This window comes from Microtus pennsylvanicus, chromosome 10 (genome assembly GCF_037038515.1).
Source record: "Microtus pennsylvanicus isolate mMicPen1 chromosome 10, mMicPen1.hap1, whole genome shotgun sequence".
NCBI classification, from domain to species: domain Eukaryota; kingdom Metazoa; phylum Chordata; class Mammalia; order Rodentia; family Cricetidae; genus Microtus; species Microtus pennsylvanicus.
The window spans coordinates 6,063,565-6,190,853 of record NC_134588.1 but is presented as its reverse complement, the minus strand read 5'-3'; the positions used below and the strand labels follow the sequence as shown (position 1 = coordinate 6,190,853).

The 127,289-nt window shown below is 44.8% G+C and overlaps 1 protein-coding gene across 2 annotated transcripts; it reads left to right on the top strand.

The window, feature by feature from the left end:
- The first annotated feature begins 10,614 nt into the window (after positions 1–10,614).
- Tnfrsf11a (TNF receptor superfamily member 11a) lies at positions 10,615–98,268 on the top strand. 2 transcript variants are annotated; one of them, XM_075987639.1, is made up of 10 exons: positions 10,616–10,768; positions 65,097–65,178; positions 66,830–66,955; positions 70,793–70,936; positions 75,389–75,482; positions 77,083–77,177; positions 79,220–79,333; positions 81,301–81,353; positions 83,054–83,819; positions 95,622–98,268. In XM_075987639.1, the coding sequence occupies exons 1-10, from the start codon at positions 10,691–10,693 to the stop codon at positions 95,972–95,974; spliced, it is 1,905 nt and encodes a 634-aa protein (XP_075843754.1). In that variant the 5' UTR covers positions 10,616–10,690; the 3' UTR covers positions 95,975–98,268. The 2 variants fall into 2 exon arrangements, with proteins under 2 accessions (XP_075843755.1, XP_075843754.1); XM_075987640.1 differs by lacking the exon at positions 66,830–66,955 and having other exon boundaries at positions 10,615–10,768.
- Positions 98,269–127,289: the final 29,021 nt, after the last annotated feature.

Here is a 127,289-nt window from a genome sequence, read left to right as displayed (position 1 = left end):
TGAACTGGCACATACATGCATTTCCGCACAAAGGCTTTAGTGTACGTCATGATATTCCTTTATGCTCACGATCCTGGCTAGTGCAATCAGCATTCACACACAGCACATCTATATACATTATTAATCTCATAAATGAACCAGCTAATGGTGGTGTATGCCTTTAACTCCAGAATTTGTGTGACAGAGGCAGGTGTATCACTGACTTTAAGGCCTACCTGGAATTCCAGGACATACAGGGCTACACAGAGAAACCCTGTCTTGAAAAACAAAAACAAAACAAGAATCTCATAAACATCTCAAACATGTGGAATTAATAACAAAATAATAAATCTAAACAAATTTGCTAGATAAAAGGTCAATACTGAAACATCAGTTATATTTCTGTATAATACCAATAAACTAGCAACATAACAACACTGTTATTTAGTATATCTTTTGTTTTGTTTTTTTAATTAGTGTCTCACTAGATAGCCAAGGCTGGACTCACACTTAACAATCCTCCAAGATTAACCTTCCAAGTGATGGGATTATACGCACATGCCTCCCTTAAAAACATAGAAAAATCTAATGGAAGATGAATAAAACTTCGCTCAGAAAAATCCAAGGTATTGAGAGAATTTCAGAGCATAAACTGAGGGAATCATGCTTGTGTCTTAGAGGATTCCATGTTATTTATTTATGATCCATATATTCCAATCCAGTCCCAAAGCCCCGAGGCTTCTCATGGAAACTCACAAAATGTTTCAAAGTACATTTGGAAGTTCAAACGACCAAGAAGAATAAAAACAATTTTGAAAAACAAAGCTGAATTCCTAATGAAGCCCAGTGGTAAGATTACTCAAAAAAAAAAATCCAGAAATAGGCCTATATATAAGTGGACACCTCTGGCTAATACAGCCAGTGGTCTTAAACAGTCTGTTCCTTCCATTCCTACCACATCAGGTGATACCCAGATTGGAAGAAAATAACTCTGGTGGGTTACAGAGGTAGATTTCAAGAGGAACACAGTAAAGTTTCTAAAATTAACAAGGGTGAATAATTTGAATTAGGTCTAAAACTTTCTAAAATAGCCCAGTGTCTTAGTTTGGATTTTAACTGCTGTGAAGAGACACCCTGGCCACAGCAACTCCTGTAAAGGAAAACATTTAATTAGGTCTGGTTTACAGTTGAGAGGTTTAGTCCATTGTCATCATGGTGGGAAGCATGGCAGCCTGCAGGCAGACATGGAGCCGGAGAAGAGGCTGGGAGTTCTACATCTGAAATTGCAGGAAGCAGGAAGAGAAAGTGACACTGGGCATGACTTGAGCTTCTAAAACCCCAGAGCCCACCCCTGCACAGTGACACACTTCCTCCAACAAGGCCACACCTCCCAATAATACCATTCCTTATGGTCCTTTGGGGGCTGTTTTCATTCAGACCACAACACCCAAGAACTGATTACAAGAAAAAAAATAGACTGATAAATTGAAGAAGTTATCCTCAAAAAAAAAATACTAGTGAAAGATTAAAAAGCAAATCCACAGAATGTATTTGTACTATCTATAATCAACCAAGGATTTGTATCAACTGTATATAAAGAAGTCTCACAAATCCATAATGAAGACCAGACACTAAAGAAAAAGCGGGGATGGGGCTTCAATTAACAACTAACAGAAGGAAATATCCAGATGATTCCCAAATTAACAAAAGATCAACACATCATTAAAACAATACACCCACTTAGCTGCTGGTTTTTATTTTTTACTCTTTGGCTCTTTGAGGGGTCCCACCATCCAGCTCCCAGATAAAGCACAGAGGCTTTATGCCTGGCCTTGGCTTGTTTCTAGCCCCTTTTTTATTTAAATTATTCCAACTATCTTTTGCCTCTGGACTTTACCATTTTCTATTTCTGTATACCTTTCTTTACTTCTTACTCTGTGGCTTGTTGTATAGCTAGGTGGCTGGCCCCTGATGTCCTCCTTTTCTTGCTTCTTAATCATTTCTTCTAAGATTTCTTTTCCTATTTATTCTTTCTGCCTACCAGCCCCTCCAATCCTTTCTCTTGTCTGGCTATTGGCTATTCAGCTCCTTATTAGACCAATCAAGGGTTTTAGACAGGCAAAGTCACATAGTCCACAAAGTTAAACAAATGCAGCATAAAAGAATACAACACATCTTTGCTTCATTAAATGTTCCACAGCACAAACAAATGGAACACATCTTTAACTAATATTATACAACATTCCCCAAATGACAGGAAGTTAAACACTGAACACTTACACAAAGGCAAAAATTAAACAGTTTTGTCAGAGAGTGGCAGTATATGCAGCCCCGCATGCATGTCTGGAGGGATGGGACTTGGGCCGTTCTGGCGAACCAGCAGTACCTGTTAAAACTGCACTTATGTACCCATGGAACTTCACAGCAACATAATCCCGGAGGGCCCTAAATTAAAATTAACCCTGGCAGCCCCATAGTATGAATGTAAGTATTATATTCATACAGTGCAACACTGTTCAGTAATTAAACAGATGAATCTTGCAAATATATTGAATAAAAGGCATACTAAAAATAATACTAATTATACACTCTGTTTAATTCAAGTTCAAAGGCAAACACAAATTAATGATACAATATTAAATCCAATCCTGCCAGACACAGTGGCACACAACTGTGATCCCAGCAGTCAAGATGCTTGCTAAGAATGATTGTGTGTTTGGGCCTGCCCAGGATACACAGTGTCTCAGAACAAAACAAAAAGAGAATGTAAGAGCGAGCACGGATCAACTTAACGGTCCACCAGATCAAATGGTATAGTTCTGCTTTTTGTAGACAGGACTTATTGTCAATCTGATATTTGATGTCTTTCTATGAAAACTTAAGGTCCCTTCCCAAGAGTAGACCAAAGGAACATGAGTGCTGGCAGGAGTCGTGTTATGATCTGCATGCTCCCTACATGTGGATTTTATTTTCTGATAATCCATTAAGTTGTTGACATGTTAGATGTCAATAAAAGTTTCATCTTCCTTGGGCAGGAATGATGGCTCACTGGGTGAAGGCACTTGCCACCATGCCTGATAACCTCAGTTATCAGTTATGACTCAGACAAGGGTAGAGGGATAGAGCCAATTCATGAAGATTGCACCTTAACCTTTACATGCCTGTTGTCGTATGTATGGGAACACACAAAAACACAGAGAAAGCGATAGAGACATAAAGAGGAAGAATGGAGAGAGGAGAGAGAATAAATGTGAAAAACAAAATAGTCATCTATAGGGCTCAGGAGTTGACTTAGTGGGTAAGACCACTTTCAGTCTAAGTATGAAGACCTGTGTTCAAATCCTCCGTACCTGGGCAAGAAGCAGATGTGAGCACTACCTGCAGCACAGCTGTGGGCCAAGGGGGCAGGATGATTTCTGGGGCTTTCTGCCAGCCCAGCTCTAGGTTCAGTGAGAGAATCTGTCTCAAGCAAATGAGGCACAGAGTGATAGGCAAGTCACCTTCTTTGCCCTTCATTGACACATATGGGCATGTGGGCATACATCACACACACATATGCCGATGTGAGTGCGTGCACATGCGTGCACCCCCCCAAAACACACACACACACACACACACACGCACACCAGGCTAAACAGGAACGTACTGAGGCCAGTCTAAGCCTGATCAGCTAGGGTTCCCGGCCTTCTGTTAGAGGATCTACAACCACCTCCAAATATGGCATGGTTATAAGCAGAGTTGGGGGGGAGAGGAGATGCCATTCATATCTCAGCTTCTACTGAAAACTACTAAGCTTATCACAAAATATCCAAAAAGTGTGAAAAGATGACTAGTTACAACATAGAAAGCCATTTATTTCAAACACCACATCTGTCCCTTCCACACTGCTCAATACTTCCTGTTACGCTGGGGGTACGACAAGACATTGATTGCATTTGATATTTTCCTGAGTCAATACTGATAAGCTGATGACTTATGTTTTAAGAGAGTTTTAAATAGAAAATTTACATTGTAGGTAGTAAGCAACTTACAATTTGCATTTTCTTCAGTTCTATGTCCACTAATTGCAGCCATTTTAATGTTACATGTAAAAAAGATTCATAAAGCAATTGCTGCTTATTGTCCCCAACATTTACAAACAATTAATTAGAAGTGGTTCCTGTTCCCTAGGGATTAGATGAAGACCTGTTCAAATGAAACTTAATAGCTGCAAGCTATCCACAAAACCAAAGTAATATGTGCATTTTCTTTACCTTTCTGGTTCTGAAAACTCGAGCAACGCACAAGCGGGGCTTTCCAAGGAGCTGTGCCCTTTCCGTTAAGTCCTGTCGTTATCAGCTGTGCGTCCTCATCGGCACCCTCCCTTGTCTCCCCGCTACCAATGAAAACATCCAGTTCTTAAAATCGGAAATATTTAATGTTGATACAAAGAAATGTTTGTCTAAAATACATTATACATGGCTTTCAGATAACCCAATTTAATTGTGTGTGTACTTACAAACTTACATCTTTTAAAAAGTTGTCTACTTTTGTGTAAGTGTGGGGAGGGCTGTGTTTGTAATTGCAGGTGCCTACGGAGGTCAGAAGAGAGTCCTGGATCCCCTGGAGCTAGAGTTACAGATGGTTATGAGTTGCCAGACATAGGCACTGGGAATCAGACCCTGGGTCCTCTGTGAGAGCAGTAAATGCTCTCAATCTCTGAGTCATTGTTCCAGCCTCTAAACTAGATCCTTGACATCGGGAATAGCATTTGAAGTGGCTTCTGTAAGTGACAAGTCACTGCCTTACTATTATTTTGTGTGTTCTTGAGAATATTTAGGAAAGAATTAGAAATAAATAGGTTCATGTTTCTCATAACAACGCTATGTACAAGAAATACGCGCCAGGTATAATGGCACACACCTTTAGTCCCAGCACTCAGGAGGCAAAGGCAGGAAGATCTCTGAGTTTGAGGCCAGCCTGGTCTACATAGTAAGTTCCACCCCAGACAGAGCTACACAGTGAGACCCTGTCTCAGAAAGGAAAAGTGAAAGCTGAGATTCTCACACAGATTCTGATGAACTCTATGAACAAACAGTGTTCTACATTAATGAATATAAAATATTTGATGAGCGCCGGGCGGTGGTGGCGCACGCCTTTAATCCCAGCACTCGGGAGGCAGAGGCAGGCGGATCTCTGTGAGTTCGAGGCCAGCTTGGTCTACCAAAAGCTCCGGAGAAACCCTGTCTCGAAAATCAAACAAAAAAACAAAAACAAAATATTTGATGAGCATTTTTGTACAGATCAAAATAAATTCTTTAAAGCAATTTCATTCTTTACCATGTTGGTAGATGCAGCATGTTAATGTGGGCTTTCTACTTTTCGAACACGCTTCCAAAACGAGCACACTCACCTCTGGGGCTTTCCAAGCAGAAGTTTTCAGTCCCTTAATCTTATTTGAAAATAGAAGAGGGCAAGGCTGGAAACGTGCCAGGAGCAAGCCTTGGTGTTTCTGCAGTGCCACAGTGAAAAGTACCTTCTTCCACTGTCAGTTCCTTTTCTCAGAACCAGTCTTATCCAGTCCCCAACCACTGCTCCATCCACATCCAAGATAGCACAGGTTAGATGGCTTGGTAGGGCTTCCCTTGCACCTGTGGCTGTCCTTACACTTCTTAGGATTTAACTCCACGAACCAAGTCTACACTGCTGTCATGGAAACATGCAAAAGGAGGTGTGTGTGTGTGTGTGTGTGTGTGTGTGTGTGTGTGTGTGGTCTTCAACCCCATTATTTTGTTACCAATGGCAGCAATTTGCTCATAGCCAGTCTCGCTGCATCAAGAGTCTATCTTGGAAGCAGTGGGGGTTGGGGGGGGGGTAGACATTACAGCACATACTTTTTCTTTTCTGTTTTCGGAGTAAAAGACGAGAAAGGGAGGAGAGGCCCAAGAAATCACTAGAGGAGACTGGGAGAGAGCACTTTTCCTGTCCTCTCAGTGGACTACAAATTGAATGAGGACCAACTCTGAAGGGACACCAAAGCCCCAACTCCAAAGAGTCATCATTTCCTAACAGAAGGGGACTCTATCCTGCTGTACCTCAGAAAGGGGCTAAGAGTGGGGAAGAAAGGGGCAGAAGGGGGGTCTAGACTCCCGGTGAACCTCAGAAACAGACTAACAGTGGGGAAGAAAGGGGCAGAAGGGGGGTCTAGACTCCTGGTGAACCTCAGAAACAGACTAACAGTGGGGAAGAAAGGGGCAGAAGGGGGGTCTAGACTCCCAGTGAACCTCAGAAACAGACTAACAGTGGGGAAGAAAGGAGCAGAGTAAGGAGAACACAAAGGTTGGAGATTAACTTCTTTTTGTAGTTTTCTTCTATTAAAAACCATTTTTAAAGTGGGTGGTGGTGGCGCACGCCTTTCCTTTAATTCCAGCACTCAGGAGGCAGAGGCAGGTGAATTCCTGTGAGTTTGAGGCCAACCTGGTCTACAAAAGTTCCAGGACAACTAGGACTGTTACACAGGGAAACCCTGTCTCAAAAAACAAACAAACAACAACAACAAAACCAAACCATTTTAAGTGCCTTTTCATTTACATCTGGGTGATTATCTGACTACAGGTTGACTTTGACCACTATGGGAAAGGGGAGAGGGCCGCTGGAGTCTTCCCACATTACCCCATCTCTGACCTGGGATCTGAAGAGAGACGTTTACTCAATACAAGTGATGAGTCAGGTCTTCAGATCTCAATTCTATAAGGGTCCTTGACCCTAACAACCTGGAAACACCAAAGTCTTGATGATAAACTACAGTTCCTGGAACTCTTGCTGTTTGGGTGGGGGAAGAACGGATGTCAATCTTTCATCCCCTTTTCTTGAATTTAGGTAGATGGGAACATAGGTGTGGGAGCAGATGACTCAGGAGATGGTGGCACACACCTTTTTAATCCCAACACTCAAGAGGTAGAGGCAAGTAGATCTTTGTAAATTGGAGCCCTGCCTAGACTACACATCGAGTTCCAGGATAACCAGGACTACATCATGAGACTGCTGTAAGATGTCGTTCTGTATGATGGGGATATGTGTTGCTCCCATTGGCTGATAAATAAATCTACTTTGGCCTATGGCAAGGCAGGATAGAGCTAGGCAGGAAAGCCAAACTGAATACAGGAAGAAGGAGGGCAGAGTTAGAAGACATCAGCCATTTACCCAAGGAACAACAGACCGGTAACACCAGCTGTAACAGCACAGCTATGTGGCGATATTAGATGAATAGAAATGGGTTAATTTAAATATAAGAGGTAGCTAGTAATAAGCCTGAGCCATCGGCAAAACTTTTATAAGTAATATTAAGCCTCTGGGTGATTGTTTTGGAAGCAGCTGCAGGACCAGGTTGGACGGAAAAGCCTCGGTTTATTTTTAGACACTGTGTATAAAAATACAGATTGTAAGGGCTATAGAGACGGCTCAGCAGTTAAGGGGGCTAGAGAGTCAGCTCAGCAGTTAAGCGGGGCTAGAGAGACGGCTCTGCAGTTAAGGGGGCTCACTGGCCTTGTCGAGAGGCCTGGTTATGGGTTCCCAGCACCCACATTAGGCTTCTCACAACCACCTGTAATTCCAGTTCCAGGGGACCCAGCACCATCTTCTGGACTCCCTGGGCACTTGCACATGTTACACATAAAACTTAGCAAGCATATACACATATCTATAAATAAGGTAAAAATGCCTTTTAAAAATTGTAGAAGAGCAGTGTAAATTTGGTGTAATGTCAATTGGTTCCTGGTTTGGGGCAGTTAAACTCCACCTTTCCAGCTTTGTCACGGCACAATAATAACATCCATCCAAACCACACTGAGAATGTTGGTTCCTGATCCTCCTGATTCAGGAGGTATGGCGTACTCTCCTCTTACTCCGCAGTAGCTGAACCAGAGCTTGCGCAAACCTGGAAACAAGATGGGGACCAGGAGCACTCTGCAGTGTGTTGTGTTCCTAAGCTATGGCATCGGCCACTTTTCTGGATTATTCCCAACTCGTGAGTTCATCTTTGTGTGTTGCAGAGTATTTGTGTACCCTGCAAAGATGTGTCTCTGTCTAAGGTGTCTTCTGCTTGGTTTTATAAAGAGCTAAATGGCCAATAACTAGGCAGGAGAGGACATGCAGAATTTCAGGGGAAGAGAGGAAGAGGAGGAGAAATTTAGGCTCACAGATTTCACCAGGGGCTCTGAAGAAATAGGTCATATGGTGCAGAACCATGTGGCCATATGTAGATTAATAGAGGCAGGTTGAATTATAAAAGCTAGTTGGAAAAAAATCTAAGTTAAGGCCACGCTTTCATAATTAATATCAAGTCTCCACATCATTATTATGGAGCTGGCAATCCCACAAAAGATAGCCTGGCAAGAAAGCTTGCTACATTCATGTAACCACATTATCAGTAAGGAGCATTTGCACTTTGAAATCATCAAAATTAAAGTAATGAGTTTCTCCCCCACCCCCCACCCCGGTGCAATTTCCCTAATATTAAAAACTCACTTCCTAGCGAGGCAGTTCTGAGCCTTTCTGGGCCTCTTTTGTCACTGTAGAACACTTCTCAAGGCTGCTGTGGTGAAGACACCAGGTGTATTTTGCTCAGCTCTTGCTGCTGTTTCTCTCTCAGAAGATCCCTTCACTATAGTAAATAAAAACACAGTTGTGGTTGTTGACAAACACAGGTGAATTGTTCTGTAGGTCGCGTCTCTTGCATTCCATGTGGACAATCCTTCCAAAAAAAAGTTTTTTAACTATTACCAATGATGATACAGCACAGCGTTGCCAAACATTTCTCTGCTGCTCTTCACATTTTTTCTGTGTGTGGTTTTATGAGAATGCTATAGTATATAGTTTAGTGCCCTCCCTCTCTGTGTTAACATGTTAAATTCCTAGACATGGAATTGTTTCATCAAATAATTTCTATTTTTTAAATTTTTTTAGACAACACACACAGATTAATTTCCAGAAAACATAAAAACAACTGGGAAGTAAACCAACCAGGTGGTACAGCAGGGAATTTAAAGGTCAAACAAGCATTGTGAGAAGACAGAAGGGTCCCTAGGACTTGCTGGCCAATCAGTCTAGCAGAACTGATGAGGTCCTGGTTCAGTGAGAGTTCATCAAAAACGTAAGATGGAGAAGTAATTAAGAAAGACACTCAACATTGACCTCTGGCCTCCAACACGCGCACAGACACACAGGCAGTCATGAATACACAAGTGAGCACACACACACAATTAAACAATGATAAACATAAAGCAGGCTAAGGATGGGCAGCAAAATGGACTCCTTAAAAAAATAACCCAAAGGGTTTTGCAACCTGAAAATTTCCCCCTCTCTTTTCTGTTTTAAAATGATATCAAATCACTCTACTGTAGCATCATTTAACACACAATTTGTTTTGCTATTCATAAAATAAAGTATTGTTTTAAAGTAATCCAAAGGAATTTAAAAATAAAAAGAGGAATAAAGGTATAACAAATAGAAAGCGATCAGCAGTCTCAATCAGCGTCTATGGCAATCTCAAACATGCATGGCATAAGTGCTCCAATAGGGGGGTGCTGACGGTCAACACGGCGTGTGTTCTGCCATTTTCAGCAGCTTACATGTAGCAGAATCAGGTATGCTGTTTAAATACTATTCATGAGAAAGGCGTCACAGTTACTCATAAATGTAAAGTAGACCAGAATGTGAAATTTTACCTTGGATCAAGAAGGGCATGTAGTAATGATAAAAGGTCAGTTTACCAAGACATAATCCTAAATCTTTAGGTCCTAAAGACGTTCAAGGGCGTGAAAAGCTGACAGAACTGTAAGGAACAATAGACAAACCTACTCTTCCTTGTTAGAACTGTCCACAGTTTCTCAGAAGTAGACAGAAAGTCATTAAGATGGTGGGCGAAAAGCTGGCACCAAAGGAATTGAAAACAGTGTTTCTATTGACTGGAGACAAGGATCTTCCTCTCACTGTTACAACATGGGCAGGGGTGTACCAGTGTAGCCAACACTGACCTGGAATTTGGAGGAAAACAAACCCGGAAAGCAGCAATAAGAAGCCACAAACACAACAGGATTGCTACATCCCACATCCTAGACATTAAACTAGTTCTGTATTAGAGGCAGTGACTTGGCGGTTCTGGTGAAGGGCTTCGTCAAGCATGGTGCCAAGTGTCTACCTGGGGAGCTTGCTCAGGGTGTGGCAGAGGGGGCGAAGGTCGAGGAGAGCCAAGAGAAAGCAGCTGCTGGAAGCAGCCAGAATGCCAGGATAAGGGAAAGATTCGGATTGTGTAAAGGATTGGGGAGGGGGTGTGTGGACACTAGATTGTGCAAATTCTTTAATTGTAGTTAAGAAAACCCCAAGAGGGATGCACCTTCTGCAGGCTGGCAGGAAGGCAGGGTCCAAGAAAGGTGAATGGCAACCTTGGTGGGGTTTTCTAGGGCCTGCCCGCCGGAAGCTGCACCCCGAGAGCTCAGTGCCTGGGGACTGAGGGCGGCGCACAACGTAGGTCTGGAGCGCGCGTGGAGTGTCAAAGCCACAGATGCTCCGCACCCCAGCAGCCCACGCTCCGGCACCCCCTGGCGGACTCGGACGGCGGTGCCGGGGCAGGTGCGAGGCGGGGCCGGGCGCGCGGGGCGGGACCAGGCGGGTGGAGGGCGGTGACGCCCCGGGGGCCACAGAGGCCGTGCGCCCAGCTGGCCCGCACCGCGCCATGGCCTCGCGCGCCCGGCGGCGCCGCCCGCTGTCAGTGCTGCTGCAGGCGCTCGGCTTGCTGCTCGTTCCGCTGCAGGTAAGGACCCGCACCACCGTCGCCCGCCGCCCCCTCAAGGTCCAGTTCTCCTGGCACAGCCGCCCCACAGGCACTAGCCGAGACTGGGAGTTCGGGTGAGGGGGTGAGTAGGTGCGGAGACCCCAGCTGGAGCGTGGAGCGAGGGAACGACAACTGAAGGGATCCTGGGACTTGGAAGAAAGAGGTTTATGGAACCCCGACTCAGACAGGGGATCTGCAGAGCGCGGAGCTCTGATGGTGCTTTGGTTCTCAGGGTGCAGCTAGTAGGTACCTCCTGCCTGTAGCTAACGTGACTCAAGAAGATCGTATTTACAGACCTTGTTAGTGACCCCTTCCTAAACACTACTCCCATGGGGGTCTCCTTACAATCCGTGTGAATTCCTGGGAGCGGGGAGTGCCTGTGTTGGCCTTCACACTTTCCTCTGTCTTAGTTTTCCCTCCATCTCTCCTGGGAGGAAGAAGAGGTGTAGGAGGGATATCCTGAAAGTCCAGGAAGGTAGAATTTGAAAGTTTCTTTGGCAAAGGTGACAAGCTTTCCTTTTCGTGTCTTCCTTTCTTCCGTCCTCCCCACAAACAGCTCGTGGATCGACAGGAATTGCTTGTGCTTAGAAACCTTTGACCATGTTAGGATGAAATATGTCTTTGCAATGGTTGAAAGTAGGGTAGTGGTGCGCCTTGAGCCATTATTGATGCCAGGAACAAGCCTAGCAACCCTTGCTTCCTCCTGACATGGGTCTGGGGCCCAGTGGCAATGGAAATGAGATCACAGGAGTAAGCAGTACTCAGAAGCTAGGGTCTTTCTGGAGCTCTGCAGACACCATCAGCAGCCTAGAGGAGGAGGCAAAAGTTGGTTGTGGAGAACTCCCTCCCTGCAGCCAAATCCCCACGCAGGAAGAGCTCCCAGATCCCTGAGCCCCCTCGGGTCCATCCTGTACCCCGCGCCGCACTAAGGAGCCGCTAGTGTGTGATAGAGTTTGGGCTGCTGGCAACTTAGGGGCTCGATTGGGGTTCCTAAGAATGATTTCTTTTCCACATCATTCAGCCATTTAAAGCAGGAAGTTAAATGTTCATTTCTTTCCTGGAAGATCTAGCTGTTCAGGGCAATGAAGCTTATACATCCAACACTTGAAACGCCTAGTGTGCCTGGGAGTTCCTCTGAAGGAAGGGAAATGTCAGTGAGGTTTCTCGGCTCAGCAGTTTTAGATCTCGTTTCTCCCGTTAAACATCAGTCTTAGGCTTCTGTGAATGTCACTGCCCTGAGGGTCTGGGGTGAAGAGAGAGGTGAAAGATGGCTTAGCTGAAATCAGAACAGAAACTGTGCAAATGCGTTCAAGGTTGGAGCAGAACTTGATTCTAGTAAAGATACATTCTACTTTATTCCCATTCTCTCTGAGAATGGGTCTCTTAGAGTGGCCGAGGGAAAAGAAGCCACTACAACCTAGTGAAATTTACTACTTTAAGCTCTTCAAATGTTGCTTAATGAAGTGTTCAACAGGTCAGACATGGAGCTACCTTGTCTGAACTAAAAAACTGGGTCTCCAGTGAACAGCTAGCTGCCCAGGAAAAAACCTGCCTGACCACACAGCAAAATGGAAAAAAGAAAAAAAGTACACGCATTTGATTCCAGTAACAAAACAGCAAAGCTTTTGGAACTAGCCAGCACTTCTCGTATTTTGTATGTGTGTTTGAGTGTACGCATGTACTGGATGTGTTCTTGACCATGCTGGGGATGGAACCCAGAGCCCAGGACATGAGAACCAGCATTCCACCACTGAGGTGTGTCTCCGGCTTCATATGCTCTTCTCATCTCCGGATGGCAAGTCGTGTGATGCCGTCACTTGCTGTACAGTTTTATTTAGTGAACAATAACATGAAAGTTGCTATATGCTCAGCATAGTCACAGATTTTAAATTGTCTTTATCAGCAGTTTGAATTGTGTGCAGAATTTGTGGGCACAATGGACTGAGGGTATGTGGTATAAGTAGATCTCTCAGATTATCCTGTCTCTAACATCTATTTCCCTTCAGCTATTCTTTAAGTCATTTTAATTATATACAATTTTTATTTGTAATAAAATCATGCTTTAAATATGAAGGGTGGGCAGAGATCAGACTTGCAGTGAATGGTTCTCAACTTGTGGGCCTCAACCCCTTTGGGGGTCACATGACCCTTTCACAGTGTTGCCTATCAGATATCCTAAATATCAGATATTTACATTATGATTCATAACGGTAGCAAAATTATAGTTATGAAGTAGCAATGAAAATAATTTTATGGTTCAGAGTCACCATGACATGAAGAACTATATTAAAGGGTCATAGCATTAAGAAGATTGAGGACCACTGGGTCAAAGCATAAGCAACCTGGGGACTGCTCTGTCCTTCCAACTTGTGGGTCTGAGGACAGAGCTCAGATCAGCAAGCTTAGTGCCAGGTATTGCCTGATGAGCCATTTCACTGCCAAAGAGGACAGTTTATTGCTTCCCAGTAAGTCTACTGGCAATATGTGCTACTAAAATTCAAGTTACCATTTAAATGACACTACAACAATGAAGATTCACAGTGAACGTTGATTGAATGTCTTTGAATCATACACAGACTTCTGCATCAACCATTTCCACTCAGGTGACCTAAGGTGCTCTTGGGTGCTTTGCTTGTGTCTCTCCTCCCCAGTGACAGTCCCTACTGTCTTGTATCTGTCTGCCTGTGTTTGCAATTGAATTTGTTTTAAAAAGTCCTAAGTTCCTGTGTTGCTAGCTTGGCTATTTATTCAGTTGCACACTTGTCATCGAGATAACTATGCACACGTTCACCAGGTTCCCTAAGGCTTCAGGGCTGATGCCATCAGTGGACATTTGCAGATTGTAAACCATGCTCTTAAGAAACAGGACAAATGCAGAATTGAATCTGCCCAGGTTATAGTTAAATGGCAAAGACAGTGGGAGAAGCTGTGATGGTAGGGAGAAGCTGTGATGGCAGGGAGAGTCTGTGATGGTAGGGAGAGTCTGTGATGGTAGGGAGAAGCTGGGATGGTAGGGAGAGTCTGTGATGGTAGGGAGAAGCTGGGATGGTAGGGGAGAGTCTGTGATTGTAGGGAGAAGCTGGGATGGTAGGGGAGAGTCTGTGATGGTAGGGAGAGTCTGTGATGGTAGGGGAGAGTCTGTGATGGTAGGGAGAAGCTGGGATGGTAGGGAGAGTCTGTGATGGTAGGGAGAAGCTGGGATGGTAGGGGAGAGTCTGTGATGGTAGGGAGAAGCTGGGATGGTAGGGGAGAGTCTGTGATGGTAGGGAGAAGCTGGGATGGTAGGGAGAGTCTGTGATGGTAGGGAGAAGCTGGGATGGTAGGGGAGAGTCTGTGATGGTAGGGAGAAGCTGGGATGGTAGGGGAGAGTCTGTGATGGTAGGGAGAAGCTGGGATGGTAGGGAGAGTCTGTGATGGTAGGGAGAAGCTGGGATGGTAGGGGAGAGTCTGTGATGGTAGGGAGAAGCTGGGATGGTAGGGGAGAGTCTGTGATGGTAGGGAGAAGCTGTGATGGTAGGGGAGAGTCTGTGATGGTTGGGAGAAGCTGGGATGGTAGGGGAGAGTCTGTGATGGTAGGGAGAAGCTGGGATGGTAGGGGAGAGTCTGTGATGGTAGGGAGAAGCTGGGATGGTAGGGAGAGTCTGTGATGGTAGGGAGAAGCTGGGATGGTAGGGAGAGTCTGTGATGGTAGGGAGAAGCTGGGATGGTAGGGGAGAGTCTGTGATGGTAGGGAGAAGCTGGGATGGTAGGGAGAGTCTGTGATGGTAGGGAGAAGCTGGGATGGTAGGGAGAAGCTGGGATGGTAATAAAGAAGTATGTGACAGCAAAGACAGTGGGAGAATCTGATGGTAGGGAGAATCTGTGGTGGTAGGAAGAAGCTGTGGTGGTAATAAAGTATGCGATAAGAAAAACACAGTGGAGGAGGAGGGAGCTTTGGAAAGATTTTCTCAAATAGTCTTTGGAGGATGGAGAAATCAAGCTTCAGTGAAGAAAGGATCCAATAGGTGGGTCAGGAAGAGAACTTTCTAGGTCAAGGGGATGGTGCCTGTGGTTTAGACATAAAGGGATCTTGCCAGTGAAAAACCCAGTGTTTATGACCTTACATATTACCTCAAGGCTCTGAATTCAGGAAATGCACCAAACAGATGAGCTATTAAACTTTTATAGTTTTGAGATAACACAGATGTGGCCCGTACTGAGGTGGTAGGGTAGACGAATAAACGAGTAGACCCTGGAAAAGCCTTCAGGGGACCCCTCCGAGGAAATCCCCTAGGGTATGACTGTGTTTGTACTCCATGGCACACCCTCTCATTTCAGTTGGGAAGCCTGGGTGTGGATTAGCTGTTTGTTTGAGAACCTGGACACACTGTTCTAAGCTTTCAGATCTTGGGCTGGTAGGATTTCAGATGCCTCTGCCCTCGCTCCCTTTGGCCTTCTGGACTAACTACCTGTGACAAGATCATTCTCAGCCTGCCTTTTCATTGTCCACCCGACAGTTGTTCCTACATGAGGAAAAAACGGTAACAATAAAGTTATGTCTCTGGAGTCATTAAATCACTGTTTTATGAGGCCCTGGAAAGGGGAGTTCCAGACTCAGCTTGCTCGTAGAGCTGCTGTTTTGAGGAGGTGCTGATTGAACTTTATCTGCAGGGGAAGTAGGAGGAAATAAGCTCCCTGTCGAATGTTCTTATTTTTGGAGTGCATAGGGGAAAAGTGAGCAATTTTCCCACTTCAGACATTTGGTAGGTTCTAGGAATGTCTGTGATTTTTGTCTCCTGTGTGTCTGTGCTTGCCTGACAGCCCTTGGCTGTCTAACTATTTCATGCCCTAGGCATCTCCCCAGCCGCCCAAGAGCTGGGAGCTTCTCTCCTGCTTCCTGTAGCTTCCTGTCTTCTCTAGTGGGGCCCCTGGCTGCCTTTGAGCCCATGGGTCCCTAGCTCTATCACTGTGTCCCTGCGGGGATAGGCTTCTGTCTAGGGCAGTGTTTTTTTCCTGCGCTCACATCCTTACCCTTGTTTGCTGTAGGATTCCCTCTGGGTGCTGGAGTACCCTCTGCTAGAGAGCAAGAAAGACAGTTTAAGTTCAACTCACACTGTCTGCCCACAAACACTGAGGCCAGAGGAACCAGGAAGGAGCTGTGGGCTTCTGCCAACAGGCTTGGTCCCTCTGCAGTTGGTCAGGTGCTTTGAAGTTGGAAGTCCTGTGGTGTTTTCTGTCCTGATTCTGAGAGATGAACCAAGTGTGTTTCCTGCCAGTGCTCCCTTCCAGGCCCTATCTCCCCCCAACCCTACTCCTCCTCACCTCTACCCCTCCCCAGCCTGACTCCCAAAGTTCCCGGTCTGCCTCTGTCACCAGAGGGTTGGCTGACACTGCTGTTCCTGCAGCATGTTCCCGTTCTCTGACAAACAGCTCAAAGCAGCCACAGCCAGCAGGTGTGAATACATTCTTTCAGCTGGACGATGACAACTTTATTCTGCTTTTGTTTTGTTGGCTGCCATCAGTCTTCAGCTTTGATTGCTGCATGCGGCACAGGCGTTCATCTGTGAGCAGTGAGGGAAAAGAGGGTTAAATGCAGGAACTTAATACAGCGAGATCAACACCCCTTACCATTTAGACTAACAGGCTAAAAGAGACCAAACCATGGTCAAACCCAGCCTTAGGAGACCAGAATTCTAGCCGTATATAAACAGTGAAGCATTTTCAGTGGGGGTCATCCCAACCTGAAGTATCAAGGGAGATCACCTGTGGTGCCAGGGAAGAGAGGCAGGGTTGAGCCTGTCTTCTGGGGTGGCCAGGAACTGCAGGAGGCCTCTTGGTGGAATGCTTTCTGAACTAGAGAGGACAGCATTCCTGAATTCAAGGGTGTTGGGTAGGGAGAGAAGGCATGACCCAGCCCAGCACTCAAGGCTTTAAGTGCAAGCAGAATAGTTCAGCTATAACTGCACATGGTCTGGAGAGAGATGTGATTGGATTTGGGTGAGGGGAGGAGTAGCCAGGGCTGGTGTGGGCCAGCAAAGAGGCCTCTGCCTTGGGTCAAGGAAGAACTAGAAAAGGCTCAAATCAGGTCAGGGCAATAGTGAAAGAGGAGTTGAGTTGAGTGCAGGGGCAGTTTCAGAGCTGCCATGCAGGTGGCAAGGGATGCAACACTCAGACCTCTCAGAACACCGGGCTAGCAGAGCTGAGGCCAGGCAACAGCAGCTCACCACCTGGATTAGAGGAAAAGCGCTTGGTTCAAATCAGTCTTTGTCAGGTTCGTGTGAAAACAGACATTTCCTTAAACAAAAAAAAAGTGAAGGTTAAAGTGTTGAACTGTAGTGGAGTTAGCCTGAGTTTCCCCAGTGCGGAGGTAACATTTAAAGGCCCAAGGGCTAGCCTGAGGCCATGTGTGTTTGGAATCCACAGAGCCATTTCCTGCCCTAGAGGTGTTTTGTGCTGAGACAACCCTGCTGAAAGCCCTGTTCTGAAGGCCCTGAAGAGACAGAGATACGTGGCATGTGGCCTCCCCAGGGCACAGCGTCCCAGCAGGTGTGACCTGACCTGTGGTCTCACACACCAGCCTCAGGGAGATAGCCTGCTTCCTGAAGAAACGGTGTTTGTATTGGACCCGAACTTCTCCCTTGGGAAATCATTTTCCTGGCAGGTTGCTGTTGCTTTCCTCTCTGCCTAGCTCCTCCTGGATTCCACCAAGAAAAAAAATTCCCAAGCCAGCAGGTGACATGGAAGTCCTTGGCAGAGACTGAACCTTCAGGTTTCCGAGCTTCAGGGAGAACTGACTACAAGGCTTACCAGAGAAGTGAAGTTCATTACCATTGCCTGCTCAGACTGGTGGGGGCACAAGGGCCACTTCCTTGCACCAGCAGAAGTCTGAAGGCTTTCCATCCAGAATGAGGAAGAAAAACTAACTTTTGGTGAATGCACAGCCTAAACAAGCAAATGGGGAAATCAGCGTGGCATTGCCTACGGTCGGCGAGTGTGGCAGGCTGGCCCGGCCAGGGTTTGGACCTGTCTTCCAATTGGGAAGTGGGCCCGTTTACCTTATTTAGTTTTTCTTCTTGTGTGAGTGTGATGTGCATGTATGTAGCGATGCACATGTGTATGAGCGTGTGCCAGTGAGAAGAGGACACTGGCTCTCCTAGTCTATCACTTTCTACCTTATTCTTTTGAAACAAGCATTTCTCAGCTGGGCTGGCAGCCAGAAGGCCCAGGAGTCCTTCGTTTCTTCAGCTTACATAGTGCTGAGGGCACAGACATGTGAGGCCCTGCCTGCTTTATTACTTGGTGCTGAGCACTGAACCCTGTTACCCGTGCGTGTGCAGCAGCACTGACCCCTTGAGCCATCTCCAGACCCTCTTTTACTTCATCTAATGTCGCTAGCACCGACTGAAAGGTCTGGTTTGTAACCCAGCAGTTGGCAACCCCATTTCCAGGCTGCTTATCTGCTTTCTTGTCAGACGCAGACAACCTGGGCCACAGCTCCCACGTTCTCTTTAAAGCTGGGTGAAGTTATTCACTTCCGCCCTCACCAACCCGTGCCATTGTTTAAACATTCCCGATGCCAGGAACTTCCCCAAAGCTGTCTAGCTCCAGCATGTCTCCATTTGACCCCATTTCCTCAAATTTGTCCTTTAATGGATACAAGGACTGGTAGGCCAATGTCTTCTTTATTTTAATATTTTTATTGTTCAAGGTTGCTCACCCACTACTTTCCTCCCCTCAGGTTGGCCATGCTGGTTTTTTGACTCTCTTGGTAAGGCAGTTGATGTTCATTTGATATTTACTGCCAAAACTAAAGCTCCCCAGGGTTCTGCAGAAAGGATGACAGTCAGGACGCAGCCATTTCTGACCTCCGACAACTCAGGACCACCCTCCCCATTCTTCCTCCCAATCTGAGCAACACCAGGAGCACAGAGAAAGACTGAAGTGGAGGCTTGGAATTTGGTGTTGGGCTCTCCTAGATCGACTTCTTTTGCTGCAATAGAACGGTTTGACCAAAGGCATCGTGGAGAAGAAAGGGTTTATTTGACATACCCATCCCAACTACAATCATTAGCGAAGAAGTTAGACCAGGAACCATGCAGGAGTGCTGCTTACTAGCTTTGTAGCCATTGCTTGCTCAGCCTGCCTTCATGTCCAACCCAGGATCACCTGCCCAGGGTGGTCACCATCCACAGAGAGCCTGGCCATCCCACATCCATCCTTAGTCAAGCAAATGTCCCCATGGAACATGTCCACAGGCCAGTCTGGTGAAGGCAAGCCCTCACTGACGTTTCCTCTTTCAGGGTGACTCCTGTCTGTGTCAGGTGACAGAACTAACAGACCAGGGAGAGGGAGAAGGGTGGACAGGATGGAGGTGGGGCTAGTGGAGCATAGCCGAGGAAGATCTCATCTCGTCTGGTGTTTGACTGCCTAGCCAGAGAGAGGGACTGGGTTTGGTAGGAACTAGACAGCGGTGGAGGAGTGTGGCTCTGAGTCCTAGCTTGTTGTGTATACCAGGGTTGTGTTTTGCCTGTGTGAAAGGAATTCTCCAACTGTGGTCTTTGGCCCCAGCATCATCCCTGCGCAAACTTCACACCTGACCCAGAAGCTGTAGGGTGGGTTCCAGTCATCTGCAGCTAATCACCTTCTTCCAGGAATTCTGATGAAGGTAGGGGGGCTGCTGTGCTAGGCCATGGCTTTCATGGAAAGGTTTGTGCTAAGTGATGTGTTCACAACAGGATGTGACTACTGAACTAACTAGAAGCACTTGCCACTGGTTGACCCCTCCTACGTGCCACTCATGTGCTGGCTTTATCTGTCTTGCCCACTCACTTGCCAGGGAGATAAGAAAACTGGGGCATACACAGGTTAAGAAACGTGCCCACAATTATACAACCGGCAGGGGGCAAAGGTATAACTCCTTACAGGCAAGTGCTCTGGTGCCCATGAGCTTAACCCCTCAGGCGAACACCTTGCACAGCCCTCGGTGAGGCAGAAAGCCCTCCCTGATTGGAGGGATGTCAGCAAACTCTCAGAGGACCCACGTTCGAACCCTTGGACCCATATACAAAGCAAGGTGTGGTGGCATGTGCCTGGAATCCAACTTCTGGGGAGGCAGTGAGAGAATCCCAGGGCTTCAGGACTGGTCAGGGACCCTGTCTCACAAACTTTGACTGGGAACCGGAGAGATGACTCCATGGTTAAAGTCCTTCCTGAGCACACATGAGGACCGGCACCCACATAACCAGACAGGCGTTTCATGTACACCTCTGACCTCACCGGCACCGTGTCCCTGGACTCAGGAGGATTGCTCAGACTTGCAACCTTCCAGTCAGCAGAAGAAATGTCGGTCCAGAGTTCCCAGAGAGACCTACCTCAAAGGAGTAGGTGGAGAGTGTTGGAAAAGGACACGTGACACCTTCTTCTGGCCTCTGCATGCACACTCACACACGTGTGGTAACACATATACACAAATAAACCTTTAATCAAAATGAAATAAAAATGTAAAGTGATCAAGGAAGATATCCAGTGTCGACCCCTGGCTTTCACGTGTGTATCTATATATACATATACATACGCACAAAACCCCTCTCAGAATGGCCAGACAGGATTGAGCTCGTTTCTGTTCTCTGTGTTGTCTAGTAGAAAATGTGTTTATTGAAGGTTTTCTGGACGTGTCGATGAGCAGAGATGAAAATGCCCCCTTTTTAAGGCTACAAGAGATGGGAAGGTACGTAGCGTGCCTTCAGCCCAGGCTCTGTGTGCTGGTCGATCTCTGATTCAGAAGGAAAAGGAGTGTGACTCACTGACTCCTCCCTGCTACTTCCTCAGGCACAAGGACCCCGATTCCTCTCTGCCCCCCCAACACCAGCGGCTAACTGTACTGAACCATGACTGCCCTGCTGCCACCACCAGCACAGGCCACATTCCCTCCACCCTTACAGACCAAGACGCGGGTGGCGACAATTTATCAGCCCCGCGCCTCCCCGCCTCACCTGTACACACTTCCATTTACCCACAGCAGCTGCCTGCTAGTCTTAGGCTTGGATCTGGGACCTCAACGCAGCCTTCTGTTAGAGGGTAAATGTTTGAATTCACTAGCTTTTGGAGGAAGTTAAATTTCATTTTCCAAGGTTCGTTATGCCTTAGTCTTATAAATACGATAAATTTGAGTATGCCTCTTGAGATCATTGCTCTTCATTGACACCCTGACTGGATTTAGAAATTTTAGGCCTGTAGCTGGGCACATAGACTAGAGAAGTCTCAGAGAGAGTAGCGAAGGGCACCCCCTGAGTGTGGCAGCACGTTCTAACTTGAAAGCCACAGTCCCTGGCTTGGCTTCCTGTCCCACCACAGATGGACAGACAGTCTGTTGCATCATGCCTTCCCAGCCCCCAAAAACCTCTGAACTGTGAGGGAAAATGAGTCTTTCCTTTATTGAGTCTTTGTCAGGTGCTTTTCCTCCCCAAAACAATGATAAAAGTAACTAATATATCTCCTTTGGCCCAAACTTCTAGGCTTCATTTTGATGTCTGTGTACCATGTATACTTTTTTCCATCAATGACGTTTTGTTTTAGTTCCTTGAAAGGCATTCCACAGATTGTGTGTGTGTGTGTGTGTGTGTGTGTGTGTGTGTGTGTGTGTGTGAGAGAGAGAGAGAGAGAGAACATGGAGAGAATATATTCTGAGCCACTCTCTACCCTAAGGTCAGCTCTCTGGCAGTGAGTGGGTGATGCTCTTGAGGACGACAATGAGGTGTTACAAAGTGACTGGGAATCTAAAAGCAGACCTCTGGTGGTGGGGATGAGATGTAGGCAGAACAATCAAGTTCACTGGGGCCATATCTGGACGTGAACACAACTGTGTCTCAAAACTCAACCGTTAATTTCCAATGGTCACAGAATTTAAAATGGAAAAGACAATGCTACAAAAATATTGCTCCCTTCCCAACAGTCAGATTTTACCCGTGAGAATCCTGATGACCAAGATATTGGGACCCAGTCTATGTGTAAAAATTTTAAGTGGCCAAAGTCCCAGAGTACACAGTGATCTTTACTGTCCAGAGCTGTCCTTTTGGGTTAGAGAGGGCAGAACTGGAGACTGAGTACCACTGGGCTAGAGTAAGAGTGTGGTACAAGCCTGAGCCAAGAGCGGCTTTCCATTCCTGGCCCATGTGACAAGCACAAAAGGGACCAGAAGCTGTGCAGTGTGTTAAATGGCTCTGTGTGCTGTCCCATGACAGAAGAGGCCTCTGGCTCTGGAAGTGAGCACTAAACTGATTTTTGTGGCTCGCTCCCCCAGGGTGTCTCAGATTTTGCCCCAGATTGATGAATTTTTGGGATGTGTGAACTTGATGCAAAGCAGGGAGGATGCAGGGTTTTCGTAAAGGAAAGATGGGAGCTCATAGTGCACTTTTGGGGGGTATTCACTGATTGGATGGGTGACCACTGTCCAGTCCAGGAATTAGTCATGGTCTGAGCAAGTTGCTCCGTCTTGCTTGTGAAGATGCAGAAAAGTAAGGAAACCTTCTTTAACGTAGTGTTTCTCACACAGTAGGTTTTTAATAAGGGCCAGTTTGTTCTTAGTTCTGTTCAATACAAAGAATGCCTACATCAAGGGACAGCAGAAGTCTCTCAGCGACTGTTACATCAGTGCTTCTCAACCTGTGGGTTATGACACTTTTGGGGGTCAAACGATCCTTACACAGGGGCTGCATATCTACATTACAGTTCCTAACAGTAGCAAAATTACAGTTATGAAGTAGCAATGAAAATAATTTTGATTGGGGGTCACCACAGCATGAGGAACTATATTAAAGGGTCACAGCATTGAGAAGGTTGAGAACCACTGCATTACTTGAACACTTGGTCCTTTACATCAATAGACACATATATACCTAGATCCAGGGCCTTTGGGGTGCTCAGTGTAGCATGAAGCAATAGAAGTGACCCAGGGAGAATACGTTGGGGTATCTCACTGACTTCAGTAGAAAGGGAGAGCTGAGGGGCTAGCCCAGGCTTATAGTCTACCAGGAGGGGTAAATAAATGAAGAGAAATTGTAGACTTGCAAATGAACTAGAGCAGGAGGAATCCCAGTGGATTAGACCACCAGCCCCAGCGTACAATGGCCTAGGTGCAGGGAAAGCCAACTTCAACAAAATGATCAAGATGAGCAATTTCACACCTCAGCTCAGAAGCTGCTGTGAACCTGGAAGGTTGAGAAAGGCAGGAGAATGGCAGGGTGAGAAGCCAGACTAGATCAAGAATCCGGGCCAGGCTGCTAAGAGGAAGTGCGAGAAGTAACTAGAGGCAGGGCCAAGCAGCTGTGTTTGGCACCAGGAGTGTGGAGAGGCTGCCCTTCATATTTGTCTTTGATGTCTTCCTGACCTTGCCATTCAGAACATGAGTTCAGAAACTCAGAGTCTCAGATGTCCCCACACACACTGGGTCAGAATCTGCAACTTCATGATTTTCATGTGAGCATCCACATTTGGAGCAGATCTGAATTTCATAGAGGCCAGGTGCAACAGCAGAGGTGAACAAGTAAGGCAGCCCCTTCCTTGACCCTTTGAGTCCTGTGATCTTTGCAACTTGATGCTACTATACCTGTGTCCCCAGTGAGACCATCAAGGAGCCGGTTTCTAATGCAAACTCACAAGGCTCTTTATTGACAAGCTCAAGCTGGGTCCACAACCCAACATTCATACACAGCAGATGGAGGAAATGCGGCCCTAAACTCAGGTGAGGGGAGTTTTTAAAGGAAAAAAAAACATAAGCAGGGAGTTCCTTGTCTTGACGTTTCGGGATTGGGTCAGGGGGTAAGGGACAAGGTGATCTTTAAAATCATTGGTTAGGTGATTGGTGCAAAACCACAGACTGCTGACAGGCTGTCTGAGGAACACCTGGACCATAACGTTTATCGCCCTGTCTTCTGATTGGCTGTGTCTTGCTGCCACAGCATATTCCATGTTTTTTTCCGGAACTGAGTTCAACCCCCGGTTGGTCACCAGATGTCTTAAGGTGGAGGCCCTTTTCTAGGTGGCATCTGTGAGGCTAAGTAAGGTTTCCTAGGTCCTCACATTTTTCCCTCTGACTGGTTCTTAGAAGTTCCAATCATGAAACCCTTCAAATTCTATGATTTCTTGGTGGAGGGGCCAGAGTGTGTCCACATGACCAGCATTTGGATGGCTCCCAGTCTCTCTTTCATAAACTGCACCAACTTGTTTAAAATACAAGGCCTGAAAGAGAGTAACATGACCAGGATAAACAGTGGACCAAGCAGGGTGGAAAGTACGGCGGTGAGCCAAGGTCATGAGTTGAACGAGCCTTGGTGGGCCTCACATTCTGTTTTGTGTTTGGCTAGCCCCTCTCTGACTTTGGCCATGGACACTTTACCTACTCCTGAACAGTCAACACAGAAACAACATTCTCCGCCCAGTACTGCACACAGTCCTCCTTGTTGGAAAAAGATGAGGTCTGGGCCCCATCTATTCTGCTTCACTGATCTGCTCAAGGTGTCAAAGACTCTTGGAGGTGGGAGACGGGGCTTGTTAACCTCTCTAGATCTAAACCAGTGGCTTCATGCAGATGGGAGCAGTGCTGATTCTTGGTGCTGAGGGAGGCAGTCCCTGTCCCCACCCACTAACTGGCTCCCAGCAGTATGTTCAGGGTCAGGGCTGTCACAGGGGCTCTCTTAACCTTGGAGGAGGCCCCTTCCAGTTTGCTGTATAAATCCTTCTCCGTGGAGACAGAAGTCCTTGGTCTTGTTCAGGACCACGGTATGGGCACAGGGTGTCAGCCCTGTGGAACAGACCCACCAGGTGTCATTGAGGGAATCAGGTATTTCTGAGAGCTGGGGAGTAATAGGGTCCAATTGCAGAGGGACTGTCACTTGGCGGGGTGGGGGGGGACCTTCCCTATATAGAGAGGTGTTGGCCTGAGATCTGATGGAGTGTCAGCTGTCCTTTGGATTGCCAGCAGCACTGGGCAGAATCTAAGGTCTGAGCTTAAGTTCCCATGACAACAACATAATAAGGGGGTGGGTGCAGTATCTTAGCAAAAGTAGCAAGTAACAGTCAGGTCAGGCTTGGTGGTATGCAGGGTTAGGGCTAGGTCAAGAAATGTTAGGAGTGAGTCTTTTGTCTGGACCGAGTTAGTCTGGGGGCCTGTGGTCACTGCAGGGGCGGACAAGCTGAGCCATGTCCCTAGAGGCAGTGAAATGCTCAGGTGTGGGGTACTTGACTTGGATGCAATGGGATCAGTTACCTGTTTGGGGCTTATCATGACTCTGAGGGGTGACTGGTTTCTGCAGATGGTGAAAGTCAGTCCCGACTCGTGGCCCCAATGGTAAAGTTGTAGATTCCAAGTCTTACCAGTGGTCCATCCAGTCAGCCTACTTTCCAGCTTCAGTGTAGCTGATGACCAATAGGTTGAAGGCCATTGTACAGGTGCCTTCTCTTTTCATAACTCTGGCTCGCTGAACAGTTATTAAATCCCCGGTGACAGAGGGCGACCTGTTGATCCATCCAGTGGACTCACATCCCCAGCTGGCATGGTAGTATGTCTCTGCCCCCCCCTCCCACATTGATATCTTTGGGGCTTGGAGCAAGAATGACCAGGGCAAACACAGAACCCATGGGATCTAATGATTGCAACCCAACTGGTAATAGGATGCTCCTTGTTCTAGATGATGGGAAGGGGGTCTCAGCTCTCTCCTGCCAGTTTACAGAGGTCCATGTAAAGGTCAGGGAACCAGGCTCCTAGAAGTAGTGCCACTGGCTATAATACCGCTGTCTGTGTTGATATTTATCCAAGTTTGGTTCCACAGGCATGTGGGTTTCCTGCAGGCAGATGCTGATGGGTACCATCACCAACAGGAGCCATACTACCATTTGCTCCAGGCCTGGAATTTGAAGGGTTCTCTAGATCTCTTGACACCTCCCGTACTTCGCCTTAGTAGTGTTCCTTGAGTGTGAAGGGATCAGCAGGCCTGGCATGGGTGTAATGGGCCCAGAGGGCTGTACCATCAATCTTGGTGACCATGGGCATGGTTAACGGAGGATGTATGGTCCCTTCCATCCGGAATCCAGCAACCCATGCAGTCTCTCATAATGTAGACCCAATTCCCCAGTGGGGTTCAGGGGGAGCACCAGAATCATAGAGGGTCCTGAGCTCGGGCTAAACTTTCTTGCATGGCCATTGGACCCCTCGTATAGTATAGTATTGAGGAGGTCTTGGTCACCCAATTCTGCCAGAAAATCTGCCTGGATGTTGGGAATGATGGGAGGTGGAGTGCCAGACATGATTTCAAATGGTGTAAGCCCTATCTGGTTAGGGGGAATTTCTGACCCTATACAAAGGGAAGGGAAACCACCTAATCTGCTTCAGTCTCCAAGGTCAATTTAGTTAGGGTCTCTTAGAATTCTGCTCATCCTTTCTACCTGTTATGAACTCTGGGGTCTGTATGTACAATGCAACTTCCAATCTCTCCCCAGGAAAGTGGCTAACCTATGACTTATCTGGGACAGAAAAGCCAGTTCATTGTCTGACCCTGTCATGGTGGGAAGACCATACATAGGCAGTATGTCTTCAAGTAACTTCTTCACCACCTCCTGCACCATTTCATATTGGTGGGGAAAGCCTCTGTTCACCCTGAAAAAGTATCTACAAATGTTAGTAAATACCTGTAGCCATGCTTGCCAAGGGTTACCTCAGTGAAGTCTACTTCCCAGTAGATTCCAGGCTTCTTTCCTCTGAGTTGAGACACAGGGTTTTTAGGGTTGGCAGCAGCATTGGTGAGCTGACAGGTTTTACAGTTGGTGACAATATTTATAATTTTTTGTTGTACATCTTTGATTTTGATTTTTGTCCATCTAAGCAAGTACTGCATCCTCCATGCTCCCGTGTGAGAGGACTGGTGGTCTGGCTGTGCAGTCTCTTTCCCTGCTGTTCAGGCAGGATAACCTTGCTATCTGCAGCTCTCCACCACCCATCTAGATACTGGGTCATAAGGAGGGTCTTAATCTGGGCCACATCTTCCTCAGTATGCCCAGGGTTCTTGGGTAGATTAGGTTTCCGTGGGTCTACAAGTACATGTGCAAAGGTGGAGTGCCACCTGCCGGGTGGTTTTGTCTGCCAGGTTGTTTCCCCTGGGTATGGGTCCATCCCCTCTCTAGTGCCCTGGGCAATAGGTGACGGCCAGTTTCTTGGGTAACCACACAGCTTTGAGGAGAGCCTGGATCTCGTCTTTATTTTTGATGGCTTTTCCTTTCAGGGTTAGCAATTCCCTTTCTTTGTATATTGCCCCATGCAGATGCGCCATGGCAAAGTGTACACATTGTTGGTGTAGAAGTTAACGCTCTGCCCTTGCCCCAGCTCTGGTGCCTTAGTTAGGGCTATCAGCTCTGCCTGCTGGGTGGAGGTCCCAGTTGGCATTGACTCTGCCCATATTACTTCCTTTTTGGTGGTGACGGCTGCCCCCACGTACTTTCTGCCTCAGTATGCCAGATTAATGCTGCCTCAGACAATAAAGTGCCCCACAAGTCTGACCTGATGCTGTGCACCTGAACCAGGATCCCAGAACAGTCATGCAATAACACTTCCAGGTCAGGATCGGGCAGCAGAGTAGCCGGGTTCACAGCTAAGGCACCTGGAAAGTTATTCAGGCAGCAAAAGTCTAATAATGGGTCGTTCTGGCACTACTCAGGGGCTTGCTTGAAGAACTCCCTCAAGTGCATGGTAAGACTTTGTCCCAAGATCATCTTGTCAGCATCTTTGACCAGTTGGACCATAGTCACCATTATTTGGAGGCAAGATCAAGCTGCCACAGGGTCCGGTTTCTTTGACAGGTAGAATATAGGCCATCACCAGGTCGACTCCCTTGGCTATCCCATTGGTGAAATAGTTCAGACCCAGTGCCGGGGCTGAAGATCAGGCTTTGTTTGAGTTTATCCAAGGCCACTGGTGGTCCTTAGTCCAGGTGAAATCGCACCCTGCTTTGGTGGCCTCATGTAAGGGTTTGGCCAGTTTGCGAAGCCTGGGATCCACAGGATACAGAAACCCGCAGAGCCTGCTCACCTGCGGGGGGTGGCAGGTGTTAGGGTCGTAAGCACCACTGCCCTTCCTTTAAGATGTACCCAGGTACGTTACTTAATACTTGCACATTTAGACTTTCTTTTTTTTTTTCTTTTTTTTTTTTGGTTTTTTCGAGACAGGGTTTCTCTGTGGTTTTGGAGCCTGTCCTGGAACCAGCTCTTGTAGACCAGGCTGGTCTCGAACTCACAGAGATCGGCCTGCCTCTGCCTCCCGAGTGCTGGGATTAAAGGCGTGCGCCACCACCGCCCGGCTCATTTAGACTTTCTTGAGTGAAGCACAGCACCCTAGGTCCCCCAGGGTTGGCAGCAGTTAGGCAAATCTCTCAATCTGCGACTGCAATCAGCAGGTCATCAACACACTGCACCCAACTGATATCTGGATTCTGTCCTTGGTACTCACCCAGATCCTCATGCAGAGCTCCATCAAAGATGGTGGGGGATCCTTATGGTAGTCTAGTCCGCATCAGCTGGCCGTCGATCCGGATCTCTGGATCATACCATTCAAAGGGGAAGTACCGTTGGCTCTCGGGGTCTAGAGGCAGACTGGAAGAGGCATCTTTTAGGTCCAGGACAGTATACCATTGCTGGTCTGGGGCCATCAAGCTGAGTAGGGTGTATGGGTTAGGCACTGTGGGGTGTATGTCAATTACCCTCTTGTTGACCTGCCATAAGACCTGGACCAGTCTGTAATCTTTAGTATGAAAATTCTTGATAGGCAACGGGGGTATGCACAAACCTGAGGACACCCAAGTTCAGTAGCCTCCTGATGTGTGGTGTGATTAGGGGAAGGGAATATTGGTGAACCTTGACTGAATCTGCCCCTGATTTAACTTACATAGATAGTTGCTAGCCCCATTCCTCCTGTTTTGGCCCAAGCTTATTGGAACTCCTGATGCCATCTCTCCAACCAGGGTCAGGCCCAGTGGCTACCTGATGAAACCTGTACTCTTTAGTCAAACTACTGGTCACCAATACCTGAACGGGTTTCCCATCCTCATTAAGTGATTTAACCCCTCCATTAGAGAAATATATCTCGGCTTTCATTTTGGTCAGTAAATCACGAACCAACAAGGGGAATGGGAATTCTGGGATTATCCCAAGTCCACTGTTCTTTGGGTAGTCCATGAATAAGGTTAATTCCAGTGGCACCCGGACTCAGGTCTTTATATCTGTCATGGGTCCATCAACCGTCAGTAACACTGAGTTACTTGTGTCCACCATGAAGTCAGATGGTTTTCTGTTGGTGGAGGCTGCTCTTTTGTTTCCTGGCAGCCCGGACCTGAAATAATCACACAGAAACTGTATTGATTAAAATACTTAAATTAACCCATTTCTACTATTTTATATTTTACCACGAGGCTTGTGGTTTACCGATACTGGCGTGTCTTTCTCTTCCCGAAGCTCCATGGCATCCCTGTGACTCTGCCTACTCTCTGTATATATCCTTTTCAGCCTGGCTATATTCTGTTAAGCCATTGGCCCAAAGCAGCTTCTTTATTGACCAATGGCAATAAAGCATATTCATAGCATACAGAGGGGAATCCCACATCAGTCTCCCCTCCACTTTTATGGTTAACCTGGGCTTGGGAAGTGGGGGCTGAACTTCATCTCCCCTAATCGCTGTCCACATCCCGCAGACTGAGGACCTTAGTGTTGCCTCTAGTTGCCTTTTGGGGGTCACTCTTTGGCCCAATGTTCTTCCTCTTTACAATACGCACATTGATGCTTTCCCAGCCAGGGCCTTTCTTTGTTACCTTTTAGTTTCTCATCCTCCTCTCCAGTCCCAAGGCATCATGGTCACCTCCTGCACTCCTTTGGTTCCACAGTAGTGACAGCGGCACATTAGTGAGGTGTTGGTTCTTGCCCTGCACCTTTTTAATTTCCTTTCCTTCTGCACTGTCCCTTCAATTATATGCTTCTGAGCCACCACTACTAAATCCTTGCTCTTCTCTCTGGGGCATTCTAGCCTCTGTAATGTTCTCTTAATATCTGGAGCTAACTGGTTAAGGAAAACCTGGATCATTGCATCAGATATCCAAGAACACCTCTGGATTTTCATCTGTTTCCTGTCTTACATCCTAGACCTTACTCAGATTTGCAGGGCGTCTTGCAGCTGCTTTGATGATAAGCCAGGAGACTCCCCTACCTTCAGCTGGGCTGAAGTCCCATGCAGGGGGAAGGCTGCATCTATGAGAGCCTGGGTAGCAGTCAGCTCTCCCATAGAGTCTGGTACCAATTTCCGGGGCTTGGTATGTATCCGGTCTCTTTCCTTCGTTCTGAAGAGGACTTACAAAAGCTGCTGACAATCATCCCAAGTAGGTTAATGGGTGGGAAGAATTGTCTCAAAGAGGCTAATGGGCTCCTTAGGGTTTTCTGAGAATGGTGTATTTGGGGTCTCCAATTATAAGATAACTAGTGGCAAAGGGGCGGTGGTGATGTGATTGATTCCCACTCTGGTCTGGGGGTCCCACTACCCTGAGGTCAGGGATGCAGCTATGGGTCCTGTGGGCTGGTCCCCCTTCTAGAGCAGCCAGGATCGGCAGAGAAGGAGCTGCCTGAATTGACAGTGCATCTGGTGGTGGAATAGATGTGCCAGGGTTCGGGGTGTAGAGTGGATGGGGAAAAAAATCTCTTCCTCTGTGCTGCCTCCTTGGAGGATCTCAGGCATGGGGACTGAAGGGGTTTGGACGGTGGATATTTCTCAGCAGTGGCCAAGATCTTAACCTGCCAGGGCAAAAATGGCTTAATCCAGGAAAGGGGGTCCTCTACCAGGTCTCTCCAGATAACTGTGTAGTGGTCGGGGTGCCCCACCTGTGGCCTGAAGATAGTTTCCTCTACTGCTTCTATATGGTCAGGTTGAAAGATCCCTTGAGGGCAGCCAGCATTGAAAGCTGGCCATTCCAGCCTGCAAAAGTTGACAAGTTTAGACTTTTCATCGCGATTGCTAGGTTGTGAGCCTGTGCTTTGATATCCTTATAATGGATCAAGAGTAAGTCTAGGGGAGAAGAAGTCATTTTCCATAGTGTCCGTCAAGTCAGGAACACAAATACAGATAAAGCAGACACCACAGGAGACTGAGAACACAGGGAACGTTTGCCCCAGCAAAAGTAAAAGCAAAGTGACAAACAGAAAGACAGCTTATTGTCATACTGTGGGAACGACCTGCTTGTGTGCCCAAACATCGTTCAAACCTGAGCAGGGCTCTCCGTCCTTACCAACAGGGTCCAGAACGTCTTCCAGTCCTTTGTGATCATGGTTGTCCAGCATGTCTGCTCTAACCACTGTTGATCACAATTACAGATTCGGGTGCACCACAAGAGGCTGAAGTAAGGAATGTGAGTGCGGACAGAATAAAATGAGGACACTTGCCTATCGGTTGTAGACCCTTTCGGCTGGAGCTTCGGGCTGGGATCCTGATAAACACACCAAATGTTATGTGCGTGTCACAAAACCCTCAATGAAACCATCAAAGAGCTGGTTTCTCATGCAAGCTCACAAAGGTCTTTGTTGGCAAACTCTAGTTTGGTCTGCAACTCACTACTCCAACACAGGGTTGAAGGGAATGTGGCCCTGAACTCAGGGGAAGGTGAGTTTTTAAAGGAAAAAAATAAAAGACAAGCAGGGAGCTCCTTGTCTTGGCATTTTGGGATTGGGTCGGGGGTAAGGGACAAGGTGATCTTTAAAATCTTTGGTCAGGCGATGGCGTGAACCACAGACTGCTGAATGGCTGTCTGAGGAACACCTTTACTGTAATGTTTATCGCCCTGTCTTCTGATTGACTATGTCTTGCTGCCGCAGCATATTCCATGTTTTTTTTCTGAAACTGAGCTCAACACCTGGTTGGTCACTTAAGATGGAGGCCCTTTTCTAGATGGCGTCTGTGAGGCTAAGTAGGTTTTCCTAGGTCCTCACAATGCATCCCTAGAATGGAAGCAAAACCTAGATGCGTCCTAGGCATCAGTGAGCCAGTGAGCTCCTAGAAGCCAACCATAGAAGTCGTTGCTTTTTATTGCACAGGAAAAACAATCTTTATCTCAAATAAATTATTAAAGAAAATAATCAATGAATGGCAAAGGAACAAAAGCAGGTCCTCTTGTATGTTGTTGGTGTGACGTAAAGTGGACCAGTCCCCATGGGAAAGCTTTAGAAATCTAAGCCTGGAATGACCATATGACTTCCAGCTAGACTCCCAAAATATTTATAACACTGAACTATACTGTGTGCTATTGTTCTTCAAAGAATTGCTGACTGTAGCCAGAATGTAGAAGCAGCTCAAGTATCCACCAACAGAGAGCTGGGTAAATAGAGTGTTGTATATCCATTTGTAGAATATTATTCAGTCATAAAAATGAAGTTACATACATGATACAGTGTGGACAAATCTTGAATATTTGCTCAGTGACTCAAGCCAGACAATAAAGAACAAACATTGTGTTTCTACTTGTGTGGACGTCAACCCGACGTTTCGAGGCAGGTGGAAAAGGAATGAGGAAGTGTTTACTTTATGGCTGTAGTGGTTTATTTGGAAAGATGAAAGTTTCTGGGAAAAGTCAAAAGTAATAGTTGCACATTGTTGAGATTATGATTAGTGACTAGGACTGGGTACTTCAGATGAATAAAAATGACAATTTAAAAACTATTTTATCTTAATAAACGTTTAAAAAAACTTTATTTGCACTTACTTTATGCTGAGTTTATCCCCATGCCATAGCTTTTTTCCCCTCAGTTTCCCTGGAATGTATTTTTCTTCTGTGCAACCTCCTCTCATGGCTTAGGCGCATGTATTATCTCACTGTGGCAGGGGGAGCACATGTATAGGTCAGTCCCGCCACGAGCTCTGTTAGTCCTTCCCCACACCCCAGCTGCTTTGTTCACCTACATGAACTGAATGGTTTAGCTGCAGACTCTCCAGCCCTGTGTCTAGCCCCCTGTGTAGCCTGGCCAAACCTCCCGACTCCACCATTATATCACCTGAAATGGCGTGCCTTGCTTTTCTTGTTTGTGTTTTGGTTTTTTTTGTTTGTTTGTTTGTTTTTTTGTTTTTGAGACAGGGTTTCTCAGTATAGCTCTGGCTGCCCTGGAACTCACTTTGTAGACCAGGCTCACCTCAAACTCAGAGATCCATTCACCTCTGCATCCCAAGAGCTGGGATTAAAGGTGTGCACCACCATGCCCGGCTACACATTGCTTTTTTAAAGTCACATCTTTCAGATTCTTGGTGGCTTTTCAGATACCCATGCCCTTGATAGTCAAAACAGTTTCATGGTGTTCTTAAAGTGAACATGAAGATTCAAACCTCTTTGTTTGAATGATTTTGTAGGGCATTTTTGGGTGAAGAGAGCAAGTCAGCTCAGGCCACTTCATCATACACTAGACTGTAAATTACCCACAAGGTGTTTAGAATGCCAATGGATGGACAAACATAAAAGAGCCAACTCCTGCATGTCATAATGGGAAGCAACCTTTACTGCTGGAATGTTTGCTCCGTCCAACCTTTGCCCTCCAGTCCTCCCTGGTGGAGCTCGGGATCCTAGTTCTTCACGTGTCCCAAAGGACTGACCACCTTCCTACTGCCTGCTGGGTCTTAGCAGCCCTTGTAGTGTGAGTCATGGAGTCACTCAAAAGAACAAGCTCTCTCTCCCTCCCATACTGCCTTTGCCGCCCCTCCCTGGAAGGCCAAGTATCCTGTGTATTCTCCTCTTGAGTTGAGAGCCTGCTAGGTTCAGGATAAGCCCTACATCTGCCTTCATGTACCCCATCTTGTTCTGTCTTTCCTTCCATCTTCTCTCTGCCTCAGCCCTTCCTCTCTCCATCCAGGGAGTGGTAGCCTCCTCTGTGAGTCTTTCCCCTCAGCATCTACTTCCCTTCTCCTGCTTCTAGCACATACACACCCAGGGAAGGTTTGGACTCCAACTGGGTGCCGGGAACATGCTTTCCCTCCTTCCTCTTGTACCCTTAGTAGGAACTGAACTCGGACCTTTCCAGTGGTTGGCTGTTGTGTTTCTTTTCTGCCCTTGTGTCTGTGTCTACCTGCTACTAAAAGGTCTGTGGGACAGAGACAGGCCTGTCATCTAATCATGATTCTGGCCAACACTGGAGCTCAGCACTGATGCCTTTGATAGTGTGATGGTGACAAATTTGAAAAGGAGGTGACCTCTGATTAGATCCAGACTAGACAGACCTCAGACATAAAAATTAAATTAAATTCAATTTAAAAAAGCAAGTAACAATACCAAAACCATGGCCTTTTCTTGTAACTGCAAAAAAAAATATGTGAGCACTGCCCCAAGCCCTCTACAGAATGGCGTGTGTATGGGGAGAGACTGTCAGTGTCGCTAGGAGGAGCCGCCCAGCTGGGATGAAGCACCTCCAAGCTGAAGTCTTGAAGGTCAGCCCTGGACACAGGCATCAAAGTCATTTCCAAATGTCTCAGTCTTTGAGGATCAGGGAAATTACAGGGTTTGTGAGATCTTCTTTCTCACAGCCATCTCAAACCAACTGCACCTAACACAGCTCTGTGAATCACGCGTGGGTAGGAGATTTTCCTCTAAGAGCCGCGTCTTATTTGACATAGGTTGTGTTTGGTCACTCTGGAGTGCCACAGCTGCCTGTGTTTGCTGTGTGTAGTGCTGCTGAGGGGAGCCAGAGGTTTGCTGCAGTAGGCTAGCCCCCTCCTGCCACTGTGCAGATCCCAGTCGGGGGTTCCACATTCCCGAAAGGCTCTGTAACTCGTGGTCTATCAGGTGGGGCGAACATTAGCACAGAGGCACATTGGGATACACCAGTGATCTCCAGACGATTTCCTCACCTCACTGCTTCCTCAGTTCATGGCATAGTTTCCATACAGGCCTCTTCAATGCTCCTCAGAAATGTGAGATGCAGTTTTTGTTTGTACAAAAGAAAAGTGAGTCTTCTATCCATTTTCACCACATCTGTAAGAGTGAAAACAGAGTTAAAGTGTTTATGCAAAGTGAGAACGTCTAGACGGGTATCTGGTCATAACTCAAACAATGTCCTATTTAACAAGAGTCAAGGGCAGATAGAATCTCACAATCGCTTTATCAGCAGATGAATGGGGCAAACTCTTGCCTATACCCAAGTACTCTCACAACTCACTGAATCCCAGGCACAAAACTACAGAAGTGACTGGCCACTTATGAGGTTCTCGGTGAGGCAGGTCATAGCCTGGCTGTGCCCCTGAAACCTCCTGTCCTTCAGCCTCGTCTGCTGGGACCCTGCTAAAGGAGCAAGTGCGTGGGAACTGCCAGGCCTCCAGTATCTGGTGCCTTCTTTCCTGCACTTTGACCTCCCGGGAAGGCGTGGGTGCGGGTGATTGATACCTGAGTTCCGCTCAGGTGGGCAAGGAAACAGCCCTCTGTGCCAGCGCGCTCAGCATGACAGCTGTTAAGCGATCCTGTTCTCACCGTCTATTGGAGAGGGCTTTCAGTTTCTGGACGGTCGCCGCGAGCTCGCATCGAGTCGCTGTCATGGATTATTGCACCTGGCTCTCACTGCAGCTTGATGGGCAGAATTATGAGCACTGCTGTGAACATTTAGAGTTTTTTTCTTTTAATTTTTGGTTTTTTGATTCTCAAGTTATAGAAATGTAATACTGGGTGTTGTGTTGTTCTGTCTGGAGCAAACTGAAAGTTCCATTTCAAGAGCCAGCAAGCCTGTCCTGGGAGGCCCTATGGTCAGCCTCAGTCACCACGCCCCCTCCTCCTCTGTGAATTCTGCAGCCACAGCCTCTGTATTTCTTCTGGGCAGATCCGACATCTGCCAGTATTTCATTTTTTCCCCTAGAAAAACTGATCGTATCTGACTTTGGGACTACAAAGACCTCGGTGCCACTTCATTCCGTTTAAGAACATCTAACCAGGAAACATGAGTGGGATGCTGTCCTTCCACCAAAGTCATGTGACTCCTGCTGGAGAACAAGCCGGGGCTGGATGTCGCTCATTGATGAGCCCCTGTCTGGCCTGCCAGAGGCTGGACTCCATTCCCAGCCTTGTGAAGAACGCAAACAATAAAGCAAATACAACAACAAATCAGAAAGCCACATAACATAGAGGAGGGCAGTGGAAGCTCCGGAGGAAGCAGCTAAGGAGAAGGTAGCCCTGAGCACCTCGGTTGGAAGGTCCGTGTGTCAGCTCCTAAACACCTCAGGTGGAAGGTCCGTGTGTCAGCTCCTAAACACCTCAGGTGGAAGGTCCGTGTGTCAGCTCCTAAACACCTCAGGTGGAAGGTCCATGTGTCAGCTCCTAAACACCTCAGGTGGAAGGTCCATGTGTCAGCTCCTAAACACCTCAGGTAGAAGGTCCGTGTGTCAGCTCCTAAACACCTCAGGTGGAAGGTCCATGTGTCAGCTCCTAAACACCTCAGGTGGAAGGTCCGTGTGTCAGCTCCTAAACACCTCAGGTAGAAGGTCCGTGTGTCAGCTCCTAAACACCTCAGGTGGAAGGTCCGTGTGTCAGCTCCTAAACACCTCAGGGGGAAGGTCCGTGTGTCGGCCCCTTTAACACCTCAGGTGGAAGGTCCGTGTGTCAGCTCCTAAACACCTCAGGTGGAAGGTCCGTGTGTCGGCCCCTTTAACACCTCAGGTGGAAGGTCCGTGTGTCGGCCCCTTTAACACCTCAGGTGGAAGGTCCGTGTGTCGGCCCCTTTAACACCTCAGGTGGAAGGTCCGTGTGTCGGCCCCTTTAACACCTCAGGTGGAAGGTCCGTGTGTCGGCCCCTTTAACACCTCAGGTGGAAGGTCCGTGTGTCAGCTCCTAAACACCTCAGGTGGAAGGTCCGTGTGTCGGCCCCTTTAACACCTCAGGTGGAAGGTCCGTGTGTCGGCACATGAGGAAAACTCCTTGTGAGGGAAGTGCTTTGGCCTTCCTGGCTCTCTCCTTAGCAGGGGGAGGAAAACAGTTGAGGAAGAGAGCAGCTTGTTTGTCATCCATCCCATTACATGAGGAACAGAGGCAGGCAGAGCTCTGTGAGCTCCAGGCCAGTCTGGTCAACATAGTGAGTTCCAGACCAGTCATGGCGGAAAGGACCCTGTCTCAAGCAAAGAAACAACAGCGAAAAAGAAGAAATGAAAACATTTGTTTGTAGGTTGCTCAGATCTTTAAATGCTGTCTTGCGTTGGTTTGTTTACTTCTAGGTGGCTCCGAGAGAAGTACTTTCTCGGGGTGAGCCATTCATAGTAGGGGAATTCTCAGTGTCTGGAGTGGAGTCACTGGTGATTTCTGTTTCCTTTTCTGAATAGGATCAGTCCCAATAGTGCCTAGAGAGGATTCTTTAAACTTTTATCTATTATTTTTGTGTGTGCAGTGTGGGGCGCATTGCTCAGGTACGGAATTCAGAGGATAATTTTTAGTGTTCTGTTTCTCCTTCCACCTTTGTGTTGGCTCTGGGCACGGAACCTCGTCAGCCTGTGGAAGAATTCCCCAAACTGGAAGGACTAGGAACAAAGCGTTGCTTTTCTCACTTAATGGTTTCTTTAAAAAAAAAAAACCCACATGGTTTATTTCTACTATAACATTTAGAAATTTGATGCCATCCTTTCTGAAATTATGACCAATCTCTCAAATATGTCACAGACAGATGACATTTTATAAAATACAATCTATGGAAAGCCCCCATCGGGCCTGGATAAGGTTCTTTTCCTCTGAGTTGACAGAGAGGGCTCCTCTATTGTTCTATGCCGTGTTAATTTTCACTGGAGAAGAAACCTATTTGAGTACATATCATGAGTTTCCCTGCAGTTGGGCTGGCTAACAGCCTGAGACCTGGGTTAAAGACAGCCCTCCTTCAGGGTTCTACAAACAGGTCCTCCTGGCTCTGAAACAGAAACATTTCTTCAGCTTATGGCTTTATTGTAGAGGAACATAGATCCGCAGAGACTTATAAAAATGTTTATTACATTTCTTTCGTGTGTGTGTTTGTGTTATGTGTGGTATGTGTTTGTATGTGGTGTGTACATGCTTGTGTGTGTGCGTGTGTGTGTGTGGTGTGTATGTATGTGTAAGTATGTGTGGTGTGTGTATGTGCATGTGCGTGCATGTGTGTGTGCATGTATGTGGTGTGTATGCATGTGTAAGTATCTATGATATGTATTTGTGTGTACATGCTTGTGTATGTGCACATGTGTGTGTGGTGTGTTTGTATGTGCATGTGTGTGCGTGCATGTGTGCATGCATGTGTGTCTGCGTGCGTGTGTGGTGTGTGTATGTGTATGTGCATGTGTGTGCATGCATGTAGGTCAGAGGACAACTTGTTCTCTTTCCACCACATGTGTCCTGGGAATCAAACTCAAGTTGTCAGCCTTGGCAACAAGTACCTTTATGTCTTGTGACCCCAGACACTTACTTATAATTTATTATCTCTTCCCAAGAAAAATGTGGACATTTTTCTTCTAGAAGATTATGTCAGTGGTTAAGCCAAACACCAGCTTCTCTGCTCTGAAACAAAAGCACACAAACCAAAAACCACATGGTAAGGAGACAGAAAAACTAAGCATACGATACCGCCTTGCCATGGGAGGCCCTACATGGATGTGTGTCCTGTTCACAGGCGCTAATCGTTCTGGTGAAGTCAGGAAAATATTTTCTTAGGTTAGTAGATGCTTATTGTGTGAACTATATAGAATTTTCTAGCGTATTGATTAAAATGTAGTAGGGCCTTCTCAATACACTGCCTGGTGGTTAGGAGTTTTCTTAATATTTCTAAGAATGACAGGTCAGTTTGTAGTCCCCAAAATACCCCCAATCCAACTCCCTACAAACAGCCTGGTCCCTAAGCAGTGATTCTGATGTGTCTGTCTCTCAAATGAGTCACAATTCTGGGAGGGGCCCTGAGTGCGTGTCTGGGCTCTTGCCCACTGCTGGTGGTGAGATGGTCAGAAATAGAGTCCTGTAGACAAAAGGAGGGGCACAGCAGGAAGAGCCGGAACCCAGGTGTTTAACTGGAAGACACCTGCACACACACACCACCAATAAATATAACTAAACTGTGGCAGGTTAGCAGGGAGAAGCAGTGCATGCCTTTAATCCCAGTACTCAGGGGGAAGAGGCAGACAGATCTCTGAATTAAAGACCAGCCTGATAGCAAGGTCCAGGCTACTAGGACAATCATGTTCTAGGACTGGACAGCAGTGTCCAGTCTATATGCCTGTGGGGATATACTAAAATCAAGTCTGGCAATCTTTAAGAGGTTATGTTTATGATGTGTGAGTTATGTAATACCTATTTTTTCAGAGAAACTGTGTACACATAGAGCTATAGAAAGGCAAATGTTTGAAAGGAGAAATGGGTTTGAAGGAATAACTTGTAAAGATCTATTTTCGAGTTGGGTCAGGTAGTGGTTTCAGAGAGCAGTGATTGTGTGTGTGTGTGTGTGTGTGTGTGTGTGTGTGTGAGTGTGTATGTCCGCGCGTGTGCATGAGGAGGGCTAAAGCCTGAGTTACACTTGGACCTGGTGCAGAGATAATCACTTCTGTCCTGGATATGGACTCAAGTACACTCCGTATTCTGGGGGATGATGTTCAATAGTCCAACGCGCAGGCTGGACTATCACAATGCTTCCGAGCAGTCGCTTCAGCTCTTCTGCCAAATTCCCCTAAAAAGTACCTTCCTGTGAGTGTCACCCAGGAAAAGTGTGTGCTTATCTGACAGACACCATTGCTGCTTTCTTAATGGGTCAGAAGCAGTTGATAACATTTGTTGTCTGAAGTGCAGCCGCCCACACATCTGCCTTTGTCATCAGTGTACACGAGTGTTCACATCCTTAGGCGCAGACAAGTCCTGTCTGATGAAGTCTGCATCAGCCGCATCCAGTTTTGCTTCTTGCTTCTGCTCGTCCCTTTGATGAGGGGGCCACTGGGACCAAAAAAGAGGCTCAGCTCCCTCCAGGGAAATGGAATCCTATAAGAGAAGAGAGAATGGGAGGGCCCAAGGGAGAGCTGGAGATCTTGTCTCAGCTGTTTCGGCTAAGTTCTGCTGAGCTTGCTGTGGTGTCCCGAGGGCCCCATCCCAGGCGAACGTGTGGAGCACCCATTCACAGAACCTGAAGTCTAGGAGCGTGAGAGCCAGGTCTGAGAAGCAAGTTCAGTTCAGCCACCCCCTCATCAGTCCTTCTGGTAACGGAACGGGACCTCCTCATGGGCCTCCTTTACTGTCTTCCTTGATCCGCTGCCAGGCCAGAAGGCTTGACAAAATAATTTTCCATAAATGATTATGTGTCTCTTCCAAGTCCTATTATCTTCACATTTTCCTTCCAAGATGGCCAATAGGCAAATAAACTCTCTTTGATTTTGATCTTGACCAAGGATAACTCTCTTTGTTCTTTTCTCACATTACTCTTTTTTTAAAAATTCTTTAATAGTCTCATGCATATATATATATATATATAAATGATTTCATTCATTTTCACCCCCTCAATATTCCCTTTCATTCACCCCCACCCCAGAGAACTCTAGATTTTTCCTAGCAAGTCCCAGCCTCCTTCCATGCGTTTCTTTGTGTATGTGAACCACTAAGCTTCATTACGGTGGCTTGCATGGCGTAAGCAGGAAGTTACTGGAACATGGACAACTTATTAGTAGCTATACCCTTAAAGACAGCAGCTTCCCTCCTCCAGTAACCATTAACTCAGGGAGGGATGGGGCCTCACAAGCCCTTTCCATTTCCTTGGTGAACCTGTGACAGGCTCAGTTTTGTGCAGCTCCTTTGTGGCTAACCACAGCTATGACGAGTTCCTGAATGAGATGATGATGTCATGCCCAGCACTACCCCTCAGTCTCTGGATCTTTCATGTCCCTCTTCCCCCAAGGGTGGCATAGATGTCCCATTTAGAGCTGATCATTTTCCACCATCCCTTAGTCTTGGTACTGCACCAAGTTCTGAGTCTCTTCATTAGCTGTTGTCTTTTGCAGTGAGAGGAAGGCTCACAGCAGTGCTAACCTAGGGGTGTAAACATGTTTAGCTGAGTGATGGTGGCACATACTGTTAATCCCAACACTTGGGAGACAGAGGCAGGCAGGTCTCTGAATTCAAGGCCTGCCTGGTCTACAGAGTGAGTTCCAGGACAGCCAGAGCTACACAAAGAAACCCTGTCTTGAGAAAAACCAAACCAATAACAAAAAGTGGATGTTTATAAGGCAGTTTTAAACACATGTCTATATAACAAAACAAAATTGTGGTTTCTCCCCTAAAGCTTATAATCTCTCCAGTTACCAACTCTTGGCCAAATTTACCATACTAGACATGAATGTCTCCTGTATTCAGTAGGCCTCAAATCCAATCAGACCATGGCTGGTACCTTCATATGCCACATCGCAGCAACAGGCATCTCTTGGCAGGCTTGGCTCCTGCGTTTCCTCTCTAACACTGCTCTCCATGTCCACACCCTCTCTGATCGCCTGTTTTACAAAGTTGTCCCTGACCCAGCTTCCTAACGCCCTCTGGTTTCTGGTATCTGTGTCCTAATCCGGCTGATGTGAACGTCCTGAGCTCACTGCCAGGTCTCTCAGAACTTCCCTGGCCTTCCTCTGCGGAGGTCAGGCTCCTCTGTAGGTATTTAACATTTATCTCTGAATCCCATGGGGCAGTCTGTGACTTGTGTGGAGAGGTCGGAAGCATAGCGAGCTGTCCACGCAATATGCCGGTCTGCTCAGCTATTGCTGGCTATTCAGTTTTCCTTCTAACACGACTGCTTGTCACTGTGTTTGTTGCTGCCTTCTCACACTGAAAAATTAAAGGAGACAGCTCAAGACTGTGGCAATCATGGGGGACGTGGCCATTTTGTGTTGTATCAGAGTAGGTATCAGTTACATTATTTATGAACACACTGCCTGACAGAAACAACCCAAAGGAAGAAGGATTCCTTTTGGCTCAGGGTGTCATAGGGATCACTCCATCATGGCAGGGAGGGAGAAGGCTGTGACCAGATGCTTATGTCACAGCAGACCAGGAAGCAGAAAGGGAAGTGAGGACTCTGAGGCCTGTGCTGGTCATGGACTGCTGCCAGCTCGACCCCGACTCCCCAAACAGTGCCACCATCTGGGGAGTATGTTCAAACAGTGAGCAAGAAGGGGCCATTTCAGTTTCGAAGCCTTAAGCCTGGAAAAGAGAGGGCACCTTAGCTGAACTCCACCAGGCAACAGGCGCTCAAGCTTAACCCCCAAAGTGCTTCCAAGTCTTCGCTGTTTTGACTTTTAAATTTTTTTGGCATCCTGGGAGGTAAGCAGTGTTAAATATCCTCCAGTGTCAGAGGAAGCTTATCAAAGTGAATCCCTTGGTTTGGCCATATGATTGGCTCATTGCATTTCTGTATGAGTTTATGGAGCAGATCCCCACTGACATGGGAGAAGTGGGGTCCCCACTGGCACGGGAGAAGTGGGGTCCCCACTGGCACGGGAGAAGTGGGGTCCCCACTGACACGGAAGAAGTGGGTTCCACTTTTTTAAAACTACATTTATTCATTTATTTTACTGCAATATCTCCTCCCTCCTCTCCCGTTCTGTCCCTTATCTTCCCCTTACCCCCAACCACTCTTCTGTTTCTGTTCAGAAAAGGGCACGTCTTCCACGGGTATCAACAAAATATGGCATAGCAAGTTACAGTAGGACTAAGCTCGTGCCCTTGAATTAAGGCAAAGCAAGGCAACTCAGTAAAAGGAATAGGTTCCCCAAAGCCAGCCAAAGCATTAGGGGCAGCCTCTGAGCTCACTGCTAGGAGTCCCACAAGTAGACTAAGCTACAGAATTGTCACATGTATATAGAAGGCATAGGTTAGTCCCATGAAGGCTTCCTAGATGTTGACTCAGAGTCTGTGAGCTCACATAAGACTAGGTTGTTTCTGTGGGTTCCCTTATGATGTCCTTGACCCCCACTAACTCATAATGTCCTTCCTACCTTTCTTCAGGGATTCCCTGAGCTCAGCCTAAGGTTTGGCTGTGGGTCTTTGCATCAGATTCCATCAGTTGCTGGATGAAGCCTCTCTAATGACCACTGAGGCAATCACCAACCTATAAGAATACAGTATATTGTTAGGCATCATTACATTGACATTTTTTCTCTCTCCAATCATGTCTGGTTCTAGTTGTAATTTTTTGTTTGTTTGTTTTTTCAAGAAAGGATTTCTATGTAGCTTTGGAGCCTGTCCTGGAACTCACTCCGTAGACCAGGCTGGCCTCGAACTCACAGAGATCTACCTGCCTCTGCCTCCTGAGTGCTAGGATTAAAGGTGTGTACCACCACTATCCAGCTCTCATGTTTGGTTCTGTCTTTGGTTTGTGGGCCATCCAGCCTCTGGGCGCTGGCACTCCAGACAGTGTAAGGGTGGGCTCACTCTCATGGTGTGAGTCTGAGGCTGAACAAGTCATTGGTTGACCACTCCCACAATCTTCATCCCATGTATCCCATAGGCAGGACAGACTGTTGGTCAAAGGTTGTATGGCTGGGCTGGCATCCCAATCCCTTCAAAGGAGATGGCCAGTTCAGGCTACACACTTGCCATTGCTTAGCCGGAGTCATCCCTATAGATTCCTGGGAGTCCCCTTGCACCAGGGCTCTACCTGACCCCAAATGCCCCCATCATCTCTTTCGGTCCTCTCCCGTGCATCCACCCCTCAGTCAGATCCCTCATGTTCCCATCTCCACCCAGCTGCTCTCTACCCACGAGATCGCTTCTTTTCCCCTTCCCCATGAGATCCATGCATCCCGCTTGGGCCTTCTTTGTTACCCAGCCTCTCTGGGTCTGTGGATTATAGCATGTTTTTCCTTTACTTTGCAGCTATCCATTTATTAGTGAGTGCTTTCCGTGTTTGTCTTCTGGGTCTGGGTTACCTCACTCAGGATGGTTTTTATCCAGTTCCATCCTTTCACCTTAAAATTTCCTGATGTCGTTGTTTTTATTGCTGAGTAGTACTCACTGTGTAAATGGACCACATTTTTTTTATACCCATTCTGTTGAGGGGCATCTAGGTTGTTTCCAGGTCTGACTATTAAAAATAAAGCTGTTATGAATATAGTTGAGCAAGTGTCCTTGCGATATGATTGAACATTGTTTGGGTATATGCCCAAGAGTGGTATAGCTGGGTCTTGAGATAGATTGATTCCCAATTTTCTAAAAACCGCCATACTGATTTCCAGAGTGACTGTACAAGTTCACGTTCCCACCAGCAGTGGAGGAGAGTTCTCACTACTCTGCATCCTCTCCAGCATAAGCTGTCACTGGTGGTTTGATCTTAGCCATTCTGACAGGTGTATGATGGTATCTCAGAGTCGTTTTGATTTGGATTTCCCTGATAGCTAAGGATGTTGAGTATTTTCTTTTTTTTTTAATTTATTTTTGCTTTTTAAAAAATCTATCTTTTCTCATTTTGTATACCTATCCCAATTTCCACTCTCTCCCCTCCTCTCACTCCCTTTATCTCTCCCCCCCATCCCACCCTCCCCATCCACTCTTCAGATAGGGTAAGGCTTCCCATGGGGATTCAACAGTCTAGCACATTGCTTTGATGCAGGACCAAGGCCCTCCCCATTATATCTAGACTGAGCAAGGTATCCTTCCAAAGAGAATAGGTTCCAAAAAGCCAGCACATGCAGTAGAGATAAATCCTGGTCTCACTGCCAGTGGCCCCACAGTCTGCCCCAGTCATACAATTGTAACTCACATTCACAGGGCCTAGTGTGGTCCTGTGCTGGTTCCCTCACTGTCAAGGAGTTGGTGAGCTCTCATTAGCTTAGCTAAGCTGTTTCATTGGGTGAACCCATCATGGTCTTGACCTCTTCAGTCGTCACTCTCACTCCTCCCATTCTTTGACTGGCTTTGGGAGCTCAGCCCAGTGCTCCTCTGTGGATCTCTGCCTCTGCTTCCATCAGTTGCTGGATGAAGGTTCTATGGTGACATTTAAGATAGTCATCAGTCTGACTACAGGGCAAGGCCAGTTCAGGTATCCTATCCACTATTGCTTAGGATCTTAGCTGGGGTCATCCTTGAGGATTCCTGGGAATTTCTCTAGTGCCGGGTTTCTTGCTAGCTCCATAATGGCTCTCTCGATTAAGATATCTCTTTATTTCTTTAAGAGTATCTCCACTATTTGAGATTCTTCTGTTGAGAATTCTCCGCTTAGACCTGTACCCCGTTTTTAAATTGCGTTATTTGGCTTTTTGATTTCTAGTTTTTTTTATTTCTTTGTATATTTTAGATATTAGCCCTCTGTCAGATGTGGGAGTGGTGAAGATATTTTCCCATTGAGTAGACTGCTGTTTTATCCTATTGACGGTGTCCTTTGCTTACAGAAGCTTTTCAGTTTCATGAAGTCCCATTTATGAGTTGTCAATCTTAGTGCCTGCACTACTGGTGTTCTGTTTAGGAAGTTCTCTCCTGTGCCAATGCATTCAAGACTATTTTCCACTTTCTCTTCTATCAGGTTCAGTATAAGTAAATTTATGTTGAGGTCTTAGATTCACTTGGCCTTGAGTTTTGTGCAGGATGATAGACATGGATCTATTTGCATTCTTCTACATGCTGACATCAAGTTATAACAGCATCATTTATTTGTTGAAGATGCTGTCTTTTTTCCATTGTATAAATTTGGCTTCCTTGTCAAAAACCAGTTGTCTGTAAGTGTGTGGATTTACATCTGCGTCTTCATTTAGATTCCAGTGATCCACTGGTTTTTATGCCAATACCATGCAGTTTTTAATACTGCAGCTCTGTATTTGTGCTTAGAATCAGGAATGGTGATACCTTCAGAAGTTCTTTTATTGTATAGGATTGTTTTTGGGTTTGTTGTTTTTCCATATGAAGTTAAGTATTGCTTTTTCAATGTCTGTATGGAATTGTGTTAAGATTTTTGTTTGTTTGTTTTTGTTTTTTTGAGACAGGGTTTCTCTGTAGCTTTGGAGCCTGTTATAGATCAGGCTGGCCTTGAACTCACAGAGATCCACCTGCCTCTGCTTCCCAAGTGCTGGGTTTAAAGGCGTGCCCCACTACTGCCTGGCGAATTGTGTTGAGATTTTAATGGGGATTCTTTTGAATCTGTAGATATCTCTTGGTAATGTGGTCATTTTTACTATGCTAATCCTACTGATCCTTGAGCATGGGAGATCTTTCCATCTTCTGACATCTTCTCCAATTTCTTTCTTCAAAGACTTGAAGTTCTTGCCATACATGTCTTTCACTTGTTTACTTAGTTACACCAAGTTATTTTGTATTATTTGTGGCTATTGTGAAGGATGGTGTTTCCCTGATTCTTTCTCAGACCATTTAAAATGTATACTGATTTGTTTTAGTTAACCTTGTATCCAGCCCCTTTACTAGAGGTATGTATCAGCTGTAGGAGTTCTCTGACAGGATTTTGGTGTCACTATGTATACTATCATATCGTGAAGTGTTTATTTATGTTTTATCAATAAAAAATTGAGAGTCAGATATCAGGGTAAGAACCTGAAAGTTAGCGAGCAAGGGAGTAGTTACCAGTTGCCTCTTATCTCTTCCATTTCTCCCTTCAAAAGTGCCAAGGTCCTCTCTCAGTTCCGCCTTACTACTTCCTGTCTTTTATCTGACCACAGTCCTACAAACCTCTATGGTTAATTTTGGCCAGCTAGTGGCTAGCTCCTCCCTCTGACTCCAAGCAATCTTTATTTGTCAGAACACAAACAAAATATCACACAATATATCCTCCTTTTGGTCTAAATAAAAAGTGAAGGTTTGAAGTAACATAGTAAAACTGTATACAATAAGTACAATAGCTATTTATAAAAACATACAGGCAAGAATTACATTAACAATGTGTAGTTCATTTACATTTGATAAATTCAGAGAAAATATTCCATTATCTATCCTATCTTGGTGAGTCCAAAGTTTTGTAGCTAATTCATTTTCTATCCTAGCTTATATTACTAACCCAAAACTATCTTTTTATGTCTCTCAACCTTATACACTTTACACATCGTTAGTGAGTTTCTCTTCTGAGTCTGGTAACAAGGAAACTATGATTAGTCTTCAACTTTGATGAAGACCTGAGAAGTATATAATATTACCTGAGTAAACAGGATGAACAGAGCAAACAAGTTCAAAAACTAACCAATGATAGAAACAGGTGGCTGCCTGGACAGTCACCCAAGGCTCCTCTGCAACAACATTGGAACATCCATCTTAGGCCTACAGGCTGAGAATATCTGACAGACTTTTCTATAAAGCAGGAATTTTGAAGGACTATCCTACCTTATCTTGGGAAAGTTCTGCAGTCACTTTCTTTTGTGTCCTGCTTGTCCAATTTAAACAGCATACTGTCAGCAGTCCAGGCAAGGGCAGTGTCTTCCCAGTGACTAACTTTGCCACAAAGAAAGTAAGATACATATGGAGATTTCTTTTGAGGCCCATCATCTTCTCTGAAGTAGATTGGTGCTACCAGGAGCAGAAATATCTCATTGTCAAAAAAAAAAGAAACCTTATGTTATTAAAACATCTGAAATGCTCTCTGAAGCATTTGAGGACCACATGTCTATCAAAAATCTCTCTCTCTTTGACCTTGAAAATATACCCAACATGTTTACAATTTTGACTGTAATAGGTGACTAATAATCTACATTTCTTTATTATCCTAGATAATTTGTAATAGTAACTTCCAAAGACTAGAACTTTGCATTACATTGTTAAATGAGATGTACAGGTGCATTACCTTAAAGACATATGTAACATATGTACAATATGTTCTAACAAAAATAACCTTAAATTTGTATCAGTATACAAAAATATCTTAAACAAGAGTAGAAACATATATACAGTATAACAAAAATAACCTCAAATTTGTATCAATATACAAAAATCTACACCAATGTATTTAAGACTACTAGTTGCTTTTATGGTTTAAAAGTAAACCCCATAGTCTACTTTTTTATTCTATCATTTCTATACCCCCCCCCTTTTGCTTTTCAGAACAGGATCTGTTCAGTTTTTACTGGCCATTACTAGTAACAACTTGTAACCAATCCCATTAAATGATGACATATCCATAACCCACTAAATAAGTAAAACCCACCCACCCCCTCTTAGGAATGTGGATGCCATGTTCTAAAAATTAGTTTATGTTGTCTGGGAGTGATGGCATCTTTAGGGGACCTTGAAAAAATTGGGATAATTGTTAAGTCCTGGGAGAGCTAGCTATATCATTTGTTTTCCAGTCTGTGTGTAATAAGAAAAACGCAGGGCTATCTCAAGACCTGGCTTTAGAAGTCTGTGAGGCTGGACCATCTCAAGTAGCCACCTTGAAATTGTCCTGAGCAGTTTGTAGTCCAAAGCTGATCTTTGGGTCATGTTTGTCAGCTTAGTGCATTGCCATAGTCCTGGTAGAATCGTCGTTGTTGGACCATGTCCTCCCATTGAAGACTTCAAAAGTTGATATTAGGCATAGTCATGGTTCGCTGCAGAAAACTTAAACAATTTAAATGTCATATGCAGCATATCTTGAAGAGGATAAAGGACCATAATTTGTTATGTACATCCAGAGTATAAAAACCTAATTCCTAGTTACCTGATAGAGAATCAAACCTGAAATTATGTACAGGAAGCTAGATGAAGCCTTTTTTCTGGAATTAGTATTCTATATGATCATTAATGTCATGACAAAAAGTTTATATATACATATATATATATATAATCTTATAAATTTTGGGTTGATATTTATACCTTAAGAAAAGTTTTAAAGAGTCAAAATAAAACCAAAGGATTATGAGATTAGTGGCAATAGAGCAATCCCTTAATTTTGTTTCTTCTTCTGTCCCATATCAGGTGGTTCTTCTAACATGAGACAGAGATTTTGGATTTTCCTTTTAACAAGCATGCTTGGGTTTAGAGGAGGAGAGAGCCACATTTCAACTCCAAAGCCAGCTTTAACTTTTAATCAAACTGGAAGTATAAAAAGACCATTTGCATTGTATGTCTATAGAGAACAGCAGAAATAAACATTTGGGAAGATTTATGAAATTTTATTCTGTTGGAAATGTTATAGACCAATTTTGCTTTTTCTTGGGACATTTCCTCTGGGTGATTTGTCCTTTTGTTCTAGATGTCTCGTTTGTCCAGTGGTCTTCAGACTCCTTAGCTGGATGCTTTTATTCTCCTGAAAAGACAAAAACAAACCTTTCCACAACCCTAACTTTGGGAAGTTTCCCTTTTGGCAAATTGTATCTGATCAAATGAGAAGCACTTGTTAGTCATATAAACTAGTTTAGAGTGAATGGTTACCCTGTTTGATGAACTATCACTACTTTTAATCCAGAGTTTTCTCCTGTTTGAATCTGCTTTATAATATTTGTTCTATGGTTTCTCCTGAAATTTTTGTTTTATCTTCTAAATCTGTTATGTCATCTAGAACAGTATGGTTTCTTTTTTTCTTTTTTAAAGTGGGCATTAGGTCCTTTAATTGCTCTGGGGAGGAGTTTCCCCCATAATGACAGGGATTGCTTAAATTAATTTTGACGTAGGAGCCTGTGAGAGCCCCCATACCAAGCGTTCCCCAATGGGAAAGGGTTACCTTGTCTGTCCCTTGTTAATCTACATTACTTGATTCAGTGTTATCCTTTGCCACATCTTCTGCACACTTGAATGTGGAGTCTTCTGTTTGGATTATTCCTAGAAAAAAAACATTGTTTCTAGGAACACCCTACTTAAAATCCCTTTTTAGGTGACCTTGCTTACCACAATTAAAACATCTGGCATTTTGATTTTTCTTCAAACCTCTGAAAATTACCTCTCCTTGCCAAGCATCATTATGGTTATGAGATTTAATACTGAGTGTATCTCGAATCCATTCCTCTATGGGTGCTAATCTTGCCTTTAAAGACTTAGTTATGCTTTTGCATAGTGAATTAGTATTTTTCAATAGCTTCTGGATTTGGTATCATTCTATTTACAGTCAATCTTTGCAAAAAAAAATCACTGAAGGTTTCTTCTGGGCCCTGTATAACTTTAGTAAATAACTAAATAAAAAAATAAATTTTTTCCAACTTCTTCAACTCTGTCCCAAGCATTCAAAGCTGCTGCATGGCATAAAGTCATGGTATGATTATCATATATAGACTGCCTGTATATCAGCATGAAGTTAGCCTTGGGAAATCTTCTTACCTCTAGCCCTACTTCATTGTTCAATGGTCCTAGCCTCATCTTTCCACCAAGTCCTCCACTGTAATTGAGCACCAGGTGCCAATACTGTTGTAAACAAGTCTTTCCAGTCTTGTGGAACAATTCTGTTACTAGTTGACCATGGACTTAACATTTGTGTCACAAAAGGCAAATGCATACCATATGAGACTATTCCTGAAATCTAACATTTCCACATGAATCCAGTCAACTCTTAATGGCCTGGGAAATACCTGTCATTTGGCAGTTGTTTCTGTAGGGTGACTGAATAAATTAATTATTTTTGATAACTGTGGGTTTTTCTTCTCTAATTTTATAATGATACAGTTGGTTCTTCTTTAAATTACCCTGTCTTTATCTGAATATCTCTATAATCTGATTAGTAAGTTTTTCTAAGGCTTGTACATTATCAGTCAAAATTGCATTATTTTCTTTAGTAAACTATTCTAAGGCCTGTATCTTGGCACTCATATCACCACCTTTGTTTTTAGGGATAAAGATTATAAATAGCATTATAAAATTTAGCTAAGTTAATTATCTCCTCATTTAATTGTTCCATTTTTAAATGATCCATTCTACAATCATACAGAGGCCTAACTGCCTCTGTCATAACAGTACTTCTCAATTTTTAATGTGGGAAAAATTCTTTCTCTCTTTTTAAAAATTATTTTTTTATTGAAAGAAAAAAAAAGAAATTCCCACCTCCTCCCAGCCTCCCATTTCCATCCCCCTCCTCCCCCTCCTCTCCCCCTCCCCCCCCACTCCTCTCCACCTCCCTCTCCAGTCCAAAGAGCAGTCAGGGTTCCCTGCCCTGTGGTAAGTCCAAGGTCCTCCCCCTCTCCGTCCATATCTAGGAAGGTGAACATCCATACTGGCTAGGCTCCCACAAAGCCAGAACATGAAGTAGGATCAAAACCCAGTGCCATTGTCTTTGGCTTCTCATCAGCCCTCATTGTCTGCCAAGTTCAAAGAGGCGGTTTTATCCCATGCTTTTTCAGTCACAGTCCAGCTGGCCTTGGTGAGCTCCCAATAGATCAGCCCCAATGTCTCAGTGGGTGGGTGCACCCCTCGTGGTCCTGACTTCCTTGCTCATGTTCTCCCTCCTTCTGCTCCTCGTTGGGACCTTGGGAGCTCAGTCCAGTGCTCCAGTGTGGGTCTCTGTCTCTATCTCCATCCATCGCCAGATGAAGGTTCTATGGTGATATGCAAGATATTCATCAGTATGGGTATAGGATAGGGTCATTTCAGGTTCCCTATCCTCAGCTGCCCAAGGAGCTAACTGGGGACATCGCCCTGGGCACCTGGGAGCCCCTCTAGGTTCAAGTCTCTTGCCAACCCTAAGATGGCTCCCTTAATTAAGTTATGTGATTCCCTGCTCCTCTATCCAACCTTCCTTTCTCCCAATCATCCCGTTTCCCCAAGTTCCCCCCATTCTCCCCTTCTTACTTTTCTCTCCCCATCTCCCCTTACCCCCGTCCCACCCCAGCCCCAAGTTCCCAATTTTTTGCCCGGCAATCTTCTCTACTTCCCATACCCAGGATAACAACTATATGTTTTTCATTGGGTTCACATCTTATTTAGCTTCTTTAGGATCACAGATTATAGACTCAATGACCATTATTTGTGGCTAGAAACCAATTATGAGTGAGTACACCCCATGTTCCTCTTTTTGGGTCTGGGATACCTCACTCAGGATAGTGTTTTCTATTTCCATCCATTTGCATGCAAAATTCGAGAAGTCATTGTTTTTTACTGCTGAGTAGTACTCTAATATGTAAATATTCCACACTTTCTTCATCCATTCTTTTATTGAAGGACATGTAGGTTGTTTCCAGGTTCTGGCTATAACAAATAATACTGCTATGAACATAGTTGAACAAATGCTTTTGTCATATGATAGGGTATCTCTTGGGTATATTCCCAAGAGTGCTATTGCTGGGTCCAGGGGTAGGTTGATCCCGAATTTCTGAGAAACGGCCACACTGATTTCCAAAGTGGTTGCACATGTTTGCATTCCCACCAGCAATGGATGAGGGTACGCCTTTCTCCACAACCTCTCCAGCAAAGGCTATCATTGGTGTTTTTTATTTTAGCCATTCTGACAGGTGTAAGATGATATCTCAAAGTTGTTTTGATTTGCATTTCCCTGATTGCTAAGGAGGTAGAGCATGATCTTAAGTGTCTTTTGGCCATTTGAACTTCTTCTGTTGAGAATTCTCTGTTCAGTTCAGTGCCACATTTTTTAATTGGGTTAATTAGCATTTTAAAGTCTAGTTTCTTGAGTTCTTTATATATTTTGGAGATCAGACCTTTGTCAGTTGCGGGATTGGTGAAGATCTTCTCCCAGTCAGCTGGTTGCCTTTTTGTCTTAGTGACACTGTCCCTTGCTTTATAGAAGCTTCTCAGTTTCAGGAGATCCCATTTATTCAATGTTTCCCTTAATGTCTGTGCTGCTGGGGTTATACGTAGGAAGCGATCTCCCGTGCCCATGTGGTGTAGTGTACTTCCCACTATCTCTTCTATCAGATTCAGTGTGTTCAGATTGATATTGAGGTCTTTGATCCATTTGGACTTGAGTTTTGTGCAGGGTGATAGATATGGGTCTATTTTCATTCTACAGGTTGACATTCAGTTGTGCCAGCACCATTTGTTGAAGATGCTTTCTTTCTTCCATTGTATGCTTTTAGCTCCTTTCTCAAAAATGAGGTGTTCATAGGTTTGTGGGTAAAAATCCGGGTCTTCTATTCGATTCCATTGGCCGACTTCTCTGTTTTTATGCCAATACCACACTGTTTTCATTACTGTAGCTCTGTAATAGAGTTTGAAGTCAGGGATGGTAAAGCCTCCAGACAATCCTTGATTGTATAAAATTGTTTTGGCTATCCTGGGTTTTTTGTTTTTCTATATAAAGTTGATTATTGTCCTCTCAAGATCTGTCAAGAATTTTGATGGGATCTTGATGGGGATTGCATTGAATCTATAAATTGCCTTTGGTAGAATTGCCATTTTTACTATGTTGATCCTCCCAATCCAAGAGCAAGGGAGATCCTTCCATTTTCTGGTATCCTCTTCAATTTCTTCAATGCCTTAAAGTTCTTGTCAAATAGATCTTTTACTTCCTTGGTTAGAGTTACCCCAAGATATTTTATGCTGTTTGTGGCTATCGTGAAAGGTGATGCTTCTCTGATTTCCCTCTCTGCTTCCTTATCCTTTGTGTATAAGAGGGCGACTGATTTTTTGGAGTAGATCTTGTATCCTGCCACTTTACTAAAGGTGTTTATCAGCTGTAGGAGTTCTTTGCTGGAGTTTGGGGTTGCTTATGTACACTATCATATCATCTGCAAATAACGAAAGTTTAACTTCTTCCTTTCCAGTTTGAATCCCCTTGATCCCCTTATGTTGTCTTATTGCTATTGCTAGGACTTCAAGCACTATATTGAAGAGGTATGGAGAGAGTGGACAGCCTTGTCGTGTTCCTGATTTTAGTGGGATGGGTTTGAGTTTCTCTCCATTTAATTTGATGTTAGCTGTCGGCTTGCTGTAAATAGCTTTTATTATAATTACATATGACCCTTGTATCCCTAATCACTCCAATACTTTTATCATAAAGGGATGTTGAATTTTGTCGAATGCTTTTTCAGCATCTAATGATATGATCATATGGTTTTTTTCTTTCAGTTTATTTTTATGATGGATTACATTGATAGATTTTCGTATGTTGAACTAGCCCTGCATCTCTGGGATGAAGCCTACTTGATCATAATGGATAATTTTTCTAGTGTGTTCTTGGATTCGTTTGCCAGTATTTTGTTGAGGATTTTTGCATCGATGTTCATGAGCGAGATTGGCCTGTGATTCTCTTTCTTGGTTGGGTCTTTGTGTGGTTTTGGTATCAGGGTAACTGTAGCTTCATAAAAGGAATTTGGCAATGCCTCTTCTGTTTCTATATTGTGAAATACATTAAGGAGTATAGGTATTAGGTCTTCTTGGAAGTTCTGGTAGAATTCTGCATTGAAACCATCTGGTCCTGGGCTTTTTTTGTAGGGAGGTTTCTGATAACAGTTTCTAGTTCTTCGCAACTAACAGGTCGATTTAGATTGTTCACCTGGTCCTGGTTTAACTTTGGTATACGGTATTTATCTAAAAAAGTGTCCATTTCCTTTACATTTTCCAGTTTTGTGGCATACAGGCTTTTGTAATAAGATCTAATGATTCTCTGAATTTCCTCTGTGTCTGTGATTATGTCCCCCTTTTCATTTCTGATCTTATTAATTTGCATATTATCTCTCTGCCGTTTGATTAGTTTGGATAGGGGTTCTCAATCTTGTTGATTTTCTCCAGGAACCAGCTTTTTGTTTCAGTGATTCTTTGGATTGTTTTCTGTCTTTCTATTTTATTGATTTCAGCCCTCAATTTGATTATTTCCAGTCTTCTACTCCTCCTAGGTGAGTCTGCTTTTTTTTTCTAGAGCTTTCAGGTGGGCTGTTAAGTCTCCAATGTGTGCTTTCTCCGTTTTCTTTCAGTGGGCACTTAGTGCTATGAGCTTTCCTCTTAGGACTGCTTTCATCGTGTCCCATAAGTTTGAGTATGTTGTTTCTTTATTTTCATTGAATTCAAGGAAGACTTTAACTTCTTTCTTTATTTCTTCTTTGATCCAGGTGTGGTTCAGTAGTTGACTGTTCAGTTTCCATGAGTTTGTAGGCTTTCTGGGGGTAGCATTGTTGTTGAATTCTAACTTTAATCCATGGTGATCTGATAAGACACAGGTGGTTACTAATATTTTTTTTGTAACTGTGGAGGTTTGCTTTGTTACCGAGTATGTGGTCAATTTTCGAGAAGGTTCCATGAGCTGCAGAGAAGAAGGTATATTCTTTCCTATTTGGATGGAATGTTCTATAGATTCTGTTAAGTCCATTTGATTCATTACTTCCATTAATTCTCTTATTTCTCTATTAGGTTTCTGTCTGATTGACCATTGGTGAGAGAGGAGCGTTGAAGTCTCCTACTATTAGTGTGTGCGGTTTGATGACTGCCTTAATTTTTAGTAATGTTTCTTTTACGTACATGGGTGCTTTTATATTAGGGGCATAGATATTCAGGATTGAGACTTCATCCTGATGAATTGTTCCTGTTATGAGTATAAAATGCCCCTTTCCATCTCTTCTGATTGATTTAAGTTTGAAGTCAACTTTGGTAGAAATTAGTATGGCCACACCTGCTTGTTTCTTAGGTCCATTTGCTTGATAAGCCTTTTTCTAGCCCTTTACTCTGAGTAGGTGCCTGTCTTTGTGGTTGAGGTGTGTTTCTTGTAAACAGCAGAATGTTGGATCCTGTTTTCTTATCCAATCTCTTAGCCTGTGCCTTTTTATAGGTGAGTTGAGTCCATTGACATTAAGTGATATTAATGACCAGTGGTTGTTAACTCCGGTCACTTTTTTAGTAGTAGAGTTTGTGTGTTTCCCTTCTTTGAGTTGTGTTGGTGAAGGGTCTCTAGATGTCTGAGTTATTGTGGTCATTGTTGGACTCCTTGGTTAGTGATTTTCCTTCTATTACTTTATGCAAGGCTGGATTTATGGCTACGTATTGTTTAAATTTGTTTTTATCCTGGAAAATTTTGTTTTCTCCATTTATAGTAAACGAAAGCTTGACTGGGTATAGTAGTCTGGGCTTGCATCCATGATGTCTTAGTTTCTGCAGAATATCTATCCAGGACCTTCTGGCTTTCATGGTTTCCATAGAGAAGTCAGATGTAAGTCTGATAGGTTTACATTTATATGTAACTTGGCCCTTTTCCTTTGCAGCTCTTAATATTCTTTCTTTATTCTGTATGCTTTGTGTTTTGATTATTATATGGCGATGGCATGTTTTTTTTTTTTTGATCCAGCCTATTCGGTGTTCTGTGTGCTTCTTGAACCTTCATAGGTACATCTTTCTTTAGGTTGGGAAAGTTTTCTTCTATAATTTTATTAAATATATTTTCTGGACCATTGAGCTGCACTTCTTCTACTCCTATTATTCTTAGGTTTGATCTTTTTATTGTGTCCCATATTTCCTGAATGTTTTGTGATGAGAGTTTGTTGGACTTGCTGTTATCTTTGATCAGTGCGTTTGTTTTCTCTATGTTATCTTCAGAATCTGAGATTCTTTCTTCTATCTCTTGTATTCTGCTGGTTATGTTTGTTTCTGTAGTCTCTATGCGTTTACCTAGATTTTCCATGTCCAGCTGGCCCTCTGTTTGTGTTTTCTTCTTTGCCTCCATTTAGTTTTCAAGTCTTGAACTGTTTCCATTATCCGTTTGATTGTTTTTCCTTGGTTTCCTAGGGTATCATTCACTGCTTTATTCAATTCTTCAAACCTTTTGTTATTTTTCTCATCCATTTTTATAAGGGCATTTTTTACATGTTGTTTAAGGATGTCAATCACTTTCACAAAGTCCATTTTTTCTACTTCTTCTTGATTAAGGTGTTCATCTCTTCCTGTTGTGAGGTTGCTGGGTTCTGGTGGTTTCATGTTGTTTTTCAGATTGTTGGGTGAATTCTTGCATTGGTGCCTGCCCATCTCTTCCTCTGAATGCTCCCCTAAGGATCTTCTTTTACAGTATCAGGTCTCCTTGCCCACTGATGTACCTTCCCTGTGATGGCACTCTCCCGTGATGGCTCTTTAGGTGCCCCAGTGATGGCTCTCCTGGTGCCGAGATCAGATCTCTGTGCTGGTTGTGTAGCTCATAAAGAAAGCGCCTGTCTTGCTTGCTGCAGGCAGGCTATTGAAACAAAGGAATTCCCGCCTGCCTGGCTGCCCTCTGGATTCGATCCCAGCGCCCAGACAGGCTGAGCTGGGTGATGTTATGTGCCCAAAGATGGCAGGGATGCAGAAGTGGGGGGGGTTCTGGATGCACGCTGGGTGAGATAGGAAGAGAGAGGCAGTATGCAGGAGTTAGGCCCTGCAGGAAGAAGTTCCTTTTCCCGGGCTGCTGCCACGGGTCAGAAACTTACTCACCCCAGAGATGGTTCTCCTGCTGCCAAGATCAGATCTCTGTGCTGGTTGGGTAGCTCATAAACAAAGCCTTAAAAATTATTTTTATTTCATGTACATTGTATTTTGCCTGCATGCATGTCTGTGAAAGTGTCAGATATCCTCGAACAGGAGGTATAGACAGTCTTGTGAGTGCTGGGAATTGAACCTGTGTCCTCTGGAAGAGCAGGAAGTGCTCTTAACCACCGAGCCATCTCTCTAGTACCTCTCTCCTTTTTAAACTAATTCCCCTTTAAGAATTTCAAGTTGTCTCCCTAAATCTCCTGACAAAGATAGTGAAGTATAAGGCTGGCTGTCACTGTGTAGTACATCTGGGCTGAAAACACAGATGCTCACAGCCTGGCTGAGGGCAGCTGCAGCTGCTAGCATGTAGCAGTGAGCTGAGAGTATGTGGTGGTTGCAACAATACAAGCCAGAGTGACTGTCAAGGTGGCTGCCTAGTGTGGCAGCAGCCCAAGGAGGGGGTCCTGGGGAAGCCTGCAACCCACAGTGAGAGGGAGTCAGCTGTCTGAAAAGTAGATACAGGATAGGGCCTAAGAAGGACACATGGCAAGAGCTGCCTGATGCAGAGCCAGGTTGTTATGGGCAGGTAATTTCTTCAGTGTTTATAGCCCAGGTGCCTCTGGAGTGTGGAGCTTGTGGAGTTTAGGTGGCACCCAGAGACTGCTGTAGAGAGGTTGCAAGAGGAAAATTCCAGACTTGCTCTGAGGACTTGGAGAAAGAAAGGAAAAGCCAGCTGGTGGCAAGGGAAGGGCCAAGCAGCTATCTTGTAAATTTGTGCCCCATGTTGGGTTACAGATAGAGTGTTTATCTAATTATTCTTTATCAATAAAAAACAAGAGTCAGTTATCAGGATGAGAATCCAAAAGATCAGAGAAGCAGGGGAGCAGCCACCAGTTGCCTGCTACCTATTCCATTCCTTCATCCAAAAGGGCCAAGATCCTTTCTCAGCCCTTCCTTACCACTTTCTGTCTTCTCTCTCTACAGTCCCCCAAACCTCGATGGTCAGCTAGTGGCCAGCTCTGCCCTTTGACTTCAAGCGAGCTTTATTTGTCAGAAGACAATGAGAATACCACACAACATCATCTGTAAATAGCAACACTGACTTCTTCCTTTACAATTTGTGTTATTTTTCTTGTTACTGCAGCTAGAACTTTGAGCATCATATTAAATAGATACAGTGCGAATGCCCAGCATTGTATTGTTCCTTATTTTAGTGGAATTGCTTTGAGTTTCATCTAATCTGATGTTAGCTATAGGCTTGCTGCATATTGAATTTATTGTGTTTAGGTATGTTCCTTGTATCCCTGATGTCTCCAAAACTTTTATCATAAAGATACGTTGGATTTTGTCAAAAGTTTTTTCACCATCTGATGAGACGACCATATATAATTTTTCCTTTCAGTTTGTTTCTATGGTGGATTACATGACAGATTTTTATATGTTGAACCATCTCTGCATCTCTGGAATGAAGCTTACTTGATTATGGTAGATGATCTTTTTGATGAGTTCTTGGATTTAGTTCTCATAAGTTTTATCAAGTATTTTTACGTCAATGTTCTTGAGGGAAAGTGGCTGTACTTGCATCTCTTTGTTGAGTCTTTGTGTGGTCTGGGTGTCAGGGTGACTGTGGCCTCATTAAAAGTCTTTGTGTGATCTGGGTGTCAGGGTGACTGTGGCCTCATTAAAAGTCTTTGTGTGGTCTGGGTGTCAGGGTGACTGTGGCCTCATTAAAAGAATTTGCCAATGTTCCTTCTGTTTCTGTTTTGTGGAATAATTTGAAGAGTATTGGCAGTAGCTCTTCTTTGAAAGTCCAGTAAAATTCTGTACCGAAATCATCTGGCGCTGGGCTTTTTCTGTTTGGGAGATTTTTAAAAACAATTCCTTCTATTTCCTTAGGAATTATAGGTCTTATTTAAATTGTTTATCTGGTCTTTTTAACTTTGGTGTGTGGAACCTATCTAGAAATTTGTCATTTTCTTTTAGATTTTCCAATTTTGTGGAGTATAGGTTTATTTATTTATTTATTTATTTAAGATTTCTGTCTCTTCCCCACCACCGCCTTCCATTTCCCTCCCCCTCCCCTAATCAAGTCCCCCTTCCTCATCAGCCCAATGAACAATCAGGGTTCCCTGCCCTGTGGGAAGTCCAGGGACCACCCACCTCCATCCAGGTCTAGTAATGTGAGCATCCAAACTGCCTAGGCTCCCAAAAAGCCAGTACGTGCAGTAGGATCGAAAACCCATTGCCATTGTTCTTGAGTTCTCAGTAGTCCTCATTATCCACTATGTTCAGTGAGTCCGGTTTTATCCCAGGCTTTTTCAGACCCAGGCCAGCTGGCCTTGGTGAGTTCCCGATAGAACATCCCCATTGTCTCAGTGTGTGGGTGCACACCTTGTGGTCCTGAGTTCCTTGCTCATGCTCTCTCTCCTTCTGCTCCTGATTTGGACCTTGAGATTTCTGTCCGGTGCTCCAATGTGGGTCTCTGTCTCCTTTCATCGCCTGATGAAGGTTAATATTCAGGAGGATGCCTATATGTTTTTCTTTGGGTTCTCCGTATTTAACTTCTCTGGGATCACTAATTATAGGCTCAGTGTCCTTTGTTTATGGCTAGAAACCAAATAAGAGTGTGTACATCCCATGTTCCTCTTTTTGGGTCTGGCTTACCTCACTCAGGATAGTGTTTTCTATTTCCATCCATTTGCATGCAAAATTCAAGAAGTCCTTGTTTTTTACTACTGAGTAGTACTCTAATATGTATATATTCCATACTTTCTTCATCCATTCTTCCACTGAAGGGCATCTAGGTTGTTTCCAGGTTCTGGCTATTACAAACAATGCTGCTATGAACATAGTTGAGCATATACTTTTGTTGTATGATAGGGCATCTCTTGGGTATATTCCCAAGAGTGCGATTGCTGGGTCCAGGGGTAGGTTGATCCCGAATTTCTGAGAAACCGCCACACTGATTTCCAAAGTGGTTGCACAAGTTTTCACTCCCACCAGCAATGGACGAGGGTACGCCTTTCTCCACATCCTCTCCAGCAAAGGCTATCATTGGTGTTTTTGATTTTAGCCATTCTGACAGGTGTAAGATGATATCTCAAAGTTGTTTTGATTTGCATTTCCCTGATTGCTAAGGAAGTTGAGCATGATCTTAAGTGTCTTTTGGCCATTTGAACTTCTTCTGTTGAGAATTCTCTGTTCAACTTAGTGCCCCATTTTATAGTTGAGTTGATTAGCCTTTTACGGTCTAGTTTCTCGAGTTCTTTATATATTTTGGAGATCAGACCTTTGTCAGTTGCGGGATTGGTGAAGATCTTCTCCCAGTCAGTTGGTTGCCTTTTTGTCTTAGTGACAGTGTCCTTTGCTTTACAGAAGCTTCTCAGTCTCAGGAGGTCCCATCTATTCAATGAGGCCCTTAATGTCTGTGCTGCTGGGGTTATACGTAGGAAGCGATCTCCTGTGCCCATGTGGTGTAGAGTACTTTCCACTTTCTCTTCTATCAGGTTCAGTGTGTTCGGACTGATATTGAGGTCTTTAATCCATTTGGACTTGAGTTTTGTGCATGGTGATAGATATGGATCTATTTTCATTCTTCTACACATTGACATCCACTTTTGCCAGCACAATTTGTTGAACATGCTCTCTTTTTTCCGTTGTATACTTTTAGCTCCTTTATCGAAAATCAGGTGTTCATAGGTTTGTGGGTTAAAGTCAGGGTCTTCTATTCGATTCCATTGGTCGACTTCTCTGTTTTTATGCCAATACCACACTGTTTTCATTACTGTAGTTCTGTAATAGAGTTTGAAGTCAGGGATGGTAATGCCTCCAGACGATCCTTTATTGTATAAGATTGTTTTGGCTATCCTGGGCTTTTTGTTTTTCCATATAAAGTTGATTATTGTCTTCTCCAGATCTGTGAAGAATTTTGATGGGGATTGCATTGAATCTATAGATTGCTTTTGGTAGAATTGCCATTTTTACTATGTTGATCCTCCCAATCCAAGAGCAAGGGAGATCCTTCCATTTTCTGGTGTCCTCTTTAATTTCTTTCTTCAAAGACTTAAAGTTCTTGTCAAACAGATCTTTCACTTCCTTGGTTAGAGTTACCCCAAGATATTTTATGCTGTTTGTGGCTATCGTGAAAGGTGATGCTTCTCTGATTTTCCTCTCTTTTTCCTTATCCTTAGTGTACAGGAAGGCAACTGATTTTTGGAGTTGATTTTGTATACTGCCACATTACTAAAGGTGTTTATCAACTGTAGGAGTTCTTTGGTAGAGTTTTTGGGTTGCTTATGTATACTGTCATATCATCTGCAAATAACAAAAGCTTAACTTCTTCCTTTCCAATACGAATCCCCTTTTTCTCCTTATGTTGTCTTATTGCTATTGCTAGAACTTCAAGCACTATATTGAAGAGGTATGGAGAGAGTGGACATCCTTGTTGTGTTCCTGATTTTAGTGGGATGGCTTTGAGTTTTTCTCCATTTAATTTAATGTTAGCTGTAGGCTTGCTATAAATGTGTCTGCTGCCGCCTGTGTCTGCCGCCGCCTGCGTCTGCCCGAGTATAGGTTTTTTGAAGTATGACCTAATGGTTCTCCAGATTTCCTCACTGTCGTTTGCTATGCCTCTTTTTTCATTTCTGGTTTTGTTAATTTGGACATCATCTCTCTGTCTTTTAGTTAGTTTGGATAGGTTTGTCTATCTTGTTGATTTTCTCGAAGAACCAACTTTTTGTTTCATTTATTCTTTGTATTTTTCTCTTTGTTTCTATTTTCTTGATTTCAGTCCTCAATTTGATTATTCCTACCATCTATTCCCCGTGAATATGCTTGCTTTTTTTGTATGAGAATTCTCTAAATTCTTTATGCAGGTACTTAGTGCTATGAACTGCTTTCATTGTGTCCTATAAGTTTGAGTGTGTTGTACATGCGTTTTCATTGAATTCTAGGAAGTATTCAATTTGTTTGCTTATTTCTTCCTTGACCCATTGGTAATTTAGTTGTAAGTTCCTCATTTTCCATATGCTTGTAAGTTTCCTGTAGTTTGTGTTGTTGAACTCAACTTTAATCCATGACGATTTAATAAGATACAAAATGTTATTCCTTTTTTTTTTGTATCTGTTGAGACTTGCTTTGTGACTACATATGTGGTCAGTTTTGGAGACGGTTACCTGAGGTTCTGAGAAGGTATATTCTTTGGTGTTTGGGAGAAATATTCTGTAGAAATATCTCAGGTCCATTTGAGTCATAACATCTGCTTGTTCTGTTATGTCTCTGTTTTGTTTCTGTCTGGCAAAACTGTCCATAGGAGAGAGTGAGGTGTAGAAGTTTCCCACAATTACTGTGTCGAATTCAATGTGTAGTTTAATATTTGGTAATCTTTCTGTTACAAATGTGGGTGCCCTTGTATTTGTGGCATAGATGTTCAGCATTGAGACTTCACCTTGATGAATTTTTCTTTTGATGCAGTATTCTCAATCTCTTCCATTTTGGTTTGAAATCTATTTTGTCAAATATTAGGATAGCTATTCAGCTTGCTTCTTAGGTTGCTTGATTGTACAATCTTTTTCCAATCCTTTACTCTGAGGTAATGTCTGTCTTTGATGTTGAGGTGTGTTTCTTGTGTGCAGCAGAAGTATGGATCCTGTTTTTGTATCCATCTGTTATCTTGTATATTTTTATTAATAAATTAAGTTCCTTGATATTGAGAGATATTAATGACCAGTGATTTTTAATTCATGTTATTTTTGTTGTTGTGGTGGTGGTAGTAGTGGTAGTGTGTGTGTATGCGTGTGTGTATGTGTGTGTGTGTATGTGTTCCTTCTTTGGGTTTTACTGGTGTGAGATTATGTGTTGCTTGTGCTTTCATGGGTGTAGCTAATTTTCTTGAGTTGGTGTTTTTCTTCTATAACTTTTTGTAGGACTGAATTTGTGGACAGAAATTTAAATTTGACTCTGTCATGAAATATTTTGTTTTCTTCATCTATAATGATTGAAAATTTTGCTGGGTATCATAATCTGAGCTGGTATATGTGGTTTCTTCATATCTGCAAGACGTCTGTTCAGGCCCTTCTGTCATTCAGTGAAGTTGGATGTAATACTAATAGATTTGTCTTTATATGTTACTTGTTCTTTTTCATTTGCAGCTTTTCATATTATTTGTTTTGTATGTTTAGTGTTTTGATTATTATGTGGTGAGGGGACACTTTTTTCCTTGTCCAGTCTATTTGGTGTTCTTTAAGCTTCTTCTTTTTTTTTGACACATAAAGTTGTTTAGTTAGGTTGTCAGCAATTTAGAAAACCAGTTTGTGAGGATACATCCCATTGGTCAGACAGGACTGAGAGCGCAGGTAGCCCTGCAGCTGAGGAACAGCTTTGATCTTTGGCAGAATCTGCGAGTCCACCGCTTTCTGATCAGCCTTGCGCTGCTCTGCAATCTCATATTTCTCCTTCTCCGTGTCAAAGATCTCGCCCTCCTGATGCCTGGGCTTACGCAGCTGCTTTTTCTTGAAGTAAGCATCAGTCAGGTGTTTGGGGATTTTAACTGTGCTGATATCAACTTTTGTAGAGGTGGCGATGACAAACTTCTGATGTGTTCTTCTCAACTTGCAAGATGGCGGGTAAAAAGGCGAGAAACCTGATACAAAAAGAGAAGAAATCTTTAAGCTTCTTGTACCTTCATAGGCATATCCTTGTTTAGGTTGGGAAAGTTTTCTTTTATGATTTGTTGGATATATTTTCTGGGTCTTTGAGTTGTGATTCTTCTCCTTCTTCTATTCCTATTTTTCTTAGGTTTGGTCTTTTCATAGTGCCCAAGATTTCCTGCATGTTTTGTGTTGGGAATTTTTCAGATTTAAAATTTTCTCTGACTGTTGAATCTATTTCCTCATCCATATCTTTGATGATGCTTGCATTTGTAGTTCCTGTTTTTGTTTACTCAGATTTTTCATTTCTAGAATTCCCTCAGTTTGTGTTTTCTCTATTGTTTGTTTTTTCTTATCTTTCTTGGTATTTTTTTAAACATACTTACTGATTTTTTTCTAATTTTTTGTCTGTCTTTTTCCTTGATTTCTTTAAGAAATTTTTGAAATTTACACCTTAAGGACCTCTATCATCTTGATGAAATTATTTTTAAAGTTATTTTCTTGTACTTCAGCTGCATTGGAATGTTCAGGTCTTGTCATAGGATAGTTGGGTTCTGATGGTGCCCTTTATGTTGTTGGTTGTATTCTTACACAGGTGTTTAGTCATCTGGATTTGGAATAGGTCTAGGTGTTGATTTCTGTTTTTGTACTTGTTGGATGAGTGTTTTGTTCCATTGTTTTCATTGTCTTCTCTGGTCTTCTGGCCTAAGTGGTGACTGACAAGTCTTTAGATTCAGTATGGTGTCTCCACTGAGGTTTGGGGGGGCTTTGGGCTCCTACATTTAGTCTGCCGTCTGATAAAACCGAAGTCCTTCTCAAAAGTCGTAGACCAGAATATGAAGCCCAGAGAGTGCTGTTCTTCTGACTGGTGGACTATACCTGGACCTATGGAGTCTGCCAGAGCTGGGGGCGGAGACGGGCTGCAGGGAGGATGATGAGGTGTGAGGGCTTGGACCCAACTTCTTAAGTGTCTCTTATGAAGATGTTTTCACCTTCTCTGCAGGCACGGAAATTTCCTTTAATTCACACTACTTCTCTGTGTCACTGAAGTGTTTTAACTGTCTAAGCGGGAAGAGCCCTGTGCTGAAAGGTTGGGTTTGTGTATCCTAGGGGAATGGACTAACCTAGGAAGGGAAAATGTTGAAAGCCCTTTAAGGTATTTTCATATGCTTTGCAGAAAAACAACTTGACAATTCATTTTCCTCTCTATTTACTTGTTTTGTGTGTTTGTGGTCTCATGTGGTCAGAGGTCAGACTTTGGGAGCTGATTCTCTCCTTTTCCATGTGTTATCAGCCTTGGCCTTGGCTAGCAAAGCCCTAGCCACTGAGCCATCTCTCCAGCCCTGCCCGTCACTGTTTGTGCTGTCCAGGAATAATTTGTGCACAGCGTCTTCCTGATGTCACTTTTCTTTTCAGGTGACCCTCCTGGTGGCTCCTCCATGCGCCCGAGAGAGACATTATGAGCACCTTGGACGATGTTGCAGCAAATGCGAACCAGGTACCTCAGGGATTTCTAGCTTTCCTTTTGTTTCTGTCCTAAGAGATGAAGGAGGAAATTTATAGACCTTTCATGATAGTGGTAGGCAATGATGTTTGCCACCCAGAAGACATAATGCTTCCCCTCAATAGATAGCATTACCTACGAATCTTGTTCCTGAGATGACAGAGTTTCCCGAAATCACATCCTAGTAAAACATGAAGTGTAGCTGACCCTTGAAAACGTGTGTACAGCAGTCTTATTCCGGAATAACTAACTGGACTTGCTTAACCCTTGACACATCTTCTTCCATATAGCAGTCAAAGAGCACAAAGGCTGCCATCCACCACCTTCCACAAGTGTGACCAGTGTTTGTGTGCCCCTGTGGAGTACCAACCTCTTAGGTCCTCGCTTTCTCTTGTTCTTGGAGAGGGTAGCAGAAGCTGGGTTACTTTATAACTGAGGTCTTTCTGGATGTTTTGGTTGCAAATAGCTCTTGAGTATAGAGGACACAGAGACAATACTTTTGGTTTTGTTTTTTAAAACAGGATTTCTCTGTAGCTTTGGAGCTTGTCCTGGAACTAGCTCTTGTAGACCAGGCTGGCCTTGAACTCACAGAGATCCGCCTGCCTCTGCCCCTCCCCCAAGTGCTGGAATTAGAGGTGTGCATCACCACCACTTGGCTTCAGAGCCGATACTTTGATCAAGTACATGTGTGTATATGTAGCGTGCACACATGTGCCAGTGGAAGACTCTTGGTCAAAGTAAACTAGTCGCTAGCAAATAGTGCATATAGAACACATGTAGGCAAGTAGCCATGGTGACCGTAGAGGAGAGCTTGAGGATGAGAGGAAAAGACCAATCCACTTCCTCAGCCCAGTTCTTCCCTTAGTCCATTCCAGCAAACCCCTCAAGGGCTACAGGGCACAGTGTAATTTCTGAGTTCGATTTCTTGGTCAGCAGAGTATGGGAGTAAAAAGATGGTTGTTGGTTAGTTGGTTGGTTGGTTGGTTGGTTGGTTGCTTATTTAGACAAACTAAGAGACATCTGTAGTCACAGCAAGCCTCGGAGGGAGCAACAGTACACACAGAGAATCTGGGGCAGGATATTTCGACTAGCAGAGCCCCGAGGAGCCCAGGTGCTGTGCTCAGTGCCTGCAGTTCTCTTTCCTCACATATTACCCTGTCATAGAAGGTTCCTGGACCAGCGGCTCTCTAACCACATCTGCAGATTGCCGTTTACATCTTCATGCAGCGCTGGGGATTTAACCCAAATCTTCATACACACTCAGCGCTGCTCTTCCTATTTAGTTTTCCCTTCCCTTCTTTTCCCTTCCCTTCCCTTCCCCTCCCTCCTCTCCCCTTCCCCTCTTTTTCCCTCCCTCTCTCTCTTTCTTCTTTCTTCCTTTTTTCCTTCCTTCTTTCTTTATTTCTTTTTATCTGTCTGTCTGTAATTGTTTGTTTGTTTATTGGGTTGGTTGGTTTTTTTAAGATAGGGTTTCTCTGTGTAGCCTTAGCTGCCCTGGAACTTGCTCCTTAGACCAGGCTAGCCAGGATCTCAAAGACCAGCTGGAATTAAAGGCATGCACCGTCATATCCAGCTTGTTTACTTTTGATCAGCATTTATTGTTATTGTTTTGGTTTTGATTGACACATCATCTTCTCCATTTAAGGAAGATACCTGTCTTCTAAATGCACGCCTACCTCTGACAGTGTGTGTCTGCCCTGTGGTCCAGATGAGTACTTGGACACCTGGAACGAAGAAGATAAGTGCTTGCTGCATAAAGTCTGTGATGCAGGTGGGCCTGTCGCGCTGACACGTCACCGGGGGCGTGGAGGTGCACACATGATAAATAAGCCTGCTGCTTTTCCTTTATCGTTGTAGGAAAAGGTTCTGCTCATGGCTTAGTGTCTCCAGCGCTGCAGGTTAAACATTTCCACCTTTCTGCTCCAGAATAGGCATTGCACTTTAATTGCGGACACATCTTACCATTGACAAAACGTTGCCCCAGTGTTTGGTGTGCCTGTGTCATTAGTCCTGTACCTTTCCCATTTTAAAGATGGAAAAACTGAAACCTGAGATTAACTCCTCCAGGATAAACAGACGAGAAGTGGGCCTCCAACTGATCTGACTCATAAGCCTTTTCCTGAATAGCAAAGTTTTTATTGTTAAAGTTTATTGTTTCACCAGGCTGGCATAATTTTGGGAAGGGGAGCTGGATAAATATATTTTAAATAAAAGGTTTTGAGACAGGATCTTACTTGTGGCCCAGGTTGTCCTGTAACTCACTACTGAAATTATAGGACTACATCTCCATACTCAACTCCATTAAAAAACGTAACTTATGTTTAGGAATCAAAATATAAATATGTTTCATGAATTCCCTACGAGGTTCTTCTCTCTTCTTTCCATTTTCTATTGGGAATACTAACGCATCCACCACGTTACTCTAGCGTAGCTTCTGGTGTGGATTTAATGATTGCACCCCCTGGGTGTCATTGGTCATATTCTTTCCTTGGTATTTCTTGTATTGCAAATTAAATTTAGAAGGCTGATAGAATCCTGGTTTATTTTGGCAAGGATCTGGCAAAACCCCTTCATCCATTGTACAGTGCAGATGAATAAGAGTGGGGATTTTATTTTTGTAATATTCACCATGATAAGTATGAGTTGGGTTCTAGGGATCAATCCAAGGCCTACACATGCCAGCCAGATGATTTACCACTGAGCAACATCTCTAACTCTCGATTCTTTTAGAAATAGAGGCTTCCTATGCAGCCTGGCCTCCACCTTCCTGCCCCTACCCTCTGCCCCTCTGCCTCCCTAGTGCTGGGAATAAAGGCATGTACCACCATGCCTAGCTCCTTTCTGTCACTTCTTTGTTTCCCTGAAGCATAGCACATACAGGAAAGGTACACCAAGTGCTTGTGGCTTTCTGAACCCTGGCTGGATTGTTCAGCTTCCTCCCAAGCATATGCATTAACACGATGAATTCATGCATGCCATTGTGTCTGAGGTGCTGCAGTTTGTTGCAGACAATGGCTTTAATTGGTGGTCAAATTATCATACCACTATGAAGTGAGCCCAGACACACACACACACACACACACCCCACAGGGCATCCAAGAGGATCAGAAGAGGCAACAGATAACTCTGACAAGGGCAGTGAGAACTGAACTGAGGTCTTTTGCAAGTGCTCTTAACCTCTGAGCCATCTCTCTGTCCCCAGTGCTAAGGGAGATCCATTATTGGTGACCTAATCTCTATAGGATATGGCCCTTAGAGCGCATTTCTGAACACTATCATTCTTCTAACGTGTTCAGACAGCTGGCGGATTTTAGCCTGGAGAAAGTAATGTGGAAACTCCACAGGGCACAAGCATCTGATCAAGTATTTTTATTTCCTTTAATGACCTTGAGTCATTGCTGTCTGTTGGAAATAAGGATTCATTCTGTCTACCGCCAAAATTAATTAGCGCTGAACACTGAACACATCCGATTGTTGTGGAACTGCTGCCACCTCCACTCACTCACACTGGCGCAGAAAAGCAGCGGGGCATGTGCCCCCTGTCTGCGCATGCCCCCTGTCTGCCCATGCCCCCTGTCTGTCTGCGCATGCCCCCTGTCTGTCTGCGCATGCCCCCTGTCTGCGCATGCCCCCTGTCTGCGCATGCCCCCTGTCTGCGCATGCCCCCTGTCTGCGCATATGTACTATGTATATGTTTCTGCTCAATTGCCCTTTGTGCTACGCGGGTTTGGTCAATGGGTACCAGGGCAAATGGGGCTCATTCTTGGGTCTAAGAAGCATAAAACTAATAATGTCCCTTCTTAATTGTCTGTAATTTGAGACAGTGAAGGAAGAAACAAGTTTGATTTTCCCTGTCTCTTTCCCTTTGGAAGTTAAGGTGCAGAAGCCATAAAGAAAATCCTGATGAGACGGGGCCTTTCAGCCTTTACAGAGAAGCTTTTTGCCTGTTTTTTTTTTATTTGTTTGTTTCCTTTTAAAGAGTCATTGTTTTTAATTATGTGTCTGTGTGGGGTGGTCTGCACATGGCAGCATGTGCCCAAGGAGGCCAAAGAAGGTCCAGTTCCCTGGAGCTTGAGTTAGAGCCAGGCGTGAGCTTCAGGATGTGGGTACCTGGAACTCAGACGCTCTGCAAGGGCAGTACGGGCTCTTAGCCAGTGAGCCATCGTGACAGCCACCTGGGCAGTGTAAATGATGCTTTGACTTCATGTCACGTGTGTGCACACCTGTACAATTTAGTATCCTTATCCGCAGTATCTGCATTCCATGAAGTCACCCCAGCTGTTGAATTTATGAGTCCTGAATCACTCGTAGCTCCTAGGAGAATTCAGGACTAGCTTCCGAGAAGCCCCTCTCATCAGAGGCCTTTGTCCCACGCACAAACCCCTTGTCATGTGCGTTTCACTGTTTACTAGGTAGGTCTTGTGAGTCAGCACACAACTCAGACTCACAGAGCTTTATACCACACATGTTTTTTGGGCAGGACACACCACTGCCTTCTTGAAACACAAGACAGCACTACACATGGGGTCATTTAAAACAAGGCCATCGGCAGATAAAAGCCCAAAATGAGAAAGGTGCTTCGGCTAGACTGCAGCAAGGATGCTTATTTAGGCTGCGGACCTAGCTCAGCGGGAGAATGCCTTACTGGAGCACATGGGGTTTGGTTTCCACCCCCAGGATTATCCTGGAAGGTGGGGGGGGGGCGGCAAGAGGAGAAATCACTCTGTAGGAAAGTCAGACCGGAATGCTGAGGTCCTCGTGGAGAGCGAAGAGTGACTCCACACTTTGTGTGGTTCAGCCCATGTCCAGGGTGATGAAAATACCCTGCAAGTGTCAATAGGGATTGTAGTGAACAAGGACACTCATGTGAATCTGAACAATAAGGATGTGTGTTGGGCACTCAGTTCCCATACACCCACACTCCAGAAAACTGAGAAGCCGGGAAAATAGAGTAAGAAGTCAAGCCCTTTCTGTTTATTGGGAAGAGGTGTGTTTTGTGTGTGTGTGTGTGTGTGTGTGAGAGAGAGAGAGAGAGAGAGAGAGAGAGAGAGAGAGAAACAGAGAGAGAGAGAGAGAGAGAGAGAGAGAGAGAGAGAGAGAGAGAGAGAGAGAGAGAGAGAGAAACACAGAGAGACAGACAGACAGACCCTGGTTCGTAAGTCAGACAGACTGTGCCTGTTTCTGTGCTTTGTCCTCTTAACTGAGCACCCCAGAGCCTTTCAGGACCCCTGGGTGTACTCACGTCCCCAGAAACTTCACTAGGTCTGTCTAAATTTTGTTTGAAATCTGAATTTACAAGAAAAACAAAACAAACAAACAACCCCCCCAACAACAAAAACTAGCAGCTGTGCACTGCTGTGCAATTACAAATAATTAAACCTCCTAACACAAAGCTGCCTAGAGAGCCCACACAGCTCTCTAGAACAGGATATGTTGGATGGTTTCCTACCAACAAGGAAGTGCGGGAAGGAACTCCCGAGTTCCTCAAACCCAGTGAGTCACCCTGTTGGCTGCCAGATGCAGCTGGGTGGGAACAGTGCACCGGGTGGACAGTGCATCTGTGTCTCCTGCTTCTTGCTGGTCACTGATCTTCTCTTGTCTCCCACAGGCAAGGCCCTGGTGGCGGTGGACCCTGGCAATCACACAGCCCCACGGCGCTGTGCCTGCACAGCCGGCTACCACTGGAGCCCAGACTGCGAGTGCTGCCGCCGTAACATGGAGTGTGCGCCTGGCTTTGGGGCCGAGCATCCCTGTACGGCACGGTTGTGTGTGTGTGTGCATGTGTGTGTGTACTCTCCAACAGAGCCCTGCTGTTACACCCCTGCCCAGAGGACTTCCGGGGATTTGTCACAACTGTGTCAAGGGTGCTTCAGGCAGCCCGCTTGGCTCTGAGGAACCTTAGCATGGACTAAAAACCCAGTTTAGTCCAGCTTTCAACAGCACATGGGCAGTCATCCCGAATTCCCTTGCCCCTCCCTCAGCTCTGTGCCCATGGGTCTCAGTCTGTAAAAACCGAGGCCCAGACAGTATAGTGCAGGGATTCACCAATGCAGTAAACAGCATGCAGCATCTTAGAAGAGGGTGCACACCTTGGGATATGTTGGAAACTGACATCTACAGATATTGATTTCCAATGTAAAGAGTTCCTAAAGACTGGCTGTTGGGAGGTTATAGCTGCAATAACACGTTGAGAGCAGGCAATAGAGGGCTGGGGAGACATTGCTGTCTATACAGAGAATGCTTCACCAGCGTGCAGACCTAAGCCCGATACAAGAACCCACACTGAAAGCTGATCCCAGCTCCAGCAAGAAAGGAAGCCAGGAAATGCAAAGTCCTGGAGCAGGCTGGCCAGCTAGCCTGGGCAAAGTTCCAGCCAGCCACTGGACTGTGAAAGCCCTTCCCTCCAGAGCACTACTTAAGCTGACTGTTGGAACAGCAGTGCTCTTTCCTCCGATTGTGTGCACCCATCCTCTTTCCAGGCTGAACTGCCTCCTCCTCTTTGTTGGGAAGGCCTTTCGCAATCACCTCCTCTAGCCCTTCAAATAAGAAAGAGTAAGGACTACTTTGAAATTCGTTTAAAAAACAACTTGAATTGACTTGCATTCACAAAGTAAAAATGAGAGTCTTTTCTGGATTGAGCTGTCACCATGCTCATTACCGTATAACTGGCCACATGTTCCTTTAGAGTTCACAGCTTTTGAACCTTGAGAGTAGGATTGCCCTATGTTTATATTTGGGCTGAGTGGTGCGTGTTATCAGAGTTCTCTCTAGCTCCTTTCTGAGTTGTTAGAATTGCTGCTGAGGAATACCCACAGCTTCAGCACCTGGGTGGCATCGTTGCTCACAAAGTGATGTGGAGTTGTGTTAATAGTCTGCCATCTGAGAACTCCATTGTGCCCCTCAGCTTTGCTGAAAGCAAAGAAGCAGAAATCCTCCGGTCTTGCGAAAGTGCTTCTGAGAGCCAGCCCTTCTAGCGCCCAGATTCTAGGAAGTGGCCCAGAGCAGGTCTTCAGAGTATGCTTGCCAGTCTTTCACTTAAAGACATGGTTTTAAAGCCAGCGCACTTGGACAGGGCTGGGAAACTAAAACATTATTCATTTGAAGCCACACGGAAGAATGTATCTAGCCAGCACGGCAGGCCTCTGCATCAGCGCCCTGACTCATCCACACATGCTGGCAGGGAAAGCCAGCAGCAGGTTGTGAGCAGCGAGGCCAGCCGTCCCCACCACAGTCAGATCCCTGCGAATGCTGCAGCCTCGGTGAACAAGGGTGCTGCCCGCTGCCTTTCTGATTTCTGGAAGATATTCTTGAATGAAAAGGAGGACATGACTATTCCTATGAACAGTGGAGGAGAAGGTTATTGTAGATGAGAGGGAGCGTGTAGCCAGGCAGGGACATCTATCTGAGAGAGTTCACAGTGATCGTGACCAAGCTGTGCCATGTGAGAGAAGGGGCGAGAGACCTAGAGCCAGGAGACTTAGGGGCCAGGAGGATAAAAGGGTAAAAAGAACCAGTGTAACCAAAATCTCTAGATTATACAGAGAAGATCCTCTGGGGGAAGGGCAGCCCAGCTCCCAGATGAAGAGTTCAGGGTAGGAGGCGGGGTTTTGCAGACAGGTGGACCCTGTAACAGGTAGGTACAGAGGAAAGAGGAAGCTGCCAGAAACTGCTAGTGGCCAGCGCCAGCCACAGCAATTAACCTTTGTCCAGGGTTTGCCACCTAACAGTTCTCTCTGCCTTGAACCCTTGAAAATGGTCCATTTTGACAGGTATGTGGACTCACTCTTGAGTCTCACTCTTGAGGCTGGGGACGTCCTGGTCAGTTTGTGCAGTGCTCATCTGGCATGCACAGAGCCCTGTACTGATCTCCAGTACTGAATGGGGCCTGGTGTGGTGGTACACACTTGGTCCTAGCACTCTGGCACAGGAGATCAGACGTTCAAGGTCATCCCTAGCTACACAGTGAGCCTGAGACCTGCCTGGGTTACAAGAGATCCTGAGAAGACAAAGTCACTCTTGCCCGAACTTGTAGTATACTTGGATTCAAAACAAAGACCGTCCAGTGACCACACATTTGTTCTGGGTCAGCAGGGAAAGAAAAGCAGCCCAGGCAGCGGTGAGGGCGGCTTTGTGGTCACCAGTATTGCAGATCCTGGCTCAGTATAGTGAGAACAAGGTTTGGGTTGAGAGTAGATAGAAGTGTTACCTCTTGTATTAGTGTGAGAAGCCTGCTTGTAAAATAGAGAAGGAAAATGAAGCCTTCAGGATATCACTGGTGGGCCAGAGTTAAACAAGAACCACTAAAAGTCAGGTGGATGGAAAGGAATGTCCCTGAACCCTCCTCAGAATCTTCTAAATTGCATTACTTTGTTTTTAATTTGTAACTTTATTTGGTGTGTGTCTGTATGTGTATACACCGTAGCCCATTTGTGGAAGTCAGACAACACCTCTTGAGAGTTGGTTCTCTCTCTCTCTCTATCATGTAGGTTCCAGGAACTAAACTCAGATCATCAGACCTGGGGTCAAGTGCCTTTATCTCACCCACCCTTTGTTCATCTTTAAAAAACAAACTCTGTCTCTGTCTCTGTCTGTGTGTGTGTGTCTGTGTGTGTGTCTGTGAGAGTCTTTGTGTGTCTGTGTGTGTGTGTCTGTGTCTATGTGTCTGTTTGAGTCTTTGTGTGTCTGTGTGTGTCTCTGTGTCTGTGTGTGTGTTTGTGTGTCTGTGTGTATGTGTCTGTGTGTGTGTCTTTGTGTCTGTGTGTCTATGTGTGTGCGTCTGTGTGTCTATGTGTCTGTGAGAGTCTTTGTGTGTATGTGTGTCTGTTTGTGTGTGTCTGTGTCTGTGTGTGTGTCTGTGTGTCTGTGTGTGTGTGTGTGTGTCTGTGTGTCTGTCTGTGTCTGAGTATGTGTGTCCCAGTGCTGGAGGAGGCCAGAGAACTTGGATGGATTCATGGAGTAGGGCGTTACGCTGACTGACGTGGGTGCTGGGAAACACACAATGAGCCTGTGCTCATTGTTTATAAAGTTGTTTCGGTTAATGTTAGTTAGTCAATAGCCCCAGAATTATTAGGATTGTTACCTAGAGAGTCACACTGCCATATCAGTGTGGCGATGTATCTTACTTATTGCCAAATTACAGAAATCAAACATATACTTCCTATCAGGCATGTACCAAGAAATTTAATTTCTTATTGTTGATTTGTATTCATGAAAATAAACCCTAGACGTGCTACTAATGTCAAAAGCCATCTGAAGGCTTAGCACTAGCCAACGGCTGATGTTGGTGTCACGCTGTGGTCAGTATTGTCCGTCTCTTGCACCACTGCGATAACGATAGGAGACACGGAAAGCTGGCGGCATGTCCTATGATGGTAATTTAGCTTAGGAGAATGTGAGAGGTGAATCAAGCTTCCTAGGCAAGATCAGCTTCGGCTCTGAGGATGAAGGCAAGCCCCACACTGTCTCAGCATTCGCATTTACGTTTTCTTGGAACACAGTCCAATGCAGTTGCCTCACATATTGTCTCTAGTTACTTCTGTGCTGTGAGCAATCACAGCCTTTTAGGAGGAAGAGACTTACAGCGTTCTTCTGGGGGTAGGGGAGCTCGGTGACCGCCACACTCTGTAGCTTGGTGAAATGAGCTGCTCACCCCACTTGGCAGTGAATCCCCATTTCATTAGTAAGCGGTGGAGTCAAGTGTTGGCAGGCATTTCAGTTATTCCTGGTATTGAAATAATAACTTTTGTAGTAAATAGTGTCATATAGCCCATATCCAAAATGCTTGGTACCATTTTTCACCCCTTCTCAGATTTTAGAGTAATGAGCTATTTTGACGTTGGAAGAAGACGTTTCCCTTAAAGACAGGGATGGCACTGCATTCACCTGCAGCTCAAAGCTGATGCAGCCGGGAGGCTGGAAATAGTCAGCCAGCAAAATTCAGCCTGGTAACACAGACGGGGAAATGTGCTGGAGTGAAGGCCAGGCAAGGCTGTACCTCGCTGGACGTCAGTGTAGTCGTGGTGGCCTGACATGAAGCGTTTCCAAACATAAGTCTGTAGACACTTCCTCCACCCTGGAGGAAATAGCGGGAGATACAGGGAGCCAGGCAGACCTGGGAAGACGGGGTAATTCTTCAGGGACACCATCCTGGCCTGTCTCTAAGTGTCTCCTTGATTTTATCTTGGCTTTTGTGTGTCTCTGACAGTGCGGCTCAACATGGACACGGTGTGCACACCCTGCCTCCTGGGCTTCTTCTCAGACGTCTCCTCATCCACGGCCACATGCAGACCCTGGACCAAGTAAGTGACCATGCAGAAGCCCAGGGACCTGATCAGCCTCAGCAGCTCTGGGTGGAAGGTGGGACGATTGTGTCAGGTTAGCTTCCTCTCGGAAAATGTCTGTCGGTGCCACAGTAGGGAATGGGCCTGGAAACTCGCTTTGGTGCCACTTCTTAGATTCAGAAATATATGACCTCCAGTTCCAGCTTCTCTTTCTTTAACCTAACTTGGTTTAATTGAAAATTGTTTATGACTTCTTTGTCTGGGACAGGGGTGGAATGCAAGGCCTCCAGATACGCTAGGCTTATCCTCTGTGCCTGAGCTGTGTCCTACTAGTTTACTCATCTGTCTCTGTGCATCTGTGTGCACTGTAGGTGCTTCGGGTTTCCTGAGTCATCTTGAAGCTCCTTACAAGCCAAATCACAGAGTTCCATCTGTGCCTTTGATTTTACCCCACCTGTAATCATCTTGATATTTCATTTTCATTCACCGATATTTTAATTCCCGGTGTCTTTATTATTTTTGTTGCCGAGGATGAACCCAGGGCTTTGCACATATGAAGTTACCTGGTGATGTTTTTCTCCACTGAAATGGGTGTCTCTGTGGCTTCTTACAATTGCTGTGACTTCACTGGAGAAATACACCACCATTTATTTACTAAGGTCCCATTGCCGCCCTGGAAGTAGCTCTGAGTTTTCTGCCTGGATAAGTGTGCAGCGATCATGTGGTATACAGACCAAGCATCCTTTACCCAAATCCTTGGGAAATATTTCAGATTTGTTTTGGGTTCTGGCATGCTTTTAGCTGTGTCCTGAGAACTTTCAGGGAAGGATGCCAGGTCCAAACACGGAACTGCTTACGTGTGGAACTGCTCACATACTTCTTACACACAGAACCTGAAGGCGATCACACATTCTAAGTTATCGTGTGAGTGGAGCAAAGCTTCATGACGTCTGATTTACAAGTTGAGGTTTCACATCGGTGCTCTAATAGCGTCACATCGGACTGTTGGGCTTTGGGTTAGGGACCCCTGACTAACGTATAGGGCAGTGCTGCACGTGAGTTATGTGGGACAGGCTCTGAGCACTTCACATCCTGTTGTTTAACACCAGGGCTAAGTGCAATGAGCCTTCGGTTCCAAACATGTCTTTATTTCTCCAAAGCTCACATGACTACGAGCTGCTGCTGGTGTGTCTGCTTCTCCTCTTCCAAGCAGCTACTGTTTGCAGACAGCTGTCACTATGCCGCCCTAGCACCCCACCGGCAGGATTACAGTGTAGACCACCGCACGCACGTGGCTCAACAGGTTCTTAGGAAACGCTGTTTCCCGATGGAGTACACCCAGGTTTTATGTTAAGAAGATTGTATTTTTCATCTTCAGCATTTGAAGTCCTCTTTACATAAGTTCCTTCTTTGCTCTTGCCTGCTGTGTTCTCAGTAGTTCTCAGCGTTCCCTGGGCACTCTGTCCACCTCTGAGGGCTTCTGCTCCCTTGGCAAGGCTGAGGAAGTTATGGCTTCCCTTCCTGATGGAGCTCCCAGTCTAGCTCAGGCTAACGTTTCCTTTGTGGGGTTTTGAAAGTTAAAGTGTCGACCACAGCATTGCCTGCTCTTTCCTCACAGCTGTTCCCTCCTTGGAAGATCAGAAGCACAGCCAGGGACGAATAAATCAGACGTGGTGTGCAGCTCTTCCCTGACCCTGAGGAAGGCACCCAAGGGTACGATGAGCAGAGCCTGTGGGGTGGTCCATGGTTGCAGGGGGGTCTCTCCAGAGTGACAAGCTAGTGACAGGGATTCGTTTGTGCTCTTCAATTCATTCTGCCCACGATTGTCTTCGTATTATTTTCATTTCTCGTCAGCATTTTATTTGTTTAAAAGACTTATTCTTTTTTTATTTTATGTGTATGGATATGTTAATACGCCTATGTTTGTGCACCACATACATGCATTGCTCCAGGAGGCAAGGACAGGGCATAGGATCCTCTGGATCCAATGACATTGGACTTCAGACAGTCGTGGGCTGCTAGGAACCAAACACAGGTCCTTTGGAAGAGCAGCCAGTGTTTTTAACTGCTGAGCTGTATCTTCAGTCCCATCATTTTGTTTTGTCTACTTTTGAACAGTATGAGATTTTTCTCTCTCTTTTTTAAAAAATTGTTTATTTTATGTATATGAGTGTTTCATCTCCATTTATGCCTGTGCATATCATGTATACTCAGTGCCCGAAGAGGCCCGAAGAGGGAATTGGATCCCCTAAAACAGGAGTTACATACAGTCATGAAAACACCATGTAGGTGCTGGGTATTAAATCTGGGTCCTCTGGAAGAGCAGCCAGGTCTCAAGTGCTGAGCCCTCTCTCCACCTTCCCTCCCAATTTTATTTTTTCTTTTCCTTTCTTCCTCCCTCCCTCCCTCCCTCCCTCCCTCCCTCCCTCCCTCCCTCCCTCTCTCCCTCTCTTCCTCCCTCCTTCCCTCTAGGTCTCTCTCTGTCTCTCTTTCTCCCTCCCTCCCTCCCTTCCTCCCTCCCTCCCTCCCTTTTTTCCTCCCTCCTTCCCTCTAGGTCTCTCTCTGTCTCTCTCCCTTCCTCTCTCCCTCTCTCCCTCCCTCCCTCTCTCCCTCTCTCTCCCTCCCTCCCTCCCTCCCTCCCTCCCTCCCTCCCTCCCTCCCTCCCTCTCTTCCTTCATCCTTCCCTCTAGGTCTCTCTCTGTCTCTCTCTCCCTCCCTCTCCCATTCCTCCCTCCATCCCTCCCTCCCTCTCTTCCTTCCTCTTTCCCTCTAGGTCTCTCTCTGTCTCTCGCTCCCTCCCTCCCTCTAGGTCTCTCTGTCTCTGTCTCCCTCCCTCTCCCATCCCTCCCTCTCTCTTGTCTGCTGGAGATTTTACCCAGTGCCTTTCTACATGCTAGCTACTTGATAGCATTTTTAAAAGATGTATTTGTTTGTTTTTATTTATTATGCATACAACATTCTGCCTCCATGTATGCCTGCTGGCCAGAAGAGGGCGCCAGACCTTATTCTAGATGGCTGTGAGCCACCATGTGGTTGCTGGGAATTGACCTCTGGTAGAGCAATCAGTGCTCTTAACCTCTGAGCCATCTCTCCAGCTGATATTCACTGAGTTAGGGGTGAGCTATAAACATAAATGCCAATGCATGGTAGAAGTGGTAGTCAGAGTGAGGGTGTCTATGTGAAGATTTTGATCAAGCCAAAAAAGGCAACTTGTGAGATCTGTCTGTGATTATCTGTGAGCATTTGTAGATCAAGCTAATCTAAATAATGGTTTTGAAAACTTGACAGAAAGCTGCTGGGTAGCAGAGGCTTCTGTTTGGCTTCTTTAGGTGAGAGACTGTGTGGTGGGCTGCACCCCAGAAGCAAGCAGCTTGGGGAAAGACCTTCCAACAAGCAGAGAACCAGGTCACAGAGCGACAATAAGGCCATGAATAAGAACAGCAGCTGTTGAAAGATAAACTTAGCCAGATGAACCAGGACAGTGTGATGAACGGCATTCAACTCATTCTCAAGCAGAGATAGGACAATGGGCCTGGGCCGCCCTCTCCTGGAGGGGAGACCCCTGAGCAGGGTGGGTTACACTGTGGAGTGTGTCCTCTAACAGCTGAGAACTCTCTGAATTCAGGCTGGGAGCTCTTTACTTCTGGCTACCTAGACACCCACATCCATGATTCTTGGGTTGGATTTATAGGACTTTATCATCTTTTAACTTGGTAAAATGAAATAATCTTTAACACCGTTTTCTTCCGGCACAGAAGCCCAGATTCACTTGCCCAGTCTCGTCATCCTGCTGCTCTTCGTCTCTGTCATATTAGTTGCTGCCATCATCTTTGGCGTTTACTACAGGAAGGGATGGAAAGCATTGACAGGTATTGTGCCCACAGTGGCATCGGAAAAGTAGCCTTGAAGAAAAGAATATGGGTACCTTCCATGAAAGCATCATAGGCGGTGGTTCCTCACCTCCCACACTCGAGGCCAGGGAGATTAGAAGGGCATCCCTTGAGCAAGCTGGCTAGCTACATGACCTGTACTAATGAGCCTTGGGTTTCAGTGAGATATTCTGCCTCAGTGTGCAAGGTGGAAGGTGACTCACGAGGATTCCTGGGGTCATGTGCCCATGCGTGCACGTGCACACACACACACACCACACGAACGAGACACACATATGAACATGCATATACACATGCATGCACAACACACATACGTACATACATGAACATCCCATACATATATTCAAGCAAAAACAAAACCACAAGAATCCACAACTCCTGGCTTCAGTCTTCATAGTGACTGAAGAAAATGTTGAATTTTAATAATGGATGGGATAAAACTTTGCATATTTTTGTCACAGATACGCCTTCTTTGTGCCCCTCCCTTAGTTATCTTGCTTTCTCTTTTGCACAATAAGGTTTTGCAGGGAGTGAGAATGTGTGTGTTCTGCACCATGGCAGACCCAGGTGCATCATAGGGATTTGATGGATTATTAGTGGGTCCTAGTTAGGTTTGTTTCCATGATAAACACCATGACCAAAAGTGACTTAAAAGGGAGAGACATTTGTTTGTTTGTCTGTTTGTATTTACATCCTACACTTCACTGTCCAGAAATCAGGGCTCAAGCCCAGAACCTGGAGGCAGAACCTGAAGCAGAGGCCATGGAAATTGCCTACTGACTTGTTTCCCATGTCTTCATCAGCGACCTTTCTTTTCAAAATGTATTGTATGTGTATGGATGTTTGGTCTACATGTAAGTCTTGTACCACATGCATGCCTGCTAACCTCAGAAGCCAGAACACGGAATCAAATCCGGTGGGGCTAGACTTACAGATGATTGTGAGTCTACATGTGGATGCTGGGAATTGAATCCAGGTCTTCTGGAAGAGCAGTCAGCGTTCTTAACTACAGAGACATCTCTCCAGCTCCTCAGCTACCTGTCTTAGACAGTTCAGGCCCTCCTGCCCAGGGCTGGCATTGCTCACAATAGGCTCTCCCTCACACATCAATCAGCAATCAGTGTCCCTTAGACAGGTCACAGGTCAGTCTGATGGAGGCAGTTCCCCCGGTTGTGGGTCCCTCTTCCTAGGTATTTAGGTTTGTGTCAAGTTGGCGGAAACTAACTTTGACAGTGTTTTTCCCTCTAGAGATCAGCAAGTTCTGTTGTTAAAAAGTAAGATGCCTTCAGTGTGTTTAACCAGTTAATTTATTAATTGGCTGGTTGACTTCCACTCCTGTGCTGGAGACTGAACTCAGGTCTTTTCTTCTGTTAAGCAAGTACTGTCCCACTGAGTGAGGCACATACTAGTCTTGCTGCACCCCCACACTGAGGATGGACCCCGGAGTTTTGTGCATGCCAGGCAAGCTTTCTGCCACGGGGTTTCAGCCCCAGCCCTGGCTGAATTATAACCAAATACTGTCCCTCAGGAATGCTAATACCTTCTGTGACACTTACAGTGGTGTATTTATGTAGACTCATCTAAAATGGGAGAAAGTCAATACACAAAGGAAGAGAATGAAATAGTGATGGGCAGGGGCCGGAGGGAGGAAATGGGGAGGTGCAGGTCAAAGGCTACAGCAGCAGATGTATAGGAGAAACACACCCAGAAGAATGTAGTACAGTGTAATACGTTTGCTAATCGAGTTGATTTTGGCAGTTCTTGCCACATACAGGTCACCATTTAACATGTTGGATAAGTTAATCCATTTTATTATAGTAACTACTGTGCCGTCTATATTTATCTTATAGCATCATACTGTATAAGCTAAATATATAAGTTAAAATTTATATTAAAAATAAGTAGAAAATTATAACATGTAGTTATATCTTTGCTTTTTTTTCCAGCTAATTTGTGGAACTGGGTCAATGATGCTTGCAGCAGCCTAAGTGGAAACCAGGTAAAAGTGTTTACTGCCTTGTTTAAGTCCTGCTATAGTCTCTAGAGCTGCAACTGGCTGGCTGTGAGCACACTGCCTACCAGGCAGTGAAAACTGTGCCGGAGCTGATCCCTGTTCAGTAAGTTAATGCCCATTGTCTTTATCCCGCCCCATTCCCACGCCTTCCCTCATCCCAGGCTGGACACCGAATGGTCTTTACTCGTACCAGGCAAGCGTATGACCCCTGAGCCAGACAACAGTCTTCATTCCAATTCTGTTGTCTCTGTGTATGTATTTTGGACATGATCACTTAGTGCAGATTCCGAGGAGGAACCATCTACAACTTTCCTTTGCTCTGTAGTTATTTAATAAATATTCTCCTTTGTCATAATTTCAAAAATTATTGAAAACTATTAAGACGCTTGCAATGAAAGGCATGATGCCTGATGCTCCAATTCATCAGCAGCTCACACGTTATCACACAGATTTAGTCTTTGCTCTTTCTGTCTGTGAACCAAGTGAGTCTGGAATCACTGCATAGTGAAAGGAGATTGGGAATTCCTCTGTTCTTAAGTGTGTAAATGCACCTTCCTTAAGAATAAATAGTCTCTGTCAAAATGGAAAAATAAACAGAAAGAAAACTGGGACTGGAGCGATGGCTCAGTGGTTTGGAGCACGCACTTCTCCCCAGAAGGCTGAGTTCAGTTCTCAGCACTCACAGCTCACAGCCTGCAACTGCAGTGCGAGGGGATTCTATGCCCTCTTCTGGCCGGCTAGGACAACTAGACCCAGATGTGCACATGTGAACACCACACACACACAAAAAAAATAAAAATAATTTTTTTTTAAAAAAAGAAAACAATGGATGCTCGCGTTCCACTCACTCTCTCCTTTAAAACAGGTAAGTAGGTAAGGAAATTAATAACTAGATAAGCACATTTATTCAGTTGTGGCCCTGGTCTTGTATCGCAATTGAAAGAGTGCTTGCCGAAAAGGCACAAAACCCTGATTGAAAACCAGCAGAGAATACATTTGTCTATAATCCAAGTACCTGGGAAGCAGAGGCAGGAGGATCAGAAACACAGAGTCATCCCGTACTCCCTACGAAGACCAGCTTCAGTTACATACGACTCTGTCTCAGAAATCCCAAACTAAATAACAAAAAGTTAAGAGTGACTTAGCTATCGTCCAATCCAGATTTGATATTAAAATGCTAATTATTCTAGTTTGCCGTTCACATCTGTTGAGTATAAGATTTATCAGCTGCAGACATGGTTTCTATAATTCAGCTCCAGTGTCACAGCATCCGCTCTCTTCTCTCCGCTCCCAGCATTACATACAAATCCTTTCGTTCTCCATAGGCTTCTCATTTGCTGAGTGACAGGACTCACAGAACTAAAGCATGCTGCAGGCAGAGCTGCAGCCTGCAATGCAGCAGTTGCGCAGCTGCCGTCGTTTTGTTAGAGACAGATGTGTCCAGGTGTTACTTGCATTTCCTCTTCTCCTATAGTGTGCAGATGCTATTCATTGCAGAATGGAGCCAGTCATTTCTGTTTGCGTCTTTTTCCAGAGTTCTTCCGTACTCTGTAATTTTAAGCAGCATAAACAAATCCATAAAGTATGGGATTTGTGCTTGTCAAGGTGGAAGCAGTACATAGCAACGCTCTTCTGCAGGGGTTAGGCAAATTCAGTAACCGGATATTCTGAATTCACATCCTCAGGAGTCCTCGGGTGACTGTTGTGTTGGTGCACACTCAGCAACTTCTGGTCAGCAAGAAGCATTGGAAAGAGTGTTCCTAATGACCCTAGGGGAGAAGATGTTTCCAGAAGACATGTGCTATCTGGAAGGTGGTTCTGGGGTCTGTGAGCCTGTGTGTGCAGCAGAGGGTGGAGATGCCAGGATGCTCACATTGGTCAGCGAAGTCGAGATCCAGGGGGACCTCGCAAGGAAGATTCCCACAGAGGATGAGTACACAGACCGGCCCTCACAGCCCTCTAATGGTTCGCTGTTTGTGATCCAGCCTGGGAGCAAATCCACACCCCCTTTCCAGGAGCCTCTGGAAGTGGGGGAGAATGACAGTTTAAGCCAGTGTTTCACAGGGACTGAGAGCACGGCTGAGTCTGAAGGCTGCAGCTTCCTGGGGCCCCCATGCAGAACTGACTGTATCCCTTTGTCCGCTGAAAAGTACTTGAAAAGAGAAATAGAGGATGACAGTTGCCTGCCCTGGGTGGCCAGCTCCAACTCAACAGACGGCTACACGGGCTCTGGAAACACTCCTGGGGAGGACCATGAGCCGCTTCTGGGTTCTCTGAAATGTGGACCCTTGCCCCAGTGTGCCTACAGCATGGGCCTTCCCAGCGAAGCAGCAGCCAGTATGGCAGAGGCAGGAGGACAGCCCCAGGACAGGGCTGATGCAAAGCTTCCAAGCTCAGAGAGGGGAGCTTCGGGATCTGGGGGTTCCCCCAGTGACCAGCCACCTGTATCTGGTAAGTAGCTTTCCTGGGTTTCCACTTTCAGGCCAAAGGCCTGTCTTGGGTGAAGGGTCAGAGGCACGTTTCACAACCTTCTGGAGAAAATAAAACCAGCACGAGAGACACACAGCCCAACTCCTTTCTCTGATTATTGACACAGGGTCTCTTGTAGCCCAGGATGGCCCCAAACTCACTCTACATGGCTAGGATGACTTTGAGCTCCTCCTTCTTCTGATTCCATCTTTCCAATACCCGACTTACAAGTGTAGGAAATTGCACCACGTTTACTGGGGCTTCACGTGTGTTGGCCAAGCATTCTACCAGCCTAACCAATGTCCAGTCCTCTGCTGAGCATCTTTACAGGGACTTTGTGTTGTAGGCTGCGCTGACTGTTGTCATGACATTGTCCTCCAGGCAGGCTGCTACCGCCTTATGCATGCCTGAGCCCTCTGCCTTCAGGCTTCTCATGGCTGGATTTGCAGTTAGTGCTCCAACCTCAGGACCCAACCCTGAAAGACAAAGTCAATAGTCATTTTAGGAGTGACTGGATTGTAGTGTTCCCTCATATTTGGGGAGGGGTGGGTAAAAGAAGCTTCAGCTTCTACATCTGAGGACAAACAAAACTGTTGAGTTGATCCTTTATGATTTATTTAAGTAGGAAGTTAAGGGCGCAGTAAGTGCCTTTTGTTGCTTTCTAAGAAAAGTCCCTTTTATAGCTACCACATTTAATGTTTATTAAACCCAGACAACAATTTACAATCAAGTATCACTGCAGAGATTTGTTTCTGCCACATTACTGGAACACAAATCGCCTACCAATGATAATATTATGACTTTTTTTTTGCCTGAGGGTAGAACACCATCTGTTAAAAATTATGTATCATAGAGAACTTCGTACCTGTCAGTGATGGTGTCCTCTGGGTATTATTAGCCTGGTAAGAGGCAGGGAGCTCACTGAGAATCTTTTGGAAACTGTAAACATTCTCTGGGGGGGGTGTGTGAATATATGGGTATGTACCACTTCAAAAGCTTCTCAAAATCCCCCAGCTCGGGAAGGATAGGAGGGAGGGAGGGAAGAAGAAAGAAAGGAGGAAAGGAGGGAGGGAGGAATAGAGGGGAAGGAGGGAGAGAAGAAGGGAGGAAACATGTGGGATCCCCCTCCCCAGAGGTGCCTTTCTTTCCCTGCTCTTGGTTGGGACTTCAAGTGGTGCCAGCAGCTGCGTTTTACAGCCAGGGCCTGGCCAGATTGAGCCCTAAAGCACAAAGCTTGTCTTTGCCACAAGGTAGTATAGTTCCCGACTTGACTGGTAGAGCCGTTTGCACTTCTGTCTCCATGGCAGCTGTGAACACACAGACATATTGTTCCATTCTCAGCTGTCAGACTGAAGGAGAGGAGACGTTTTGGGTATCGAGAGAACTTATCTGATTTTCCTTTTCGAGACTCTAGAACTTTGAAGAAACTGTGTGCATGGTGTGGGACATGGAGGGAGAAAGAAGCACAAAACCCAAAGTCAAACTTTGTCCTCCACTTAGAGTAAAAACAGTAGTCTGGTGTGTCCATCAAATACTCCCTAGGCATAGAGGAAAAGAATATCACAGGTCATCAACAGACAGTGTTAATTTGCAAAAAGTCGATAGCGCTTTTTTCATGTCTGATGTTTAGCGATGCAGAACATCAGCAGAACCAGTCAGCTCATCACCACTAGCAGGCCAAATTAATTCTCGCCTGAGAAGCAGCAGCCAGATTGATTTTTAAGGCCACCCCATTCTCTCCATAATTACTTCTGTGTCCTTATGGTCAAAATAATATATTCTTAGCTTTTTCAAACCGTCGTAATTCATACTCTGTAATGTGTGTGAGGGTGTGTGATGCTTGGGGAAAGAGAAGGCCCTGCCCCACCTGCCTACAAGGCTTGTGCCCTGAGGACTAAAGGAAGGTAGCCTGGTTTCTGGGATTTTAGGTTTATACCAGGTTGTTATTCTGTTCACTTAAACTTATAGCCAAATCAAGTGGTGTCTAACTGAGGACTTCTGGAGGAGAAAGAGTACCATACAGTTTTGTTTTAACCACATTTTATCTAGTGTGTTTGTGCATGTGTGTGCACACACATGTACCATGACTCTTATGTAGAAGTCAGCTTTTGGCAATCTGTTCTTTCCTTCCGCATTGTGATTCAGGGATCAAGCTCTGACAGCCAGCAACCTCTGACTTTGCCTGCTGAGCCGTATCTCCAGCATATGCTACCAGCTTTTGCCAAAACATAAATTCAGAAAGCTCCACAGGTAGAGATTACTTGAGAAAATACTCGTGGTTGTTATGTCTACTCTAGTGATGCTTCTACTCTTAATGGACAGTGAGAATTAGTAGCAGAAACCAGGGAAGATTTTTGTCTTACCAGTTCTTGATTCATAAGTGATGCTTAATTCCGGGCTCATGATGATTACCGTGGTTACAATGCCATTGGTAACAATCTTGCTGTGAAGAGACTCCATCATCAAGGCAGTTTGTAAAAGGAAGCATTTGACTGGGGGCGTGCTGTAGTTTCAGAGTTTCCATGATTATGGTGGGAAGCAGGCAGACAGGACAGTGGAGCAGCGCTGAGAGCTGATCTACGGGCAGGAGGCAGAGAGAGCAAGAGACTGGGCCTTTGAAACCTCAAACCTTTAGTAACATATCTCCTTGAACAAAGCCACATCTTCTCTGACAAGGTGGTGCTTCCTAATTGTTCCTAAACAATCCACCAAATGAAAACCAAACTTTCAAATCTATGAGCTTCTGGGGGCGATTATTACTCAAACCACTGCATTCCACTCTCTGGTTGCCATAGACTTGTATCCATATCATAATGCAAAGTGCATTTAAGTCCAACTTCAAAGTTCCTGTAGTCTATCACAGTTTCAAACTGTTTTAAGGTCCAAAGTCTCTCTGGGTGGTGGTGGCACATGCCTTTAATCCCAGCATTTGGGAGGCAGAGTCAGGTGGATCTCTGTAAATTTGAAGCTAACCTAGTCTGCAGAGTGAGTTCCAGAATGGCCAGGACTACAGAAAGAAACCTGTCTCAGAATAAAAAAGAAGTCCATCTCTTCTGAGAGTCAAGATGATCTCTTAATTATAACCCTTTGTTAAAGAAAAAGCAAGTCACAGACTTCCAATATACAGTGGCATTATCATTCCAAAAAAGAAAACAAGAAGTCATAGCGAGGGCATACTGGACAAAGCAAGACTGAAACCTGGAGGGTCAAACCTCAAATCCTGGAGCTCCACGTCTGATGTCAAAGAGCTTGATAGCTCTTTGATTCTCCCACGCTTCCAGCTTTGTTGACAGCAATGCCTCCTTTCCTTGGGCTGGCTCAACGCCCTGTATGCAGCCCTCCTTGGCATATAACCCATGGCTCTCCAGCATCTTGGGGCTTCCAGTGAATCCGTAGTTTGCCTTCACAGCCTTTGGTCCTTATGCAGGGACTGCCCTGCCACATGGTGTAACCATGTAACCGTGGCGGAATATTCCACAACACCTTTACCTCTGCACTCTTCAATCCAGAACCACTTGGCTGACACTGCCAAGTCTCGCTGCTTTGTGGAGCTGGAGACTGCCCTCTTCTTAAATTATATTTGTGCATGCTTTTCTTGGTTGTAGCTCTTTAGGAAGAAATAACTCCTTAGGCCTTTTCTTTCTCAAGCTTTGGGATTAGCTGGTGAGCTCTTGCCTTGAGGGCACTCTCTGTTTATTCCACTAAGCATTGGGCGAATTGGATCCGGCATTGCATTTCCTGGTTCTCTTTCTCTTCAGACTGTATGTTTTGCATTGCTTTTTGCCTTGTTTGTTTTTTTTTTCATTATAGATCTACATATGAGTAATCATTAATAACCACATGACACAGCCAATACTAGACTGTCTTGAAATCTCCACTGTTAATTATGTTAGTCCAAAGCTCTTTCACTTTGCCTCCAGCAGATTTTTAGACAAGGGCAGAAAGCAACCACATTCCTTGTCACAATATTACAGGAATTATCTGTACCCTAGTCACTAACATAGCTATCTCTGAAACCTCTTGAGCTGGGCCTCCATTTTAGCTCTCAGCACTGTTGTTTTCCAAGTTCCTGCTCTGACCGCCCATAAGCCCCAGTTATAGCATTCAGTCTCATGTCTAGTCCAAAGTTCCAAGTCTTCTTGTCCTCTGAATAGCATGGTCAGGCCCCTCATGGTAGCACCTCAGCCCCTTGGCCAGCCTCTGTCTTACTCACTGTTCTAGTGCTGTGAAGAGACCCCATGATCAGGGCAATTCACACAAGAAAGCCTTTAGCTGGGGGCTAGCTTACAGTTTCAGCGAGTTCATCCATGATTAGCGAGGTTGGAAGCTTGTGTCAGGCATGGCACCAGAGCAAAAACCAAGAGCTTGCATCCTGATTGGCAAGCAGGATGCGAAAAGAGAACAAGAAGGAGGTGGGGCCTGGCTTGGGCTTTTGAGACCTCAAAGCTCACTCCCAGTTACACAACCCTCTAACAAAACCACACTTCCTGATCCTTGCTAAACAGATCCACTAACTGGGGATCAAGCATCCTGTCCAGACATGACATCCTCCTACAGGGAATTAGGAGAGTTTTCACTGTCCTCGTGGAGAACTGGTATTCTGGTGGGAAGAGTAACAGCTGCTTGTGTTTACTGCGTCTTCTGCTGACCCGTTACTCGGCTTCAGCTTCCGAAATCACCCATTTCTTTCAGCCATTTCTGAGCTGGAAAGGGTTGCTCATTTACAGGATGGCAGCACCCCTTGAGGAACCCAGCTCTGTGCTCTTTCCTCCCAAACCTGTATGGACTGTCTGGAGCTTTGAAAATAAGAATGGATTGATGATAAAGTAAGAAGAACCTGCCATTTCAGATGTAAAGTCCTGCAGCCTGTGACATGTTTGTCATGACACTGGATTTTCTAGACATGCCTAGATGCTATCACAGCCTTTATCAGCAAGCCAGCAGCCAATGCATTAGTTATTTTTCATGTTACTCTGCAAATACCTGACAGAAGCAACTCTGTCAGGAGGGAAAGTTTATGGCCCACGCTCAGTCCAGCATGATGGCGAAGGTGTGGCGGAGCAGATAGGTTCATGTCACATGACCGGAAGTGGAGGAAAGGCGTGCCAGAACTCCGTGGTTCTCTCCTCTCTCCTTTCTATTCCATCTGCCTCACCCCCGACTGTGAGCTCATGCCACCTACTCACATTCGGGTCTTCCTCTCTCAGTGAACCCACTCTGGAGATGGCTCCACCAAGGACACATCCAAAGATGTGACCAGTCTCCTAGGTAATTCTAAATCCAGTCAAGGTGACAATGAATGTTTACCACTGTCAGCAGCCATAACAGTCACTAGGAATTTTCATAAGCTTCTTGTCCCTCCACTTTTGGGTATCTCCAAAAGTGGCTTGGTCTCCGTATGTCCATGAACATCTATTTATATGCTTATTCATTTAAATAGAACAAACATTTGAACAGGAAATTGTCCTTTCGTCTCAGCCACCCATGTCTATGGTGTTGGGAGCTAGGGGAGAAGGGGATTGAAGAACCTGCCCTGACCATCCTGGACACATTTACCTGTGCAGGGAGAAGAGACAGAAACAGCAAAGTCAAGCTGCTTTAACCTAGCAGTCCAGACCCTCCCTAGCAGCATCCTGGGAGCCCAGGGCACTGGAGGAGGAAGTTTTATAATTTACTTGTCAGTAATATTTGGCATTCATTAATGTTAAAAGTCAACACATTATTTCAAAATATATGAAAAATGTGGTCTAGTTAGATGGCTCAGCCATTAAAACACTTCAGCAGGAGTGTGAGGGTCCAAGTTCAGATCCCCAGAACCCACATAAATGCTAGGTTCATGTGGAAGTCTGCTTGTAATTCCAGGTTCAGAAGCTGAAACAGAGGATCCCCAAAACAAGCAAGATTAGTCTATAAGCAAGTTCCGGGCTTGGTTGAGAGTCTCTGCTTCTGTGAACAAGGTAGAAGAGAGATATTCTCAATCACCCTTGGCCTCCACATGAACATGTACACATACACACTCACCTGTACCCACACATATGTGCCCACACACGTGCACATACATACTGCACACACATGACAGTGGAAAAAGAAAAATTTCTTCGCATTTTTCTTTGTCTTAGTACTATCCTCTATTCTGAGCCGATAGACTTCGTTTGGCAAGGGCTTGCTCCATGCAGCCTCTAAATAATTCTCAGCATGATTCAGAATGGAACTGTTGTATATTACTTCCTTCCCTGGTATCACATGCTCGATGTCTCCCGAATGCTTGAAACAGAACTCGCATTGCTATAAAAAGGAACGCGGCATGAGAAGCATATGGGTGAAATATAAAATGTTTGAGTGTATTTGTGCATATTTTTAGTTCTCGTCATGGAGAAATCTCCATGACAATTTGGTCGTCTTATCTGGCTGCTTCTTGTGATTTAATATTCATGTGATATGCATCTTACACAACGGGATACACTTTTGTGACGAGAAGACTGCATTCCCTTGCTTGAGAATGCAAATTCTGCCAGGAAGTGTCTTCTCAGAACCAAGCCTGTGCTTTCTGCCTGAGAAAGGCATTTTGTATAAGTAAATGTAGGAAAAGTCTTCTATATAAAGTGTGGATTTAGTACAGTGCAAACATCTTTCTGATTATAATGAAGAAGATCATTTGTTCATTATTCCCATTGTCTTAGACGCTGCTTTTAATACTGTCATGTTATCTGATCGTTTATCTAGTAAAGTCACATTAAATATCAGCGTTAAGTCAACTAACCCATTTTAAATGTAACAAAAATGCCCATGGCATTCTGGCTTTGCAGTCCTGATTATGAGTAGCCTTCACATACCAGCTCCTCCACACTCAGAGAGCAGGGACATGGCCGCCATTGCCTAAAGTTTACAATCTCATCAGTGACATGCATTCATTACAGGAACTAAGGAGATGGCTAACGTAAGGATCTGAGTTTGGATACCAGCATCCACTTAAAGATCCGTATGTGGCTGTGTACGCCCATAATCTCCAGGCTGGACCCTCGGAACTGCCTGCCCAGCCAGTCCAGTCAGCGAGCCCCAGGTTCAGTGAGAGATACTGTCTCATGAAATCAAGTGGAGTGTGAAGACACTTGACTTTGACTTTGGGCTCTGTGTATGGACCTGCATATTATCCATGAATACGTATAGTGCATCACAGGGAGATTTGCTTAACTGTGCCATAAGTACTTGGTGTGCATTATCTTAATTACTTATGGAAATCTTGTGGGGTGAGTTCCTCATCCAGAATCACGAAGCTATTAAGCAGTGCAGCCATAATTCAAGTATCTGATGGTACAGCTTACGCCTCAGAGCACCATACCATTGCCTCTGAAGTTGCCGCCACTGGCATGGATATTGTTTGACCGCTCTTCCTTGGAAGGGGCTTGCTGCTTCATAGAATTAGAGAGCACGGGCCTGAGGTGAAGGGCTACTCTAGCTCAGTGAGGGCCAGTGGCCAGGCTGAACCAGGTATGCCGGAGTCTCCACAGGCATAGGTAGGACGTGCAGTGAGCATCGTCGCCTGGCCTGCCCTATCTGTCCCCTGCCAGATGTCTCTGGAAGTGACACTGATTCTTTTTCCCACATGCTTCCAACATCTTTCATTATAAATCAGCTTGAAGGGAATGTGAGCAGGGAGTCCAGGAGGAGACAATCAAGCCAGGGCAAAGGACAGGCCTTAGTTTGCTTGTATTCCTGGAGGTTCCATGAGTCTTCCATAAAAGCAGTAGGCCTTTGAAAAAACACGGGCTTTAGGGCAAGGGAGGTGGCTTGGCTGGTAAAGCTCTTCTTGCACAGGCGTGAGAACCTGAGTCCAGATCCCCAGCACACATGTAAAAACGGGGTGCAGCAGCACACGTCAGTCATCCTAGCAATGACCCATGAGTGTTCCCAGGGCTGTGAGTGTGAGCTGACCTCACTGTGCTTTAGGACCTAACCATTATATTTGCTTTCAAAAAATGGTAAATTTGATAGACAGGAGGATTGTTGCTATATAAACTATTGAAAACTTTGGTACTATTCAAAAAATGATTTGCTAAAAATACTTTGCCATTGAATTCTGTTGTATTAGGAGTGGCGGGGCTGCATCCCCAGCACCCCAGCCGCCTGCTGGCTTATGCCCCGAAATAATTACACGGACACTGTATTCTTTTAAACACTGCTTGGCCCATTACCTCTAGCCCTTACAGACTAATTCTCATATCTCAATCAACCCATCTCTAATAATCTGTGTAGCATCAGTCTTACTGGGAAAGATTCAGCATGTCTGACCTGGCAGCTTGCTTCATGGCATCTGCCCAGGAGAGGGGAGCATGGCCTCTGCTCCCCAGAGAGCAGAGCTGTCGAGTCTGAGCTCACTTCCTCTTCCTCCCAGCATTCTGTTTTGTTTACTCTATCCACCTATGTTCTAACCAATAAAATGGTCCAAGGCAGTTTCTTTATTAGCCAATGACCTTCCTCCATCAATTGAATTTGAAGTAGGCGAGAGGGCTACACAAGAATGGGGGAATAAACTCTAGGGGTCTGCACGCAGATCTTCAGAAATAACCTTTCATTCTCACACTGCTTTAAAGCAATAAAACCAAAGGTTAGATGAAAGCATTGAAGACCTGACTGACAGACACGCTGTGTGGATCCATCCTTAGAGGTGCAGACTCAATTCTCCATCATCAGAGAGCCTTTGAGTTTTTCAGCCAGTGGTAAGAGGCTTACACACCAGGGAAGCATATCCTAGGATCAGGTGGCAGACTGCTTGCCTGGCATGCACAAAGCCCCAGGTTCAGTGCACAGCACCATGTAAACCAGGTGGTGTGTGCCTGTGGCCACAGCAAGCCTGTAACCTCAGCACACAGGAGAGGAGGCAAGAGGATCGGAAGTTCAAGGGAATCTTCAGCTGTGTAGAAAGACAGAGAGAATAAGAGAGGGATAATTAACAGATATCTACAATCACCTCGTACTGAGTAACTAGTTCATTGATAGAGAAAATTAGATTGGCAAACACTTCTGCAATATTGAAATACGGCTATCTTATTAGATTATTAGCGTCGCTCCTAAAGCAGTGACGATAGATCAGAGCGTCTGTGGCCTTACTGCATAGCTCCTGGGGCCACTGACATGATTTGAGGAGCCTACCTATCTCGTGTAAAAATTAACAGAAATGTCTAGGTGCTGTGACAGCAAAGCCTGCTTCTGCGCACGTGGCCCTGGCAGGTAAGTAGGTGACACATTCCTGATGGCCATTCTCCCGCCTTTTACATACTGCAAAGTCAGTAGGAAGTTTTTAAGCCTGTTTTTATTCTTTATTATGTTCACTGATGATTTACATGCATGTATGTCTGTGTGATGGCGCCAGAAACCTTGGAGCTAGAGTTACAGACAGGTGTGAGCTGCCATGTGGGTGCCGAGGATTGAACCTGGGTCCTCTGGAAGATCAGCCGATGCTCTTAGCTGCAGAGCTATTTCTCCAGCCCTCAGATTTTTTCTTAAGTTTAATCTGTACCAGTTGACGGTTTACCATGAATGTTAGCCTGGAGAACTTGATCAAAGGTTGTTTTTGTCATATCATTCGTTTACATTTTTATTTACTCACTATATATGTGTGGGGTGGTGCACACACACCACAGTGCAATTGTGGAAGTCAGAGGACAGTTTTCAGGACACTTTGATGCTCTCCTTGCTTTGTGGTATTTGAGGTCTGAGCTCGGGTCATCATTCTTGAAAGATGCTTTTACCCTGAGCCTTTGTGCTGGCCCATAACTCAAACCTTTCATTAAAACAAACAAAAACTAAAACACTGTCAAATAACATTGATAACCCATTCTAGGTACTTTTTTTTTTTACTTGCTGTCAGCAATTTAAAAGGTGTTTATTCCTTCTGCAGTCATTATTCTGTGAATTAAAGGACAGTGGATTGTTTATGTCCTGTAAGCAAAAAGAATCGAGTTTCACACTAAAAACAAGAATGAAAAACAAGAATTGTATATTAGGCTTTTTAATATACTACTACCAGTATAAATCTGTAAGGGGAAATGGCGCAAGATGCAAGACGTTACACATCTTTGTGTGTAGCATACAAAGCTCAGGGTTTTACTGGTTCCGATTACCTGAGATTCTGACAGAAGAGAAGTAAGCAGCAGTGGGCTGGCCATGACGATTTGCTGGAAGATAAAAAATGCTAATGATGAATAAATCCCATGTACCATGATTTCACCAGATAAATTTAAGTATGATGAGGAGAAAGAAGAGATGAGATTAAATCCAGAATTATAAATCAATCCTGCACTAGCTCGAGAGGCCCTCTATGGTTTAATATATTGAAGAACATATTAAATGATGCCTTAATAAAACAGTAGAATGGCTGTGCCGAGGAAAACCATACTTCTAAGCAACTCACAGTTATCTATTTTATTAAATACATGTGGCATGTGTTTAGTTAGACTATTACATTTGTGACATGTCTGTGTTACCTTGGTTTCTTGTTTTGACTTTCCCCTGAGTTTATCTGGTGAAAGCATGAGAACTAACAAGAGATGGGAGAGAAAAGTCATAGCTCAGGCCTCCACACTGGCTTCTCAGGAGGTACCCACCAGCAGGAGGAAGGCTACCCCAAAGGAATTTCCTGAATGCCCATAGCACCTTAGTCACTGTCAGAAAAAGCCTTTCCAAGTTTGAGGAAACTTCCTTCAGGAGGGTAGCACAAACCTCATTGTATTTACATAATTTTTTTTTGTTTTTTTCGAGACAGGGTTTCTCTGTGGCTTTGGAGCCTGTCCTGGAACTAGCTCTTGTAGACCAGGCTGGTCTCGAACTCACAGAGATCCTCCTGCCTCTGCCTCCCAAGTGCTGGGATTAAAGGCGTGCGCCACCGTCGCCCAGCTGTATTTACATAATTTGACTCACAACAAAAGCTAGGGAGGACTGGAGACCTGATAAGGGGCCACTGGCGTGTCCCTATCCCCTAACAGACCAAAGGCTTGTTTGTGATGCTGAGTGTTGGGGGTTTGGCCAGTTATTTTTCACCTGGGAGATTTCTAGAAATTTAATCTTTAAATGAAAGAGTAATAAAAGGAGACACATTTCCTGATGTCTGTTAGACTTCCTGCTTGCCAGGAGTTTTATTCCTAAGACTGCTTACTTCCAGTTATCCACTGAGGAAGGATAGGACTAGATTTCTTTCTTTCCCCTTTCTCTCTCTTCTTCCCCCCTCTCTCTCCTCCCCCTCTCTGTCCCTTTCTTTTCTTTTAGAGGAGTAAAACTGAATTTATTAATATCTCAACTTTGAGCCCATTTAGTTCCAAGGTCATTCTGCGTGGCTGAGACCTTAGGCCTTTTTGGAAGGGTATGGTTAGGCCATTCTCAGTTGCTTCAGTGAACTGAGGTCTGTTGGCTGGGTGGCCGCCTGGACTTTACCTATTGATGTCTGCCTTCACCTTCTCCACCCTCTTCTCTCTTTTCCCTTACCACTATTCTATCCCTGCCCCTCTTCTCTCCAATTGAATGTTGTCTAGATTCCAGAATCCAGGTGGGTTCTCCTGCCAGTGTCCTGGAGTTGTGTGTGATCCCTGCGAGGTATGAGAAGATGAAACACAAGAATGGCCCACAGGCTTATGCCCTTTCCCTTCTTTTCACTCATTTCTTCCCCTCCCCCCGTCTGCTTCACAGGGGGCCCTCTAAGGTGGCCCAAACTTTCCAAGGGAACACCTGCTGTGGCTCCAAATGACACCCTGTAGTCCCTGATGCACCTTCTCTATACTCTGTCCCTTGCAGGGAACGTGACAGGAAACAGCAATTCCACGTTCATCTCTAGCGGGCAGGTGATGAACTTCAAGGGCGACATCATCGTGGTGTACGTCAGCCAGACCTCGCAGGAGGGCCCGTGCCCTACGGAACCGGAGCCGGAGCCGGATGCCGTGGGCCGCCCTGTGCAGGAGGAGACGCTGGCGCGCAGAGACTCCTTCGCAGGCACGGCTCCACGCTTCCCCGACGCGTGTGCCACCGGGGCCGGGCTCCAGGAACAGGGCACGTGCGAGACCAAGGACGGGACATCGCGGCCAGTGCAGGAGCAGGGCGCGGCGCAGGGCTCAGGCCGTACCCTGGGCTCCGGACAATGTGCAGAATGACCCCCGAGTTCTCTGCCTGCCCTGGGCGCAGAGCACCAGGGCTTTCACTGTTAAACAGATATGTCCTGGCTGTTCACCGCGCACCTCCTTGCAGGGGCAGGCTGCTGGTGTGGTGGCGAAGCCCCTCACTTCCCGTGCCTCTCCCATTTGGTGTCACTCAGATTGGCCTTTTTTTTTTTTTGGCAACGTTGGTGTCCTGCCTTATTGAGGTCTGTACCCCACCCTAGTATTTATATTTCACTTGCTTTTGTAGTGTGCTTCTTGATGCTGTCTCTTCTTTCTGTCTCGACTATTTAAGGGTTTTTGTTTTGTTTTGTATTTTATTTTTGACAATTCTGAAGGTGCTGTCTCCTTTACACTATTTTGCACTCCGTCCTCCAGTGGTCTGGCGAGGGCTCCTGCCCGTGTCCTCTAAGCACTTTGGGAATAGGCCAGATGTGTAAAGCTGGGGACTGAAGTGCAAGAAATGAGTAGAGGGACTTTTATTTTCTGGAAATATTCTGTGTCTCGGTTTTTTCTCAAAAGAAGGGAGACCCTGCCCCTCAACAACAACAAGCAAGGTTGTCAGATTGTATAGCTAGATCCTTGAGAACTAAGTTCAGGGTAGGTGGTCTTGTTTTGTACCTGTTTTGTTTTGTTTGGTTTTTGTTTTGTTTTCTTTTGCCACAGTGACAGGTACTTGGCCACTAAATGTCAAAAAAAAAATCCTAGCCTTTGTGGTTTGGCATTCTTAATTTTAAATGATTTAAGTGCTGTCTAGAAAAGGTGGAAAAGGTGAATAGAACATGGGACCAAAGAAAAAAAAGAAGGTGTCAGGGAAATTCAAGAAAGAATGTTGCTGGGCAGTGGTGGCGCGCGCCTTTAATCCCAGCACTCGGGAAGCAGAGGCAGGTGGATCTCTGTTACTTCGAGGCCAGCCTGGTCTACAAGAGCTAGTTCCAGGACAGACACCAAAGCTACTGAAAAACCCTGTCTCTGGGAGAAAAAAGCACCCCCCCCAAAAAAAAGAAGAAGAAAAGAAAGAAAGAATAAAGTTGCCATGCTGATGTGCGTAGTCTCTTTCTACAGAAGAATGTCAGAAATATATTCAGACAGCAGGTCTTTTCTTCCACAGTATTTATGCATGAGTAATTAAGTTTTATGGAAGTAAGAAACAGTCCTGTGTGTGTGTGTGTGTGTGTGTCGCTCGTGCATTTAAATTACAGACCAGGAGATCTAGAGAGTTGGTTTGCCGTTAAGAAGACTGAGAGCCTGAATTCAGTACCCAACCCTCCTGGGCAGCCCACAGCTACTGTAACTCCAGCTCCAAGCCTCCACAGGTAACTGCACACATGTGTATGTACACACACAAAATAAATTCAAATTTCCATGACGTGACTGTAAGAAAATTAATCATCCTACAGTGATTTTCTTTTGGCGTGGCCCTTTTGCAACGAAGCAGTTAAGACTGAAATTGGCCACTGGGGTGGGTTTACTATGAGAGCCGGTTCTCAGATACTCCAGAAGGGCTAAAGCAAGCACTTAAGCAAATTGCACGCAGCTTTGTAATCTGAGAGATTATGGGCCTGTTAATAAGGGCTACCGTACAGCCACGGATACCCAGCTGAACAGAAGGCCCATCCATCGCCGGTGTCTTCCTTCTGACTGCAGTTCCCCTGGGCTCACAGCAGTTGGTTGTGATTTGAATGCAGAAGCAGAGAATGGCTCTGTAACTCATGGGCTCTTTCTCAGACATAAAGAGCTGCGGGAAATAAGTGCAGGGCTGGGATGTGCAGTGATCAAAGTCTGTTAATCTCCTTCCGAAGAGAGATGCGACTCAATTCAACAAAACAATCATACCTTTTAGTGTGGAATGTATTAAATAAACTCCACAAAGTGGGGTGCAGAGCTAAGCACCCACATGCACTGTGACTCAGGGTTTCTCTGGACTGACGTCACCTTTGTACTTCCATTCTTCCCCATACAAAGCCAATAATGATAATTTAACATCATTTTCCTACCCAGAGATATCAACAGTATGCTTCAGTGAAGTTAAAGTACCTTGAACTCCTAAAATCAAAGTACTAAGGGCATTAAGAATCTATTTTGTGGCGCGGGAGGCGGGGGAGGGCGAATGAATACGGTTCCCCACAGTGATCCCTGCTAATGTTGCTATATTGGTTCAAAGCCAATTGAATGACAGGAAAAACATGATGAAGACAGATATATGCATGTGTGTAGTCAAATGTTTGTGACAGGTATAAACAATATAATGAAAAAATGTTTCAATGGCATGGTAGAGAGACTATTAAACCTTTATTTGTCCATAAAAGATAATTTTTCATGTCTTGCTAAAACAAAGCTCATTACAGAAATTATGATTCAGCCAGGTGCGATGGGACACTCCTTCAGTCCCAACATTAGGGAGGCAGAAGCAGGCAGATCTCTGAGTTCAAGGCCATTGTGGTCTGGTGTTGTTTCTTAGGATGCTGTCCTATGACTTGAGACAGGGTTTATCACCGACCTGGAACTAGCTGTTTCAGCCTGGCTGGCCAGTGAGTCAGCCAGCCCCACAGAGCCGTTCTAAAGCACTAAGCTTACAAGCCCAAGTACTTCCTACGTCTGGCTTTTTGCAGGGGTCTTAAAGAGAGAACTCAGGTTATCTCGTATGTACCAACTATCTCCCCAGTTTTAAACCAGCTCTTTGTGACATGCTTGGCAAAGGGGTAAACTTGGGCAGAGGTCTGTTTTCAGTGGAAGAATTGTGATGTTGAAATGTTTTTTCTTTGATGGTCTGATGGCATGCGTCCTCCACTCCACTGTCCACTGACTGAGGCTATGGGGAACACTGCACACGAGGTGTATAACTTGCTTTGCAGTTGGCGATGAAGAACTGCTTTATATAGGAAGCTTTGAATGCTTGGGCCCTGAGTGACCAGAGAAAGATCCAAAGAGCTGGAGAGCCAGGACCTAAGGAGGACAGATGGTCAAAGGGGGCTGCGGGAAGGCTGTCTGTGGACTTCCTGAGCCCTAGGGCAGTGCTGATGAGCAGGCTACCTCCCACTACTAGTGTCTTACCAGAAAAGAGGGGACTTGACACTGAGTGGATGGAGTGCCCAGGGGCAGGCCCAGCAAGAGTCTCGCTGCTGCCAGGGAAGCTGAGCTCAGTAAATTCTGGAATCCTTGATAACAGACATACAGAAGCCACACCACGTAACTGCTTTTCCAGATCCCTAAGGTGACAGGGTCACATGCATGACCTCAGTGTCTACTGACACCCTCCACCATGCCTGCCTATGGCTTCGCTGACCTTGGCTCTGTCTCTCTTTCTCCTTCCTACAGCTATTTGGGGTTGTTCTTGGCCAACAGTACCCTTCAATTCCCCTTAGTAAATTTAACAGTCAGAAATACTTCCCAAGGTAAAAAAAAATAAAAATTTAAAAAGCTTCAACAAGATTATCTATAGCAAGAAGGTAAAATCACCTATCCTGTAACTTGCAGCTTCATTCTGGCCAAAGAGCTGGTGACACAACCCTTTGTCTATGTGAGGGAACACAGACCGGCATTTCCAGTCGGCCTCAATGAAGGCTCATCTATGCAGGTGCCTGGATTTCTGTCTGTGTTGGAAGAAGACAGCAGTCCAGCAGTTGTGGGGAGAACCCCAGGTGAAGTGCAGCCCCATCGAACCCAAGTTCTCACAGCACTTTCTCTCGCTGTCCCTCGGATGCCTGTCTGCTCCTAGACTCAGAAGTCATGTCATACTTCATTCTTTCTTCCTGAGTCAGACCACATATCTGGGATGAGCTCTGCCACCCACCACAGACACCTAGCCATTTCTGAAACTGGGAGAGAGGGACACAACCTTCTACAAACATTTGGCAGGACTGTGCCTCCTAACCCAAGTGCTGTTCCCTGCTACTGACGTGTACATAGAGGCTATCTAACTTCACATCATCTTGTCCTGAGAGCCAACAGTTAAAATGGGCCCTATTGGTCTTTCCGTCATAGCCAAGACCGGCAAAGAGAGTGAATACCCACATGTGGTTGAAGGACTGCGTTGTTTTCATCTAAAGTGTCTCTCCACGTTCAGGAAGAACAACAAAGTGGCCATCAGCGCAGAAGAGGTTATAGTAGAGAACCAAACCACTGTGAGAGGGGATTGGAGTCCAGTAAAAACTTTCAGTGTGGCTCGGGATTTTGGGTAAAATGTTTACCTTGCATGCATGAGTTCCATCCCCAGAACCCAGGTAGACTAAAGCCAGGAGTGGGCTCTTGTAGTCATACTGCTGGGGAGGCAAAGACTGGCCAAACCCTGGACCATTGGTCAGCTAGCATAGTCTGCCTGGTAAGTTCAGACTTCAAATGAAAGATCTGGCCTCAAAAAGGTAGATAGCCCCTGAAGAATGGCACCCAAGGCCTCCTGTTAAACACACACACACACACACACACACACACACACACACACACACACTCACACACAAAGCCCCCCACACAAAGCTGTCACCGTACTAAAGCTCAAGAGCAAGGAGGCAGAATGTGAAGGCTCTGTGAGCACTAGATTCCCAAGAGAACCCACATTCTCATGCTGAGGCTCTTAAGGCCGCCTTTTAGGGCAGAGGAGCGACACAGCTTTATTTATTTTACTTTATCTTTTTACTGATTTTGGTGATCTATTTCAATAGCTAAGAAGTTGTGAGAATTTATATTTTAGCCTTTTATTTACTACATCTGTAGACAAATAAACATTTTTAGCATCAACTCCCTATAGAGTTTCTTAAATAAAGAGGAAGCTCAGCCTCTTCCGTTACAGTTTTCTGAGTTCTGACACAATGTAGCAGTGTGCTGAGCACTATCACAAACAAGACACAGGATGGTTGCAGCACCCTGCACCTCTTGAGTGAGGAGATCCTCCTCCCATCGCCACCCCATGCCACAGCCCTCTGTTTTCTGTTCCTGCATTCTTCTATGATTGGGAGAGTTGGAAACCCTTCGAGTTGGACTGCTTCCAGAGGAGTGCCACTGCCGTCCGTGGGTCCATCCGAGTTGTTGGGCACATCCTAGTCCACTCCTCTTCACTGATAAAACAAGCTTTTATACAGTTAGACTGTTATAGAGTTTTACTCACTGACATGTAAAGTTCTTTTCTGTTGGAGACAATAACCAATTATTGTCTATCTCTAAAAACTATTGTGGACATGGAATAGGATTTCATTTCTCTTGGGTAAGCATTAGGAGTGAGATGGTGAAGTCACGTGCTAATTATATTATACTTTATACGAAACCTCATTCTGTTTTCTAAAGTGTCTACAGGATTTGGCATTCCCATCAGCAATGGTGATAGGCTGGGTTGCTCCACATCCTTAGCACATACATCGTCAGCCCTTTGGGTGTTTGTTTTTATATTAGCCATTCTAATTGGTATGTCGTATCTGAGCATGATCCAACTTGCAGGCTGGGACTTAGCATATTTTCATATTTTCTCACCCTGCCGTCTTTATCCCTAAACTGAGTGTGTTCAGATCTTTCAGCAATGGTAACTTGTTTTCCTACTGACTTTGTATGTGCTTGGGATTTATCTCCCCAGCACTTCTTGGTGACCTTTAAAGTCCTGTTATTTACTGAACACAAAAGTACACAGGTTTGTAAAACTTGTCTAATTTTTTTTTTTTTTTTTGGTTTTTCGAGACAGGGTTTCTCTGTGGTTTTGGAGCCTGTCCTGGAACTAGCTCTGTAGACCAGGCTGGTCTCGAACTCACAGAGATCCGCCTGCCTCTGCCTCCCGAGTGCTGGGATTAAAGGCGTGCGCCACCACCGCCCGGCTATGTCTAATTTTTATTGGAAAAAAATTTCAATCATGTTTTCCCCTCTCCCAATTCCTCTCAAATCCTACCCAGCCAACTTTATGTTCTTCAAAAAAAAAATCAAAACTAGGGCTGGAGAGATGACTGGTTAAGAGCACTGACTGCTCTTCCAGAGGTCTTGAGTTCAGTTGCCAGCAACCACATGGGGGCTCACAACCATCTAGAATGGGATAAAGGCATACGTGCAAATAGAACACTCATATACATAAAATAAACAGGTAAATCTTAAAAAAAAAGAATAAAAATCCTTCCTGGACCAAATATTCCTTTAGAACTGGAGGGATGGCTCAGCAGTTAAGAGCTGTGCTCTTTCAGAGGTCCGGGGTTCAGTTCTTAGCACATGGCAGCTCACAACTGCCTGTAACTCCAGTTCCAGGGGACCCAACACCCATGGCAAAACACAAATTAATTAATTTTAAAAATATTTTAAAAAATCAAAACACACAAACACAAGACCAATAAGACAAAAAAAAAAGTCCAAACAAAGCAAAATAAGACAAAATACCCATAAAAAAATAGCACTGAGTTTGTTTTGTGTTGGGGAATTTCCCCAGGCATGGGCCTGCCATAGACTGTGGTTGACTTATCCAGTGAGACTCCATTGGCGAAAACTGATTTTCCTTTGCCAGTGGGTATCGATTTCAAATGTCTTCCTGGTTAGGGGTGGGACCCCCATGTCCATTTCCCCCTCTCACTGCTGAGACCCCAGTGTGGCTTCAACCTGTGCAGGCCACAGCCACTGTGACTGCATACATGAAACCTGTGCAGGCCACAGCCATTGTGATTACATACATGAAACCTGTGCAGGCCACAGCCACTGTGACTGCATACATGTGTCCCATGCAGCCCACAGTCACTGTGACTGCATACGCGTGTCCCATGCAGGCCACAATCACTGTGACTGCATACATGTGTCCTGTGCAGGCCACAGCCACTGTGACTGCATACATGTGTCCTGTGCAGGCCACAATCACTGTGACTGCATACATGAAACCTGTGCAGGCCACAGTCACTGTGACTGCATACATGTGTCCCATGCAGCCCACAGTCACTGTGACTGCATATGCGTGTCCCATGCAGCCCACAGTCACTGTGACTGCATACATGAAACCTGTGCAGGCCACAGTCACTGTGACTGCATACATGTGTCCCATGCAGCCCACAGTCACTGTGACTGCATACGCGTGTCCCATGCAGGCCACAGTCACTGTGACTGCATACATGAAACCTGTGCAGGCCACAGTCACTGTGACTGCATACATGTGTCCCATGCAGCCCACAGTCACTGTGACTGCATACGCGTGTCCCATGCAGCCCACAGTCACTGTGACTGCATACATGTGTCCCATGCAGGCCACAGTCACTGTGACTGCATACGCGTGTCCCATGCAGGCCACAGTCACTGTGACTGCATACGCGTGTCAGTCCTGTAGTACCTGGAAGACACGGCTTGCAGGGACTCATGCATCCACTTTGGCTATTACACTCTTTCTACTTTCCCCACGTACTTCCCTGAGCCCTGATGGGAAGAATTGAGGAAAATGTCACATTTAGGACAAAGCACTCCACAGCCTGCCAATCTGTGTACACCGCCCAGTTGTGAGTCCCTGTCGTGAGTCCCCCTACTGCTGAAAGGAACTCCTCTGGTTGAGGGATCTGTGGGGATAGTGAAGGGCATCAGGAGTCATTTTATAGCTATGCTCCTTTAGCAAATGTTAGTCCCAAGTTTTTCCCTAGGCAGGTGACCTATCCAGTCTCAGGTTCTTGGCTGCATTGAGAGTGTTGGTTTAGCAGTGTTGGTCACTCCCAGCAAATCTGTGCCATTTACACCCGGATGTCTGGCAGGCCTGCCACTGCTGTGGCTCACAGGGCCAGTAGCTGGGCAAGGTTGATGACTAGGTTTCTTCTCTGAGTGCTGATCATGGAATGAAGCTTCTGCTTAGGCGCCAGCTCTGGGTGTAAAGAGACATTAGTGTTGTTGTCCTCACTAGGGCCTTACCATCAGGGTGCAGAGAGCAGTCGATGGTCTTGGCAATCGCCTGTGATCTTTTTATTTTATATGTTGCTTGGTCTTTATCCTTTGTAACTTTTAATATCTTTTCTATGTTCTATAAATTAGTGTTTTGATTATTATGTGGTACTATCTAATTGGTGTTCTGTTTGTTTCTTATATCTTGACAGACACCTCCTTCTTTTGAGTGGGAAGCTTTTCTTTTATCATTTTACTGAAAATATATCCTATGTTGGACCTGTGTTTCTTCTCCTTCTCTCTCCCTATTATTCATAGGTTTGGTATTTTCATAGTGTCTCAGTTTTCCGGATGTTTTTGCCTGAATTTTTTTATTTTAGATTTACCATTTTCTTTGACTTTGTTATCCTTCCTTCTGCCTTGTCAGTACCTGGAATTCTCTTCTCCTTGTCTTGACTTACCTCTGAAGTTTTTGTTTGACATCGTAAGGTTTTCATTTCCAGTTTTACTTTAGTTTTGGTTTTCTTTAGTGATTCTGTATCTACTTTCAGGCCCTAAAATGTTTTCATTATTTCATTCCCCTGTTTGTTCATGTTTTCATAGTCTTTATGGAGGGACTCATTCATATCCTCATTAAGGTCTTCGGACAAACTCATAGTATTTTGAAGTCTTTGCAGAGACTGGGGTCTTATGGTGGGGTTGCTGGCTTCTGAAGGAGGCATGTTGTCTTGACTGTTTGCATTTGTGTTTTTGTACTGCGATCTCAGCATCTAGAATTACAACATTTTACGTGTTTCTTGGTGTAGACATCAGATCGTGCCTTTGTTGGGTGGGGACTCTGTTCCTTGTTTCTGTTGTCTACTCTGGATCCAGCGTTAGTGAGGTTGCTACAGGGTTCCTGGTAGAGAATGCTCCAAGGTCCAGGGGTCAGTGGGTGTCACAGAGGGATGGAGATAGGCTAGAAGCAAAAGCTGAAAGGGCAGCAGGAAAGACTTAGGTCTGCACCTACAGACAGAGTTGCCAGGGAATGAAAAGGTGTTCATTTTGAAGGCAAAGAAGCCACGTGAAAAGCAAATTTGAAGGTTTCAGCACATTTTGTAAACATCTCCTATTAGGAAAAACTAAAACTTTACAACTTTTCATTCTTTAGAAATGTATGTTCCGGGTGTATACTCCAATAGGTTATTTTTTTTTTAGAGTAAATATTTCCACAATTAATTCACTTTTCACAGCCTCAGAGTCCTGCTTGCTATGTGGAATCTCGCAGCCTGTTACCACCTCTGAGACATGGCAGTCACCTTTCTCAGAGACCCATCCGTTTGTGGTGACCTGTGAATTTGTAATGGGCATGTTTATATAAAAATCTTTCGCTGGTTGATGAAGCATAACATGTCCTTTTATTGTCTTCTCTCTTCACTGTTATATATATTGAGAGTAATATGATAATAAGATGGTGATAGAGAGGGGAAAATACAATTAAATCAAAATGGTATCATCTTCTAACCCTGGAAATGGACAGAGTAAGTGCATTCAGTCTCAGTTTTATCGTCATGAGAAAACTTGCTTAGTTACATAGATCTACAGGTGCTCACAGGCCCGGGGCATAGTGGGAGATTTTGTGTCCTGGCAAAAGTCCCCCACTGTTGTCACACTGGTCTGCAGAGATGCTGTGGGAGACGTGGAGAGCAGACTGTATGCAAGGCTGGGGGTCCCCACTCAAGAGGGTCCCAAGGCCAGGCTTGGTGGTGCACTCAGGAAACAGAGTTAGGAGGATCTCCATTAGTTTGAGGCCAATCTGATCTACACAGGGAGTTCCAGGACAGCCATGGTTACATAGAGACCCTGTCTCAAAAAAGGGGATGTTCCTGGAGGGACCTTTCTAAATGAGCTTCCCACGCAGGGAAGGACACTGAACTGAAGTTCCCCAAGATGGCACCTAGATTGGTGGCCTGATATGAAGTTAGGAGGTGAAGAGTCAAGCCAAGCCACCATGACTCAGCTTGGCAGACCATTGCAGAGCTGTAAGGTGAGTGGAGTTGTAGCTCTGAAGGCCAAGCTGCCCCTTGGCATCAGGTAAGTGTCCATGGGGTCTGAGGATAAGTGGATGCTCAGCAAAGACCAAAGGCCCCAGCTGGAGGGCCGTAGGGCACTGCTGTGACCATCAGTCTTAGAACATGTGCCCTGTGGATTCATCAAGGGTTCTAATGACTGGAACAAAAGCATTAGATATGCCATATCTGCAGGCTCTGCACTTAACAGGGAAACTGAAGATACTGTGTTTATAAGCTAATGACGTAGACCAGGCCAGAGATGGGCAAATGTGAGAAAAAGAAGGATCAGGGCATTCCACATATGGCTACAGTCACTGCTGCCAAGAGTGCGTATTCTTTTTCTGTGGTTGAAGAGAAGGTTTCTATTGTAGATGTGAGGGAAGGAACATTCAGAGGCATCCGGAAGAGTCTACAGCAGAGAAAGAAAATAACAGACTGAATATGGCTGGCAGACTGAACCAGGCCCTGAGAGGAGAGAGCGAGTGAGAGAGAAAGAGAAGAGAGATGGGCAAGAAAGGAGACCAAAAGAGACCCAAAAGAACCAAGAAAGCCAAGAGAGCCAAGAACAAGAGGATGTATTCGTGAAAATATAAGACAAAAATGAAACTGATCATAGCACTCCCTGTTCAAACCCCAGTGCTCCCCATTGACTTTGGAACACAGGCCAAATTATTCGGTATTCTTAAAGACCCTTCACCCATGGCTGCATCTCACCCAACTCCCCTCACCTTCCATGGCACTGGTCTCCTTTCTCACCTCCAGGGGAAATGTCATTTTCTCTGATTACAGTCCTCTTCAGCACTTAAATCCAAAATGTGCCTCACTCAACACTTAGCTGGGCACCCGCCTTCTCTTCCCCAGAGCGGCTCAGGCCCATTGAAAAGGAGTGACCCAGGAACTTTCCCTTCACAAAATGCATTCCAATGACAATGGCCAGCTTACTCTAGAGTAGGCATGTGTCCCCCACACCTGGCCACCACGGCTACCGTACTCAGCAGTCCCACAGCACTCCGTATAAGGCAATGTCCAATCAATACATGATGCGTGACCGAACGCAAATGATGTTACAAACCTTCAGCAAGGCTCTCCAACAAGAGAATGTTTCTATGCGTTCAAAGTCGGGCCCTCACGTGGTGGTGACTTTGAGGTGGTTTCATTACAGCGGTGCCCATCTCATCAACGGATTAACCCACTTTGAGTTCATAGCTGAGTGGATTATTGGGAGGGCGCGATCACCGAGGGCATGCTGTTAAAGGGTCAGTCTTGTTTCCCCTCTTTCCCAGAGATCATGACGCGTATCCTTATCCACCACACCGACTTCCACCATCATAATATGCTTTGCTTCGGGTCCAGGTCAATGTAGCCTAAAACAAGTTCGAGACGTTGTCGGTAAGCTTGTTTATTCCAGGTATTTTGTCACAGTAACGAAGCTAACAATCTCATGGCCGGTTAATGTCCCCAGCCTATGGTTTCTCACCGAGTTTCACAAAAGTCCACTCGCAGCCACAATGGTTTAAAGGAAAGATCTGAGCGCTGAATGACCAGGCAAGCTAAAGAAAACAAAACTAAGGAGGCCTCATGCTGGTGAGGCCAGGCAGTGTCCGTGAAGAAGGTAACACAGGGCAGACTGAAACATAAGATTATTGCAGTATCCTCTAAGACAAAACCAGCAGGGAGCTGACAGAGCTGACGGACCCCGCCCACCCCGTCACTGCCACTTCTGAGTTCCTGAATGGAGTCCCTCTAGGTCAGAAGGGCTAAGAGTTGATCATTCTAAAAAATTGTTCATGAGCACAGTTTTATACCAAAAGATCTCCAAAAAGCCCAAGAAGGAAAACAAAAACCTGAGATGCTTTAGGGGGACAGGAAATGTCAATGTGACACAAGCTAAAGTCACCTGAAAGAAGGGAACCTCAACTGAGAAAATGCTTCCATGAGGTTGGGTTGTAGGCGGGCCTATAAGACATTTTCTTAATTAGTGATGGATGGGAGGGAAGCCCATTGTAGGCAGTGCCATCCCTGGGCTGATAGTCCTGGGTTATGTAAGAAAGGAGCCTGAGCAAGTCATGAGGAGCAAGCCACTAAGCAGCTCTCCTCCATGGCCTCTGCACCAGTTCCTATCTCCAGGTTCCTGTCCTGACTTTCTTCAGTGATGAGCAGTAATATGAAAGTATAAGCCAAATAAGCTCTTTCTTCCCCAAACCATTGCTTTGATCATGGCATTTCATCCCAGTAATGAAAACCCTATCTAAGACATGAAATAAGAGAAAATCAACAACAACAGCAAAATCCAATCTTGGGCTACAGACAAGGACTCCTGATGATTGCTCCTGAAATTCATTTTTATAAAAAGATGATATGGATTTCCCCCTTTCCAGCACCAAGGTCAAGCGTAGGTCCACATACAGTGACAAAGGGGGAATAGCCCCACTCATAATAGCTGAGAGGTATTGGCCTATTACTGCATGCTGCTGGATATGTGCTTCAGGGCCTTGTAGAATTTATAAGAGCTATCATGTGAAGAACAGTCGTGAGAAGGGAGCTCTTTAAAACCAAGAAGACAAATACAAGCCTTGTGGTTGCCTGGGGGACTCATTGTATCCAAGCATACAAGGTTGGTATGGACAGTGAACAAATGTCCATGGCAAGAGGGATGGACATTGGCCACTGTTCTCTAAGAACACTGTAGTCAGCCATGGGTATCTGTCAGTCATACGTACTGTCTCATGATCAAGCAGGCAAAGTAGCCACCGAATGGTTGTTCTTTTATAAAGCAGAAAAGGGACTGTCCCTCTCCTCTATAGAATGTGCCTCCCTTGAGCCTGTTTATATCAAGTATTTTAATTTAATCTCTCTTTTTATTTGAGATAAGATTTCACTATGTAGCCTTGGCTAGCCTGTTACTCAGCTATGTAGACCAGGCTGACCTCAAACACATAAAGACCTGCCTGTTTCTTCTTCCTGAGTTCTGGGATGAAGGGTGTGTGCCACCACTTTCTGGCTGTATGTGGCATTTTAATGAAAGCTTACTTAGCATTGCAATAATACCCATGAGGTCTCAAAATGACTCATTTTTAAAAATCACTTTTACTGAATCAGTATCATTTACATATAGTAAAATTTGCCTTTTTAAGGTCTGCACTTCTGTGGATTCTGACTAATATATGGAGTCCTAGCACCACCAAGACAAGACAGAACATTCCACCACAGCAGAGGGCTCCCTCCTGCTCCTCGGTAGTCAGTTACCTCCTCTACTGCCACACCTGGCAGTAGTGACCTGTTCTCTATTTCTGTGGCTGGGCTTTGTTTGCCCTGCTATCCAGATGGAGTGTGACCATGTGGGTCTGACTCCTTTCACTTAATGCAATGTGTGTTTTTTTGCATGTTCCAGTTTTATTACCTAGTAGTGCTGTTCGGGTCTGTTTGCTCCCGGTACTCTGGCCTAACAGTGTGATTTGTTTAGCTGTTCATGAGTTGGGCTGCATTAGGGTTAAATTTAAGGTATTAATGCGTACGACTATTTTCAACATTCCTGTAGGCTTCTGTGCAGGTGCAGGTGTGCCCAGGAGTAGGAGCAATGGATTGTTTGCTCTGCAGTATGGTCCTCCAAGCTGCCAGAACAACATGCCACAGTCTGAGCGCATATTTTTGTTTGCTTGTTTCATATAACTGGAGTTTAAAATATTATTTAATGAAAGTTAAAATTTCTATTAACTACTCCTGAAATATAAATTTCTGTTTTCAGACTTTGCTCAGTGGTTTACAAGCAATAAAAATTGATTTTTTTATAGTTATGGAGTCTGGGAAGTTGTCTTAATTGGGGTTTTATTGCTGTAAAGAGACACCATGACTACAGCAACTCTTATAAAGAAAAACATTTAAGTGGGGCTGGCTTATAGTTCAGAGTTTAAGTCCATTATTGTCTTGGTAGGAAATATGCAGGCAAACATGGTGCTAGAGAAGGAGCTGAGAGTTTCACATCTAGATCAGCACGCAGCAGGAAAAGAGAGTAACACTGGGCCTGCCTTGAGCGTCTGAAACCCCAAAGCCTATCCCCAGGTGATTTGAAAGAAAATGGCCTCCAAAGGGAGTGGCACTATTAGGACCTGTGACCTTGTTGGAGTAGGTGTGGCCTTGTTGGAGGAAGTGTGTCACTGTGAGGGTTGGCTTTGTATTCTCCTATGCTCAACCTTCTCCCAGTACCACAGTCTATTTCCTGTTGCTTTCTGGTAAAGATGAGCCAGCACCATGTCTACTTGCATCCTCCATGTCCCACCATGATGATAATGGACTGAACCTCTGAAACTGTAAGCTAGCCACCACAATGAAATGTTTTCATTTATAAGAGTTTTCATTGTCATGGTGTCTCTTCACAGCAATAGAAACCCTAATTAAGATACCCAGTGACACATTTCCTCCAACAAGGCCACACTTACTCTAATGAGACCACATCTTCCAAAAGTGCCACTCCCTATTAGCCTATGGGGGTCATTTTAATTCAGACAACCACAGAAGTCCAAGATAGGGTACACAGGATTGGGTAGGTTGGTTGGTTGCTTGGATAGGATAAGTTGGATGTGTTGGTTCGGTTGGGTGGTTTTGATGATTGGGTGGGTTGGTTGGGTTGGGTGTGTAAATAAGGAGAGCTATCAGCTCTCTGGGTTAGATACCTTTCACCACCTTGAAACCTCTTTCTTTGATTGTAGAGGTCAAAAAACAACCTAAAGGAGTCACTTTTCTCCTCCTACAATGTGGTTTGATGGGTTGGGTTGGATGGGTGGGTTGATTGGGTTGGTTGGGTGGGTTGATTGGGTTGGTTGGGTGGGTTGATTAGGTTGGTGGTTGGGTTGATTGGGTTGATTGGTGGGTTGATTGGGTTGGTTGGGTTGGTTGGGTTGATTGGGTTGATTGGGTGGGTTGGTTGGGTTGGTTGGGTGGGTTGGTTGCTTGGGTTTGGGTTGGTTGCATGGGTTGATTGGGTTGATTGGGTTGGTTGGTTGGGTTGATTGGGTGGGTTGAGTTGGTTGGGTGGGTTGATTAAGTTGGGAATGTAGGGGTGTTCCTGTGGGTCATAGACTGTACAGCTCTTTCTGTGTTCTCACAGAACAAAAGGAACAGGTTATTGCACCAGGCCTGCTTCATCATGGCACCAATCCCATTCATAATCTGTCATCTCATAATCGGGTTATTTCTCCAAGGCCCTACTTTTGGATAACATCACCTACTTTGGGATGAGGTTTCAACTAGAAGTTTGGAGGGATGCAAACATCCAGCAAGGTTTATAATAGTTAAGCAGGAGAGATATAATTATTCCGTATCCTTGCCAACAACTGGAAAATTTTATAACGACTGAAAACAGCCTTCACAGTTGCTAATGATGGGTGGAGTTGGTTTTGTTTTGTTTCCTAGAAGTGAGGAAGCATAGAAATGGACTTCAGAGCAATCTAAAGAAATCAGTAAAGAGATAAAGTATTCTTTTGAGTAATTCAAAGAATTGTGGTCCTAAATGATATCTTTTTCCTTATTGTTATTCTTCCAGACAATATCTCTGTTACCCCACCAATAGACAGAATAGCAACTGGTCTGAAGCATTTTTAAACATTTCAATGAGACTGTTTCTTTGTTAAAAGGAAGTGTTCCACTTCCTTAATACTGCTTTGAAAAAACTAAATGAAGATTCCTGTGCCCTGGGGAAAAATAGAGCCATAATTAGAACAATGGCAAATTTGGGCTGGTCTCATTTCTCTTCTAGGAAATGGCTTGTTTTTGTTTTAAGTTATCTTTCTAAATGATATATTAGCTGCTTTTAAAATGATGTATGGACAATTCAGCACAATGAGTTGCCTCAAATTTCCCTCCAGCTCCCTCAGAGCCCAAACAAACCGATTTTATGTTTCAGTACAGACATATTACAAAATAACTTCAAATAGTTAGCATTTGCCCAAATGTAACAAAAATAATTCTGTAAACCAACCTGAAGACTGATGGTCACACCCTGAAGCTGGTCTCTTTGGAACATCATTCCATAGTTCTTCATTAGCTGGGATATTAAAAATAAAAGGAAAACACATTCAGCAACAGTGTGACAATGAATGGTTCAGAGGAGGCCAGGTGTTCTGGGCAGGGCTCTTCCACCCTCCTTGACCTGCTGCCCAGGAGTGGCTCCCAAACCAAGTGAACAAGACACTGTAAAGTCAGCACCTTGGAGATGAAGCTTAGGGCTCTCTGCGAGGATCCGAGCTAACCGTCAAGCCAGAACTATGGAGGGTCTGGATTACTAGGGTGAGCCTTTGGGTTTAGTCTCCTTAGTGTGGCTTAAGTCTCTTGATGTGATTGGGGGCTGAAGGGTTATGCAGCGAGGAAAGGCAATTCATTTGTCAGCTCAGTTAAAAGCCGCTGAAGATCCCTACAAATCGAAGCTGCCAAAAAGGCTAAATTATTCATTATATCCTGTGAGGTTCCAGAAAAATGGCCGTTTCCTCAGAGGCTGACCCCAAATAGAAAACACTAGGGGCAGGGGAGGGGTGGGGAAATCAACAGGCAAAAGCACCTGTTATGCAAGCCTGACCCCCAAAAAAACGTAAAAACCAGATACAGCCATGCATGCTGTACCCCAGCACCCCAACAGCAAGAGATGGATACAGAGACAGGGGAACCTCTCAGAGACTCAAGGGCCAGTTGCCTGGTGTATGCATCTTCACAAACAAGGTTGAAGGGAAGGCCTAGCACCTGAGATTGTTCTCTGACCTCCACACATGTGTATGGCATGCATGCCCCGATGCAAACACATTCACAAATCATAAACACATACATGCACTAAGTAAATATATTAAAAAGAGGAATAACAAAGCAACGGGAGGGAGCTGATGTTTTATTAAGCAACTATTATGTACTCATTTGAGATCTGGAATCTGTTTCATGAATAGTAAATATGATTTTTATAGAGGGTGACAAAGAAGTCTTGTACCTCAGTTACTTGCGCTAGCCAGGTAAAGTGAGTCACAGTTCTAGTCCAGGTGTCAGACTCACAGTTCTGTCAGATCTGCTCAGCTCCAGCCTCTTTCTCTCCCCACAGCTCCACAGTTGCCTCCCCAGCAATCAGAAAGAACACTCCAAAAGGGAGCTCACCGGAGTTCCCAGGAAAATTCAAGATGCCCGGTGAATCTTCAGATAAACAGTTGCTACATTTGTTAGTATTTTCATGTTGCAAATCTTATAGAATAAAACAGTTTTTCACTTGTCTGAGATCTAGACTGTACTGGCTACTTTACTTTGATTTACTAAGTCTGGCCCAAGCCCTCTTTGGTGCACTCTGGCCACATGGTGGAGATTTCCATATTCTAAGTCTGTTCTTCCTTGTGTGGTCATTAGTAATTAAACCCCGCCATGGTATTTCCTTGGGAGGTGGCAATGAGGAAGGGTTACAAGGGAGGAGTCCACTTGAGCACTGGCAGGAAAATATCAAGCACTTCCTTCTTTACGGTTATTACCTATGGATCTGGAAACAATGGCTGGCCAGGTCCATTCCCACATTTCCACATAATTGTACATATTTAGTTCAGAACTTTCCAGGGACCTGGGGAGATTGCTCAGTGAGCAAGTGCATGCTATGCAGGCGTGATGACCTAAGCTCTGAGTCCCAGTGCCCATGGAAAAGCTAGGCACTACCGCAGGTGCCTGCAATCCCAGCACACCTGCCTAGGGCAGAGACTGGCAGATTTTAGGGGTCCTCCCGCCACAGTTGTAGCCAAAACAGCAAACTTCATGTTCAGTGAAGAGATTCTCTCTCAAAAACTAGAGTGGAAAGTGATTGAGGAAGACAGCCGTGTTGGCCTTTGATCTCCACACGTACACATACATGCGTAAACACACATGTGCATGAACACACATATGTATAAACTCACATATGCATAAACACACATGTGCGTGAACACACATATGTATAAACACATATGCATAAACACACATGTGCATGAGCACACATATGTATAAACACACATATGCATGAACACATATGCATAAATGAGATTGAGAGAGAGAAAGAGAGAGAGAGAGAGAGAGAGAGAGAGAGAGCAAAAAGAAATTACCAGCATATGCTTTGTGGTGTTATCACCCATGAACTATTTATTTTGTGGAATCAAGAAATTTGGAACCAGTCCCCAAGTTCCTTCTGAGACAACTTAATATGTTTTTACTTGAGGGGGCCAGTGGCAGAGTTGATCGGTAGGACTCAGTTGAGAGCAGTGCTGACGTTGGTGTGGAAGTTAGCAGAGCTCTCGGCTCTCTGGGCTGGACACCTTCACCACCTTGAGACCTCTTTTCTTGGCTTCCGGGCTCTTCCATATTGATCGTAGCGGTCAAAGAAGAAGCTGAAGGAGTTGCTTTCCTCCCTCTACCCTGTGGTTACTAGGCTTGGCAGCAATGCCCTTCCCTGCTGAGTCAGCTCACTGGTCGGTGTTTTGAATTTGGCAGGGATTTGAACACAGTCTCACCTGGCTAATATCCAGCCTGATCCTTCCCCTTGGCCTCTGTAATAAATGACCAGGCACAGAACCCTAAAATAGCACAACTGTGTTATTTTATAGTTCTAGCGGTTAGATCTCTACAGTGTGTCTCCCTAGGCTGAAGTCCAGAAGAGCCTGCTCCATAAGCCTGAGGGACGAGCAGGGCCTGTTTCTTCTGCAGGTCTTTTTGAAATTCTAGAGGCTGTCTACCTCTCTGGTTTGGCACTTTTTCCACTTTGAAAGCTAAGCTTGCATCACTTCAGCCTCTGTTCTGCTGTGTTCTCTAATTCTCCCACCCCTTCCTTCACTGTAGCAGTTACGCCCACAGTGCTCCCCAGTGCTCCCCAGTGCTCCCCAGTGCAGTGAGGGCCACCTGGCCACCCAAGAGCCTTAGTTTAATCTTTTCCTTAGACTCCCTTTCCACCAGGCTCCTGGAGGAGTGACCATCCTGTAAGACCCACCCTGGAAACCAGCAAGACGGCATAGTGGGTGAGGGCGCTAGCCAGCAAGCTGGATGAGTTGAGTTCACTTTACTCCTGGAGACCCACATAGTAGAAGGAGAGAACTGACTCTCTCAAGTTGCCCTCTGACCCCAACAATGCATGTGGCATGCACGCACTCACACAAAATAAACAAGAAAAATGAGCCTCAAAAAAAAAAAAAACTTTGTTGGCCTGAGAGGAATTATTGGGAGGTAGCAGAACTTTTAAAGGTGTGAAGCTAATGGGATGTCTTTGGGTCATTGAGGGCATCTCCTCAAAGGATACTATGGGACCCCAACTTTTCCCACTTTCTTTCACTTTCTGGTCATGAAGTCAGCAGCCCACACTATCGTACATCTCTTGCCATTGCAACTTGGCCCACCCAGTAGAAGCCCAAAAATGGGGTACCAGATCTTGGGATGGAAGCTCCAAAATTATGAGCCAAAAGAACTCTCTTGTCACATAAATTAATTATGCCAAGTCCTTGGTTATAGTCACCCAACGCTAGCACAACTGTGGGCGTCAGGGATCCGTTTGCTGCCTATCACAGCAAGCACATTTGCTAATATGTCTTACGACTTAGCTCCAAAACATCTGTGGAGAAAAGCGGACGTTCCCCGTCAGAGCCTGGCATGAAGCGATGAGTGGAATGTTTTGCTTCTTTCTCTCATCAGGCTTCGGGTTTCCTGGGCTGTGTCCACACTGTCTCTTGTGAGGCTTTCCAGGACACAGTTCTTGCAGAAGGTTGCTGGAAAGCTACACAGCCTCCTTGTGCAGGGCCTGTAGGCCTGGGGAGGAATGATCCAGAGCCTGAAGGACTGAGAATCCGTGATTGGTCCTTAGCAGCCAATGAGAAAAGTACACTGTCGAGGCCAGGCCTCTGCTCTCTTTCCTCTCTGCATCCTTGACCTCCTGGGGCCCACTTCAAAATCTCCCCTACCTAGCTTGCTATCTTCCCATGACCCACTTCCTGCTGGGACAAAGAAGGAAAGGAAGGCAAGGGAGACAGAGAGGGCAGAAAACTCTAGCCTCCTGCAGACATAATCAGTTGGATAAGAAACAATTAGAAGAATGAATGCATGATCCTATGTCCCCGCCCTCTTGCAATCTCCTACCCCATAAAAGACCCAAGACCTTGTTGGGAAGAATTTACCTTGATGTCGAAGGTCAGCCAAGATTTGCACTTGCTGAGACTTCGTTCTGGCTCCAGTTTAAAGCCATAATTTTCCCTGATTCTGGACTTTTACTCTAATAAGAGATGTCCTTTCTGTTGTAATATTTGACTGTATGAGATTCCTCAAATGTCAGGCTGGAAGGTAATTTCATAATTCATCTCAGTATATTTTCTCAATTGCACTTTTCAAAGGCTCCACAATTGCTTCTGCTCAAATCTTTTCATTTCCACACAGACATATTTCTGAATATTAATTGAAAGTCATAAAGCATGCCAGCAGCACCTTCCTGTGTAAGATGATGTATTCTAACTATTAATTACCAAGTTAGTGTGTGCTGGAATGTCAAACACGTGCCTGGAATATTCTGTGATTTTTCAGGGACAGTCTAGCTCCTGAAGCAAAACTTTTTTCTTTTCTTTTCTTTTGAGAAGGGTTTCTACATGTAGTCCTGGCTATTTTTGGAACTCGCTCTGTAGATCGGGCTGGCCTTCAACTCAGGGATCTGCCTGCCTCCTGTGTTTTGGGATTAAAGGCATATACCATCATGCCTGCCTGGGCAAACCTTAAAAAGACTTTTCTTAGAAAACAATCTCTCAGAAGTGTCATTGGTGTTTTCCTGTGAATTGCCTGGGCAAGAACTATGCCTCTGTTTGATAAATATACTTTTGTATTATGTGCTAATCTCTCATCTTCTGGGGCAAGTTTCCTTACGTTCCCCAGGAAGCCTGTACATCCCAAGATGCCTCAAATCTGCAGTAATCCTCCTGCTTCTGCTTCCTTAGGCCTGCACTTCACACACATGCCTCAGAACTACAGTGACCCTCCTGCCTCTGGTTCCCGAATGCTAGGACTATAAGTGTCACCACCATGCTTGACAAAATGTGAGCCCCTGAAGGAAGCAGCCCCACATTATGCTATAATCTCTATGTCTGAACTGCCTCACAGGAGACAGACTGAGCCAGTCAACTCTGGACCAATGTTCAAGGGCAGCATTCCTGCTCTGGACTGAAAGCTCAGTAAGTGATGCCTCCTTCATTCCCAGTTCACTTCACTGTCAGCAATAGAGGATAAAATCAATTCTGTGGCTGCAGGGACTCCAGCACATGGCAACTTCCTGTGATTCTTGCTGTTACCTTATTAATATCACAATGATATCATCACTAGTAACCAAGTTGCTCTCCATATCTGCCTGAAAGCCAAACATCAGAAACTAGCCACATTAGCCCCTGTGCCCCAATAGACATCTCTCAAATGCCTAAGTGTTTGTGGATTTTTCTTCTCCCTTTGACAGCTTTCATTCACTGCTGCAACTGTTAAAAAGGAACACAGTATATGACATATGACATCCACAAGTTAGCAGAGCTGCTAGGTAAGACACAATGCCTGGCCCTCTACATCACATTTGTGTGTCAGTTTCTTTCTCGTTGCTGGGAACAAATATCTGACAAAAGGCAACTGAAGAAAGAGGATCTGTTTGAGCTCACATGAGCTCACAGTCTGAGGAGACACAGTCCATGGTGGATCTGTTTGAGCTCATGGTCTGAGGAGACACAGTCCATGGTGGATCTGTTTCAGCTCACAGTCTGAAGAGACACAGTCCATGGTAGATCTGTTTCAGCTCACGGTCTGAGGAGACACAATCCATGGTAGATCTGTTTCAGCTCATGGTCTGAAGAGACACAGTCCATGGTGGATCTGTTTGAGCTCACGGTCTGAAGAGACACAGTCCATGGTAGATCTGTTTGAGCTCACGGTCTGAGGAGACACAGTCCATGGGAGTGGGGAAGAAGCAACAAAGGAGTCTGAAGCCACTCATCACCCTGTATCTGCAATCACGGAGCAGAGAGACATAAATGCTGGGGCTCTGCTCCCTTTCTTGTTATTCAGTCTAGGCCCTCAGCCTAGGGGATGGTGCCACCCATATGCAGGGGTTTTTTTCATTCTTAGTTAATCCTCTCTGGAACACCCCCACAGGCACCCCCAAAGGTGTGCCTCATTAATGCTTTAATGTTTCTTAATCAAGTCAAGTTGTCTATTAAAATTAACCACCACGGTTGGCAAATGTGGACATTAGGTTCAGACACTGGCACAGAGGTGACTTGTGTGATACCAGTGGGACTTCATTTCTTTAGGATAAAGCGGGAAGTTGACCCAGCTAGGACACTCGTGAAAGACTAGAAATGCTACCGTGACTGGGGAAGAACCTTCTAGACCACAGTTGTCCTACAGACTGAGCTGAGGGGGTGGGAATGCTTTGCCTGTTGTCCCTGTTATCACCACGGCTTAGATATGGCTATTAAACACTTGAAACGAGCCCTATGACACTGAGAAAACAGATTTTCTGTTTTAATTTTAAAAGGTAAAATCCAGATCTGGACCATAGTATCTTCATGAGAGAAAGGTGCATGCATTTGTGTGTGTATGTGTGGGGGAGGTAAGCTCTTCATGATTGGGATAAGTGTACCTACCTTCTAGTCACTGTATTACAAGATTAGTCCCTTGTCCAAGGGGATGATGGAACTTTTAAGAGACTGGCCTTTTCAGGTCATCAGTGGCATGGCCTCGAAGGGAATTATAGGACACCAGGTCTTGCCTGGCTCTCCTTCACTCTCTGGCCATGATGGAAGTGATTTTGCTTCACTAAACACTCCAGCCAATATGGACTCCACAGGTCCAAAGTGACATGGCTGCTAACCATGGGCTGAGAGTTCTAAAGCTAAAGACAAAACCAATTGTCTCTTCAGCGTTGATTATCTGAGGTATTTGTTACGGGCAGGGAGCTGACTCCAACAGGGTCTGGGTAAATGAAGGTCATGTCACAGCTGCTGGAGACCTGGTGCTTATGGACTGATATACAGCTAAAGATAGGTCCTGGACTGTGTAGGGATGAGGAATAGGACTGGAGACGTGGCTCATTGGTTGAGTGCTTACTGTTTGTGTAGAGGACTGAGATTAATTCCCAGCACATCAGGTAGTTGACAACTTGCTGGGGCTCCAGTTGTAAGAATCTGACACACACACATCTGGCCTCCGAGGGTACCAGCACTCGCATGCATAACAAAGAGGGGGGAATCCAGACAACCGGGAGAGCATTTATTTCTCTGCTTTTGATTGAATCCACTTGAGCAGCTGCCTCAAGCTCCTGTTGCCATGGCTTCTCCACAGTGATGGACAGTAACCCAGAACAGTGAACTGATACAAACCCTTTCTCCTGAAGCTGAGTTCTGTCTGGATATTTTATCACACCAATGAAATGACATTAGAACAAGGGCAAATATCTCACCCATTGCAAATGCACGCAAGGAATTATTATGATATGGTGTGAGATGGATTGGGTCCAAACTACAGTGGGCGAGGAACAAACAGTCATGGGGAGTTTTATTGAGGAAAGGGAAAGGAAGGGAGAGAGGAGAAAGAGAAAGGAAGTACTGTTACCTCGTGGGAAGAGAGGGGGAGGGAGGGAGGGAGAAACAGAGAGCTAGAGAGAGGGCAAAAGATGTAGAGAGAAGCAGAGAGCCAAGGACTGGTGGGAGAGAGTAAGAGGAAAAGGAAGGAGTAGGTTGAATTTTGCCTTTTAAAGGGATGGGCACAGCGCATGTGCATAGAGGCCACCCAGAAGGTCAGTGTACTACCTGCCATGCATGCAGGGGTGACACTCTCTGTCAGGTCCCCAAGGGGAAGGGCCAGGTGTGCCAGTATCAAGCAAGCTCAGTTAGACACCAGGCTCCCCATCTTGGCTCAAGGACTGTCTGAACTGAGTGCCAAGGGCCTGTGCAAAGGTTCATCTGACTATGTTCAGAAGCTATGCTGACAAGTCTCCTGGGGAGCCAAAACATATTTGTGCTTCTACCTGGCAAGGGCTATTGCTCATGAGTTTGCATGAAGAAGATTCCTGGTTCAAATTGCTCCATTAAGCTTGAGTCTTCACTATAAGGCAATAGCTGGTAAAGACACACAGCATTGAACAAAGTATCATTATCTCTAGTTAGAAAATGAAACATGTTTTCAGAGGACATGAAACACTTTAGATTCTAAGCTTTAGAAGCAAGAATGAAAGATGACTTGGTCATAGGTTGATTATTATTGCAGGCTCAAGGACAAGCCTTGTCTCAGGAGCATTAAGTAACATTCCAGAAAAATTCTTGGGAATCATGAATAAAGAAAAGCTAGTGTTGGGGCTGGAGAGATGGCTCAAGGGTTAAGAACACTAGTTGTTTTACCAGAGGTCCTGAGTTCAATTCCCAGCAACCACATGGTGGCTCACAACCATCTGTAATAGGATCTAATGCCCTCTTCTGGTCTGCAGGCACACATACAGGCAGAATACTGTATATATAATAAATAAGTAAATCTTTTAAAAAAGCTAGTGTTTATTACAAGTATGTTCCTTAAGAAACCTTCTAACTTACAAAAGGAATAAAATGACAGAGCCCCTCTGATGACATCAGCCAAGATTGATCATTCACATTTGACCACGCTCATTGTTCTGTACTTTAGCTACTTCTGTCACTAATGCATCATTTTAAGGTTTTATTTTTATTTGTGTGAGTGTGTACACACATGTGTGGTTGTATCTGGAAGGCAGAAGAGAGCATGTGATTCCCTGGAGCTGGAATTAAAGATGGTTGCAAACACCTGCAACATGGGAACTGGAACCAAATTTCTGTCCTCTGTTACACAAGTTTTAGTAATAAAAACTGAAGTCAGATATTGGGGTAAATGCTGAAAGGTTAAAAAAAAAGAAGCAAGCCATATCTACCTCTTACCTTGCTAATCCTCAGCTGAAAAAAACTCACCATATTTCCCCCTTTTTTGTCTAAAATAAAAAAAGGTTATAGCTAATAAAAGAAAAATTATATACAATAAGTACAAAAACTATATACAATATATAGGCAGCCAAAACAACAATGTCTAGTCCATTAGCAATTAAAAAATTTATAGAAATTGAGTTCAAAATGTTGTACCTAATTCATTTTCTATCCTAATTTGTGTTACTTGAAACTATCTTTTTATGTCTCTCAATAATATACATTTTACACCTCTTTAGTAAATTTTGTTCTGAATCTGGTTACAAATTTGGTGATATTTTGTTTGTGATCTAACAAATAAAGCTTTCCTGAAGATCAGAGTGCATAGATAAGTAACTAGTTAGCCAGAGTCCAGGCAGTGGTGGGACACACCTTTAATGCCAGCACTTAGGAGACAGAGGTAGATGGATCTCTGTGGGTTCAAGTCCACCCTGGGCTAACAAGGTTGAGTCTGTCTAAAATAGAAACAGAGCTCATACAAAAGTGATCCCAGCACTTGGGAGTCACATGCCTTTAATCCCAGTGCTAGGGAGGTAGAGACATAAAAGATAAGGCAGGGCAGAGAGGAATATAAGGTGGGTAGAGACAGGAACTTGGTGCATTCTGAGTTTTTGTGGAGGGGGAATGCAGTCTGAGGATTCAGTCTGAGAGGCAGTCTGAGGTTTTGTAGGGATAGCAGCAGTCTGAGGATTTGTAGAGACAGGATCATTCCTTTGGTCAAGGTAAGAACTCTCTAGTGGTTGGCTGCTCTGCTTCTCTAAACTTTCAGCATTGACCTCTATATCTGACTCTGGGATTTTAATATTAAGAACAATTAGAATTAATCCTACAAACAAGTAAAACTGTAACTATAAAGTCTTCAACTCCATCAGAGACCCAAGAAGGAAATAATATCATCTGAGTAAGCAGGAAGTGCAAGGAAGCAACTTCCAAAGAAATGTGAGATATGGCAGAAACAGCTGACTGCCTGGACAGTCACCCAAACTTCCTTTACATCCATCTTCTGCCTACAGGCCTAGCATATCTGAAAGACTTTTCTGTGAAGCAGGATATTCTGAAGGGCTGTCCTACCTTGTCTTGGCAAAGCTGAGCCATCACTTTCATTGTGTCCTGCTTATCCAATTTGGACAATATACTGTTGGCAATCAAGGCAAGGGCACTTTCTTGCCCAGTGGCTTACTTTTACCACAAAGAAAGTAAACTCCATAAGGAGTTTCTTCAATGAAGTCTCTATTTTCCTTTTAGAATCAATTCATAAGTCTTTTCCATGTAAGGTTTTAATTTTTTACTCTATGTGGTAGAAAGATCCATTCTAAGATAATAAATTCCCTCTGCATTAATATTCCTATAGGAGAGTGTTTAGAGGGTAAAATAACTAAAATGCATTCAAGTTTTGTATCTAAATGATCCATATGTGCATCTTGTAATTTCTTTTCCACCGAAGTCAATTCTCTTTCAGCTTCAGCTGATAATTTTCTTAGACTAGTTAAGTTCTTGTCACCATCTAAGATTTTGAACAAATTACTTGGTTTATCATTTTTTACCCCAATAGTGGACTGTAGATAAGAAATGTCTTCTAGCAATCTTTGAAAGTCATTTACATTCTGCAATCAATCTCTCCTAATTTGTATGTTTTGGGGTCTAATTTTTGTAAGCCTATTTTATAGCCTAAATAATAGAATCTTCTCTTTATATTTTTTCAGGAGCAATTTGTAATCCCAACAAGGCAAAATTTTCTTTACTTCTTGTAACTTGAAGGGCCAGCTTGTTGGGGTTTCTGTCCTGCCTAGTACCCCACAGCTGGCAAGCCCCAAAGAAAATCACACAGAGATCTCCATAAGTTATAAAACTGACTGGACCATTAGCTCAGGCTTCTTATTAGCTCTTGTAGCTTATATTAACCCATTATTCTTATCTATGTTAGCCACATGGCTCGGTACCTTTCAGCCAGGCAGGATACATCTTGCTTCTTGGTGGTCTGGGCCAGAATGGAAGTGGGAGCTTCCTGATTTCCAGAATACTCCTGCTCTCTTTTTTCCACCTCAACTTCCTGTCTGATTTTTCCATCTATACTTTCTGCCTGACCAATAACTGTTTTATTAAAATACATGATTGACAGAATATAGATAATTCTCCTGCACCAACTTCTTCAACAATTTTTTGTAAAGTATCTACATTTGAATCAGCTAGTAAAATATCATCCATGTACAGGAAAACTATAGATTCAGGAAATTGCTTAATACCATTTCCAGTGGCTGACTTGAAAAATACTGGCACAGGATGGGGCTATTTAGCATTCCCTGTGGGAGAATCTTCCATTGATATCTCTTAACAGGCTGAGAATCATTATAAGTAGGCACTGTGAAGGCAATCTTTATCTGTCTTTTTCTTATAAAGAAACAATCTTTTAAAACAATAACCATAATAGGTCATCCTTTAGACAATAGAGAAGGCAAAAAAAATTGCCAGACTTAAAAAAGCTGAATAAGAGTTAATAAGGCTGAGTCACTTATTAACATCTCTTAAATCTGTTACCATTCTCCATTTTCCATATTTCTTTTTAAAAACAAATACAGGAGAATTCCAAGGACTGGTTGATTCTTCAATGTGCTGAGCATTTAACTGCTCCTATTCTAAGGCCTGCAGTTTCTCTGTTGCTAAAGGTTATTGTGCAACCTATATAGGTTTGTCCATCAACAATTTTAAAGGTAGGGATGTTTATGCCTTTAAAATATCAGCAGCTATTGTGTCCTGTTCTTTTACAACCCAAATGATCAGTGACTGTTCTTTATAATACTTTCTAATATTTTTCCTAGAAGCATACATTAATTTATTGTTTGCTTCTAAGATTGGGAGAATGTTAATCTGAGTATTCTATTGCTGTAACAAATCATGTCCCCCATAAATTCATTGCTATGTTAGTCACATAATAGTCTCTGTCTTTCTGTCCCTATACATCTGACTCATCTTTCACTTTGCTTTACCTGAGATAATGTTCCAATCCCTAAAAACTGAACATTTATCTCCTATGAGACCAATTTGGATGTCAAGATTCTGATGCAATTTTTGCTACATTAGCCTCTGTGTCTATCAGACCTTCAATGACTTTGTAATTTATTCATATTTTTAGTTTTGGTCTTTGTTTAACTTATAGAAGTTTATCAAAATATTTGCTTTATGGTTTCTCCTGAATTTTTTGTTCTCTCTTCTATAGCTGTTTTACCATCTAGAGCAGTATGGTGATTATGATAGGCATTAGGTTCTTTAATTACTCTGAGGAGGAGTTTCCTCCATGATGACAGAAAATGACTGAACTGAATTTGGCATGGGGCCTATGAGAGGTCTCTCAATGAGGTTCTCAGCAGTAAAGAGTTACCCTGACTGTCCTTTGTTGATTTACATTCATTAGTCCAATACCTGCCCTTGCCATACCTTCTGCATAATCCAGAAGGAAGGGGTGTTCTGTGTGGATTAGTCTTAGAGAAAACATTATTTATGGAATGCCCTATTTACAATCCCTTTTCAGGTGTAATTGAAACACCTGACATTTCAATCTTTCTTCAAATCTCTGGAAATTACCTCTCCTATCCAAGCATCAGCATGCCTTGAGATTCAATATTGATTGTATCTTGGATCCGTTCTTCTGAGGGTACTGGTCTTGCATTAACTACCCATTTGTATTGTGCATTAGAATTTTCAAAATCCAAATATTCAATTATTGTTTGTATAGCTTCTCAAATTGGTATCGTTCTATTTACTGCTGAAGTCAATCTTTGTAAGAGTTCCATGAAGGCTTCCTTTGGGCCCTGTATAACTTTAGTAAATGACTCAACTTTCTTTCCTGTTTCTCTAGTTCTGTCCCAAGCATTCAAAGCTGTTGCATGGCATAATTCCAGGGCATGGTTATCATATAGAGATTGCCTTCCTATAGTAGCATAAATTTCTTCTCCAAGAAGTTTATCTTGGGAGATTTCCATACCTCTCCTCTTAATCTGTTGTTCAATAATCTTAGCCTCTTCTCTGAACCAGGTATTCCACTGTAATTGTAGACCAGGCTCTAAAACAGCTTTAAACAAGTCTATCCTGTCTTTAGGGATAGTTCTATTACAAACTGACCACGAGTTTAACATTTGCTTCACAAAAAGTGAATGCATGCCATATGAGACTATTGCTTCCTTGAATCTCCCTAAATTCAATATTTCCACAGAAGTCCATTCATCTCTTTCACAGCCTTGGGAATATCTGTCATTTGGCAGTTGTTCCTTTAAGGTTACTGAAAAAATTAAACCTGGGTGTTTGAAAATGTCAGGCTGTTCCTCTCTAACCTTGAAGTGCAATGCTTAGAGTGGCTGCTTTAAATTCCTCTGTCTTGATCAGAATATCTCTATGATCTGTTTTATTAAGTTTCTCTTAAACTTCTTTCTTAGCACTCAGATTAACCAACTTTTTAGTGATAAAACAAAAATGACAAAGCTGATAATGCTTATGATTGACATTACATAAATCCCATCTAAATCAGTTATCCTTTCATGTAAGTGTTCCACTTTCAAACCGTTCAGAGTATTATCATACAGAGACCTAACTCCCATTGTAATCATGTTCCCTATTTTTAATGTGGTAAAACTTTCTCTCTTCTTTTGAACTAATTCCCCCCTTTAAGAATTCCCAATGGTCTCACCAGCTCTTCTGACAATGATGGTGGAGCATAAGACCATGTAGCACATCTGATCAGAGAACACAGGCAGTGCACAGCCTGGCTGGGACAGCTAGAGATGAGAGGATATGGCAGCAGCCCGAGGGGGCGGAGTCTAGGGAAGCCCACACCCAGGTGGGAGAGGGAGCCACCTGTCTGGAAATGCACACAGGACTGTGTGGAAGAAGCACATGTATGGTGTAAACTGCCTGAAGGCAGAGCCAGCCAGTCTAGGGTGGGTAAGTCCTGTGGCGTTTGGAATCCAGATACTTCTGAAGTTTGGGTGGCAGCTGGAGACTGTGTTAGAGAGGCTACAATAGGAAAATACCAAACTCACTCAGAGGTTTGGGGAAAAAAAGAAAACCTAGCCGGTACGATGGTGACTTGGACGGGAGCCCCCACATGCAGCTTCAACATGTGCCAGTGGCTGCAAAGTCACAAGCAAGCGGCTTTTCATGAATTTTTGCCTTAAAGTTCAATGCCAGATGTTGCATGAGTTCTAATTGATCTTAATAATAAAAACCCAGGGCCAGATATTGGGGTAAATTCTGAAAGATCAGAGAGACAACTGAGCAAGCCACAGCCATCTCTTACTTTGTTAACTCCTCAGTCCAAAATGGGCCAAGCATCTGTCTCCTCCCACCTATGTTCATCTCTCCACCCAGGCACACCACTTCCTGTCTGTCTGTACATACCATCAGACTTCTATGGTTAAATAGTGGTTAGCTCCACCTTCTGATCTTCAGGCAAGCTTTATTTGTTAGAGCACAAACAAAATATCAACACAGTCCTCCACATGAGTAGGCCACACTCTTAACTGCTGAGCCATCTCTTCAAGAACTAATAGACCATTTTAAAGAGAATCCCTGTGGTGGTTTGAATAGGTATGGCCCCCATGGACCCAGAGTTTGAATGCTTGGCCCATAGGGAATGGCATTTTTAGGTGACCTTGATGGAAGAGGTTGTTTGAGGAAGTGAGTCGCTGTGGAGGCAGGCTTTGAGGGCTGGTCAGTGCAGCATCATTTTCCCTTCTGCTGCCTGCAGATCAAGTTGTAGGACTCGCAGCTCCTTCTCCAGCACTATGTCTGCCTGCATGCTGCCATGGCCTGTCAAGATGATAATGGACTAAATCTCTGAAACTGTGAGCCAGTCCCCATTAAGTGTTTTCCTCTATAATAATTTCCTTCATATTGCTGTGGCCATGGTATCTCTTCACAGCAATAGAAACTTCAAGACAATTCCACACATAATCTCATCTAAACGGTATTTTCTTTTGCATCTCCAAACACAAAGACATTTTAAAAATCACAGAATCATAGTCATATATAAATTATCAAGAACTCTTTATCATCATCAGATAATTATTGCTGAGATAGCCCTAGTTCCTTATTAGTAGTTACAGTGTACCCAACACAGAACCCAGGCAAGATAGATCCACACTTGGCATTCAGTTGGTATGCCTTTTCAGTGGGCTTTGTTCTATAAGCCCTATTCCATTTTTTTCTTGTCTTGACTCTATGGCTGGAGAGGTGGCTCAGTGGCTGAGAACACATGAACAACCATGAAGACCTAAGTTCAGATCCCATCATATACGACAAGCTGGCTCTGAGCTTTCCTGAGCATGAAAGCCTGGCACTCTGGGCAGAGAAGGGGAAGGTGGAAACAGGAGGATGGTTAGAGCTGCCAGTCTAGCTGGAAAGACAAGGATCTTCAAATCTGAAGAGAGACCACGCTTCAAGGGAATTCAGTGGGAGCTGTAGATGAGGGCAGCTGGCATCTTCCTCTGGCCTCCA

Bases quoted from the DNA above. Each gene is read 5' to 3' on its own strand.
- Tnfrsf11a (XM_075987639.1), top strand. From the start codon at position 10,691: ATGGCCTCGCGCGCCCGGCGGCGCCGCCCGCTGTCAGTGCTGCTGCAG. The intron at 70,937-75,388 runs GTACGGCACGGT...TGTCTCTGACAG, and splicing joins CTTTGGGGCCGAGCATCCCT to TGCGGCTCAACATGGACACG. The intron at 77,178-79,219 runs GTACGATGAGCA...CTTCCGGCACAG, and splicing joins CCTGAGGAAGGCACCCAAGG to AAGCCCAGATTCACTTGCCC.